Source organism: Felis catus, chromosome B2 (genome assembly GCF_018350175.1).
Source record: "Felis catus isolate Fca126 chromosome B2, F.catus_Fca126_mat1.0, whole genome shotgun sequence".
NCBI classification, from domain to species: domain Eukaryota; kingdom Metazoa; phylum Chordata; class Mammalia; order Carnivora; family Felidae; genus Felis; species Felis catus.
The window spans coordinates 71,722,764-71,849,589 of record NC_058372.1 but is presented as its reverse complement, the minus strand read 5'-3'; the positions used below and the strand labels follow the sequence as shown (position 1 = coordinate 71,849,589).

At 37.4% G+C, this 126,826-nt stretch overlaps 1 protein-coding gene, 2 long non-coding RNA genes and 1 pseudogene across 9 annotated transcripts; 1 reads left to right on the top strand and 3 right to left on the bottom strand.

The window, feature by feature from the left end:
- The first annotated feature begins 29,555 nt into the window (after window positions 1-29,555).
- LOC101080383 lies at window positions 29,556-30,429 on the top strand (annotated as a pseudogene).
- Window positions 30,430-61,083: 30,654 nt separating this feature from the next.
- TTK (TTK protein kinase) lies at window positions 61,084-101,444 on the bottom strand. Of its 7 annotated transcripts, none has more exons than XM_019830885.3 (23): window positions 101,309-101,438; window positions 100,325-100,513; window positions 99,962-100,102; window positions 96,369-96,591; window positions 95,919-96,025; window positions 93,340-93,483; window positions 91,841-91,955; window positions 91,607-91,679; window positions 91,421-91,512; window positions 89,620-89,710; window positions 88,520-88,640; window positions 84,027-84,175; window positions 79,771-79,907; window positions 78,071-78,194; window positions 75,184-75,276; window positions 70,781-70,938; window positions 70,260-70,411; window positions 68,678-68,802; window positions 67,250-67,330; window positions 63,592-63,768; window positions 63,163-63,247; window positions 62,701-62,798; window positions 61,084-61,501 (listed from the first exon to the last, which is right to left on the bottom strand). In XM_019830885.3, the coding sequence occupies exons 3-23, from the start codon at window positions 100,098-100,100 to the stop codon at window positions 61,415-61,417; spliced, it is 2,571 nt and encodes an 856-aa protein (XP_019686444.1). In that variant the 5' UTR covers window positions 100,101-100,102; window positions 100,325-100,513; window positions 101,309-101,438; the 3' UTR covers window positions 61,084-61,414. The 7 variants fall into 7 exon arrangements, with proteins under 7 accessions (XP_019686444.1, XP_019686445.1, XP_019686447.1 ...); XM_019830886.3 differs by lacking the exon at window positions 101,309-101,438 and adding an exon at window positions 101,237-101,257; XM_019830888.3 differs by lacking the exon at window positions 100,325-100,513 and having other exon boundaries at window positions 101,309-101,444.
- Window positions 101,445-107,369: 5,925 nt separating this feature from the next.
- On the bottom strand, window positions 107,370-113,987 carry LOC111560486. Its single transcript, XR_006597951.1, has 3 exons — window positions 113,556-113,987; window positions 111,453-111,582; window positions 107,370-108,051 (listed from the first exon to the last, which is right to left on the bottom strand). It is a non-coding gene; the product is annotated as an uncharacterized LOC111560486 (long non-coding RNA).
- Window positions 113,988-114,590: 603 nt separating this feature from the next.
- On the bottom strand, window positions 114,591-120,835 carry LOC111560487. Its single transcript, XR_006598663.1, has 4 exons — window positions 120,680-120,835; window positions 119,795-119,898; window positions 117,473-117,503; window positions 114,591-114,631 (listed from the first exon to the last, which is right to left on the bottom strand). It is a non-coding gene; the product is annotated as an uncharacterized LOC111560487 (long non-coding RNA).
- Window positions 120,836-126,826: the final 5,991 nt, after the last annotated feature.

Below are 126,826 nucleotides of genomic sequence, written 5' to 3'. Positions count from 1 at the left end.
TTGGCCTTGGTTATTAGTTTTGGGTTTCAGAAAACTGGGGGAATCACTACTCAAAGCTTCCGCTCTTTTTTCATATCTTCCTTGAATTCTTAATAAGCATGTATACATTTTTGCTGGTTTTGTTTTTCAGGATTTAGAGGATAGTTGGAGAGATAAACTTAGATTTCAGCCTATAAATCCACTTAGTAGGAATTCAGATGCATTTTTGCCCAGGTGCAGGGAAAATGGACCTGACCGGCTTACTCTAGCTTAAAAACTTGGAGAATTCGAATGGTTAATTTACATTTCTAATAATCAACTTGGCAAACTTTCTTTTTAAAAATCCATACGTTTAAAAGGACACCTTCCCTGCTCATGAATGTAAAAATCACAGTAGAATATGAGACAAAAGTGAAAGTGTTTCCATCAGATGAAGATGGGAGGGGGGAAGGACAAGCCCAAACAGAATTTGGAGAAGACTGGGAGAAAATGAAGAGGAAGAAAAAGGGGAAAAGAATGTTCCTCTTCCGTCATTCTTGGCCTCCCAAACTATGTTTGGTTTTACATGGGAGGCAAGAGAGCAAAGAGAAGAAATGGGGTGAGGAGAAAGGGCAGGAGATGAACCAACTGCCTGTTTTCTGATTGGAACTGAGAGACAGAAATTAAAAACTGCTAGAGGGAACCAGAATTATATCCATTATTCCTAACTCCTACACCAAGCTCAAAAATGCAACCTTCAGGGGATTTTTATTCTTGGGTTTTGTTACCATTTACTTCCGTTTGATGGTGTAGGTGCTGTATTGTTTTTCATTTTTATGTGTGTGATATTTTTTATTATTTTTTAACGGAGGAGGAGCAGAAAAAATTAAATTACATTGCCGTAGCTACATTTTCATTTAAAAAAGAAGACAACAAAGAGCAAAGGTAAAAATGAATCAAACTTTATTTTCTGTCTGCTAATAGTCTGGGGAGCTGGGGTACTGAGATGATTTCAGCCTGGGAGAAACAGAAAAATAATAAAAGGACTAGTGAGAATGTATTGAGACTTTGCTATGTGCCGGCCAAAGATGAGCTGCCATTGAGACAAATACATTCAATATATAATCTTGCCTGTAAGGATGTCCTAGTTGGTAGGGAAAGGGGACAAATTACATGACAACTACAATCTGATAGGGGGTCTAGAACAGTGTGAACAAAGTGAAACATTCAAAGAGCAATAACCTCTGTTTTTAGAAATCAAGAATGCTTCTAGAAGTAATGCTCAGCTTTTAGCTTAGCTAAAAGATGAGTAGAAATTACCAAACTAGGGAGGAAAAGGTATTCTAGACAAAGAAAAAAAAAAATGCAAAAACTAACAGGGCCAGAAGCAACAGAGTGGATTCAATAAAGAGAAAACAGTTTGGTAGCTGCTAGACTTGGGGTGTAAAGATTAACAGCAGTAGGAAAAATAAATTGGAGGGATATTTTCAAGGTCTTCATATGCTGGTCTAAGAAGGATGGACTTAACAACTACATATAGTCAGGAACAACAAAGAGAACACCCAAAAGATTTGTCCGCCAAGCAAAAAATAATTTTCTTAAATTTTATCTATCCCCACCACACCCTCTGCCTGGTAACCATGGAAATATCTTTGTTCCTATAGTGGGACCCACCCTGGCCAGGTTTCATTGATATTAAGTTGGAAAACTGTCATTTTCTGGGAATTTTGGAAGGTTATTTTGGAAAGACAAGGCATCTTTAAATACCACTAGGAGATGCAAAAATTTAAAGTTTTCAGAAATCTGGTGGACCAGAAAAGGGGAAAATATGACTCCATGTGAGTTCCCGACGCTTTTTGTTCCTGAGGCCTATGTACTTTCAGGTCCTGGGTTTCCATGAGACTATGAGCTGCCATGATACCCTTAAAATAGATTCTGCTCTATAATATTTACTTCTAATTATGTTTCTGGAACCTTAACTTCCCTGACCACCTACAGAACCCATGACTCCGGAGGGAACACAAGGAGAAGTTGCTCATCATTCTTCAGAATGACTCTTGGCTTATTCTTTGTCACTGAGCTTCACTACCTATACAGGTCTGTGCCTGTTTAAATTCAGCTTGCTTTTGGAAACCCTTCACGTGTAGCAACATAATATTTGTAGTATTATATCCTTATGTCCTGGGCCCTGTTCCCACTCAAACTTGACTAGAGGCATCAGGGACACAAGTAGCCAATGGCTCAAATCCTTGCATTAGAATTTTAAAGTAGATTGTAATGTTGATGGCAGAAACAATAATTTGAGAGAAGAGTTTGAGTTTTAAAGACTGGTTTCTGAGTGTTAAACTTAGAGAACCTGAATGACTTAGGGCACAAAATTCATGATCTAAACAAAATATTATAAAAAGCATGCTAATTTAAGAGCCAGTTTTTCCCACCTTCCATGGAGGCAGACCCATAGAACACAAAAGAACTGTAGGTGTATTTCTCTGTAGATAGACCTAGGAGTACCACAGACTCCCCACCAAACTCCCCACCATGGGATGGCATTTGGAACAGCAGAATGCTTTTCTTATATGGCCAAGAGCGATGCAGGTATGGCATCAAGGTCCAGAGAACTTAAGAAGGCCCAGCAGTCAGAATGACAAGGGATTTGTATCCAGAATATGCTTTTTAAAAATTCTTAAGCTTAATAATAAAAAGATAAGTTACCTAATTAAAAAATAAACAAATAACTCATCCATTGGTAGTGAGAATGCAAAATGGCACAGTCACTTTGGAAGACAGTTTGAAGGTTTCTTATGAAACTAAGCATACTGTAGCCATACAATCCAGCAATCATGCTTCTTGGTATTTACCCAAAGGAGATGAAAATGTATACCTATACAAAAAACTGCCCACAAGTATTTATTGCAGCTTTATTCATGATTGCCAAAATTTGAAAGCAACCAAGATCTCTGTCATTACATGGATAAACAATCGGGTTGGATAAATAAACCGTGGTATATCCAGACAATGTAATCGATTTGGCACTAAAAAGAAATGAGCTGTTGAGTCATGAAAAGACATAAAGGAACCTTAAATGCATAGTCCTAAGTGAAAGAAGCCAGTCACATAGTATACAATTCCATTTATATGAAATGTCCAGCATAGCCAAATCAGTGGAAACAGAAAGTAGATTAGTGGTTTCCAGGGGCTAGGGAAAGGGAGTAGGGTGAGGAGTGGTTGCTATTAGGTATGGAGTTTCTTTTTCAGGTAATGAAAATATTCTAAAATTATATAATGTGATGGTTGCACAACTTTGTGAATGTACTAAAAACCAGTGAAATGTACACTAAAATAGTGAATTTAGTAACAATTATGTCTCAGCAAAGCTATTGTTTCAAAATCAAGTTGTAGGAAAATAATGTTAGTTATATTTGTACAGCTAAGTAGCTTAGGAGATTCATTCCCCTGCAGCATGTATTTGACAACATGCATGTGAGTTCATAGACTGTTTGAAATTGGTTTCAATTCAGGGCTGGAAATACTTAGATGGAAGAGCTCTAGCATTTGCTTGCTTTGCTGATTACCATGTGGAATAATGCTGTCAGTATCATTCTGAAAAGAAAATTCAAAATATAGTCAAAGCCAATGTGTTTGTTTCCTAGGGCTGCTGTAACAAAGTACCACAAACTGGGTACAGAAAGTCATTGTCCCACAGTTCTGGAGCTAGAAGTACAAGATGAAGGGGTTGGCAGACTCATACTACCTCTGAAAGCTGTAGGGCAATCCTTCCTTGTCTCTTCCTAGCTTCTGGTGTTTTACCGACAGTCTCTGGTGTTCCTTGACTTGCATAACTCAATCTCGTCTTCGTCCGCACAAGATGTTCTCACTCACTGTTCTTCCTTTCTTGTCTCTGGTATCTTCACAGGGCCATCTTGTAAGGACACATCCAGTTCTATTGGATCATGAGCCCACCCTACTCCAGTATGATCTCATCTTAACTAATTATGTCTCCAACACCTCGATTTCCAAATAAGGTCGTGTTCTGAGGTAGTAGGTACTGGAGGTTAGGTTCAACATACCTTTTGGGGGATGGGTACAGTTCATCCATAACAGCCAGAGATTTTGTGATAGAAACGAAGCTGAATAGATGCTTTTGATGAACTTTCTGGAGATGCCTGCATTATTAAAGAGTTTTTGTACATTGTTTAATATATTTCTTCCAATACAGAATTCTGTGATTTGGAGTAGAGTTAAAGAAACTAGAGATATTTGGTCTACATAAGATGTTTTTTCTACATGAGACTTTTAAAGTGATATATTAATTCTCCTTAAATGTTTGGTGGCTCCCTTGTAGAAAAAGGACTAAATTTGTTGTTTGGTCCCAGAGAGAAGAACAAGAAACAGAAGAAATAAATTCCATCTCTGTATAAAGAACTTCTTGTTAAGTAGATTGTCTTTGGGTGTAATGAATTCTCTATCATTAGAGATAGGCAGGCACAGGCTGGATGAACACTATGGGAAGAGCCTCTTCAGAGGCCTTCTGCTTCATTTAGGTGTTGTTTTCGGTCTTTCTAATTTTAAGAATCTGATTCTACTATTCACCAGTGTGCATTGAAAGCCTTGCATGTGCCAGGTACTGTGTTTTAAGGAACATTATTTTAAGCCAACCAATGGATCTAAGCTTACTATACCATCCAGCATATGAATTATCCCTTTTTCTGCTCTTCTCAAGCATTGAACTATCTACCTGGATAGAAATCTTGTGAGTAGACACCAGAGAAAGGACATCTTTCAAAGTGATGTTATCTGGCATTTGTGCTTAGCCTGGTGGAAGGATTTAGATACAAATGATGACTCAGAAAACTCCTCCAAATATTGATATCTGCATGCATATGTAAGAGGCAGAGACATTTATCCATAAACAGAAATACGTGCCACGTTGATTTTTTAATGTCTATTCATTTTTTTGGGGGGGGGAGATAAAGGGCAAGCAGGGGAGGGGCGGAGAGGGAGACAGAGAATCCCAAACAGACTCCACCCTGTCAGTACAGAGCCCAATGCAGGGCTCAAACTCATGAACTGTGAGATCATGAGCTGAGCTGAAATCAAGAGTTGGACACTTAACCAACTGAACCACCCAGGCACCCCTTGATTTTTTTTAACTCCCCGCATAATTTTCATTGCCATAATTTGTATACCTGCCAGTATTGCCAGGTTTCTAAAAGCCTGCCTGCAGTTATGGCTTACATAATCATGAGTACTGGGACCAAAAGAAATTTTTGACACCCACACTTAACGTTGCCTCAATTTTTGTTGATGTAACTTTTACCCATTTATCTCTACTCCAGGCCTAATGAATAAGAATTTCTCAGTATGAGGTTCAGGTCATGATTTCGCAGTTCATGGGACGGAGCTCTCGGTTGGCCTCTGTGCTTGGGTTTCTTTCTCCCTGTCTCTCTGCCCCTCCCCCACTTGTGCGCGTGCACTCTCTCTCTCTCTCTCTAAATACATACATACATACATACTTTAAAAAATTATGTGTGGGGTGCCTGGGTGGCTCAGTCGGTTAAGCGTCCGACTTCAGCTCAGGTCACGATCTCGCGGTCCGTGAGTTCGAGCCCCGCGTCGGGCTCTGGGCTGATGGCTCAGAGCCTGGAGCCTGCTTCCAATTCTGTGTCTCCCTCTCTCTCTGACCCTCCCCCGTTCATGCTCTGTCTCTCTCTGTCTCAAAAATAAATAAACTTAAAAAAAATTTTTAAATAAATAAATAATGTGTTTGTTTTAATAGCACACGACTTCTAAGCACAAGCCAACTACTTTACATGGTGTTTAGCTACTCTAACCTATTCTAACTCTTCAGGGAGATTCTTAGTTATATACGTGGTGAAAGACCGTACATTTGTCCCCAACATGATGCATAACTGTGACCATAGGTTACTATCATAGATTTACATGATCTTCAACCATAATTTTTGCTAGTCACAATTTTTGCCTAAGACATATTAGATTTTGGGATATAAACACCCAGTAATGATGCAGCTCTCCTCTGTTGAGGCAATATGAAAATCTCTACATGCATATTTCAATCCTTTAAAACAACTTGATGAACAAGGTCTTACAATCCTCATCTTAAAGATGAGAAAACAGGCCCAGTGGGACTAATTGGCTAACCCCAGTTAAAACAGCATAAAGCATTCTAATCTCTGTTTTTCAGATTTCAAGACCTGTACCCTTATGTTGTGTTTCTCAAATGTATTTTGCAGAATAATCTCTGAGCAATTTGTTCACATTTCAGATTTCTGAACCCCACACTGAGAAATTCTTACTCATTAGGCCAGGGGTAGAGCATCTGCATTGTTAATAAGCTTTCCCTACCTGGTGTCTTTGATAAGGTTGGTCCACATATCGTATAGACAAACCCTATGAATCCCATACAGCCTTGCTATACACTATGTTCCCTGTCTAGAGAAGAACAGCCACCATCTTACCCCAGTTAGGGTTATTTAGTTACAAACTACTGGAATTACCTGTGGCTAATTTACGCAGAACTATAATTACTTTATAAGATATGGGATGGCTCACGAAAATTGAGGAAACAAACAGCTCAGAAAGAGCTGACACCAGTGCAGACCCAGAGATCCAGGTAACAGAAGGTAATTTAGAGACTTACAAAGATATTAAAACCTCTAGCTTGAATTGACTCACCTGCCTTTGATTCTGTTCAAGATTTAGTTCCTCAGGGAGAGCATCTGGTTAGCCCAGATTAGTTCATTGCTACCCCATGACTAAAGGAGAGAGGGTATTTTGTTGACCAATACTATATACAAAGTAAAAAAGATTACCCAAACATAACTCAAGGAGCTGCTACCAAGCAAATGGGGAATTGGTACTTAGAAGCCAAAAGAACACCTAATGACCATATAGTCATCCTGCCTGGGAAGTGCCTGTGTGGTCCCTCCAGTGAAGAAAATTTCACCAGAAAAGTCCTCCTTCTGGATTCCTCACTATGAAACATAGTTCATTACTGGAACTTTATCACTAAAAGAGTACTTTAAAATGCTTCTGAATTTCTGCAGAATAATTTTGGCTTCATAAATCTGAATCCCTGTACACGTTTTCCTAAAAAAGAAAGAGAGTAAAAGGGAAAGCAAGGGAAATTAAACACACAAAACTTAATCTACAGAATAGTTAGAACATAAGAACACACAGAAGTCTACAAAGTCCAAATTCATGTGTGAGTGAGAAATTTAAAAACTTGTCATTGGCTCACAGAGGTGGGAGAAGTTTAGGAAAAGCTTTGTTTAGAGCAAGAAAATAATGTGAATAATCTGGTATCCATTGAATAAATTAAATTCATACTTTAAAACATTCCAACAGAGAAAACTCCAGGCTCAAATGGCTTCACTGGGGAACTCAGTCAAACATTTAAGGAAGAAATATTACCAATTCCATTTAAAAAGTCCAAGATATAGAAGATAAGGTAACACTTTCCTACTCATTCTATGATGACAGCATTACCCTAATATTAAAATCAGAGAGGGGCGCCTGGGTGGCGCAGTCGGTTAAGCGTCCGACTTCAGCCAGGTCACGATCTCGCGGTCCGTGAGTTCGAGCCCTGCGTCAGGCTCTGGGCTGATGGCTCGGAGCCTGGAGCCTGTTTCCGATTCTGTGTCTCCTTCTCTCTCTGCCCCTCCCCCGTTCATGCTCTGTCTCTCTCTGTCCCAAATATAAATAAACGTTGAAAACAAAAATTAAAAAAAAAATCAGAGAAAGACACTATAAAGAAAGAAAACTAAAACCAAATATTCTTTGTGGACATAGACCCAAAAATCCTCAACAAAATCCTGTCAAGTATAATAAAGCAATATATACAAAAAGATAATACATCATGACCAAATGGAGTCAAACATGGCAATGCAAGTTTGGTTTAACATTTCAAAATCAATCAGTACAATTGACCACACCAAGAGACTAAAAAAAAAAAAAAAAAAAAAAAAAAAAAAAAAAAAAAAAAAAAGTGTTCGTTTCAATAGAAGCAGAAAAAGCATAGACAATAAAAAGGCTGGGATTGTCAAACTAGATAAAAAACAAAAACCCAGCTAAGTGCTGTCCATATAATGACACACTTTACATTCATACACATGAAAATAAAAGGAAAGAAAAGATATATCATGCAAACAACAACCACAAGAAAGGCAGAGCAGCTGTACTAATATCAGATAAAATAAATTTTAAAACAAAATTACTAAGGATAAATAGGGACACTTCATAATGATAAAAGCATCAATCCATCAGGAAGATAAAACAATTATAAACATATATGCAATATAAACACAGAACACCAAAACACACAAAGCAAAAGTTAATGTAAATGAAGGGGAGAAATAGACAATTCAACAATAACAACGACTTCATACTCTGCTTTCAGTAATGGAAAGAACAACTAGGCGGAAAATTAGAAAGGAAATAGATGACTGACTGAGCATGCAACTCTTAATCTTGGGGTTGTGAATTCAAATCCCATGTTGGGGGTAGAGATTACTTATAAAAAGAGAGAGAGAGAGAGAAAAGAACCAAATTACTAGAATCAGAAATGAAATAAAGGAAATGATGTCAAGTAGAAGGAATGCCAAGGATTTAAAAATGGTTAATAGTTGTATGAATATAAAAGTTACCTTTCTGGGGCACCTGGGTGGCTCAGTCAGTTAAGTGTCTGATTCTTGGTTTCAGCTCAGGTCACAGTTTTGTGGGTTCGAGCCCCACATCAAGCTCTGCACTGGCAGTGTGGAGCCTGCTTGCAGTTTTCTCTCTCTCTCTCTCTCTCTCTCTCTCTCTCTCTCTCTCTCTCCCCTCCCCCTCGTCCTCTTCCTCCTCCTCCTCCTCCCCAACTTGTGCTGTCTCTTTCTCTCTCAAAATAAAAATAAAACTTAAAAAATAGTTATCCTTTCCATTTCTTAACTCCATCAAAATGCAAATGTTGGTTTAAAGTAAAAAATTGTAACATTGTACTGTGAGGTTTATGATGTATTCAGGTATAAAATATGTGACAATAGCATAAAGAATGGAAGAATAAATGGAATTACACTGTTCAAATTTCTTACAGTGTGTATGAAATGATCTGATACTAAGTCTAAGTAGACACTGATACGTAAAGTCTTTAATCAATTTTGAGTTGATTTTTGTGTATGATGTAAAATAATGGTTCAGCTTCATTCTTTTGCATTTGGCTATCCAGTTTTCTCAATGTTATTTCTTAAACAGACTATCTCTTCCCTGGTGTATATTCATGGCTCCTTTGTTGTAAATTAATTGACCGTAAATGCATGGTCATTTTTGAAATCTCCGCTTTGTTACATTGATCTATGTATATGTTTTATGCCAATACCATACTGTTTTGATTAACATTAATATATAGAGTGAGTATTGCAATCCCTAGAGCAACCACTAAAAAAGCTTTCAAAGAAGTATAGCCAAGAAGTTAACAAAGGAATTAAAATGAAATATTTAGTTAACCCCAAAGCAAGAAAACCTACTAAAAGATTATTGATATGGTTGTCATATTGAAATCATCATTATCATCTTGTAAAAGAAAAATGACTACATAAATAGAGTACAGCACACTCTATAGACTATAGAATATATAGTATAGGATAAATTAATTATTATATACTACTAAGGCAGTGAAAGAAGAAATAGGTTTAAATACCAGTCCTTCTATCTCTGGCTGTATGGCCTTGGGTATATCAATCTCTCTGAGTCTCACAGGGAGAACATTAAAACTGACCTAGAGGGATGCCATGTTGATAAAATCACAGAACACATACAAGAGGCTGATACATAGCAGTCGTTCAATAAATATTTGTTGAATCAATTAGCTAATTAACATATAAAAAAGGTTTAATACAGGGCCTGGCCCACAAAAATATCCAATAAATATTAGCTATGATTATTTTCATTAACAACTCACAATTATGGGTTGTAGTAACTTGGTCAAGGCACCAGGTGGCATGAGATAATAAAAATTATTGCCACTTGATAATGCTTTTCAGAATACAATTGTATAATGATTTGCATATTACATATATTCATAAAAGGTTGAGATTCAAATTTGCTAAGTCAACATATAAATTTCAAAATGCCTGTATTAATTCATCTTCTAGTAGCAATTTCATGTCAGTATTTCAGTGTATCTGCCTTTGCTTCTGTCAGGTAATGATAGCTCAAGCCCCAAATATTACGTACATTTTATTTTATCCTCAACTCACCTAGGAGGTAGGTACTAACTCTAGTTTATAGATGAGAAAACTGAAGCTTAGGGAAAAAATGGGATTCAAACCAAGCCTTGACAGAAATGTCTTTAAAAATTAGGTTACATCAAGGGGCGCCCAGGTGGCTCAGTCAGTTAAGCAACCGACTTCAGCTCAGGTCATGATCTCACAATTTGTGAATTTGAGTCCCGCATAGGGCTCTGTGCCGGCAGCTCGGAGCCTGGGGCCTGCTTCGGATTCTGTGTCTCCCTCTCCTCCTCGTGCTCTGTCTCTCTCTCTCTCTCTCAAAAACAAATAAACGTTAAAAAAAATGTAAACAAATTGTTACATCGACTCTCATCGTCCTTAATTCCTCAAAAGAAGAATGAATAAAGACATAACTAAAGTAACTCTTTTCCAGGAAAATAAAAGAAGCAATCTCCATGTTTATTATGCTTTATAAGCTTGCATGTGGATGCACAACATTGAATTTAACATAGTATAAAGAATTTTTAAGTGAGAGCTTATTAATAATGCAAAATATTTATATAATATTCCTATCCAAGAGTGTTAAGTGTAAGTGCTTTACATGTATTTTCCCTGACCTTCATGGAAATTCTGTCAGTTAATGACAATTCTTATCATTCTCCAATGAATACACTCAGAGGCTCAGAGAGTTAATTCACTTCCATATGGATATACATCTACAACTGAGATACTTTGGATTCAAACCCAGGTAAGCTTGAACCCAATGCCTGACCTTTTCCCATGCTGTCCATGATGATTGTCAGGTGCAGTTCAAACTACCTACAGCAGAATGAAATTGGCAAAGATGCAGCCAGACAGATCAATGGACAGAAAGGTAAGTTTGGAAAAGTACCAAGTATATATGAGATGATATATGATACAGGTGTTATTTCATATGAGTGAGAAAAAAATGGGTTTTCCAACAAATAATATTTTCAGCAAATTAATTAAACAATATTTTGACATGAAAATTTAAACATGTCCTACCTCATGCCATATCAAAATATTATACATATATATACATATATATGTATATATATGTTATATATATATATATATATATAACATATATTTGTGTTTTCTGTATAGACTTCTATTTTCTAGATACATATTTACATAACACTTGGAAAGCATAAAGAAATTAGTGAGAGATTCAATTACAAACACATAAAACTTCCACAGGGGGTGGAAAAAAAATCTCTTAAATATACAGCCCTGGGCGTATATCCACCTCCCTGCTACGCATGCTGCTGGCTGTTTATAGTTGACTATTTTCCCATTACCATTGTATCCTTATCTAGAAAGAGAAAGATCTCTGAATTAATAGTATTCAACACTCTACTCAGCTGTAACTGTGACCTCAAGTATGCCAAACTTTTTACAACTCAGTTCTTTTTCTTATAAAAAGAAAGTGTTGACCCGGAAAATTTCCGAGGTCTTTTCCATCCCAAAGTTATGATTCCCTTTGTACAGCCTCTATTCTTTCTGTTGCAGCTTGAGGAGGGTAATAAATAACCACCCTTTCTTTTCCTGAGTTTAGAACCAACTAAAAAATAAAAACACACTAGAGACACAAATGGTGACCAGAAGAATAGCAATTTCATTGACAGTGCTGAGCCTGAAAATGTGGCTTGAAATCTATGGCCACATGAATATGCTAACACTCTCCCCTCCAACACAGAATTCTACTCACCCACCAGTTGCAAAGCTGAGCTTGACCACCACAGGCCCCCATCCCCCTACTGCATGGCAGAGAAGGAAAATAAGGGGAGAAAATGTGGGATTGAGCCACACAGCTTCATTTCCCCCTTGCAACCTCACTAGAGGTAGAAGTACGAATGTGGCTGACATCCTGGTCCATGAAGTCATAAAGGCATGGAGAAGTGTTCTCTGACTCCAATGGGAGGGCACTTCTCTCATTCAAGCTCCAATCATATCTCTCTCCATACCTCTTGAAAAACAGCCTAGTTCAGAGTCCTTTCGCCATCATTTAGAAAAAACTTATTAGCTAAATTGGTCTTCCCATCTGTGGCCTTCCTATCACCTTATCCATTCTGTACACCACTACCGGATTAATCTTCCAAAATCATCTCATAATCAAGAAATAGTTACACAAAATCTGAACTTGGAATGAGGAAACAGAAATTTGAACCCTAGTTCTTTTACTAATTACCTATATGGCCCTACACAAGTCACCATACTTTTCTACATTTAGGGAATCCTCATCCATGGCATGGCACAGTTAAACTGCCCCTACCTATTCCATAATATCAGTTCAAGTGTCAAAAACTTTCAGGAAATTTTTGGGCGCCTGGCTGGCTCAGTCAGAAGAGCATGAGACGCTTGATGTCAGGGTCCTGAGTTTGAGCCCCACACTGAGATTATGTAATAAATAAACGAGCAAACTTAAAAACAAACTTAAACTTACTTAAACAAACTTAAACTTAAAAAAAAAAAAAAACACCTTTCAGTAAGTTTGTCTACAGCATAAACCTATTAGCATAGTATATATGACTCTATATAATTGACTGATGGTTTCTAAACGTCATTCCCAGAACTTCCTACAGGGCCTGTCCTTTTTAGCAAAACAGATCTCTAAAACATTTAGTATTTTATTGGCAGGTACCCTCCTCCCACCACCATCCTTCCACTCCCAACACTGCTTCTCCAGAGGCTGTTCATTCTAGGAGATCCAGTAAAAACAATGTTCCTTTCCCAAGGCTTTTGGATCTTTGCTGCCAGAAGCGATCTCATATTCAGATCATGGGTTGTCATATATCCACCCATGTCAGAGAAATGTTATCGCTCACTAAATGGCCATGCCCTACTCCCACTCTCCTTGCAGCTAGGTAAAGCCCTGTAACTAGTTATAGACAATGCACTAATTTTTCAAAGGGATACTTTCTATTTCTGGGCCAAATGACCCCCCCCCCCAGTTTTCTCTTCCTCTGCTGTGGTAATCTGAAAACTAGGTGTCATATGTCCATTTCACAAGACCTTATGACACAACAGACATGGAGGATAAACTAAATGAAGCAAGTGAGACTTGTTACCCCAGCATAAATGAACCAGCCTGCCTACTACGACACCTGAAAGAAGGCCGAGGGCCACATGGCCAACTGCTGTTTCCTCAACTGTACACAAAGATAGCAATAGCACCATACTAGTGGAGGACCAGTATTTACTATAGCTATTTAGAATTATTAATTATAATAATATATAAGAATAATTATTTATATTAGTACCATAGTTTATTATTATATGTGATCATATATGTTATACTGTATTACTTATTATATTACTATTTATCATTCTATTGTTTATAACAAATATCAAGGTGTTTATTATATTTTTATATTGTTTATACTTAAGCAGCTTTTCAGTTAGGGCTTAAAAGATATAATTAAATTTGTGTTCTAAACAATATAACAGAGACCCAGATAGAAGGCTCCCACATTTTAGGGATTGCACACTTTCTGTTTGTTGGATTTCATGATATTTTTACCACTTCCTAAAAATATAAGTGACTTTAAAACAAGTGAAAAATAGGGGCACCTGGGTGGGTCAGTCGGTTAAGGCTTCTACTCTTGATTTCAGCTCAGGTCATGATCTCAGGGTCGTGAGATCGAACCTGGTGTCCGGGGTCTGCATTAAGCGTGGAGCCTGCTTAAGATTCTCTCTCTCCTGCTCCCTCTGCCCCTTCCTGCTTACTTGCACACATGCACGTTCTCTCTCTCTTTCTCTCTCAAAAAAATAAATAATAAAAAATAAATTGTTATTATGAAAAATTTGAAGACTATAGTCAAAAGTAAAGTTAATGGTCCAATGAACCCCATGACCCAGATTCAGCAATTATCAAGACTCAACTGCTTCACCTATTTTTGAAAATTTTTTAACATTTGTATTTTCATACATAATTACATTGCCATTATCACACCACAAAATATTCAGTTCCTCCACTGATTTTTAAGAGTTAAAATTAACAGAAAAAAATTAATTTTGCCGAGGAAATTATTTTGAAATGCAACACAGTACCTCCTTGCAAACCCTGGAGATGCCCTCAAATCCAACAAAGTGGAGGCTCCAGCTGTTCAGTATCCCCGACAGCTTCCAGGACTTGCAAGCGTCAGCATCAGGTGACAGGAGGCAGGAGGCAGTCAGCCAACCAGTTCTCCTGCAAACGAAAATGCCCACTCCCAGGATGAAAGGTTATCTCTGTCTCTTCTGCTTTCTCTTCCAAAGATACTCTCAGATGAGTGAGACTGGAATGGGAGAAGGTGTGACACATGTAAGAGACTCAAGGAAGCTAGACATTCCCCCCATCATAGAAGCATGGAGAAACCGGCATTGTTATGTTTGTTATAAAAGCAGGGGAGGGGGGAGTCTATTGCTATAAGTCTTGACTTGTGTGAAAAAGGGAATTAGAAAATAGTAGGGGATGCTTGAAAAGATTTCAGTCACCAGACTTCAGTCACAGACTGAAGCTGTGAAGATCAGGAACCTTGCGTGGTATGCATGACAGGGCTCTTGGCATATTACCTATAATCTTTGATTTAAAAAATGAAACAAAACAACAACAAAAATGAGCTAAATAGGAACAAGCTGTGACTTGAAAGCTGTGTAGCCCGGCTAAGTCATCCATCCCTAATGGTTGGTTTCCTCACCTTGGAAATGGGGATGCTGAAGCCTACCGCTCATTTGTGGCATGCAGTGAGGACTAGAAAAAATGTGCATAAACAGGACTCAGTAGAACTCATCCTCTACAAACAAGGTTGTAGTGGGTGGAATATGCTTCTAGAGATTCACTAGAGTTCCATCCCCCCTCCCCCCCCCCCTTTTGCTTGTGATCCCGTTTTGGAGTTAGTGTGACTTCTGCCCTCTTCTCTTTTTTTCTATCCCTGGTCATAAAATGTAAGGAGGTTAGAAACGAAGTCTCAGGTCGTTCATAAAGCACGATCGTGACAAGGGATCAAGTGACAGTGGGGCAGGAGCTCCATTTTCCCTCTGGAGAATGAGAGTTTCCTTGAGCTTAGTGCCTAAAGCAGGCTTCAGTATCATGCCGGAGACACAGCATGGGGAAATTTCAAGTACAAACTAAAAGTAAAAAGCTACATAAAGAAAAAAGAAAATTGCATATTACCCCACTTGTTTGTTTATACATACATTTACACACACACACACACACACACACACACACACACACACACACGTGTATATGTATGTATATATATATATATATATATACACACACACACTTAATTTTTAAATGTGTGAAGATTAGAATTGTTGAAGCTATTAGCTTATTATAGAAAAATCACTGAATTGCTCTGCTACCAGGAAAAATCTGTGATGGCTTAGCAAGGTTTGGGGTAGGAAAGAAAAGAAATCAGAATGAATCCCTTTTTGCCATCTGTAGGGAGAAGCTGGAAAGAAGCGAGACAATCAGGTATTGAGAGATCCACAGGGAATAGAGTGTACTCAAAGCTGAATGCCTTTCCCACTCCTGACTCCCCACACTACTCAATTCCCTGCAATAGCCACATGTGAGATGTGTACCTAACAGTGCCTCTTTGGGCCCTCCGAAGATGTCAGCTTACAATCTGGGGATTTCATTACAACAAAACCAAGCATGATGATAGAAATAATAAGAACAAATAATAATAGAGAATGTTTATTATGAGCCAGTCAAGTACTGTTTTGCCCACGAAAGGTCCTGACACACAGTATTTCCTGACAAGGGGGTGCAGTTGAGAGCTAAATTGGGTGTCAATGCTTTTTTCTCCTCTAAATTCAGAGAGGATGCCTCTTGCACTTTATTCCATCCAGGTAGAAGGTGCAATCAATTTTGGGTCCATAAGTTGAAACTTGTTCTATAATGTAATGGAATTTTCCTTGTTATTCAGGGAGCAATTCGTATTGGAGTAGCTTCTCTCATCATTTACAACCCAGGTACTCTCTCAGCACATCTTTAACCTGATCACGTGTGTAACAGTCAGCTTACAAAGGACACAATTTTGGGATTTTTTAGTTGTCTTATGGTATGTTTTAAACATTTTATTTCAGAAAAACGTCAGACTTACACAAAGTTGCAAACGTCATACAAAGAATTCCCATATAGCCTCCACTCAGATTCTTGAAATGCTAGCATCTTACATAACCACAGTCCAACCATCAAAAACAGAAAAATATTGATAAACTCTACTACCTAGTCTGCAGATCTCATACAATTTTGCTAAGTTTCCCACGATATCACTGTTCTTATCCAGGTTCTAATTCAAGAGACATATATTTAGTTCTCATGTTACATAATTAAACCAGATTCTATATCAGAGGTGAGGAAGCATATTCTGTAAAGGGACAAGTGATAAATATGTTATGCTCTGTGGGCCAGATGATATCTAGCAATACTGTTCAACTTGGCCGAAAGCAACCACAAACAGTACATAAACAAATGGGTGTGGCTATGTCCTGATACAATTTTATTTAGAAAAACAACCAGGTAGATTTAGCTGATGGGCTATAGTTTGTCCATTGTAGACCACTGGTTCTCAAAGTGTGGTCCTTAGACCACCAGCATGTGTATAACCCAGGAACTTATTAGATATGCAAATTTTCAGGCCCTATTCTGGACCTAGGAATCAGAAATTCTTAGGGGGAAGTATGGGAAACACCAATATGCATTTTAGCAAACCCTCCCAGATGTTTATGATGTATGCTAAAGTTCTAGAACACTGATCTAGATACTTGCTTAGTGTCTGTCTCTTAAGAATGTGATATATTTAGAGAACATAGGCCTATTGTTTTGTAGGATATCCCTCAGTTTGGCTTTGATTGATATTTGCTTATGATTAAATTCAGGATATGCATTTTTTGGCAAGAATGCCAGTGAAATGATGTTGTGTCCTCCTCATGGGGATTGTCACAAGGCACATGATATCAATTTATCTCTTTAAAGTTGAGGGTAACTTTGACTAAAGGGATGTCTGCCAGGTTTCTATACTATAATGTTACTATTTTTCTCTTCGTAACTAATAAATATCTTGTGGGAAGATACTTCAGGTCTATGTAAATACTTTCATGTGCTAATTTTAGCACCCATTTGATGATGCTTGCCTAAAACAATTATTCCTCTCCTTTTTGCCAAATATGACTTTTCTATTTTCATCATTCTTTCCACACTTATTACTTAGAATTCTCCTTTAATAAATAGCAGTTCCTTATCCTTCATGTAATTATTTATTCAATGTACTTATGTCAGCATGGACCCATGGATTTTGTTATACTCGCGTGTTATAATTCATTACTATCATCATTACTGTGTTTTTTCAATTGTCCCAGATTGAACCACTGAGAGCCCCTTGAAACTGGCTCTTTTGTCTTTTTTGACTTCTTCCCATCCTATTTTGAGGCTTGAGAATTTATATTCTGGTTACCTACTTTTCCACTTACCTAGTGACTGGATTTCAAAGAATATTGACCACTTTTAGCTGTGTATAAATAATAATAATAAGAAGAAAAATATATTCAAGGAAAAAAAAATCAACACAAGGTGAACTTAGCCATTTGAGTATGACTATAAAAGACTATCTTTGCAGTGCTTTAAATTCATGATTCACTTGTAACTGGATGCAAAGATTTACATTTGAGGTGGCCTCCTAAAGGTAAGCAGAGACCCAGGGACTTCCAAGAGTTTGTTATCACTGATAACAGAATTCAACAATTTCACCTCTATCTCCTTAAGCAACAAATTTCAAAACTCTATTATAGAATAGAATTTTCATACCCCATATTGGTTATGAATACAACGGACCTAGATTTTCCTATCTTAACGTCTTTGGAATTAAACAATGTGTATGTTCTCAAAAATAAGTGGCAGCATTATCCAGAGACACTGGTAAAACTTGGATTCAGAAAAGAGAAACTACATTTTGTCCATTTTTGTGATATCATCCGGACATTCCTGAGTTAAGAATTACCAGCCAAAATCTGCAGGTGGTATGTGTTTTGGGTCCACAATGATGCAAGACCCTGTCCCAGCTGCTTTTGATTGCTACAGGAATCTCAAACTGGCTCTGTCCAACACCTACCTCTGTTATGGTTTGTGACACAAGTTACAGGTCAGCAAGCATGAGTGACAAAATGAAGAACAGGTAGGAAGAACCATACAATCTAATCCTTTATCACCCAGACATTTGGAATTGTTGGTAATAACTGACTGGCTTAGTTGTGTATTTACTTACCATGTATTAATGAGCACAAACTGGGTTTAAGGCCCTGAGCTAGGTCCTAGTGGAATACCCCAAAAAGATCATTCCTAAGGATTAAATAAGTAATTTTATTTAAATAAATGTGATGAGACATTGGCCAACATGGCGGAGAAGTAGGAGGAATCCATACTTCCCGTGTCTCTCAAACAAAGAAGTGTAGAAGCCAAAGGACTTTGAACACCAGAGCCTGGGAGGCAAAGAGACTGAATCTACTAGGAAGAGAATGGGAAAGCTGGAAAAAAGATAGGTGGGTAATTGTGAACTGGGGGAGATGAAAAAAGGCCATGTGGGCACGGAGGGGAGGGACCCCCTTCTGCAGAGAGACAAAGGGAAGAGAAAGAGCAGCTAGGGAAGTGCAGGACCATAGCTGAACAGGAGAAAGACCTCAGACTGAGACTGAGAGGGATCCGATCTCTAACTGTGGGGCTTTCTTGGGACTGGAGCCAGCTCCCTGCTCGAGCACCTGGGGAGGAGGGAAACCAGGCCTGGGTGCAGTGGTAGGTCAGGGGCTCAGTCCGCAGCTGGAGAAAGTGGATCCCTCCCTGGAGGGCTGCGCGATAGTACAGAACCTACCTGCATCTGCCACCCCCGGACACAGTGGCTGGGCCGAGGGCACAGTCTGTAGGAGGAAAAGGCCACTGTTTCCCTGGAGTGCTGTGGGAAAAGACAAAGCCAGCCTGCGTCCACCACCCGCGGGGCTCGTGGAGGCGAGGCCGGAGGCTCAGTCTGCAGTAGGAGAAGACGGTCCTCCCTGAAGTGCTATGGCACAGACAAAGCCAGCTGGGACCACATATCGCCGCGCTGAGAGGCGCTTCTCCAGCGCCAGACCTCACGGAGCACGACTCTGAATCCTACCCAAGCACAGGGTCAGGGGATTTCGTGGAGCGAGAAGGACCGCCCCCTCTGCTCCCACAGCACAGTGAGGACGACTCAAACTGAGTCCACCAGTCTGCCTCTGTGGAGAAGAGACTCGGAGTCACCATTCCCCCCCCCCCCCCCAACCAAGGCAGGGCCTCAGGGATCACTCCCGGGGCACATAGTGGAAGTGGGTTCAGATTACACCAAACCACGCCCCTTTGCACTGGGTAACTGTGTATACACCCAAGCGGCACAGACCCTGCGGACAGCTACTGGAGAAAGTGATGCAGTATTGCCAGGATTAACCATAGGTCAATTCTGGATATATAGATATATTACCACCCCCGCCCCGCCCCCCTGTTTCTCCTCCTTATCTCTTCCCTCCCCTAGGCCGGTTACTCAGGTTATTGGTCTGTCTAAACAGGCATATTTAATATATTATCTTGATACATGTTCTATACCTCCTTCTTTACACTCCTTTCTCTTTCTCTGGAATAATCTAGCCATATAGATTCCCGGTCTGGGTAATTTTATCTTCCTTTCGTTTTCCCCGCCTCCTTCTTTATCTTACTTTAACTCTCTCTGGATTAAGCCTTTCAGTCTCTCCGCCTAGTCAATGTTTATTTTTTCTTCACCACCCCCCCCCCCAGCACCCCCGTTCCTGTCATTTCTCTCTTTGTATGTCCTCTTCCATCAGCACCGCCTCGCCCTCTTCTTTACTTGTCGTCAGCGTTTTTGGGTTTTTTGTTTTTAGTCTTTAGGTTTTTGTTTTTGTTTATTTGTTTGTTTGTGTTATTTGTTTGTGCGTTTGTATGTTTTTGTCTCCTGTTCATCTGTTTCCTTTACAGGGCTACTCCAAGTAACAAATCAAAGCACACCTGGGGGAGGGTCCAAAATATTACTACAAGTAGGGTAAGAAAATAACCAAACACAACAACAGAGGGCAAGTAACAATCTCCAAAAAAACACCTCCTGAAGGTCCAGGCCCTGGACAGTGTATGACACCCATTTAATATAGCAGTGCTCACAGGTGCAGAGCACACAACAAGCTTTTAAAACGCATAAGGGACAAAAAACTAGCCAAAATGATGAAACGGAAGAAACTTCCTCAAAAGAAATTCCAGGAAGTAGCGACAGCTAATGAATGAATCAAAACCAATTTAAGCAATATAACAGAACAAGAATTTAGAATAATAGTCATAAAATTAATCGCTTGGGCTTGAAAAAAAGCATAGAGGACAGCAGAGAATCCATTGCTACAGAGATCAAGGGACTGAGAAATAGTCACGAGGAGCTAAAAAATGCTATAAATGAGCTCCAAAATAAAATGGAGGTGGCCACAGTGCATATTGAAGAGGCAGAGGAGAGAATAGGTGAATTAGAAGATAAAATTATGGAAAAAGAGGAAACTGAGAAAAAAAGAGATAAAACAATCCAGGAGTACGAGGTGAGAATTAGAGAACTAAGTGATGCAATCAAAGAGAACGATATCTGTATCATAGGAATTCCAGATGAAGAAGAGAGAAGAGAAAGGGGCTGAAGGTGTACTTGAACAAATCATAGCTGAGAACTTCCCTGATCTGGGGAAGGAAAAAGGCAATGAAATCCAAGAGGCACAGAAAACTTCCTTCTGATGTAACTTGAATCGATCTTCAGCATGACATATCATAGTGAAACGGGCAAAATACAAGGATAAAGAGAGAATTCTGAAAGCAGCTAGGGATAAATGGGCCTTAACATACGAAGGTAGACACATAGGGTAGTGTAGTAGCAGACCTATCTACTGAAACTTGGCAGGCCAGAAAGGAATGGCAGGAAATCTTCAATGTGATGAACAGAAAAAAATATGCAGCCAAGAATCCTTTACCCAGCAAGTCTGTCATTCAGAATAGAAGGAAAGACAAAGGGTTTCCCAAACAAAAACTGAAGGAATTCATCACCACTAAACCAGCCCTACAAGAGATCCTAAGGGGGATTCTGTGAGTGAAATGTTTCAAGGACCACAAAGTACTAGAGACATCACTACAAACATGAAACCTACAGACATCACAATGACTCTAAACCCATATCTTTCTATAATAACACTGAATGTACATGGACTAAATGCTCCAACCAAAGGACATAGGGTATCAGAATGGATTAAAAAACAAGACCCATCTATTTGCTGTCTACAAGAGACTCATTTAGACCTGAGAACACCTTCAGATTGAAAGTGAGGGGATGGAGACCCATCTATCATGCTACTGGAAGTCAAAATAAAGCTGGAGTAGCCATACTTATATCAGACAAACTAGACTTTAAATTAAAGGCTGTAACAAGAGTTGAAAAAGGGCGTTATATAATAATTACAGGGTCTATCCATCAGGAAGAGCTAACAATTATAAATGTCTACACACTGAATTCGGAAGCCCCCAAATATATAAAACAACTAATCACAAACATAAGCAACCTTATTGATAAGAATGTGGGTAATTGCAGGAGACTTTAATACTCCACTTACAACAATGGATAGAACATCTAGACAGACAATAAATAAAGAAACAAGGGCCCTGAATGATATATTGGATCAGATGGACTTGACAGATATATTTAGAACTCTCTATCCCAAAGTGACAGAACATACTTTCTTCTGAAGTGCACATGAAACATTCTCCAAGATAGATCACATACTGGGTCACAAAATAGCCCTTAATAAGTATAAAAGAATTGAGATCATACCATGGACACTTTCAGACCACAATGCTATGAAACTTGAAATCAACCACAGGAAAAAGTCTGGAAAGCCTCCAAAAGCATGCAGGTTAAAGAACATCCTACTAAAGAATGAATGGGTCAACCAGACAATTAGAGAAGAAATTTAAAAATATATTGAAACAAAAATAAAAACTGAAAATACAACAATCCAAATGCTTTGGGATGTAGCAAAGGCAGTCCTGAGAGAAAAATACATTGCAATCCAGGCCTATCTCAAGAAACAAGAAAAATCCCAAGTACAAAACCTAACAGCACATCTAAAGGAAACAGAAGCAGAACAGCAAAGACACCCCAAACCCAGCAGAAGAAGAGAAATAATAAAGATCAGAGCAGAAATAAACAATATAGAATCTAAAAACACAGTAGAGGATATCAATGAAACTAAGAGTTGTTTTTTTTGAAAAAATAAACAAAATTGATAAACCTCTAGCCAGGCTTCTCAAAAAGAAAAGGGAGAGGACCCAAATAGATAAAATCATGAATGAAAATGGAATTATTACAACCAATCCCTCAGAAATACAAGCAATTTTCGGGGAATAATATGAAAAAGTATATGCCAACAAACTGGACAACCTGGAAGAAATGGACAAATTCCTAAGCATCCACACACTTCCAAAACTCAAAAAGAAATAGAAAATTTTAACAGACCCATAACCAGTGAAGAAATTGCATCAGTTATCAAAAATCTCCCAACAAATAAGAGTCCAGGAGCAGATGGCTTCCCTGGGGAATTCTACCAGACATTTAAAGCAGAGAAAATACCTATCCTTCTCAAGCTGTTCCAAAAAATAGAAAGGGAAGGAAAACTTCTAGACTCACTTTATGAAGCCAGCATTACTTTGAGTCCTAAACCAGACAGAGACCCAACAAAAAAAAGAGAACTACAGGCCAATATCCCTGATGAATATGGATGCAAAAATTCTCAACAAGATACTCGCAAATCGAATTCAACAGCATATAAAAAGAATTATTCATACATCACATTAATAAAAGAAAAAAGATAAGAACCATACAATCTTGTCAATCGATACAGAAAAAGCATTTGACACAGTCCAGCATTTTTTCTTAATAAAAACCCTCGAGAAAGTCGGGATAGAAGGAACATACTTAAATATCATAAAAGCCATTTATGAAAAGCCCACAGCTAACATCATCCTCAATGGGGAAAAACTGAGAGCTTTCCCCCTGAGATCAGGAACACGACAGGATGTCCACTCTCACAGCTGTTGTTTAACATGATGTTGGAAGTTCTAGCATCAGTAATCAGACAACAAAAGGAAATCAAAGGCATCAAAATTGGCAAACATGAAGTCAAGCTTTCACTTTTTGCAGATGACATGATACTATACATAGGAAACCCAACAGACTCCACCATAAGTCTGCTAGAACTGTTACATGAATTCAGCAATGTCTCAGGATACAAAATCAATGTACAGAAATCAGTTTCATTCTTATACACTAATAATGAAGCAACAGAAAGACGAAGAAACTGATCCCATTTACAACTGCACCAAGAATCATAAAATACCTAGGAATAAACCTAACCAAAGATGTAAAGATCTGTATGCTGAAAACTATAGAAAGCTTATGAAAGAAATTGAAGAAGATATAAAGAAATGGAAAAACATTCCATGCTCATGGATTGGAAGAATAAATATTGTTAAAATGTCAATACTACCCAAAGCTATCTACACATTCAATGCAATCCCAATCAAAATTGCACCAACATTCTTCTCGAAGCTAGAACAAGCAATCCTAAAATTTGTATGGAACCACAGTAATAGCCAAAGTAATATTGAAAAAGAAGCGGGAGGCATCACAATCCCAGACTTTAGCCTCTACTACAAAGCTGTCATCATCAAGGCAGCATGGTATTGGCACAAAAACAGACACATGGGCCAATGGAATAGAATAGAGACTCCAGAATTGGACCCACAAATGTATGGCCAACTAATCTTTGACAAAACAGGAAAGAATATCCGATGGAAAAAAGACAGTCTCTTTAACAAATGGTGCTGGGAGAACGGGACAACAACATGCAGAAGAATGAAACTAGACCACTTTGTTACACCATTCAGAAAAATAAACTCAAAATGGATGAAGGACCTGAATGTGAGACAGGAAACCATCAAGACCCTAGAGGAAAAAGCAGGAAAAAAAACCTCTGTGACCTCAGCTGCAGCAATTTCTTACTTGACACATCTCCAAAGGCAAGGGAATTAAAAGCAAAAATGAACTATTGGGACCTCATGAAGATAAAAATCTTCTGCACTGCAAAGGAAACAACAAGACTAAAAGGCAACCAATGGAATGGGAAAAGATATTTGCAAATGACATATCAGACAAAGGGCTAGTATCCAAAATCTATAAAGAACTCATCAAACTCCACACCCAAGAAACAAATAATCTAGTGAAGAAATGGGCATAAGACACGAATAGACACTTTTCTAAAGAAGACATCCAGATGGCCAACAGGCACAAGAAAAGATGCTCAACGTCCCTTCTCATCAGGGAAATACAAATCAAAACCACACTCAGATACCACCTGACGCCAGTCAGAGTGGCTAAAATGCACAACTTAGGAGTCTATAGATGCTGGAGAGGATGTGGAGAAATGGGAACACTCTTGCACTGTTGATGGGAATGCGAACTGGTGCAGCCGCTCTGGAAAACAGTGTGGAGGTTCCTCAAAAAAATTAAAAGTAGATCTACCCTATGACCCAGCAAAATCACTGCTAGGAATTTATCCAAGGGATACAGGGGTACTGATGCATAGGGGCACTTGTACCCCAATGTTTATAGCAGTACTTTCAACAATAGCCAAATTATGGAAAGAGCCTAAATGTCCATCAACTGATGAATGGATAAAGATGTGGGTTTTTTTATACAATAAATTTCATATTTAAAAAAAAGATGTGGTTTATATATACAATGTAATACTACTTGGCAATGAGAAAGAATGAAATCTGGTCATTTGTAGGAACGTGGATGGAACTGAAGAGTGTTATGCTAAGTGAAATAAGTCAGGCAGAGAAAGACAGATACCATATGTTTTCACTCATATGTGGATACTGAGAAACTCAACAGAAGACCAGGGGGGAGGAGAAGGGGGAAGAAAAAAAAGGTAACAGAGAGGCAAGGAGGCAAACCATAAGAGACTCTTAAATACTGAGAATAAACTGAGGGTTGATGGGGGGTGGGGGGGAGGGGAAAGTGGGTGATGGGCATTGAGGAGGGCACCTGTTGGGATGAGCACTGGGTGTTGTATGGAAACCAATTTCACAATAAATTATATATATTAAATAAATAAATAAATAAATAAATAAATAAATAAACAAACAAACAAACAAATGTGATGAAAAGGCTAAATAAATAATGGGTTACACAAACACACACGCACACGTACATACATGAATAAGAAATTGCTAAGGCAATTAAAAACTATTATCCATTGGACATTGCTTCTTTGGTAATTCAATGAATAACTAATTTCTTCAGAAACTTTTCAAGTAAAGTTCAAACTATTAAAGATAAAATTATATTTTAAAATCAATTACTGGGTCACCTAGTTGGCTCAGTCAAAGAGAATGTGAGTCTTGATCTCGAGGTTGTGAGTTTGAGCCCCATGTTGGTCATGGAGATTACATAATAGAGAGAGAGAGAGAGAGAGAGGGAGAGAGAGAGAGAGAGAGAGAGAGAGAGAGAGAGAGAGAGAGAGAAAATCAATTACTAATGACACACAGTATGATTCCATTTATATGAAGTTCTAGAATAGGCAAATTAATAATAATATAAAAACTCAGAACAAATATATTGGGAATGCAGTAGTGTCTGTTGCCATCCAGAAATTACCCCCAATTTAACAGATTAAAATAACAAACAATTATTATCAAATAGTTTCTGATATTTGGGAGTGCCATAGCCCAAAAGGTCTGGTTCAGAATCTCTCATGAGACTCAAATCGGGAGAATGGCCAGGACTGCAGTCATCTAATGGTTTGACCAGGGCTGGCGGATTCATTGCTAATATGGCTCGCTCAGATGGTTGTTGGCAAAGGTTTCAGGTCCCTACTGACTCGGGCCTCAGTAGGCCTCAGTTCCTTGCCACAGTGCCTTGAGTATCTTCACAGCATGACAGCTGACCTTTCCCAGAAAAAGTGATCCAAAAGAGAGCAAGATGAAATCTGAAATGTCTTTACAGATACACTGCATCATATCTATAACGTACTATGGGTTACCTTAGTCAATCTTATTCAGTGTGGGAGGAGACTATACAAGGGAATATGGTGATCTCTGTGGACCATCTTAGAGGCTGGCTACCATAAGGGGTAGGGGTTAACTGGGAGGAGACTTTCTGGTGAAATACAAATGTTCTATAGTATAACAAATACACAAGAGACATGTGTACATACCTTTGTTCAAACTGTATACCTAAGATGTGCACATTTCAATAAAGGTATATACATTTTATATAAAATGAAGTATAAATAATAATAATCAGGAAGGGGTGGAGAGTGGATGGAGGATATAATAGTGGTAAAATATTGATAACTTATGAAGATGGATGGATTGGTACAGGTGAATTAATTACACTAAAATACTATATAAAATTGCAGTTCTGAGGATTATTTAGAAAAAATCAGGGAACTAAAGAACTGTACATATATCATATTTATCCAAAGATGCATCAAAAAAGCTTTAACTTGATATTCATGGAAATGTTTTAAACTGAGTCACACACAACTCTGCCTTATTAAGTTGCATATATGAAAGTATATGTATATGTGTGTATGGAAGGAGGTTCTTACTGTCTCCAGGTTATCATTATGCCCGGTATCATTACTGTACTGTTCTGTAAGAAAAGCTTTTTTGGACTAAAGTCACCTGAGGGATAGTTTCGGTTGATTTACCTGATAGAATTTCAAGCCCTTTTCTTAGAAGTGACTCTGTAAATACTAAATAACACCCCAAATTTCCCAATGGTAGTTAACTCCTACAAAAGCATTGTACACAAATGTCCCAGATGACTTTGCTTTTTTGAAATCTGTCCTCTTTTTATTACATTGTTTTTGCCTTCTCTCTTCCTGTTAAGCTAACAAGCTTTCACAGATTCAGCCCTAGAGCATTTTCCACTTCGAACACTGATCCCACTCCACTGAGGACTAAAGAACCAGGCAGTAGTTCTACCTAGAGACGCCACAACTTAATGCTTAAGAGCAGAGCAGAGGCACCAGAGACAAATCACAATGCCACCACCAATGATATATTATTTCACTTGTCTATGTTTTTTTAACCTTTCTATGTCTCCTTTTCTTATGTGTGAAACGAGCTTAATCACAGTACAGCAGAGGACTATTGTCAGAATTAAATGAGCTAATACTTGTAAAATGTTCAGGACAATGCCAAAGCATCACAGATATATTGCATCCAAAATAAACTCTAAGGAATTCCTGCTTTGCTGCTTCAGGTAGTAAATAAAGGGTCATGTTCCATGAATACAAATTTACAGAAAGCACACACAAGTAGAATTTACCGTTTCAATCAAAAAAGCAACCAGGTTAACTTGATATATAGAGATATTATGTTGTATAATCATATATCCTTTTTTGCTTAAAACTATAAGCAACTCACATAAGCAGTTTGAATCAGAATCCTTAACATCCTTAACCTACTTTACAATTTTGCTCATCTAATTTCAGTTATTTTCTGATACCTCATGTGAATTATCATCTTCCTTACAAATACACATTTCAAGCACCAGAGAGCCCACCCCAATAGCTGGAATTCCCAGGCTTTTGACATTTTCCCTACCTCCTCTTAATTGAGACTCCCCTGGACCCACTTCCGCACTCCTGTCTGGTCTATCTCTTTGGTAGCAGTTATGAAATTGAATAGAGGAAACCTCATTTAAAATGGGGGAGTGAGGCTGGAAGGAGAAGTTCTCACTTCATACCATTCTCTTCAACTGCAGATCCCAATCCGAAGAGATGTATCTTGCATAAAGTGGGAAGAAACGTACTTTACCACTCCAGCAAGAGGAAGAATTTCTCCATGCCAGCAACTACCTCAGCCAATGAGAAAAGACCACAACTCAGTCAATGAGAAACTGTCACCACTCTGTACTCTTGTTTTCCTCCAGTAGACTTTTGTTCAAAGCAGCCCCCCCCCCCCAGGGTCCTCCTTTTCTCTGCAAAGCGACACTCCTTTCCTTTGATCTCCAGATTTGCCTGTGGTTTTACCATAGCTCACATGACCTGAATTGCGATTCCTCTGCTATTCCTGAATAAAGCCATTTGGCTGGTAAAATAACTGAATGTTCCAAGGTGGATATTCCTTGGTGTCAGATGAGTAGGATCCAGAGAAGAACCCCAGCAACTCCAAGGCTGGTGAGAAACAGGTGGTGGTACCCACTGAACCCAGTGAGCTCTCACTGCTTTTTGGTTGATGCTGGAGTTTGAGGTAAGTTTTCTCCTGGATTAAAGACCCACTCTCTATGTGTTTTGAGCTCTCCAGGTGTAATTTGGGATCTGCTTAAAAGCTTTATCTTTTCTGTTTTTGTGAAAGCTTTGTCTTTTCTGGTGAGTTCTTTTTTGTTTTGTTGAACCTTGGTTTTGAGTAATGAAATCCCAATCCTCTAAACTGTCTCAGGAGAGCCATTTTTCTGGGACTCTCACTTAGTTTTAAACCCTACGGCTTAAACCCTATGGCCCTCCTCATGAACATTTTTAATTACATGGGCCAATTTAGCTAAAGATAATTTAAACCACAATGGCTACTACAGGGAACTTTCAATCTCCCCAAACGTTTTTTTTTCAGAATTAAATTGCCATGGCTCTAAATGAAATGATAATAATAATAATAATAATAATAAGATGCCTACTTTAACTTGTAACCTGAGGCTTCCAGACATTTTCAGGATTCTAACACCTCTTTACAAAATACCATTTACAAATTAACCAAGGTGAACAATTAATGGAAGACAAAAACCTTCTGAGGCCTTTCTCCCTTCCTCCATGCTCTTTGTGTCAGGCACCCTCTTGCTCACCTCACCCTCCTTCTTTGTCTCCAGGTATGCAACAGACATTTTATGCCAGATGTCCTGACACCATCTCTCTTTTTTCCTCCTGCACTGGCTCCACATTCTTTATACCCTCTATTTCTTCATTCTAATCTTTTCATGGAACTTCCCTTTTTCTTCAGACCTCACCCATTTCTTCCCCTCCCCAACCTATTACAAACCTGCTCTTTTAGGGCTAGGAGCTGACTCTGTGGTGGGCACTGTCGTCTGGGAGCGTTGCAGAGACCTCCACCCAAGACGGCCCCCCCTCCCTGGGCCGCTCACCTCTTACCGTCGAGTCCCTTCGCCTCGTGAGCATGTCGGATTTGATATCATGGGGTGAGGTGAGAGCAGGCCCAGGGAGGGAGGTTACTGCAGAGGAGCCACAGTCACAGTCAAGATGGTAGAGGTACTGACAACTGACTCTCAGAAACTGTTACACCAGCTGAATGCTCTGTTGGAGCAGGAGTGGAGATGTCAGCCAAAGGTCTGTGGCTTGAGACTAATTGCATCTGCACAGGATAATGGCCTCAGAATGACTGCAAGGCTAAGGGACTTTGAAGTAAAAGATCTTCCTAGTCTAACTCAGTTCTTTGGCTTTGACACAGAGACACTTTCTCTAGCTGTGAATTTACTGGACAGATTCCTGTCCCAAACGAAGGTACAGACCTTGGGTGTGTTGGGCTGAGCTGCTTCTGTTGGGCTGTAAAACCAATAGAAGAGGAAAGGAATGTCCCATTGGCAACTGACTTGATCCGAATAAGCCAGCATAGGTTCACGGTTTCAGACTTGATGAGAATGGAAAAGATTGCATCGGAGAAGGTATGTTGGAAAGTCAAAGCTACTCTCGCCTTTCAATTTCTGCAACTCTACTATTCATTCACTCAAGAGAACTTGCCATTGAAAGAAGAATAGCCTTAATTTTGAAAGACTAGAAGCTCAACTTAAGGCATGCCACTGCAGGATCATATTTCTAAAGCCAAGCCTTCTGTGTTGGCATTGTCTATCATTGCACTGGTGATCCAAGCACACAAGTGTGTAGAGTTAACAGAAGGAATAGAATGTCTTTAGACACATTCCAAGATAAACGGCAGAGATTTGACCTTCTGGTAAGAGCTTGTATCCAAGTGTTTAACTGAAATTCATCAAACAAGTGTTCCAGACCAAATGTTCAGAAGTTGAAATGGATTGTTTCTGGATGCACTGCATGACAGTTGAAGCATAGTTACTACAGAATAACCCACCTTCCAACAATTCCCGAAATGGTCCCTTAATTGGATTGTTACAACAACAAAATACTCCTCTGAAGACTTTCTCCACAATCCTAAGCTATAGATTCCATAATACTATAATGGATTTAAGCTGTGAAGCCTCAAAACATCACGAAGAGATTAGCATTGATGTTCTCAGATTTGGGAAAACTACCTAATTAACATGGTGTAGTGGAATTATAATTAAATTTGAATTCATCTGTGAGGCATACAAGTCAAAGCTAAGAGTATAAATGTGAAATGTTAATAACAAGCCTGGGAAGGTAAACTGTGAATCTTCATTTCAAACTTTGATCCAACTTTCTAGATTGAGTCAGTATATTGTATTTAGATGGTATTAAAACTGGTAACCTAATTAAATTCTAAATTATGAGGTATACATTAAACCAACATTTCACAAATGCACTTCTAAGGCATAACAAGGGTTACTATTCTAGGCAGGGAAAATGGTTTCTTGGTACCTGTAGTGCAAATAATAGATAATCCAGAGATGTGGACTTTATTGCTACTTGGGAATTACATTTAAATTTGAGGGCATTTTATAAAAGCAAAACTACAGACCTAGTCATTTTGGCATATTAGGTTATCTTTAATATTTTTCTAAAAAACAGGTAATATTTGTATACGTGACAAAACTTATACAATATCCACTGTCTCCATCTAATCCCATCAAGAAAAACTCATTTTATTGTGAAATTCAACATAAATTAACTTTGGTCCAAAAACTTGACTTAACACTCCATAAGTTTTTACTAAGGGCTGTTTTTATAAAACTTGCTATTCTAGGGGCACTGAGTGGCTCAGTCAGTTAAGCATCCAACTTTGGCTCAGGTTTGTGAGCCCTGCATTGTGCCCTCTGCTGTCAATGCAGAGCCTGCTTTAGGTCCTCTGCTGCCTTCTCTCTCTTGGGGAGAGTGCCTCCCCCACTGGCACTCTCTCAAAAAAAAAAAAAAAAAAAAAAAACTGCTCCTTTAAAGGCAGACCCTCTGAGGAGCCAAATGCTAAACCCCGAGTTTCTGACAGTCCCTACCTAAAGCTGAACTACAAGTGACAAACACTTTCCCAAAGTGATTGAGGATCCTCAAAAATTTGCTGAGGAGTTTAACATAGTTACTGAGACTTATCAACCCAGTTTCTCACTTTTATATCAGGTCCACATGCTTTTCAGCAGAGCCAGGCATAACTCTGGATGAACACTGTCAATTGGGACAATCTTGGAAGGTCTCTAGAAGTCTGAGAACTACAAGGCATGACCATCTGCCTTGTTATATGATCAAGTTCATGCAACTTCTGCTAAGCAACCTCACCAGTCCATTGCTAGGGCTTTCCCCAAACCTACTGATTGGAATAAGATTCAGGCTTATGCCCAGAAGCCCGGTGAGCCCATGTATGATTATTATAGCCAGCTCCAAATTGTTGTTGTTGTTGTTTTACGTTTATTTATTTATTTTGAGAGAGAGTGCAGAAGGGGCAGGAAAGAGGGAGACAGAGAATCCCCAGCAGGCTCTGAACTGTCAGCACAGAGCCGAATGCAGGGCTCAAACTCACGAACTGTGAGATCATGACCCGAGCCAAAACCAAGAGTTGGATGCTTATCCTACTGAGCCACTAGGGTGCCCCTCCAAATTGTTTTTAAAGAAAAATCTGGTCTACCTTTAAATGTTGAATCCAGTTGGGGTCTTGTAACTCTATGTTCATCAATGGGCTGAACCCACTGGGATCTTTCTCTTCTAGTTAAAAGGACCAGGATGGAATGGGGAACTAGGTCCACTCCAAATTTAATTTGGCCAATCACCTTGCCAGCACCCTACATGATTCAACCAAAAGAAAGTCCACCAAAATTCTTACTATTCAACTCTGGCAAATGGAGGCCTCTCAACAAAACCAAAAATGTAAAGGTCTCTGCTATTATTGCAAAGAGCCAGGACATTGGAAAAAAGACTGTTACAAACTTAAGCCCTCCAGATGCCTTCCACCTTCTAGCCAGCCTTCCTAGTGTCCTCCTAATTCCAAATGATGGAGCTCCAAGGAAGTACAGGGTTTTTTTCTAATCCCTCCCTCTTAATTGACTAGGAGAAACAACTCTTCAGATTGAGGAGGAATCGCTCTCTGTTCTTTTTGACACTGGAACTACATTCTCCATGCTCAGGACCACTGCCATAAAGCAGCCCCTGCCTTTAAAATGATTCAAATAGTACTAAATGATTCAAATAGTGTGGGTCTGTAATAACCCTTCACAGGTTCCTGTCTCTGAACCCATTCCCTTTTGTCAAGGCCCTTCAAGAGATAACCACCTGTTTCTCCTTAGTCCCTCTACCCCTATTCATTTATTAGGCCAAGATTCTTAGAAAAATATCATGCTGGAATTTCTTTCTCCCAAAAGAAGGAAATAATGTTAGAATTTTATGGTAGTAATCAAAATAGCCAACCAGGTGAATTGAATCCCTCTTCGACATCTTTTATTTGCTTTATAGCTGAGTCTGAGGGCACTGATAAGCTGTCCCTACTGGATCAGCTACCACCCTCCTTCTGGACAAAATCTTCGACTAATATTGGCAGAATCCACGGTGCACCTTCCGTGAAGATTCAAATAGACCCCTGAAAACCTCTCCCCAGAATTAATCAATATCTATAAATAAAGAAGGCTTTTAAGGCATCAAGCTCATAATAGAAGATTACAATGCTCAGGGCCTCATTATCACCTGCATTGTTGCTTCTAACTTTATTTTACCTACGAGAAAACCAGTGGCCTTGGATGGAGTTTTGTTCAAGATCTGTGAGCAATAAATGGCATTGTTATCCCTTGGCACTCTGTTGTTCCTAACCTCTATACGCTACTGACATCCATTCCCACTGAGGCAAATCTTTCACTATAATTGATACATGTAGTGTATTTTTTAGTATTCTAGTTGATAAGGCTAGCCAGTATTTTTTTTTTTTTTGCTTTCACTTAGAAAGAGCCATAATAAACCTGAACACTAATGCCCCAGAGTTTTAATGAGAATCTTTCTTACTTTTCACAAACTTTAAAGACTGATTTGGATGACAAAGTTTTCTGCACGTTTTACTTTGTTACAATATGCAAATGACTTGCTTCTCTTTTCTTCTCAAACCTCTTCAGAGGAGACAGCATCCACCAGTTAAAACTTTCAGCCTTAAAGGGATATAAAGTCTCCAAAGCAATATTGCAGTTTTGCTCAGACTTGGCATTCAGGGCACCTGACCTTGGAACAGGGGCTACATTTAGACCCGGCGAGGCTTCCCGGTATCCTGAATTTCCCCAATGCAAAATTACGTGCCAATTATGAGGTTTTCTCTGACTAACTGGCTACTTTCAAAATTCAATTCCAAATTTCTCTCTTATGTCTCAATCTCTATATGCTTCACTGAAAAATGACAAACTTGATCTTCTTATTTGGAAAGATCGGGCTGACATAGCTTTTGGAACTTTAAAGAAAAGCTTGACAAAGCCCCTCGTGCTTGGACACTTGATCATCAACTCCCCTTTTTTCTCTTTGTATATGAGAAGGAAGGCAATGTCTTTGGAGTACTCATCCAAAAACATGGGGTCCATCATCAATTCATAGGATATTATAGCCAATGACTGGACTCTGTGGCACAAGGACCCCCTTTGCCTCAGAGCCATTCCTGCCAGTGACCTTTTGGAGAAGACCACTGAAGAAATAATCACAGGATCCCCTTTAACCATCCTGCGCCCCATGCAGAAGCCCCTCTGAATACTCACCCCCTCAGTATCTTTTGGCCGGCCATCTCACCTTCTATGAAATCCTTTTGCCAACTGCTCCTCACGTAACTCTTCCTCACTGTGATAACCTAAGCCCCGCTGTCCTTCTCCCCTCTTTAGCTGATAAAACCCCTCACCCCTGCTTGACGCCGACAAATCACCTTCTGATTCCCTGTGATAATTTACAGAAAACTCTAACCAATGCAGATTTTTCATGGTGTACTGATAGTCTTATTTAAAGGATGAAAATGGTGAATATCATACTGGGTATGCTATTGCAACAACTCCTTTTGAAGTTGTCAAGGTGGCAATTTTACCTTTGGCAGCTCTGGCCCAACAGGCTCAGTTGTATGCCCTTACTCAGGTTCGCACCTTAGCCAAGGGTGAAACTGCAAATATTTACACAGATAGGCGGTATGCCTTTGGGATAGCTCATGACTTTGAGACGTTATGGAAATAGCGAAGTTTCCTCTCCTCCATTGGGGATAAAATTAAAAATGGCTCCCATCTCCAAAATTTATCAGATGCCATACTTTTGCTCGCTGCTCTGGATATTATTATGAGTCCCGGGCTTTCCAGACTCGACCCCCAAAGGAAACTACCTTGCTGAGGTTTCAGCCAAAAATGTTTCTGTCAAGGACACCAATACCAACTCTCCATCATGGTCTAAAGGGATGTCCTCCTAAGTGATAATCTGGAAAAATTGGCCAGAGACACCCAACAATTGGCCCCAGAAAAGGAAAAAAAAAAAAAAAAAACCAATATTGGAAATCTAATAATTATTGGTTTGATAAAAAGAGATAACTCTGGCTTGGACCAAATAACAATCCAGCCCTACCAAAATTTCCCAAATTTCCACTACTTACCCCTCACTGTACAAGAATTAAGCCATTGGTCTACTGACAAAATGATAGCACTCATGAACAAATATTGGTAAGAAAATATTAATAAGGCTGCAAGAAATGCCTATCTAGCTTGTCCTGCCTGTCCTAAATACAGTCCTTGGAAACCTGCCCACACTGCCCTACAGGATTTTAAATTGACCAAGGGACCATGTGAGGTTTGATAAGCAGATTTCATACAGTTTGCCCCATCCCATGGATCTGAATATGTTTTAGTCATAGTGTGTATGTTTTCTCACTGGAATGAAGCTTTCCCTTGTATATAGACCACGGCTGCTTCTGTGGCAAAAAGTCTGTTAGAAAAGACTACTACTACCTGGGGAACCCCACTTGAGTTTCGCAGCCACTTGATGACCCACTTCACTAGTCAAGTACTTTAATAGATGTGTGCTGTTTGGCTGGTCCTACAACACTTTACTTACCAACTTCAACCCTCAGAGCTAGTAGAATGCACTAACAGCACCATTCAGACTCAATCAACAAAATTTGTAGAGACCCTTCAAATGCCTTAGCTAAAAGCATTGCCATTGGTCCTTCTAAATATGAGATCCATCCCCTTTGGAACTCATAGACTCTCACCTTTTCAGATAGTCACAGGGCACCCGATGCCCCTGGCCCTGCCTCTTTGGAGCCACAGCTGATAAAAGGAGATACACTCCAATACCGTAAAGACCTAATTGCCTTAGTTGAGAATAACCATGCTTTAGTAGAATAATGGTTTCACAGGACACTCCCACAAGACAAAGACCTTTAGCATCATACCTTGCCACCTAGGGATTTAGCCTATTGGAAAAGACACCTCCAAAAAGACTCTCTTCAACCTTGCTGGAAGGACCCCTACAGGTACTGTTAACCAACGCTGTGCTGTCAAACTTTAGGGAATAGACTCCTAGATTCGTGTGTCACATCTAAAGAAAACAGCAAACCCCAAATGGCCCTGCACACAAACTAGTGACCTAAAAGTAAATATTTCCAGTAACGAAACCAGATGGCATCTTATAAAGACAGCTTTCCCAAGATAACCAGACCAGTCTGTATACCTTTTTCTCATTGTTGCTTCCTACATTAATTTTTCTCTCTTTTTTGGAAAGACAATGATCTTACTGGTATTTCCCAATCTATTGCAAAAGGGAGAAACCTTTCTGACTGTTGGATCTGTCACCAGGAACTCCAATCTGTTCATGATATCTGAGATCCTTTAGTCTTACTGTAACCCATTTCTCTTGTAATCTATTCCGCATACTCAAATGGAATATGAATGGGACAAGTCCTCATTTAAGGTTTTTAGAAAAGACCCCTTAAGGATGGGATGATGCCTCACAGAATGTCATCCCAATTCCTCTGATCCCTGGCTTAAAAGGGCCAATTAGGAAATTCCAGCCAATGGATCTATCAATGACCAGACCTTAGTTGCAGTCATCTGTGCCCCACCTGGTATCTTTTTTGTTTGTGGTTAGCCTTTCCCAAGGGCATATGAATGTTTAGATAGCTGGTGAACTTACTGAGATGTTTAGCTGTCCCTGTCAACATCCATAATAAATCCGAAATCCCCCATTGATCTGCCCACTCATCCTCTAGAGCTACCTTAAACAGGAACTTCCAGGAAGTAGTATTCATGACTGCAGGTTTGCCTTCATAGGGAGAGCCTTTCTCCCTTCTGTTGGAGTGTCAATGAGTACATGATTGGGAACTTCTTCTGAAATACAAGAGCTGGCTGATTCCATAGCCAAAGCAGTAACAGCCCAACAATGATCACTTGAGGCATTGGTTAAAGTAGTTTTGGACAATCGCATAGCCCTTGATTATTTACTTGCTGAACAAAAAGGTATTTGTGCAATTGCAAACACGACCTGTTGCACATGGATAACTGCCTCTGGACAGGTAGAAATTCAATTACACAAGATCAGGGAATAAGGCCACCCATTACAACAAATTTCATCTAATGACCTCTAGTCTTTTGACCTATTTAGCCAGTTACCTTCAGGTTTGGGCTCCTGGTTTTGAAGACGGTCTAAATTGGATTTATCATTAGTTTTGATTCTGCTTTGCATAATTATTTTTAAGTTTTGTACCTGTCGCCTGTCAAACCTTTGTGAAAAAAGGCATACCCAATAGGGTGATGCTAGCTTAGTGCTTGGAGATGATCTCCAATGTTTATCAGCTTGATAAGACTTTAGAAAAGAAATGCCTGAGAGTTCTCTCTCTCCTAACCTTCCTTGCTACTCAAATGTGGCCTTAAGCAGTTTTCAACTGCTATGTACTTTCCCTCAAGGTACATGACAACCAGGAAAGGTCCTTTCTGGCACCAAGGGACAAAAACCACTAAATACAAAAAAAACTTGACTCTAGATGAGCGCTGCTTTCTTTAAAAGATCTTGACCAAAAGGGGGAAATCTCTCTTCAGGGTCGAAAACGTTTATCTTCTATTCTACCTCATCCTGAAAAATATCAGTTCTGAGACTAGGGAGGCAAAGAGGTAACTAAGGCATCCAGATAACTCTCGAAACAAGAAAAGCCCTTGATCACTTAAAAGACTCTGATTCTAGCTCTTCAAGAGTAAATCAACCTATGCCTGTTTAGCTTGGCTTTGTCGCTTAAAATTGCAGTGAGGAGAAATAAGAGTTATTGGTGTCTTTTGTTTTGGGGGTGTTTTGTTTTGTTTTGTTTTGTTTTTAGCACAGGAAAAGTTACACTTTTGCTCAAAGGCAGTCCTTTAAATTTCTCACTGATTCTGTCTCTTAAGGCTGAGGGCAGCCTATTTTGGCCTATAGTTGCAAGGCATAAAAGAGCGTCAAGGGCACAGAGAGAATGGAATGGGAATCTTGGGTGAAGAAATGGAAGCACGTGTACTGTCTGTTCTGAGCCTCTTCCTGCAAGAGTCCTCAAAATACCAAGTGCTGCTACCATGTGTTTCCAGGCAATGCACATGCCCGCCCTTGCAAAATGACCTCCCACAGCCACCCGAATTCCCTCAGATGTCTTTTCAGAATTGAGACTAAAGGGCTTAAAGTACCAAAACCTGGAAGAATTAACCTGCTCATATGAATGAGTTGTAAATGTAAATGATGGTCTCAGATCTTTGTTTGAATTGAGGGAGAGCTTCAAAAACTGTAAGAATAAAGACAACCATGTAAACTCTAAGAATAAGGGGAAAGGGAGGGTTTGACACGGAAGAATAGTAAACCCAAAGCAGAGGCTGCAGAGAGAGGAACGTTTCCAGGCATTTCACCCGGGCTTGGTTTACCTTTATCTGTGAGAAAGACCAAGCTATAGTACGAGGGACATTAACTAGCCAGGTTTGGTCAGGTCCAAGGCATTACCTAGGACTGAGAGGTTTCCCAAGATGTGACACTTCCACTGCTAAAACCAGAAAAGCCGCTGGCAAACAGGACTGTCACCTTAACTATACTTCATACCCAGGGGGCTCTAAGGAAGGTCACATTAGCCAGAAATCAGATTTCAGAGTAAAGGCCTCAGGGCACTTTCCATGATTTAAAGTTATGATTCCTGGGGTATTTAGTTTACTGGAGTTCCTGCCTTCCTTCCTCCGGCTCCTCACTGTGAGTGGATAGAAGGTACAGATCCATGAGCTTTATAAGTACAGTGGGCCTTTGAACAACTCGGGATTGAACTGAGCTGGTCCACTTACATGTGGATTTTTTGAATAAATACAGTGTAATACTGTACATGTATTTTCTCTTCCTTATGATTTTCTTAATAACATTTCCCTTTCTCTAGCTTACCTTATTGTAAGAATAATACATTATTATTATACAATATTGTATTATTGGAAGAATAACATTGACATGTATATGATACATGCTAATACGTTAACTGGCTGTTTATGTTGTTCATAAGGCGTCTGATCAGCAGTAGACTATTAGTAGTTAAGTTTTAGATAAGTCAAAAGTTATATGTGGATTTTTGACTGTGATCGCTGTTTCTCACACATAGCGTGGCACAACAGCAATTCAGAATGGCTGGACCCAAGCCATTGGTCAGCCCCAGCTTCTCTCTCAAGCAATGTAGTTGTGTGCAAGGATCTAGAGGGGAAAAATGTAGCCTGACCAAAGAAACATGATACACTCCCCTGCAGTTCAATTACAAGTACAGTATAAAGTGTTGTTTTCAGGATCTTGACCTTTAAATAATAATTGAAGTGACTTTATTTTTACTTTCAAATGTAGCTATTTTGGAGGGGTGGTTACTTTTATATTATAGATTCTTATTTAATTTTGGTCTTCTGTGTTCCTTATTCCCACAAATGGCACCCCACACTGCCCAAGCCGGAAGCCTACGATTGCCCTTTTCTTTTCCCCCCTTCCCCAACTAAAGTGACCATCTTATTTACTAATCCATCCTCTTCTCCCCACCCCTGATCAACTGGGTGTAAGCCCTCACTGTCACTCATAGCTTTTAGCAAAAACCTATTTGCCTATGTCCTCACTATTCCATTTTCCTCAAAGAATTAAAGAGACATTTTAAAGTACAAATGGAGATAGAAACATGTCTCCATCCTGCTTGAAAGGCTTTACTGATTCCCAGTTAGTGGCGGGAAAAGAACCAAGTCCTTAGCATTGTATACACAGTCCTTCCCATCTGGCCCTTACTCCTGGCTCCAGCCTCAGCTCCTGCTCTGCCCCTACCAGTCTCACAGGAATAGAAGCTTTATTTTTGCATCCCCAGCACTTATCCCACTCCCGGATTTGATAAATGTTTGCACAATAAGGGAAGGCTTGCATATATAATAAGAAGCGTGAATTTTAAAAAGATACTTTTTAGGGGCACCTGGGTGGCTCAGTCGGTTAAACATCCGACTTTGGCTCAGGTCATGATCTTGTGGTTCATGAGTTCGAGCCCCGCATAGGGTTCTATGCTGACAGCTTGGAGCCTGGAGCCTGCATCGGATTCTGTGTCTCCTTCTCTCTCTGCCCCTCCCCTGCTCGTGCTCTGTCTGTCTCTCTCTCTCTCTCAAAAATAAATAAACCTAAATAAATAAATAAATAAATAAATAAATAAATAAATAAACAAAGAAAAAATAAAAAGATACTTTGTAGCTCTGAATTTTCTATGAATGGTTCAAATTTATTTCAGATTGTCACATTGAAACTTCAAAGTTAGCTAAAGCTCAATTTCGACACTTAGAAAGTGGTCATAGAAAACATATTTTATATAGATGTACAGATATGTGTATATATGTGTGTATATTATGTATATATATATATATATATATATATATATATATACATATACATATATATATATACACATAGGCATATTTCATAGAAGATAAATATGTTTATCTCCTAAACATCTGTTTTAAGTTTTATCTGCTTCCTAAAAACATCATTTAGCACAATAAACATATTGATGTTTATAGCTTTTTGCCAGATAAAAAATGAGATGCTTTTTATTAAAGAGTGACAATTAAAAATTAGAAAAATTGAAAATGAAGAGTACTGAAGACCACCCCCCCCCCCAAAACAAAAAACAAACAAACAAAAAGGCTAGGCAAGGAGATACTGTGTTTGGAGGCCCAAGGAGTAAAGATCAGGCCAAAGGAAAGCATACCTGAACAAAGTATAGCTATGACCTGATAGAAGGTCTTGTTGACCTATGTATGTGGCAACTCATTAGACATCATTTCAACCAGGTGCACACATTATCAAAGCTAAACTGAGTCCCTCCTATGTGCCAAGCACTATGCTGGGTGACAGGAGGCCTAGATGACCATGAAATAGATATTAAGGAGTTCACAATCTAGCAGGACAAATAAGCCGTTGATAATTATAATATGGTGGCATATTCAAAATGCTGTGAAACACAAAGAAGGAGCTTGAGTGTTGGGACCAACAAGGAGGCCAAATCAAGGAAAGCTTTTTAAGGGAGGTAGCATGAACCGGCCTTTAAGGAAAAACGGTGAAGCGTTATCCATCAGAGGACCCAGTGTGAATACAGGCAAGAAGTTTGGGAGTTCATGGCATATTAGGTGCCAGATGAGAGGTGGGGTGGGGGTGGGGGCTGGTAATGAAGCTGGACAAGTAGGTGGAGGACAGATGATCCAGTGTGAAGGGCAATCTAAATAATTAATGGAGGACAGAAATCATAAAGCCAGTACCCTAATCTGATGCTCAGAAACCGGACCTCTCCCGAGTGGAGAGGCACTGGATGCCTGTTTTTTATCCATGAAGCAATAGGGAATACTTGGCAAGGGTCATTTTGATTCAGTTTCGAAATATAGAATCACACTTTTCATTCAGTGCTGCAGATGTAGTCTTCTTCCTAACCACAATTTTCAAAATGCTAGTCAAATCATGTATAATCCAAACACAGGGATTTTCTAAATGTGGCCAGCCTCACTAGAGCTACCTATTTGATCTTCTTTCCAGGAAAATGCGCTTTATTTGAGGATTGTGGGCTTCTTTCCCCCTTTTACATTTATGCATGTATTTATAATCCTACCACTTTCACAAGTGATTTGGTGTAGTCTGTGCTATTTGCTATAGAATAAAATAAGGATAAAATAGAAGTAGAAATAATTATGACCAGGAAAAATCGGGGGAAAAAAAGTTCAAGACCAAGGAAAAAAGAACACAAATGTACAGATGATAAGATCAGATATAATTCATCAGAGCTTCAAATCTAATGCTGAGCTTCCTGGAAATCAAAGCAAAAAGGGGTATCCACCAGTCAGCTATCTGTTTTCACCAGGAGAAAGAACATAGCATACCAGTTGATCAGGAGACACGGGCTTTAGAACAGGTCTTCTCTAATTTGTGTGACCTTAGGACAGTAACTGAGCCACTCTGTGCTTCAGAGTTCTCATCTGTGAAATGTATAATCATATTTCATGTGGTCTCATTCAGGAGGATCAACTGGAATTATAACACAGAAGTACTTTGAATAATTTAAAATGTCATACCAATGGATTATTATTTGTAACAGAATGCTGAAAAAATTGCCTTAGGAGTATTTGCTATGCATCTACAATGACGCAACTGCATGGCAACATCCCTGATGGCATGACAATCGTGTTGACATTCACATCAACTTGCAAATAAACACCAGCATCCCACAGGACTGTCATTTGTGTGGCTTTAGATAGTGCAATTCCTGGGACACATCAAGTCTGCCTCTTAATAGAAATAGCATCTCTGATTCTTATCAGCCCAGGCAAAAACATCTCTCTATCCTCCCACTATATATAATCATCTCCTTAGCTATTTATTTATATGTTTATTTGGAACCTCAAGAGAGCAGAGCACTGAGTTAATCCATACTAATCACATCACTGTCCCATTTATGGAACATCATCACTGCTAACACATGCAAAAATCTTCTATTGATTTTTATATCAATTTACTCATTTCCCCCTATATCCGCTACCATTGCCTTCCCTCATATGTGCACCCAATTTAATATTTGATGTACATCATTTTATTTGCATATCTCCTTATAAAATATGTATTTTTCTGCGTGTCTTTATTTTAATGAACTTCTGTTTCCTACTTTCTCAGCAATGTTTTTAAGATATATACATGGTGGCCCATGGACATCTAGTCTACTCTGGTGATAGCATTCCCCACATTAACCTCCCCATATCCCCCATAACAGATACCCAGATTACCTCTATTTCCTTGCTCATAAATGTGTTGTCATAACATTGTTGAATGTTTCTCTGGGAATGATTGTTTAGACTCAAAAGCTTAACAATTCTAATTGAAATTATTGAAGAACAACTTAAATGAGAAATATTTATTGTAATAAAATAGTTGAAATATGGTCTCTACCATCTAAGACAGGAAGAAGGGAGTAAAAGAAAATGAAATAAGGAATATAAGTGAGTTTAAAATGAAAAAAAATTACATTTTTAAAAAATGTTTATTTATTTATGACAGAGAGAGACAAAGAATGAGTGGAGGAGGGGCAGAGAAAGAGGGAAACAGAATCCAAAGTAGGTTCCAGGTTCTGAGCCATCAGCACAGAGCTGATGCAGGGCTCGAACTTCTGAACTGCAAGGTCATGACCTGAAGTTGGATGCTTAACCCACTGAGCCACCCAGGCATCCCCAAAGTTACTTCTTATAGAAGGAAAATAATAGAAGAATCATCAATATAGGTGTGTCTGTTGGAGAAGAAAATTGACAAGCCGTGACCACCGGTTGACCCAAGCGATTGGACCCAAGCAATTGGAGGGTCCTCACTCCTCCCCCGGTGCTTGAAATGTACACTCTCCCCACCATTCCCACAGTGGGAGCTGTTTGCAAGGACATAGCCTTGAGAGAGCAATGTGTTGTTGAGACCACCTAGGCGGTATATGTGACGAAAACCAGTTAAGGTCTCTCTACAAATTTTTTAAGATTTGGTGGATGGTTGAAGAGATCTACTCATCTTGTGGCTGCCTAAGACAAACCTCAGAGTAAGTTCCCTTCTTTAATAAACATGCTCACCTACAAATTTGGAGTGGTCTGCCTCTCTCCTCAGTCTCCTCTTCCCCCGTGTATACGAGTGTCAGTTTGCAAACCAACAGCCTGGAGAGTATGCGACAGGAAGAGTATGGGGAAAACTGGCTGAATTATAGGAATATCCATTTTCCTTTTGATATTTCTGGGGTATGTGTAGTGGGAAGTAAAGAAGATGAAAGACTGGCAAGATCCATGGTTGACTTCTGGAATTGATTTCTTAACTTAAATGAAAATACAGTTACATCATGTATGTTGCTCACCCACATCGCTGTATGTCATGCTCACTTATGCAACAGCAATAGTCTTTCCCTTTCCCTTGCAACTGGTTACATGAACTGCCAAGCCTCCTCTGCTTCTGCTCTGGGAATCCAAGATCTACTTGGGCCTTTTTTCCCTTTCCCACCCTACCAATGATTGGCCTCAGGACATGTTTATGTTATGACTTCTGAGTTCAAAAATATTCAGTCTCCTCATCCAGGGACACCTGCTCACTAAATGTACAAGCAAATATACAAGCCAGATCTAATTTTTTCTATTTCTCAATATTACAAATCCTTCTAAACCTGGATTGCAAAAGAGGACTGAATATCCCCTGAGCAAATTTCAATAATATCATGAGTTTGAGTAAGTCAAGAGTCCTGTGAGATGCTGGTGTTCAATTTAAGGTAAACTTAGTGGTGACCAAGGCATTCCACATTCTTATTTTCCTTGCTTCCACTCTTCTTCTCCCATTTATTGTGCTGTTTCAAATAATAAGGAGGAAATTAAGGCAGCAAAACCATTTATAGACAAGAAAAATAAGATTAATCGATTGCTGAGATTGTAACATCTATCCCAATATCAAAACTAGAATACAGATGATCCCATTTCCCCTTAGTCGTTGCTTTGGTTAATTGTTCACATTCCCAATTTTTATTTTGTGTCTCTGTGGTAAGTTAATGTAATTTTTTGTAATTTTTTCCGGGCAGGTATTCTCTTACCCAATTCCATTAGGCCTGGTCTTGAAAGTGTTTCACATTGACATCTCCCCCTTTGTTGCCTGATCCAAATCTCAGTGCAAACAAAAGGGATAAAGTGGGAAAATAGATGTATCTTAGTCATTAAAACCAATGTGCTGGGGCAAGAAGCTCATCTGTGTCATTAAAATGCACCAAAGAGCAGTAAAATTTGGGGTGAATCTTAGGACATTCCTAGACCTTTTCCTCATTAGTACAATGAGAATTTTAGTGAGATAAGTTCTAAATATCATCTCATTCTCCACTTCTCCCACTACTGATGGTCCTCTTTGGAGGAGTTTTCCTTTACAGCAATCACAAATAAATTATGGAAAAGCTGTGTATCTAGATACACATAGGTAAGTGTTGTACATGATATCATTGACTCTCCATTATGTCCTGGGCATTTCACATTCATTGTTTCATTTAACCTTCAAAATAGTGTTGCAAGGTATTAGTAATCACATTTTACATAAGAGAAAACAGAAATCTAGACAGACTAAGCAAGTTGCACGAGAACCCACAGTTAGGACGCGATGGAGCTTGGGGTCAAGTGGGTCAGCCCCCATCTCTACACTCTTTACATTAAAACATACTGTCAATCATGCAAATCAGGGCAAACCAATGTGCAGACTGTAAAGGCCAAAATTATTCTCATTCTATTCTAAATACGACCAAAGAAATGTTAAAGTGTTTGTGTTGTACTAGAAATTAAGTATTCCAAAAAGTAATCATAGGATCTTGAATTTGCAGGAAGAGATGGAAAGAGAGAGAGATGCCAAACTGAGTCAATAAAAGGAGTTCAGAGGAGAGGGCTTATTTTGGGCTGGGACTTTCTGGGCTACTTCACAGAGATAATAGAACTTAAAAGTTATGGGGCCCAGAGAAAATGTCTTTGTCTAATAAGCAGAACAAGGGCTTATATATTATTTGGGATGCTTCCAACTTCATAAAACAGATAATATACAACTCAGATTGGCTTAAATATTAAGGAAAATGTATCTCATATAGCAAGCACTCTCAAGGTCAGATGGCTTCTGGATTAACCTCATGCTCTAGAATATCACCAGGACCCATGATTTTTGCACCCTCATGGTTTGCCCTTTTACTCCTAGTTTTTCTATGGTTGCAAGAAAGCTACTGTAGTTCATGATATTAAATGCAGACATAACCATATCCAGAAGAAAAATACGTATTGCTTCTTCCCATGAACTTATTTATTTATGTATGTATGTATTTATTTTAAATGTTTATTTTTGAGAGACAGAGACAGAGTGTGAGCAGGGGAGGGGCAGAGAGAGAGAGGGAGACACAGAATCCAAAGCAGGCTCCAGGCTCCGGGCTGTCAGCACAGAGCCCAACGCAGGGCTCGAACTCATAGACCGGGAGATCATGACCTGAGCTGAAGTCAGACCCTTAACCAACTGAGCCACCCAGGCGCCCCTTCCCATGAATTTATTTTTAAGACCAAAGATATATTTCCTAGAGTCTCCTAGCAGATTTCCCTTCATGTTGCATTTGCCAGAAGATATATGCCCAGGCCTAAACCAATCACTGACAGATGAATGAGACCAAGCTGGGCTTAGGCCAATCAGGATTAACCCCTAGAACTGAGAACAGAGCCACTCTTCTCTGAGTCTCTTGGAGGAGGGTTGGGTACCCTTAGAGAATTAGAGTCCTGTCCCCAGCAAGAAGGGGGGAAGGTAACAAGTAGGTAATTAGTGCGGCTACCTAGCACACCAAGATAAGGAGGGAGCAGTGTCCTGGAAACATCATCATAGCAAGGGAAGGCGCTAATGGGGACAGGATTGGATCAATAGGTAAATAGACCAAAATGAGAATTTTCAGGGCTACAAAGATAAAAGAACTTATCTTTGGGCAAGCAGAAAGATGCTATATTATTTCCTTCACATGCCAGGAAAATAGGTTATTATCAAGGGATTTTAGCACAGTTTGTATTGTCTGGATGATTAACTCTTTTAATTTCTCTCTCTCTCTCTCTCTCTCTCTCTCTCTCTCTCTCTCTCTCTGTGTCTCTCTCCCTACCTCTACACCCAACATGGGGCTTGAACTCATGACCCCAATATCAAGAATTGCATGCTCTTCCAAATGAGTCAGCCAGGCGCCCTGTAACTCATTTTTTAATATTCCCCAAAATCATGTCTTTTTTTTCATTTTCAAAATTGTTTTAAATGTCTAATACATTGCCAGCAGTTTTCTTGTTCCTTTACTGTTGACTGTGTCTTTCATGCATAATTGGTTATTTTCTGACCATTGGATTCTGCAACGTAGGGATGAAATGACAGACTTGGAGATATAGGCCATCAGGTATAAACTCTAACACAGAAACAGACAAAAGGGAAAGTTTTCCAAGTTCAGTCTTGCCAAGAAGAAGAGATCTCTTGAGACTCAGCAAAATCTCAAGGCCAAGAAGTATAACAAGAAATACATTAATGACAGCTAATATTTATTGTTTATGTTGTACCGAGCACTGTACCAAACACTTTTCCACATATTAACTCATTCATTCCTCACAATGACCCCACAAAGTAGTACAAGGTCTTCATCTATAAAATGGGGATAATAACTAAGGCATGGAACAGTTAAATGACATTTCCATGATCACACGAGTAATAAGTAAATGGCAGGTCCAAGGTTCAGAATTGGGTAGTTACGCTCTCTTTCCATTACTGTCTCTTTGAGAAGGTACAAATCAGAATAAAGTTTTGCTACAAGTCAATGACAGAAACAACTCATTTATTAAGTACTTATTAAATGTCTGGCATTGTACTAAGCACTTTCAAGCATCTAACATTTACTCATCAGAGCAATCATGCAAAGTATTATTATTCCTATTTTGTAGGTAGAGAAACCAAGGCTTAGAAAGATTAAGCGATTATGTACAAAATTACATAGTGCATGACAGAGCCAGGATTCAAATTCAGATCTGAATAACTCCAAAGCCAATGCCCTTACTTATGCAAACAATGGAAATAAACTTTCAGATGAAGTGAATTACCATTCAAAGACCAAAAGAACACACAGGTGTTAAAAGTCAAATATATACCAGACACTGTCACAGGTGCTTTTTCATCATTATTTCACTTCATCTCTGTTACTAACATTTTGTTAGGATTAGGTCTCACTTCTGAAAACTTGAGATGACGTTAGGTATTAATTATTCTTGTCCAGACAAAGATTCATGAGATATAAACTCTTAAAAAATATAATTACCTTTTAAAAAGCTGTACAGATTTTAAAAAGAAAAAAAAAAAAAAAAAAGAGGCCTAGGATGGTTGAGACAGAAGACCTAAATTCCAGTTTCTGCTCTGAAAATAAACGGCAGTCCAGTTTGGGACAAGTTAGTTTTCTGGACTCAGTTTCTTCATGTACAAGGTGGCACAGGTTGGCCTGAATGATATCATTCTAAAAACAAGACTGTCCTCTTAGGGATTGCTGCAATGTATGATTCAAGGAGAGAGCAATTCACTGGCTCCTGGTGGCTCGTGAATATCAAAATCACTCAGCTCACAGCGTGAGACATAATAAAAGGGAGCTGCACTTTATCAACATCTCCCTTGATTCCTACTCACATGTCCGCTTCACTATTTGGATTCATACTCACCAACTAAAATGCGAGTGGCATGGCCCTTAAATCAGACTGTCCACTTGCACCGTTTCCCTGTCACTTCCCTTCCCAATCCCCCCACCCCGCTGCTATCTCCCGGTGTTTGACTCCCATTTGCCTTCCTTGACTGTTTCTCTTCAACCCCTTGTAAAGACTCAGGCACTCAGCAAGTACTTATCAAGTGTTCACAGGGTATATCTAACAAGGGCTCTTTTCTTCCTATTTCTTTTAATCAAAAAGTCACCTCCTTAAAAAAAAAATCAAAATTTGATGGGTACCTGGGCGGCTCAGTTGGTCAAGTGTCCAACTTCGGCTCAGGTCATGATCTTGTGGTTCATGAGTTCAAGCTCCAAGTCGAGCTCGCTGCTGTCAGCGCAGAGCCCATTTCATATTCTCTGCCCCTCTCTCTCTGCCCCTCCCCCACTTGCACTCGCTCAAAAATAAACATTTAAAAAATCAAAATTTGAGCATTTACTGTTGACAGCCATGTTTCCTAAGCATGCTTCATGATGGGAAACATGTGGGTACTTATTCAAACTATGGATCTTCAGGAATCTCCCCTGAAGAATCTAGTTCAGAAGGTCTATGGTGGGGCCTTAGAGAATCCATGTTTTTCACAAATATGCCAGGCGTTCTTATTATCAAGCCAGTTTTGGAAAGACTCCTGTGAAGTATAAGAAAAGAATCAGGCATTGTGAGTGTGACACTAAGAAGTTAACTATTATAAAACCTTAAGAAGCTTGTAATCTATTTGGGGAAACTAGATCCATATATGTAAAATAACGGTTGTCATTACAAGGTGGGATAAATAAATGCGTTAGACCATAAAAGTGCCTAAGACCAGAATAAGTTCAGGGGGAGAAGAGAGCTCTGGGCTGGGCCCAGAAGGAAGACTTGGGCTATGCTGCTGAAGACACAAGGACATGATTAAGTATGGAGAGCATGGAGGGAGGAGTGCATGGAATGGCAGAAATGTCAGCAAACATGGAGCAAAGGAAATACCTAAGAGAGGAGTTGCTAAATTTCAACTTAATCATGTAGGGGCTGGGGAACCATTCAAGATGTTTGAGCTAGGGGGCAACAGATAAAACAATGTTGCTAGCAGATGAGTCTGGCTATCACGTTTATCAGTGGCTCAGAGGTTCTCACCTAGAGGGCCCAGCCCCACCTCAAGTTTCCGATGGAGAAGCATGAGAATTTGCATTTCTAAAAAGTTTCCAAGCAATACAGATGCTGCTAGTCCAGGAACCACGCATTGAGAACCACTGTTGTACCAGTGATGGATTGGAGAGCACAATAAAGAGATGGGGATGCCTGAGTGCCAAGACAATAGTGGTGGTTTCAAAATAGGAACGAAAGGAAGGAATTATGAAAGAAACTGATGTGTGGTACGGATGGGTGTGGATAGGCAAAGCAGGAAGAAAGGGAGATAAAATTATTTAGAGTTCAAATCTGTGGACCAAAATAGCACAAAAAAGAAAAGAAGAATGTTGAATATAGAGCCATCTTGATTTTAGGAAAATGAAAAGTTCAGTCTGTCATAAGGAGCCGCTGCTTGACTTGAATCCTTCTTGTCCTGTTCCATGTGGCCCCTGATCGCAGACAATTAAGCAGCAAGGACTAGCCGGTGAGGACAAAAGGAATGCAGAGATTCACAAGAGTGCAAGAAAGTGCTCTGGGCGCTCACTGGATAGATTGGGTAATCAGTGAGTGACAATGTCTTCCAACCTGACCTGACCCAGTTAGCCATCAGTCCCTGGCTGAGCCCTGCAGCATTGTTTCAAATCAGTCATTTACTCCCACCCAAACCAGAAAATCCTGCTTGGGACCAGAACCACAACTGTTGTCACTGTCAATCCACTCCTACCTGCTGGCTGTGAACCTTGACTCACTAGGCCATAGCTCCCAAACTTCAGGGATGGGTGACATCTCAGTATCTCTTGTCTTTACCACAAGGGGGCCCTTTCCAGCCCTACAGAGAATTCTGGCTAGCCTCAGAGTATGGAGAAGCCTCCAGCCCAGGGTGGGGAGAATATCTGGTTATGACAGAGTCAGCCCTTGGGGAGTCCCCACCAGAAGGGGAACCAGGATCCCCTCAGAGACAGCAACAGAGTGGGGAGAGAGGACAGCACTCCCACATCCTGCCCTCACCAGCCTCCCAGATCCTGCAGGCACACTGGGGCACACTGCTTGCCCCTTGTGTTCTGTCAACACTTCTATGTGCTTGCTCTACCATAGTATCAATGAGAACTAGAAAGTCAATGCTAGGATATCTGGGCTACAGCCAAAAAAAAAAAAAAAAAAAAAAAATTCCTTTTCATATCATGGAAGAGGAGAAACACAGAAATAAGCACCTGGAGGGCAGGAACTTCAGTTTACTTCATTTACTTGAATACAGACATACTTCGTGTAGGGGCATGTAACATGTGATGCCTCTGTGGAAAGGTAAATCCCTAATTCTGTATGAAATCCTCCCTGTCAGTTAAGGTTATTTCTGGAAAAAATGGTCTGCATCTGTGAACATCCTTCATTCCTAAAATCCAAGTGTTGCAAAGTGAGTCACTTGGAATGGGTGGTGACCATGAAGGACATCTTATTTTGTCTACTACTCTAGGATTACATCAGTCCATTGTGCTTGCCAGGTTGCTGATACAGCCAATATTGGTTCTCTCTGTATTCAACCAATATTTATCAAGTGTCAGCTATGGAGCAGGCATTATATTAGGCTCTGAGAATATCGTAGTGAACAAAACTGATAAAAAAGCTTTACATCCTGGCAACCGGTATTATACTGAGGGTGGGGGAGGGAAAGAGGGATAAATAGTAAAATAAAAACAAAAATCTAAACCCGTTCTGGGGAATGTTAGAAGGACAAATACACAAAAAGGAATAAAGCAGCAAGGAAGGGGATTATGGAGTGGAAGGGGAAGGGGATAATGACTTTAAATATGCTATTTAAGGAAGGCTTCATTAGGCAAATGACACTTGAACAAACAGAGGAAGATGAGGGAAAAAGCCTAGTGGCTACCAAGGAGAAAGCATTCTAGAAGAGGGAACAGCAAGTCCAAGCGCCATAAGGTAGGAGTGTGTCTACCACACTCAAGATACGCCTGCATACAGCAGGAGCCCTATCCTTCACAGACATGGGCATTTACTCTGAATTAGATGGGAGTCAGTTGGAAGGTACTAAAGAGAGAGCAAAGTGCCTGACTCATATTGGAACAAATCACTCTGGCTGTCCTATAAAGAGCAGAACATGTAGGGACAAGAGTGAAAGCAGAGCGAACAGTTAGAAAGTTATTGTAATGACCCAAGGTGACGAAGGTGCTGGTGGGGAGGAATGTTTGAATTCTAGATATATATTGAAAATGGAATCAACAGAATTTTCTGGTGAAATAGCCTTTGTCTCCGCCCTGAAATATAATTAAACCTACTCACAAAGATAATAGGTTGGCCACCACACATCAGGGACAGCTTAAATGTGAACCCAAATTTCAATTGCCAAATCTAATATCAAATTGCTGATAAAAAAAAGTTTCCATGATGGTATCACAATCTTTATTTATCTATGGGTTGATGTTATTAGTTATGTTTTAGGACAAATATTAACTTCCATTCCCATCAGTTCTGAATTATTTTACACAAAACAAAAAATAGAGAAATATCCTTGTACATTCACATCATAGGATATTACACAGGAATTAAAAATTATATTTATGAAGGGTTTAAATGACTTAGGAAAATGCTTGAGAAAGGTAGGTGGAAAAATAAAGAGTATAAAGTTATAAATATATTATCTCGGTGCAAATATGCCAGCTGTTAATAGTAATTAACTGAGGATGATGGGACTGGGAGTTATTTATGCTTCTATTATACTTTTCAAGTAGATTAAGATGAGACTATTATTTTCCTTTGATAGTAACATTAAAAAAAAACCACTATTGAATATTTCACGAGCAACAGTCTCTACCTATAGTTGCTTTACATGTACCCAACAAGACAAGATAGAGGCAATGTACCAGGTTTATTTAGGCTGATCAGAGTGCCACCAAAGGGAAGAGAGGCAGCATGCGCGAGTCCCCACACATATGCAACCCCAGTGTTCCCAACTCTTCTCCAAAGGTGTCTTTTCACACCACCCCATGCTTCACCACCAAACTTCTATTAAAATTTCCTCCCTCTAGTCCATAGTTGCTCCATGACTAATTATCATTTTCTTCATCTGCATATGCTTAAAAAAATTTTTTTTTGGTAATGTTCATTTATTTTTGAGAGAGAGACAGAGACAGAGTGTGAGCGGGGGAGGGGCAGAGAGAGAAGGAGACACAGAATCTGAAACAGGCTCCAGGATCTAAGCTGTCAGCACAGAGCCCGACACAGGGCTCGAACCCACAAACTGTGAGATCATGACCTGCGAAGTTGGACGCTCAACCAACTGACCCACCCAGGCGCCCCTGCATATGCTTTTTATTTTCAAAGAGGATTATAATATCCTTAAACTAAGTGGCGACTTTGGAACAGAGTTTCCACTGGATCCTCTGTTCCACTTGATAGAAAGCCAACTATGTTCCTGCCTCTTGTAGTAGCAAGAATGTAAACCATTCACAATCACCTCCTCATTTCACCTATGACTACAGGGGCTGGCTGACCTTGTTATCTCAAATTGGCTAATTTAGTGTTTTTCTAATAACATAGTACACAAATTACTCCCATATATACACCCATACGACTCTACATTGTAACATAATAAACATTATTATTACTTTTACTAAACAACTAGTCAATATGATTACTAATACATTTCTCTTTTCAAAACAATACACTTTCTTTCTGGACAAGTAGAGCAGAGAGGAAGAAAGGAAGAAAATAAAGAGGAAGGGCAAAGAACCATAGAAAGCATCCCAAACTTGTTTGCAATACTTTGGGAAAGTAGCATCAATTAAAAATCCTCCAAAATGCCATGACAAGAAAAAGCAGAATATTTTTATTCTCTCTGTGTCACTCAATACCTAGTAGTCCTAGGAGGCCCTGAATACAGGGAAAGAATCCCTGACTGAAGCAAAGTAAGAAAGAGTATTGCCGTATCTTCTTATAAATTTTAGTGCTGTTCATCATGTATTTTTTAGCCCTCTTTCTGGACGCATGATCATTACATTAAACCATGCAACTTCTTTAGCCAATGAATTGTGAAAAGGATGGGCACAGAGCCCAATGCAGGCCTCGAACTCATGAATTGTGAGATCATGTCCTGAGCTGAAACCAAGAGTCAGACGCTTAAATGACTGAGCCACCCAGGTGCCTCTTAGAGTGGTAATTTTAAGAAGCAATAATCTATCATGCTTTCCCTTTCTGTCTGCCACAGCAAACAACAGTGGGGCATCAGATAGCCTGGGTCCAAGAGTGAGGGCAATGCAGAGCAACATCCTACTCCTCCCTCTCCCACAGACATTAGTGAGAAATAAAATTTCATTGTTTAAAGCCATGGACATCTTTCAGGGTTACTTGTTACCATGGCAAAACCTAACCTACCCTGATTGATACTGATACTCGTTTAATAGCAAATGCTGGTGTGAAAATTAAAAGGAAATCTCATTTAGAATGGAGTCAGGAGGTTGGGCAGTGGGAGCTCTTATGTCCTAACACTGTTGTTAATTACAAATCCAACAGAAGAGATGGACCTAGCATATGGATACTACTTAGCTATCTCAGTAAGAAGAAAAGCTTTCCTCCGTCTCCTGGCAACAGCTCAGCCAATGAAAAGCCACTATACTTTAAACTGCCACTTTACTCCAATAGAGTTTTTGTTTATATCAGCCTTCCAAACATCCCCTTCCTCTACAAAAGTGCTCCTCTGTCTTGTTCTGTGGACTTGCCTATGATTCTGCTGTAGCTTGCTTGTTCCAGATTGCAATTCTCTGCTATTCCCAAATAAAACCATCTTTTGCTGGTAAAGTAACTGTCAGCTTTATTTTTTAAGATTAACACTGGCTTCCTCTGGAATTTCCAACAATTGAGATCAAGCAAATCGGAGATCATAAAGGCTAACAAATTCACAAGAAGGTAAGTGTAAAGAGTAAACATTGCAAGCTTCAGACTGCTGTCCTTAAAAAGGTCTGCTTGGAAGGTTGCCTTTGGCCAGAATCTTGGAACTCAGATTTGAGGAGTGTTCCCACCATTGCCTAAATAATGAGTAGGCTCCCAGTGCCTGATTTGTGAGGTACAAACAATGTGGTGTATGCTAAATACCTCCTTTCCTTCTGGGAGCTAAAATTTCAGCACATGCTAGGCAGTACATGACCAGTCCCCCAAGACACTTAGAGTGACAAGTCTGTAATAAGCTTCTGTCATAGACAACATTTAGTAGGTATTGTCACAACTTACCGCTGGGCAATTAAGTGCATCCTATATGAGTCACTGGGAAAGGGCACTTGGAAACCTGTGGCTTGTTTCCTGCAGACTTTGCTTCATGCACCTTCACACCTTCACACCTTTTCCCTTTGCTGATTTTGCTTTATATCCATCCACTAGTATTAAATCATGGCCATGAATGTGACCAAATCCTGTGAGTTCTAGCAAATCATCAAACTTTGGGGGTGATCTTAGAGTCTTCCAACACAGTTAGAAACCAATGACAGAATTAGACAACAAAAGAGATTTTAATTCAAAAACTTCAAGTACTAGAATTGCAGATAAGGCAAATAAAATTGTTCCATGTAAAATGACTAAAGAAATAAATGGTAAGAATCACACATTTGAGGAGGAAGCAAATAACCATCAAGGAAGAACAAGCAGATTTGAAAAATAACCAAAGGAAATATCTAAAAATGAAAAAGTTTAAAGAGATAATGGCTGAGAATTTTTCAGAATTAAGAAGACATACGATTCCACAGACTTGGGAAGCATAATATATACCAAACAAGATTAAAAACAAAACAAAATCAATAACTGGCCATATTTTAGTGAAACAGATCACAGAGCTTTAGATATTAAAAGTAGCCAGAGGCAAAAGGAAAATCACTTATATAGAAATAGATGGATATTAGAAATAATAATCAGATGGACAGACTGAAAAAAACAATCTTCATGAAAACAAGGCTGAATTAAAACATTTTCAAGCGAGCAAAAAGATAATCTTATTATCAATGGATTATTGCTAAAGCAATTTTCCAAAAGCATACTTCAAAAAAAGAGGAGATCCTCTCAAAAGCATAATTTGAGGTACAAGGAATGTATAAAATAGCAAATGTTTCTGTGAATCTAAGTAAGTATTTCTGTATAAAATCCTAATAGTAGTCTTGGGGTTATAATAGGATAAAACTAAAATATACCACGATTGTCACAGAAGTTGTGCTAATGTGGTTAAAATACATTACAATCTTTCTTGTTTGGTTGAGAAGGCTGAGATACTTAAGTCTTTGTTAAATTACATAACGGTAACATTTAAGACTAATCACTAAAAACAAACCAAAAAAACCAAGACTCTAAACCTTCCAAGCCATCAGAGGGAAAATTATAGAATAGAACAACAAACACAAAACTAAAAAGGAGGGGGAGGGAGGAACAAGAATAAAGGAGGGGCGCCTGGGTGGCTCAGTCGGTTAAGCATCCAACTTCATCTCAGGTCAGGATGTCACAGTGGATTCGAGACCCACATCGGGCTCTGTGCTGACAGCTTGCTCAGAGTGTGGAGCCTACTTCGGATTCTGTGTCTCCTTCTCTCTCTGCCCCTCCCCCACTCATGCACTGTCTCACTCTCTCAAAAATAAATAAATGTAAACAAAAAAATAAAAAAAAAAATAAAGGAAGGACACAAGTGGATCAGATAGAAATGCAAACGTATTATAGTAGAAACATATTTACTATAATCATAACAAATATTAATAGATTAAATTTGTCAGGCAAAAGAGACAAATTATCAATGACTGGATATAAAGTAAAATTCAGTATGTTATTTACAAAGGATATTCCTAAAAGGCCATAGAAAAACTGAGTTAAAATTACACACACACACACACACACACACACACACACACACACACAATCAGGGAACTATTAACCAAGAGAAACCTGAAAAGGCCACATTTAGAAGAATAAATACATATTTAGAAATTGAGGAGATTCCTATGAAATGGTAAACATCATACTTAACCAGGAAGATAAAAAAACTAATTATGCATGCACCTAGCGAAATAGCCTCAAAATATATAAGGCAAAAATGAACATAACTTAGCAACTAAAAGTGGTATTTTAAACATATTTATATATTGTCATCCTGACTGGATAGCTTGTCCCTTATCTAAGGTTTTATTGTTTCAGAAAACATGCGATACATTGTAATTTTTCCATTTAACATAATAGAAAATAGGCTCCTGGTTAGGAGATATTTTTACACAGACATCTGGTTTTTCAAAAACAGATTAAATAGGAGACACCAACATACTGTTCAAGAATAATTTTTAAAGAGCAAAAGATAGGTAATTTAGATCAAGCCTCCTAAGGACAAACTTTAAAAAATTGGGAAAAAAATAATCATAAAAAAAGTTAACATTTAGTGGTAGGGAGCCTCAAAGATGACCCATGATGATTTCTGCCTTCTGGTAGTCATACTTTCAAGAGTAATTTAAAAAGTATTTTGAATAAATGAAAATACAACATATCTAAATTTGTGGGATGCAGCAAAAGCAGTGCACAGAGAAAAATCTATAATATTGAATGCGTATGTTAGAAAAGAAGAAGGTTCTACAATCAGTGATCCAAGTTTCTACTTTAGGAAACTAAAAAAAGAAAAACTAAATCCAAAGTAAGAAGAAGAAAAGAAATAATAAGTAGAGCAGAAATAGATGAAATTGAAAACAGGAAATCAATAGAGAAAAATCAATGAAACCAAAAGCTGATTCTTTAAAAGATCAATAAAATCAACAAGCTTCTAGTCCGACAAAGCATAAAACAGAGAGGACACAAATATCAGAATTTAATATCAGAAATAATAATACTAATATCAGAAAAAGAAAGGACTTAACTACAGATTCTGTGGACATTAAAAGGATACTAAAGGAATAGCATGAACAACTCTATGCTCACAAATTTGATAAACTAGATGAAATGGACCAATTTCTTGGAAAACACAATTTGCCAAAACTCACACAAGAAATAAACAATCTGAATAGGTTTGTACCTATAAAGAAATTGAATCAATAATTCATGACCTTCCAGATGGGATCCCAGGACCAGAGGGGTTCACTGGTGAATTCTACCAATTATTTAAGAAAGAATTTTGTACAAGCTCTTTCAGAACACAGAAGCATAGGGAATACTTCCTAACTCATGCTATAGGGCTAGCATTACCTTTATACCAAAACCAAAGACAGGGGTGCCTAAATGGCTCAGTCGGTTGAGCATCAGACTCTTGATTTCAGTTCTGGTCATGATCTCATGGTTGTGGGATCGAGCCCTGATGGACTCTGTGCTGGGCATGGAGCCTACTTGGGATTCTCTCTCCCTCTCCCTCTGCCCCTCCCCTGCTCATGCATGGTCTCTCTCTCAAAAAAAAAAAAAAAAAAAAAAAAAAAATTACAGGAAACCTATAGATCAATATCTCTCATGAATATAGATGCAAAAATCCTCAATAAAATATTAGCAAATGTATAAAAAGAATTATACACCACAACTCAAGAGGATTTATCCCAAGTATGCAAGGCTGGTCCAACATTCAAAAATCAATTAATGTAATCAATCACATCAACAGACTACAAAAGAAAATTCACATGATCATTATTAACAGATGCAAAAAAGCAATCTACAAAGTCTAACATCAATTCACGATTAAAAAAAACAACAACTAAGAATAAAGGGGAACTTCCTCAACTTAATAAAGAATATCTATAAAAAAAACCATACAGCTAACTAACATCATAGTTAATGTTGAGAAACTTGAAGCTTTCCCACTAAGATCAGAAACAAGGCAAGGAAGTCCCTTCACCACTCCTTTCAATAGCATATTGGAAGTGCTAGCTAATGCAAGACAAGAAGGGAGCCTGGTTAGCTCAGTTAGATGAAGAGCATGTGACTCTTGATCTCGGGGTTGTGAGCTGCAGCTCCATACTGGGTATAGAAATTACTTTAAAAACCAAACCAAACCAAACCAAACCAAACCAAACCAAAACAAAACAAAACAAAAAGAAGAAACAAAGGTATGCATATTGGGAGGGAATAAATAAACAGTCTTGTTTGCAGATGATATGATCATCTATGTAGAAGACCCAAAAGAACCAAAAACTCCTGGAACTAATAAACAATTATAGAAAGGTTGCAGGATACAAGGTTAATATACAAAAGTCCATCATTGTCCTATATAATAGCAATAGACAAGTGGAATTTGAAATTAAAAAAACACAATACCATTTACATTAGCACTCTCAAAAATTAAATAATTGGGAATAAATCTCATAATATATATATGAGGTCTATATGAAAAAAACTACAAAACTCTGATGAAAAAAATCAAGGAAGAATAAATGGAGAAATATTCCAGTCATGGATAGGAAGACTCAATATTGTCAAAATGTCAGTTCTTCCCAACTTGATCTACTAACTGAATGTAATCCCAATCAAAATCCCAGCAAGTTTTCTTATGGTTATTGACAAACCAATTCTAAGGTTTATATGGAAAGGAAAAAATACCAATAGTCAACACAATATTGAAGAAGACAAAGTTGGAGAATTGATACTATCCAACTTTAAGACCTACTATAAAGTGACAGCAATCAAGACAGCATGGTATTGGTGAGGGGATAAACGAATTTTGTTAATTCTTCACAAAAATTAACTCAAAGTGGATCACAAATCTAAATGTAATGTAAACCGCAAAACGGTAAAACTCTAGAAGATAACACAGGAAGAAACAGATGACCTTGGGTGTGGTGATGACTTTTCAGCACGATCCATTTAAGAAATAATTGACAAGCTGGAGAACATTAAGATTAAAAACTTCTGCTTTGTGAGAGACAATATCAAGAAAATGAGAAGACAACTGAATGAGAAAAAAATATTTGCAAAGGTATCTGATAAAGGACTGCTATCCAAAATACACAAAGAATTCTTAAAACTTAACCTTAAGAAAACAAACCACCCAATCTAAAAAATAAACCAAAGACATTTAACCAAAGATGGTATCAGTTGGCAAGTAAGCATATTAAAAGACGCTCCACATCATGTGTCAGCCGGAAAATACAAAATAAAAAAACAATGAGATACCACTATTGGAATGGCCAAAATCTGGAATCCTGACAACACCAAATGCTGGCGAGGTCGTGGGGCAACAGGAACCCTCATTCACTGCTGGAAGGAATGCAAAATGGTACAGACACTTTGGAAGACAGTTTGGCAGTTTCCTACCAAACTAAACATACTCTTTACATACAATCCTTCAAACATGCTCCTTGGTATTTATACAAAAGAGTTGAAAACTTACGTCCACACAAAAACCTGCACACAGATTATAGCAGCTTTATTCGTAATTGTCAAAATTTGGAAGCAATCAAGATGACCTTCAGTAGTTGGATGGATGAACTGCAGTACATACACATAGTGGAATATCATTAGGCACTGAAAAGACCTGGAGGAACCTTTTTTTTGTTTGTTTGTTTATTTTTGAGAGAGAGACTGAGCGCAAGCAGGGAAGGGGCAGAGAAAGAGGGAGACACAGAATCCAAAGTGGGCTCCAGGCTCCGAGCTGTCTGCACAGAGCTAATGCGGGGCTCAAACTCACGAACTGTTCGATCATGACCTGAGCCAAAGTCGGACGCCCAACCGACTGAGACACCCAGGTGCCCCTGGAGGAACCTTTTCTAAGTGAAAGAAATTAATGTGAAAAGGTTACCAACTGTACAACTCCCAACTACATGGTGTTCTGGAAAAGGCAAAACTATCGACACAATAAAATCAGTGGTTGCCAAGGGATTATGGGGTAGGGGTGGGATGAATAGGAGGAGCACAGAGAATTTTTAGGGCCATGAAAATTCTCTGTATTCTCATTATACATTTGTCCAAATGCACAGAACGTACACCAGCAAGAATGAACTGTAATGTAAGCTACGGACTTCAGACAACTATTATGGTGTACCAATGTAGGTTCATTAAATTTAAGAAATGTACCAATCTGGTGAGGGATGTTGATAATAGGGGAGATGGTGCATGTGTGAAGGCAAAGGCTATATGGGAAATCTCTGCACCTTCCCCTCAATTTTTCTGTGAACCTAAAACTGATCTAAAAAAGATCAAAATAAGTCTATTGAGGGGAACCTGGGTGGCTCAGTTCATTGAATGTCCAACTCTTGGTTTCAGCCCAGGTCATGATCTCACAGTTTGTGAGATCGAGCCCGAGTCAGGCTCTGCACTGACAGAGTCAGGCTCTGCACTGAGCCTGCTTGGGATTCTCTCCCTCTCTTTTTCTCTCTGCCCCTCCCCTGCTCACACTCTCTCTCAAAACAAACTTAAAAAAAAAAAAAAAGTCTAACGAAATCTAAAAAAAGAAAAGATAAGATGGAGGGAGAATGTATTAGATTTAGTCCCAAAGATTCTAAGACTACATTGGTAATTACCAATTACCAAGCAAGTCATACACTGAGGGCACGCCCTATACAACTTACACCACAGAAGCCAGCATGATACTCTAAACACCAAAAACAATCGGTATTATGAAGAATCAAACGGAGAATTAAAAGAACCAGTGCAGCTCTAAAACTCTGGACTGTATCAGTGCCATAAAGCAATCAGGAAATCTATTTTAGAATTCAAACCCTTTGGAATTTTCTTCTTGAAGACTCTTGTGTCTTCCCTTAACTCAATTTTTTTAAAGTGTTTTGTTGCCACACCAGCAGTGCATTAGCTTAAAGAAAGTAACCATACATTTTTTTACATTTTAGTGTCATTTTATGCTACAAAGCTTTATTTACATAGTTCTTCAGAATATATTTCAGTTGTCCATCCACTATTCTAAGTGTGATATGATATCAAATAGAGTAGATTTGCAGGAAAGCATAAAAGAGAGAGAACAATTCTACAACTTAATATATATAGTATCATTAGTGGTTATTATTTTTACAGTTTTCTTTTGAGAATAATCCACTGAATTTTTCTGCCATTGACATTTCAGGATTAAGTTGTCCTTAAGAGCAGTTTCCACAGAGAATCAAGAGTATAACAGTCCAATATATTTTTACAGTTGATATTTGACAGTTTGTGAGTAGGTGCAAATCATTTTTTCTCCCATTTTTTTTCAAAAGTCTTGGATGATGAAGAGGAATCATGACCTTCACCACTACTATATCGGTCATATAAAGTCTGAAATTAAAAACACACACCTGTTTTGTAACTTTTTAAATTCAATGGATTATCAGATTAATAAAGATAACTAAACATATTCTGACATGAAATTAATTTCTCTCTTGTTCTTATAACTACAAAATTATTTTATAAACTATTGAAGATAATTAAGAATTGTAAACACCTAGCTTGGCCTAAAAATCTATCATAAGATACAGCTCAATATTTCTGTAAAAGAAATGTACCATAGCTACTAATAAGCATACATATGCACCTTCAAGCCCTTTTTAGTCTCCCGTATTTTTTTTTAAATAAAGCTAGTCTTAGATAAATTGCTACACTTTAAAATACCCTCATCAGGAAATAGACTATCAGATGATATTTCAACTAATAAACAGATGACATTAAAAAAAATAATACAAATTATTATATAAATAGGCATAATCAGCTATATTAAAATCTACATATTTCTTAAAGGATTCAAGACTAAACCAACAACTAATTTATGAAGATGACAGACATCTCTGTCTTGGAGAACACATAACCTTAGTGATAAAGGAAACTAATTCATCTCTATTTATAAAAGGCTCTAAATAATACACTGGTAGAAATTTAAAACATGAAGATGTTATTACTGAAATAAATAATTAGTAACTGCTTGGTTAACTAAACCAGTGGGCAATAAACATACATAGGGTTCTAGAAATGACAAGGTGTTTGATGGCAATGAGATCCAAAAAATGGTGGCATAGACATAAACCAACACTGGGAGGCTGAAAGGTTTGAGGCATTCACTTTGCGAAGTGGTCTGACTGCTGTACATAGCTGTAAGTCATTACATGTAACAAATACTGAGACTTCTCCAAGATGGTTTAAGAAAAAAATGGCTAGAAGAAATGAATTCAAAAGCTGTGTTAAGAATATTGTTGATTCAAAAGACAGGTTGCTTTTTAAATTTATCCAGTTGAGACCTGACTGCAATCTTAGGTATGCACCTTGTATGACAATTCACTTTCAATTGTGCTATCTGTACAATAAGAATGTAAATCAAGTAAGTCTATTTTGTCAAAAAGCACAAGTATCTAAATGTTGAAATATATTTCATAGTTGTCTTATGATTGGACCAAGTTTTCTTTGGAGTACCTGTTTAAGCATCTAATTCACTAAACTATACAAAACAATTAAAAGTAATGTAGATAGAGAACAGACATTCTTACTTTAGCAGCTTTCAAAATGGAGTTAGGAGAATTCAGACCAACGAGTTGGCCCAGAACATATTTCATTTCTTCAGTGGTGCCCTTAGCCATCTGATTACCTGTAATAAAAATATAATCAATAACCTACTGGTACCATTAAAAAAATATAAAATACACAAATACATTCTGTTTAACAGCACAATGGCTGGCTTTATGTAATTTATCATTGATCAAAGCTACTTACCAAGGATAAGTGAAAATGAGTGCAAGTAAAAAAAAAAGGCGATTTCATTTATTTTAGTATTTTAGAATAAAAGAAACTTCCTTAAGGAAGGAGGAAATCTGGAAGTAGCCCATTCAAATTCTGGTTGTGTTATAGCTAAAGTCTGTTTATATTAGTAATTAGCATAATTACTTAGTATAATTAGTGTAATTACTTAGTAATGAATTAGTAATCTAATAAACTGATTTTCAAAGAAATACCTGGATGAGTTTGAATTTGAACATACGGATGCACCAGAAGCTCAGGAATGGATATCCTCTGTTTAGGGTCCCTTATTAAACAACACTATAAAAATAAGGATTAATTTTTTTAAAAATCAAGTTTTCTTATGTAATATTGATATAAAGTGTTTTTCAAGATTGCACCATACTACAGAAGTTGCTTTCTAGATAGCCCACTCAGAAATGACAAGATTCCATAAGTCATTCTTGCAAAATTCCCAAGTATTCATAAGCTTTTTAAAAATACCTTCAAAATAAACTTAACATGACTTAAAAAGCTAAGCCATTCAATAATTCCCTCCAATAGACTAGTTATATCTACCTATGCCAGATTTCAATGATTTCTTCTAAGCAAACAATTTAAGTATATGAAATCATTCTTCTATATCCATATACTATTAATGTTACCTTTAACACATCTTGAAGATCTTTCTCTGGGATATCAGGAAATTCGATTTCATGATTAGGGTCAATTATGGCATGTAATTTAGAAATCTGATTAATTATATGTTGAAATGGTGTCTTCCCATAAGTCATATAGTACAAAATGCATCCTAAGGACCAAACGTCACTTTTGGGACTTATCTAATTCAGAAAAAAAAAAAAAAAAAAAAAAAATTATTTTAACATAAAATTAATTGTAAGAGTATTTTATATACACACATGTAAACATATATTCCCTGCCATTTAAAATCATAACTAAACCTCAAGGAATGTGCAAGTACTAGATTAAGGTTACATAAAACAAACATCTTTCTCTAGTTTTTGCTATATTTGGTTATTTTTTTTTTAATTTTTTTTTTCAACGTTTATTTATTTTTGGGACAGAGAGAGACAGAGCATGAACGGGGGAGGGGCAGAGAGAGAGGGAGACACAGAATTGGAAGCAGGCTCCAGGCTCCGAGCCATCAGCCCAGAGCCCCACGCGGGGCTCGAACTCACGGACCGCGAGATCGTGACCTGGCTGAAGTCAGACGCTTAACCGACTGCGCCACCCAGGCGCCCCTATATTTGGTTATTTTACCAAGAAATGAGCTTTAAGTCTCTCAACAAACTTGTAATTAAAATATTTCAACCAAAACATATATTACGTTCTTGTCAGCTTGCAAGAATATAAACTAAAAAACATTAACTGCAAATTTTAAATTTATTTTTCTCCAAAATTATTTTATTATAATAAATTTGTATATAACATTAATAATATGTAAATATGCATAGATTTCAAAAATGTTAAGTTGAACTATCCTAAACCCAAGAATGCAAATTATAGAGCCAGGCTGGGCTGCATTTGAATCCTGGCCTTATCATTAGCTAATTCTATGTATCTCCATTTCCTCACCCCTAAAACAGAAATAATAAAAGTACATTGTCATGGGCATTAAATGATGTAACCATGAGATATGGGTAAGCATAAAGAATAATTTCCGGTTATAGTAAGTTCTCAAAAATATTACTTATAACATGTTCTTTGTATTAAACAATCTCATTAGAAACAATGCAGTTTTATAACATAATTACCATTTTGACTTTAAGAGAGAGAAAGAAAAAAAGAAAGCAGAATAGCAGTGTTGACATTAGGAAAGGAGAACAAGAACATAACAAAATACTTTTAACAGAAGAAAGAAAGGCATTTTATAATGATTAGAGGTACAACCAACCAAGAAGATGGTCATGAACTTCTTTGCACTGAAACTACGTTGAATAGAACTATATTGAGTAAAAACTACAATAAATTCTTTTGGTTGGAAGGGTAGAGAGATTTTAGCACACCTTTCAGAAAACGGCAGATAAAACAGACCCCATTGCCGAACACAAAGAAAACTAAAAATTAATGAAAATACTCCTCTTCCTCCAACTTAACCATCTGGAAATTAAATCCGTTTCTACATAAATCATGGATTAAAAAAGGATTTCAGATTCTAGAAAAATAGCAGTGGCTGTGGCAGCATAGTTTTTCTTATTTATTTTTTTAATTAAAGTATAGTTGACACAATGTTACATTAGTTTCAGGTGTGCAACATAGTGACTTGACAATTCAATACACTATGCTATGCTCACCACAAGTATAGCTACTATCTGTCACTACACAACACTATTACAATACCATTGACTAGATTCCCTATGCTGTACCTTCCATCCCATGACTTACTCATTCCAGAGCTGGAGGCCTGTACCTCCCACTCCTCTTTTGGAGATCTATTTTGCCAGATCTCTTACCCACCTCCCTCCCCTCTGGCAACCATCAGTTTGTTCTCTGTATTTAGGAGTCTGTTTCTGCTTTTTATTTGTTTTGCATTTTAGATTGCAGCACAGTTTTTCAGTCTGTCCAAATCCCCAGATAAGACAGACAGAGAAGCCTGTAGCAAAACCATAGACATATGGAGAAGATTTACAACAAAACAAAGTGAAAAGCCATACCCCAAACCCCCAGAATACGAAGAGACACAAACTACCAACAGCCACAAGTCGTGTATAGTAGAGGCATTTGAAACAGAAAGTAGAGGGAAATAGTGAATGTGCCCAATAGAATTCAGAATAGAAACTCCAAATAGCCAAGAGATGTTCATTGGAAAGTAATTTGCAAACAGAGCTAGACTGGGAAGGGTTTGAGCTTTTCACAAGCAGGGATTATCTTACATGGTGGGATAAAAAATTTGTCTTCTGTTCAGAATCATTAAGGCCACTGTTTAGCAGGTGATTACATCGAATGGAGATTTACCCATAATATTAAAGCACTGAGTTGAAAACTGAAAAAATCTGAACTCTACAAGCAATTCAAAATAAATCTTATTTCAAAGTATTTTAAAACTGCAACTGAAAACTTTAGAATTAATGAAAATTAATACTACAAAAAAGTGGAAGTAGAAGTTAAAGTAAAACTCAGTAAAATTCAGTTTTAATGTTTTCATTAAGAAAGAATACAAAAATTAAATTGGCAATTATCTAAATCCAGAAACTAGAAAAAAAAGAAACCTAAAGGAAATACAATTAATAAAGATAAAAGCAGAAATTAGAGAGCAAATGAAAATAGAATTAATAAATGAAGACTTGGTTCTTTAAAATTAACAAAACCTTGGAAAGTCTAACCAAGAAAAAGAAAAAAGACAACAAATCTAAGTATTAAAAGAAAAGGGAAAGCTAAACAAATAATAAAAAGAATTTTATAAGAGACTATTTGACATAATGTTATGTCAGTTATTTGAGAAGAAATTTAGAAGCCACAATTTTCTAAGAAGGAAAATATAATTAGTAAATAAGCACATATTTATCAAGCAATTATTTAGGGCTAGACAATGTATTAAGTGATTTATATTCTTTATCATTTAATCCTCACCTTTAAAACAGGTACTGTTTATAAGCTGAATTTATAGATGAAGAAACCAGGCAAGTTAATTCATAAAGATGGTTGTTAACAAAGAGGCAGGTCTATTACTTGAATGCAGGTCCCTGGACAACAATGTAATGCTTGCGTGCACTGGTTACACTGCTATAGAGCAACGAAGGATTAGCTCGGGAGCCAGAGGCATCCAGGCAAGCAAAATGAGCCCAAGAAGAGACACCAATGAGGCTAACACAAAGTTCACTGAGGTGGTAAAATAAGGCAAGTGGGAAAGTAGCTGTGACAGGCTGGGAAAAAACTGCCTATTAGAATTGTACTTGGAAATGTAGAATTCACAAATGAATAAATGGTAAGAGATAAAATGTAAGAACCAAAGAGGAAACAAAAGACTTCAAAGATCATTTTAATGTGCTTAACTCTGAGCTAATTTAGTCTTAATTTCTACCTTTCATTTTGAAACTGAAAAAAAATACCCTGGGTACGTTTTTTGTTAGAGCACATTGTTGAGACATCCCGTATTAAAAGCACAATATTAAAAGAACAGTCTCAAATCAATAACTGTAAAACTGAATCCCATGACCATTTGCCAAAGAAAGCAAGGTCTCTAAAATGGCCTAAAAAGTTTTAGAACTTAAGCAACTTTCAGTTATCTGTTAGGTTTAATCAGAGAATAGTCCATTCCCTTCTGATGCCAGATAAATGGGATCTAAATAACCTTCATAATACCTTTGACTTGGATTTCCCATTCTCTCTTGAGGAAGACATATCTTTGATTGCTTCTGGTGGCATATAATTAACTGTACCAACCTGTATGCCAAAGCACAGAAAACACTAATCAATGAAAATATTTTATTCTGCTTTAGATTTTTTAAAACACAAATGTCAGATTCTTAGAAACTTGAATAATTACATATTTCAGTAATATATTTTTAAAAATCAAGTAACTGACAATGCTTTTAGGACATAAGTTTCTTCACAACTCCAGAAAAATAAATTGGGTCCATAATCAGAAAAGTTATTCCTTTCAGAGTGCTAAGCTTTTTCTATGATTATGATGGGCAACTACCATAAAACTGGAGAGGCTAAAATTATATTAATGGCCATAAACTTGAGGAATTGATATCACTCATTTCTCTGTGCTGGAACAGGCCTAGAATGCTTTAAAAAAAAAAAAAAAATCAACCAACCAACCAATCAAAAATCTAGCTACGTCTCCAAGTATTCCCTGGGCCCATGTCCAGAGTGAGATGGGGCAGGAATCTAAATCATGCAAGAGTTTTCACAGTCAGATTATGCCAACCTTAAAAGGCATTTATTTTAGTCTAAAATAAGTGGTTCTGTTTTCAAGCACTGAATACCTGTACTTTAGGGCCTTGCCATAGAGGGAATCTTCAAGTTGATTTACCATTACATGTTCAGCCATATTTTTGATACAAAGAGAAGTTATTATCAAATAGAATTGTTTCAAAGGCATGCTGTTCATCTATTCCTCCTAAAAATAGTCTAGTTTTACTTCTAGGATTATGGCACATCCACACCAAAAATCTGCATACATAGAACACATCATCTTGACTTCAAGCAGGGTTATTTTTAGTTATTCTTTGGTGTTATCACCTCAGTTTTTATGGAGACAAATTTATTAAGTTTGTAACTGCATATCCTATTAGAAAAAGGCAGTAGAGTACAATATTATGGTTGTTTCCAATATGAAGGCCCACTTAAGAATTTTTTTTCAAATGCAAGTGATAGGAAAAGCTTTACTTCTCCAGAAGAATGAAATAATCTTACCTCATGGACAATAAAAAAAACATGTAACTGCAATTCCCTCTTTGGTTGCTACCAGGAATCTCTGAGACAAAGTTTCAGGTGAACTCAAGATCATGACAAAGGTGATTTCCAAGACAGGCATTATGCTTCTCTACCTCAGCTATAGGAAAATCATTTAAAAGTGCCAGATTTATTTCTACCTGATCTTGACTCTCTAAAGTGTATTAAATATGGTTTTTATTCTTATAGTATCTATTCTTAATACAAAGGTTTCAAATCCTTTGAAGAATGAGGTAGGAAAAATAAAATCCCCATTAGCAAAATACTTTACAGGTGAAATGGAACTGAACCGTAGTGGGTAGTAACCAACCATTCATTAAGTCTTACCTGAGAGTCTTTAACAATACTTGTTGTATCTGGTTGCATTTGATTTGCAATCCCAAAATCAATTAGTTTTAGCATTCCATCAACTATCAGAAAGTTAGCAGGTTTCAGATCACTGTGAACGATGCCTTCAAAATAAAAATCCATTGTAATATCAGACAATGTAAAACATTCTAAGTATAAAAGAAATTTCACAATGGGCTACCTAGGTGGCTCAGTCAGTTGAGTGTCCGACTTCTGCTCATGTCATGATCTCACAGCTCGTGAGTTAGAGCCCTGCATCGGGCTCTGTACTGACAGCTCAGAGCCTGGAGCCTGCTTTGGATTCTGTGTCTCCTCTCTCTGCCCCTCCCCCGCTCACTCTGTCTCTCTCTCTCTCTCTCTCTCTCTCTCTCTCAAAAATCAATAAATGTTAAAAAAAAAAAAAAAAGAAATTTCACAATCTACTGGCCTAGTTGATTCCTTTGGTCAAAGTAAATGCTCATGTATAATATTTTTTTAATGTTTATTTATCTTGAGAGCGAGAAGAGAGCATGTGAGTTGGGAAGGGGCAGATAGAGAATCCCAAGCAGGCTCCATACTGTCAGCTCAGAGCCCGACGCAAGGCTCATCTCAACCAACTGTGAGATCATGACCTGAGACGAAACCAAGAGTCAAACACTTAACCAACTGAGCCACTCAGGAGCCCCTCATTTTTAATATTTTCTAAAAAGATATAGTACCGGCAATGTACCAAGCACTATTCTAAGTTTGCTGCTTATCTTGAATCATTTAATCCTCACACCAGAACTGGGGTAATTACTATACTAATATTATCCTTTTAAGTGAAAAAACTAAGGCACAGAGATTAAGTAATTTGCTCAAGGTCATAAAACCTAAGTGACAGGGACGCGACTTGACCCAGGCACTCTGGCTTCAGAGTTTATGATCTTCACCACCCACTAGATAACATCATAAATTATATTGTCAGATGGAAGACCCTAATGCTCCTGACACCTCTATCCCTACAGCCCTGATCTTAATCACTGAATTATCTTTTAACTTATAGGGAGACATGAGGAGAAAAATTACAATTAATCTAGGTTAGCAGTTATTTTTTAAAAAGGATAAGGTAAAGGCAGAGAAGCCCTAAAAAGAACCAAGTCCAACTAACAAAAAAAACAACCTAGGGCTAACAATTGAAAAAGAATAAAACCAACTCCCACACAAGGGACACAATACAAAACGACTATCATAATGAGCACAATAAACATCTCAGATCTTTGGGATGCCTGAACCCCTAAATCTCAGATCTGCTATAACTGAACTATTTGGAGACACAGGATAATGGACTATGTTAATACTAATAAAGATATGGGTATATTTTGCACTATGGATTCATTATGGCTGTGGGGACTTGAGTTCATGCACTATATCCTTTGGTTAACGGTGTTTTAAAGAAATGTTTTTTGTGCCTTCATCTTTAAATGAGCGTCCAAATATTTAGTTTATCTAGTCTAGAGGTGCCAATAATAAATACCTAAAAATCGTAAGATGACACTATTAATGATTATTGTAACTCAGCATATAATGAGTTTTAAAATACCATGTTGATGAATTGTGTAAACTGCCTCCAACATATTTTTCCAGTAACTTTTACGTTCCCATGGATTGATGGATTTTTTCTTTTTGAGCCAACTATTAAGATCTATATTTCCACATTCCATTACCATGTAAATGTACTGGTCCGTGATTTCACTGCCATTAAAAACAAAAACAACAACAAAAAAATACATGGTTAGCTTACACTATTAAGACTAAGTATTTATCTTCTTTATCTGTAGAATTATAGCAAAAATAGTGTTCTTTTTTTTTTTTTTAATTTTTTTTTTAACGTTTATTTATTTTTGAGACAGAGAGAGACAGAGCATGAACAGGGGAGGGGCAGAGAGAGAGGGAGACAAAGAATCTGAAACAGGCTCCAGGCTCTGAGCTGTCAGCACAGAGCCCGACGCGGGGCTCGAACTCAGGGACCGCGAGATCGTGACCTGAGCCAAAGTCGGACGCTTAACCGACCGAGCCACCCAGGCGCCCCTGTTCTTTTTATATTAAAAAAAAAATCCTTACTAATCATAAAGTCGGATGATCTTATCACTGTGTTGTTGTAGTTTATTCAAATAAGCAATTTCATTCCGATAACTATCGATTGTTTGATTATCTGCTTCTTCTAGGTTCACATACTTTATAGCATGTATCTGTTTCTTTTCATTCAATACCTGGAATACCTATATAGAACAAAAGAAAAAGTTTAGAATGCACTACTTTTACACTATCACAATATCTCTAAATTTATTAGAATTTTAGGTTGAGAAATACCGATATGAATAATTAAACGTGTCTGGGCTTATTTTGAGTATTGAAGGGAAAAAAAATATGTTTGGAGAGTTAACAGACCATTCTCAACTACCTATGACAATGGGCATTCAATAACACAAAGGCATAAACATAAAAAGTTTTTATAACAACATATAAGAAAGATTATTTAAATTTCATATCTATTCATAACACTGTTGGGTTGCCCTGACCAAAAAAATAACCTAAAGCAAAAGACATTCAAAAATGTTAACAGGGGTGCCTGGGTGGCTTAATTGGTTGAGTGTCTGACTCTTGGTTTTGGCTCAGGTCGTGATCCCAAAGTCACAGGATGGAGCTCAGCAGGGAATGTGAAGCCTGCTTAAGATTTTCTCTCTCCCACCACTGCTGCCCCCTTCTCTGTTTGCACTCATGCACATGCTCTCTCTTTCATAAATAAATGAATTAAATAAATAAATAAATAATTCAATAAAATGTTAAGAACTACTAAGGGCTTTCATAAAGAGTCAATTCATTTCACAGATGGTGTTTTTTCCACTGTGACTGGAATTGGCATCTCATTCATGTGGTATTTTAAAATATGTAATAATTGTAAGCTATTTGTATATTCAGTTGTGAAAAGTAGATTAGATCAAAGTTTATGAATTTTTCTTTAAGTAGGCTTCACACCCAGCTCAGAGCACAATGTGGGGTTTGAACTCACATCCTGAGATCAAAACCTGAGCTCAGATCAAGAATCTGTAGCTTAACTGACTGAGCCACCCAGGCGCCCCAGATTAGGTCCCATTTTCAAAATCAAGTTGACAAGAACAAGATGTTCCTATAAGCCCACTGTCAGGTATGGGTCAAACAGCTCTGGCTATAATGACAGTCAACTTCTAAGCAATAGGGCAGATAATAAATACATTTTGAAAAGTAGAAAATACTGTTAATGTGTCCAACTTTCAGAAAACATGCAAGAGGCATGAGGCTTCTAAAATGCAAGTATACAAATACAAATGCCATTATAAGCAAGAAAAATTACATTCATTCATCCCTTTTGACACAATGAAGTAAAATATCATTTATTTAAAAACCATTTAACCTTGACCAGGTCGGGGCAAGGATGAGAAGAGAACGAATGTGTATATGAGATTCATGCATTTACAACTGTACTAATAAGGATAGTCTATCAAGCAGTCAGGTGTAGTTACTTTAAAATTTTAAATATAAAACTAACAAAGTATTACTGGTTTTATTTGCACACACAGCAAATTAGACAAAGAGGGGCATTAAAACAGTGATAGGGCAAGAGACCGCAGAAAAGAGCAAAGGATGATAAAAGGAATTTTAAAACAGTGTAAAGCCACTTTGTATATGGTAAACAGCCTTCTAAACCTCAGAGAATTGAGAGTACCTACCACTCTAGTAGAATTAAAATGTTGTTAGTAGTTCCTACCACACAGGGTTGGAAGGATGACCAAGATGGATGTGTCTGGAATGTAGCAAAGTTAGCTACCATCATTAAGGACAATTAGGACAGAATGAAGTGGACATTTTAAAACCTATTAAAGTTGTCGGGTATATCAGAAAAAGAGATTTGCAAGATATTAAAACTATATAATAAGATCTCAAAGTTTTGAAGGAAATAAAAACTTTTCAATCAACTTTTTGCACGTATGTGCTTTTACTCCCCTACTGCCCCTCTTCTGGCAAAATTCTTGCAATAACTGATGATTAGATAGCCTCTACTTCCATCTCATAGAGATAGTATCAGAGTTATAATTTTCAGTTCCATGGGAAGTTGGTGAAAGAACTAGACAGGCTAGTATCATGACTATTCCTATTAGCCTCCATGACCTTCCTAAATGTTCTTAATACTGTATAAGTTGGCCACTGCCTAAACTCTAAAATACAGCATAAATGGTTAGTTTCACAAAGCATGTTACCCTCTTTCCCTGAGGTACATTGATTTTTGTCAACTCCACCATAATAATTAAATTAAAAAATGATAATATAATCACACTAAAAAAGATATGGGCCAGTCGTGTCTTTATCATCTGACCCTTCACTTAAGCTAACATCTTCCATTATGCTCCAAGGAAAAAATGTTTAAAACACCGTCAAGATTATTTTACATTCTCTGAAAACATGCCACTAAATAAGTATCTCACCTGGACACTATTCAACTATAGCTAAAGTAATAAAGGTTAACAAAAGAATTTCTATTAAAGCAACTAAATCAGATAATTCAAATATATTGATAAAAATCAATTGTCCCTTTATTCCCATGCCTGAAACCTGAGACAAGGGAAAGAAGAAAATGTATACAAAAAAGCAATGAACATTATTGAACTGCTACTCATAGTAATGTACACACCTTTTTATAATAAGTTAACAAGACCATCTTAAACAAATCTAGCTATTGTTAGTTGGCTTAGAAAATACAGTAAAACTTAAACCCAACAGGCTGTGCTTCATACATCATCCTTAACAACTTATAACAGCAAAACAGTTGAGGAGGGACATTCATTCAACAAATAACTTCACTCTGTCATGTTCTAGGTAGTATTCTAGATAACAGAGCAAACACTGTTGAGCAAATCAGACAAACATCCCTATCTTGATGCAACTATATTCAAGTTCAGGAAGACACAAACAACAAACCAAATAAGTAAATTACAAAGCACAGAGGATGGGCTACAGAGAAAAATAAAGAAGGAAATGGAGCTCACCAGTGACTGGAAGGTTAAGAGTTGTGGTACTAAAGAGTATGGCCAAGGAAGGCCTGATTGAGAAGATATTTGAGCAAAGACATGAGGAGATCTAGAGGAAAACGGACTCTTACGTTAAAATACACCACGAAAGCAAGGATTAAATCAATGAAACTAGGGATACGGCTATTATAATAATCCAGGTGAAAAGATGGCAGTTGTTTTGAACAAAATGACAGTAGTGGAGGTGGTGAGAAATAGGCAAATGTTAGATATGCTCTGAGGTAGAACCAACAAGATTTACCAACTAACTGGGTGTATGTGTGAGAGAAAGTGAGGTCAATTATGATTTCAGAGTTTTTGGCCTAGTTAGTGGAAGAATGAAGTTGCCATTTACTGAACTGGGAAAGACTATGGAGCCAGAGTTATGTTTGGGACATATTAAGTTTTAAATATCTAGTAGACACCCAAGGAGAGAGAGTGAGCAATGAGACTGGATATACAAGTCTGGAATTCAAGTGGAAGGTCTAAGCTAGAAAGATGTTTAAGAACTGTCAGCATATACATGGTATCTAAAACCATGAGTCTGGACAACACCAAAGGAGTGAAGTGAGTTTAGAAAGAGAAGAAAAGAGGTCAAGGACTAAACCCTGGGGCATTGCACCATTAGGATGGGGGACAAGAACACTTAAAAGGAATGGCCAATTGGAGAAGGGGAAAACTGAGGGAGGCCAAGTGGGAATAAAAAAAAAGTTCCAATAAGAAAAAAACAATCAACTCTCCCAAATGCTAAGTAACCCAAATTAAAGCAAAGAATTAGATTTAATAAAAACATTGAGATCACTGGTGATCTTGACAGCAATTGTTTTGCTAAGTGATAAAGGTAAAAATCTGACTGAAGTGGATTTAAGAGAACCGAATGAAAAGAACTAAAGATGGTAAGTTTAGACAGATCTTTTGAGATGCCTTCCACCCAGAAAAGCAGAACCATGTAAATTTAGAGCTCAAATACATTTAGAAAATGATCTAGTCTAATTCCAGAAACTCTCATTACTAAACTGTTTTTGAAATGAAAAACTCAAAAAACTCAAAATATTAATCATATATCTTGCTGAATCATCCTAAAATATTATTTACAACATGCCCTACCTGATGTTTAGAAAGATTCTTTTATGATAATACATAGCTTCATTTGCCACCCCAAATCCATGTTAATGTCATTTAGAGAAGAAATCTAGAGGCATAGGACATCAGAGGGAAGAACAGAGAATCAGAATTAGGAGATAGGTCTAAAGAGATATGTCATTTGTTGGAAAGAAGGAATGGGAGCAGGGGATAAGGATATTTTTGGCTCAAAAGCAATATGGGCCCCTAGATGTTAAGAAAAAAGAACCCCAAAGGGTAAAAAGACAAAGAAAGGAAAGCTGAAAATATTTTTCTTTCTTAAATATTTAAGATACTTACCTTACTTGAGCCTCCACTTCCTATCTGCTTCAATATGGAATAAATTCTTCCTTTAACTGAAATGCATTCATTTGTTGAAGAGGATGCTGAAATCTAAATAATTAAAATATATAAAGATTCAAAGGTGCAAAGAATATGCCTGAGAAACTAGCTTGTATTTAGTACAGTGAAATGCTTCCAATTTTTAAATTATCTTAAGTTTCAAGTAATTAGATATTAGTCACAATATTTTAAAGAGGAAGTTTACATATTTTAGTCAAATTAATAAACTTATTAATATATAGATAGACTTCCAAGGTCTCCCTCTAACTTGCCTTTACTTAATTTAAAAAAAAATTTTTAAATTTAAGTATAGTTGACATACAATGTTCACCTTTACTTCTTAACATAAATAAATAGAAGATTCAGGGAGAAAACACTTAATGCCAATACACAAACTCACAACCTATTACTTTTCACCTTATTCTTTTTTCTTATATATGCCTCTTCACTTACATACATGCATAAATAATTATATCTAAATTCTTTTTCCTCATTTAGCACTACATTATAAGGGAAGCAGTATGCTAGCTCCAGAGTCAATCAGACAAATGCAAATTTCAGCAATGCCCCCTTTCTGCTGAATGATGTTCAACAAGTTAGTTAATTTGAACTTCAGCATCTACCTTGGCAAACTTGTAGCTGATGTACTATTGCAACAGACCCCATTTCCCTTCCCTTATGCCAGAGCCCTCAGAGGATCTATAAATGCTTTGCACAGATGGGAGTGCAGTGAGAGGACCCATTCCAAGCTGACAAGAAAGCTGGAGACACAAAGCGCATCTGATTAGCTGATTTACTAAATTGAAACGGGTCTGTCTGAATAAACCTCAATTTAACCAAGTCCTGCTTTAAATCCCAAATGGTAGAACTCTCTCATGTAATCTCTTTCTTTACCTTTTAACCTCAGGGGTTAAAAAACACTATTGAGTCATGAAATATGTTTTCTGTAAGAAAGTATTAGGCTTTGAAATATGTACCTGTTATTTTTCATTCAGTTATAATTTCAGAAAGGCTTTTCACTACCTACTCCCACCCCTCTTCCTTTTGGAGCATCTTCTCGCACTTAAACTGAAAACTTCTGAGAGGGAAGAAAGCAGTTCAATGTTTTTGCCCCCTAACTGCTGACAGTTGTTAGAGTAAGTAATTCTGACTTATTTCTGACTCAATACTAATGTGAAGTTCAGTTTCCTACATAGGACATTCCACATCCCCCTTAGCCCATCCTCCTCACTGTGGCCAGAGTAATTTATTTCAAAATGCAAATAAGATCAGTTCACTTTCCTGCTCCAACCTGTTACACAGCTTCTTATCCCTCTTGGGGTAAAGTTCAAAGGGCCCAGAGGAACCCTAAGGATCACCTCGTCCCTCTTGGACTCTTTTTAGTTTCCTCCTGACACTGGCCTTTTCTAGAAGGCTCCTGGCCCATTCATGTGGTCATGACTTGACTTCTAGATATCAACTCAAACAGGGTCTGACATGAGGAAGAGTTCAACAAATGTTCTGAATCAATGTATGGACAAACCTGATCATCTTTTTCTCCTTAGTAATTTATTATTCTGCTTCAATCTTCAAAATACTATTTCTCTTTCCATAGGATAATCTATTGTCAGCTTTTTTTGTTCTTTATTAATTGCAAAATATACATAACAAAAATTTGCATTTTACTCTACACCCATTAAACAGTAACTCCTCATTCCTCCCTCCCTCTAGACACTGGTGACCATTATTCCACTTTTTGTTAGCTAATTTTTTTTTTAATCTCTCAATATGTAACAGCTAATTACCTGTTTGTGTGTGTGTGTGTGTGTGTGTGTGTGTGTGTGTGTGTGTTTTGCTGTTTTATTTAAATAACAATTGCTGCTATCTTTTCTTTACTAAGTAGCAGGCTCTGCTGTACAAGTTCCATATATGTTAACTAATTTAATCTTCACAATTATCCTCTATGGTAGGTATCTTTATTATCCCCACCTTATAGATGATGAAATGGCCACAGAAAATTTAAGTAACTTACAAAAGGTCACACAGTTGGTAAGTAGTGAGGCCAAGATTCATGGCCAGAAAGCCTCTCTTCAAAGTTCATGCTTTCCACCAGTATTTAGTGGCCACTCAGATAGTTATTAGAAACTAATTTTAATAGTATTGATATCAGGAGTATTTTTTCTCCAGATGACAATACAATTGCCTCACCAGCAAAAATTTTCCTATTTTTATAATTACTTTATATTTTAGTAGCATCTTATATTGCTATTCTGATATTCTTGAAAACTTAACTGCATATTAATCAGCCAGTGAAATGAGGCTGCACAGTTAATAGTAGGCTTAAGTAGTGAAACAGAATAAAAAGTTACCTAAATTACAAGACAAATTTTGCCTAGCTATTCAAACTGGATCTTTTGGCCTAGGTCATAAAAAAGCTTCATTAGCTTCTTCAATAACTAACCTCTCAAAGTCACAAGGCACAGGGGCGCCTGGGTGGCGCAGTCGGTTGGGCATCCGACTTCAGCCAGGTCACGATCTCGCGGTCCGTGAGTTCGAGCCCCGCGTCAGGCCCTGGGCTGATGGCTCGGAGCCTGGAGCCTGTTTCCGATTCTGTGTCTCCCTCTCTCTCTGCCCCTCCCCCGTTCATGCTCTGTCTCTCTCTGTCCCAAAAATAAATAAAAGTTGAAAAAAAAAAAAATTAAAAAAGAAAAAAGTCACAAGGCACCCTTAATAGGTTTTCCCTATTAAGAGTTTTGCCTAAGAATGGACAAGTTCTTAAGGCCTTTCCTAACAACTAGATGCTATGAAGATAAAATCTTTGGATCATACCTTAAACATATACCATCATAAATAAAATTTATCAAACCTGTAAAGTTTGAAGTGGAGTAACAGGTATTTGCTGCTGCTGCTGGAAACAGGCGAGTTGGCTATAAGGTGTTGACAATTGACAAGCAGGTGGAAAGTCATTCTTTACAACTGGAGTTCTAAAACTAGGAAAGAAATGGTTTTAATTTAAAACATGAAAAATGTAGAAACAAGATTCTGACTCAGTGTTTGTGTGATTTTAAAAGATGCATATAAACTTAAATGTATTACATCAAACAGAATCCACATCAGTTTTCATAATATAGCTAAGTTATTTATTCTAGATATACTATCAACAGAAATTTCATTTTGAGGAAATTCCTTCTGAAAGTAATTTTTTGTCCCTAGACAAGAAATCCTTACTAGTAAAATTAATAAGATGGCATTTAAAAGTGAAGGTTGGGTTATTTTAGAAGAATTTAGCCAATGCAAAGGTCAGCCTATGGCATACGAGTGCTTTTTAACAATAGTGCTCTACAACAGCATGCTAGAAATATCAGAAAGCCAATTACATTACAGGAGTTTGGACTTTTGAGATTAAACCTGTTGAGTTCATATTTGTGTTTTGCTTATCTTATTCACTATCACATCCTCAACACCTAGAAGAGTGGTTGGCACAAAGGAGTTCAAATACTTGTTGACAATATATAACCTAACTTCACAAAAAATAACTATATCACTATTCTAGTTATCAACTTTCTTTAAAATATTCCACATATGGGGTGTCTAGGTGGCACAATAGGTCAAGCATCCAATTCTCGGCTTCAGCTCAGGTCATGATCTCGCAGTTCATGAGTTCAAGCCCCACATCAGGCTCTGTAGAGAGCTGCTTGGGATTCCCTCTCTCTCCTTTTCTCTGTTCCTCCCCTGCTCTCTCTCTCTCTCTCTCTCTCAAAATAAATAAATAAACTTAAAAAAAAATTAAAATATTCCACATATAATAAAATGAAGTAATATATAGCAAAACTATATTAAATTGGTAAGAGCCCAGGTTATAAAACTTCTAAGGCCAGTTCTAATTAAAATCAAAGATTACATTATGAAAATTAAAAACAAAAGGCATCATGGATTTAAGTTATCCTCTAAGACATTAAAAATATAGCTACTAGTTGGATGATATGATGTGCCACATTCCTTTATTTTCTTTCTTTGAAATGTCATTAATTTGCTTTTGCAATATCCCTGTGTTTCCTATCAATCAGCAATGACCATCCAATTTCTTTACTCATCCCTCATTCCCATACACTCAAGTCTTTTACCTTTGAACACTCCCAGAACTATGTGACCTATACAACCAACTTCTTTCAGAAACTATCACATTCCAATTAAAAACCCTCCTTTGCTATAAAATGTAGCTACCCTTTATCATGTATAAGAATGCTAACCTTTAAAATACCTCTCTCAGTTACACAAAGATATCCATGTAGCAATGTGTAATTACCAAGAAGTTTTACATATTTAGAGTATTTATAGATTGTAGGTACAAATTACAATAGGACAGAGACTTTCAAAACAATCCTTAAAAATGTATTGTAGCCACCTTCCCCTCCCCTTTTACAGGTGAAATAACTGATGCTCAGAAAAATAATATAAATTTGGAAACTCTTTAAAGTAACAGAGCAGGATTCAACTTCAGATCTATTTAACCCCGAAGCCCATGTTATTTCCACTGTGCCAAACTAAAATGCCAAAAGTAATTACCAGCTCATGTAATCATCCAAGGCACTGCTACTGGGTGTCTTACAAACAGATTTTGGGTCAATCCATTTAGGTGCTGATATTGGTGGTGACTGCTTTGAAACTGAAAAGGCAGGTTGCTCAAAAGTGGTCTGTTTCTGCTAAAAAAAATAAATAAATAAATCACGATTTACAGTTTTTAGACACCTGTTCAATAGCTTTATAAACATTTTAATTTCTAAAAGAAAAAATAATGTAATACACAAACATGCTAAAATAAGTAAACATATGTATTCCAGACTTCCAATAACTTTTTAGTATAGCTTTCACTCTAAGTTCTGAAGCCTATTATATTTTCTTCAAAAGGATTACAAGGAGAGGGAAGACTCATGGTATTAACAAAACAGGATCTAATATCCTCTGCCATCAGGACTACTATAACCATTACTGAACTTCTATAATCTAAATAAGTACTCTGTACTTCTGAAAACTTAGCTTCCTTTAATCAATAAAACCACAGTATATGGGATATAGGAATGGGTAGCTAAAGTGCAATTAAGGAAATGGTCAGAAGGGAGGAAGAAATTATTAATCAGAAGTAGGTGGAAGTTATCCAGAGCCTAATATCCTCAAGGAATGATGGGGAGTCACTAGGATGTCCAGAGATGATAGCAATAGCAAGGAACAGGATGGTATATCCAAAAAACAGGAGCCTCAAAAGGTCAGGGCTCTGTAAGAGAAGAAATGATCTGGATATAGCTACAGGGAGTTTTTAGCTATAAGGTAAGTGAGATGTGAAGTAAAAACAATCTCTACTTGAGAGGGCTGCTGGAGAAGCAGTGACTTCAGGAAACCACCTAATTCCTTTTTCTTCTTTTCATAAGTACGCTATCCAGTGGATTTTAGTATGTTCACAAGAGTACACAATCAGCACTATTTAATTACAGAACCTTTTCATCATCCTAAGAAAGTCCATATCCATTAGTGGTCACCCTCCGTTCTCCACTCTTCCCAGTCTCTGGCAGCCGCTAATCTACTTTCTGCCTGTATATGGATTTGCCTATTCTGGACATTTCTTATAAATGGGATCACATAATATGTGGCCTTTTGTGATAGATTTCTTTCACTTAGCATGTCTTTAAAGTTCATCCATGTTGTAGCATTTGTTAGTACTTCATTACCTTTCATTGTTGAATAATAAAATGAAATAATGAAATTAGAGTACCACATTTTGTTTATTCACTCACCAGCTGTTGGATATTTGGGATTATTTCCGCTTTTGGCAATTATGAATAATGCTGCTATGAACATGCAAGTACAAGTTTTTGTGTGGATATAGATTTTCAGTTTTCTTGAGTATATACTTATAAGTAGAATTGCTAGATCATATGATAACTCTATATTTAGCCTTCTGAGAAACTGCCATACCATTTTCCAAGTAACTACACCATTTTATATCCTTACCAGTAGTACATGAGGGTTCCAATTTATCCACTTCATCACCAACATTTGTTATTGTCTCTTTTAAATTATAGCCATCTTAGTGGGTATGCAGTGGTATCTCATTGTGGTTTTGATTTGCATTTCCCTAATGACAAATAAATGGTTTTGAGTCCTCTCACCCTGCTATTGACTTTCAAGTTTCAAAAAGAAAAAAGATGCTGTTTCATATGATCCATGATTTAACCTATCAGGATTCTTCCCATCTAGTATTTATTATTTACTTCATTACTTAGATCTTTAATTAAATAAGATAAAGTCTCTTCAATAAATGGTGTTGGGAAAACTGGACAGCAACAAGCAAAAGAATGAAACTGGACCACTTTCTTGCACTATATACAAAAATTAAATCAAAATGGTTAAAGACTTGAATGTAAGACCCTACACCCTAAAAGTTCTAGAAGAAAACACAGGCAGTAGGCTCCCTGACAGGAGTCTTAGCAAGGATTTTTTTGGATGTGATACCAAAAGCAAAGGCAACAAGGCAACAAAAGCAAAACAAGTAAGTGGGGCTATAATTGAACTTAAAGAGCTTCTGCACAGCAAAGGAAATCATTAACAGAATGAAAAGGCAAACTACTGAATGGGAGAAAATATATGCAAATCATGTATCTGATAAGGGGTTAATATCCAAGATATATAATGAACCCCTACAATTCAACAGCAAAAAAGCAAACAATCCAATTAAAAATTGGGCAGAATATGTAAATATGTCTAAACATATAGACATATTTTTCCAAAGATATATAGATAGCCGACAGATAGAGAAAAAGACATTCAACATCACTAATCATCAGGGAAATACAAATCAAAACCACATTGAGATACCACCTCATACCTGTTAGAATTTTGTCAAAAAGACAAAAACTAACAGTGTTGGCAAGGATGTGGAGAAAAGAGAATTCTTGTGCAATATTGGTAGGAATGTAAATCAGTGCAGCCACTATAGAAGACAGTAGGAAGGTTCCTCAAAAAATTAAAAATAGAACTATCATATGATCCAACAGTTCCACTTCTGGGTATTTATCCAAAGAAAATGAAAATACTAACTCAAAAAGATACAATCTTATGTTCACTGCAGCATTATTTACTATCGTCATGACATGGAAACAACCTAAGTGTCCACTGATGGATGAACGGATAAAGAAAATATGGTGTGTGTATATATACATAGTATACAGTGGAGTATTAGCCATAAAAGAGAATGAAATCTTGCCATTTTTGACAAGGATGGACGCTGATGGCATTAAGTGAAATAAGCCAGATATAGACAAATACTGCATAATATCACTTACATATGAATTAAAACAAACAAACAAACAAACAAACAAACAAACAAAAAAACGACTTCATAGATTCAGAGGACAAATTAATGGTTGACAGCGGTGGGGATGGGTGGTGGACGAAACAGGTGAAAGGGATCAAAAGATACAAAGATAGGGTACCAGGGTGGCTCAGTCTGTTAAGCATCTGACTTTGGCTCAGGTCATGATCTGGTGGTCCATGAGTTTGAGCCCCATGGCAGGCTCTGTGCTGACAGCTCAGAGCCTGGAGCCTGCTTCAGATTCTGTGTGCCTCTCTATCTCTCTCTCTAATATAAATAAACATTAAATAAAGACATACAAAGGTATTTCCAGTTACAAAATAAGTTATGAGGATGCATGTGTAGCATGGTGGCTATATTTATTAATACTATATGCATATTTGAAAATTGCTAAGAGAGTAAATCTTATAAGTTTCACCATAAGAAAAAAAATTGTGTAGCTGTATGGGTACAGATGTTAAATGAACTTATTATGGTGATCACTTCATAATTCAAATATTGAGTTAGATTGTACACCTGAAACTGATGTTATATGTCAATTACACCTCAATAAAACACAAAAATACTTATTTTTCATAAAACATCTATATTCACATGTGATGATTTATTATTGTTATTTTTAGTAAGTTAATAAATATTTTTAAAATGTCTGTTTTACTTTCTAATACAGTAAATACAGATAAATATAACTTACATAAACAAAGCTCTTTCGTGGTCTTGATAATGAAGAGTGTAAAGAGGATCCCAACACAAAAACATGTGAGAACCCACTGAGTTAGAATATAACTGAAAGTAGTGAGGGCAGTATAGCCATGGACTATATACAGTATGACTCTCTAGTAGCCTACCAGATCATTCCTTCTGAAATGACCTTTGACCATTGGGAATGATCATTCAACCTGTTATAAATTCACATACAGTGTCTAGTCTATATTTTTCTATTTTATCCATGGGATAATAGGAAATTATCAAATCTTTTGGTACAGCATTGCACTGGTTCAGGGGTCAGCATATTGTATTCTGTAAAGGGCAAGGTAGTAAACATATGGGGCTTTTTAAGGCAGAGTCTCTGTTGCAACTACTCAATTCTGCTGTTACAGTTCAAAAGCAGCCCTAGACAGTAATAAATGGGGATGGTTATCTTCCAGTAAAACATACTTTACAGACAGGCTGAGAACTAGATTTGACCGATAGGCTGTAGTTTGCTGACCCCTGCACCAGTCTACCAGAAATCCAAAAGCACCACTGAAAATAAAAAAAGACTTCAGCTTGACATATACTTTTACTGAATCTGTCACTAGTAGTGATCATTGTTTTGTGAATAATAAGAAACATCCTCTAAGTAAACTATTCCACTAAAAATGGTACATAAGGATTTAATAAAAGAAAAAAATTTAACATGACCATCACATCACAAATAATGGCAATGTTACACTTTAGAGGAAAAGAAAGTTACCTCTGTATCAACTTTTTGGGCTGTGTCTGGAATCTGCCACTGATTTGAAGATACAGCAGGATTCTGGTTTATACATTCTGACTTTCTCTTAGACTGCCATTGTTTCTGGTTACTCTCTGGAACCTTTGGTTCTTGATGTTCCTTAATTTCTGAAATTGCATTTGTTGTTGTTATCAACAAAAGGAAAGAATATTTGATAATAAAATTAAATCTGAAATACGAAACATGTTACAAACTATATTAGTACAAAGAGAGAAGGGGTGCTTTGGTTGCTCAGTTGGTTAGGTGACCGACTTAGGCTCAGGTCACGATCTAGCAGTTTGTGAGTTCGAGCCTCACATCAGGCTTTGTGCTGACAGCTCAGAGCCTGGAGCCTGCTTCAGATACTGTGTCTCCTCCTCTCTCAACATTTATTTATTTTTGGGACAGAGAGAGACAGAACATGAACGGGGGAGGGGCAGAGAGAGAGGGAGACACAGAATGGGAAACAGGCTCCAGGCTCTGAGCCATCAGCCCAGAGCCCGACGCGGGGCTCGAACTCACGGACCACGAGATCGTGACCTGGCTGAAGTCGGACGCCCAACCGACTGCGCCACCCAGGCGCCCCTCTCCTCCTCTCTCTACCCCTCCCCTGCTCACGCTTTGTGTCTGTCTCTCAATAATAAACGTTAAAAAAAAAAAAATTAGGAAAAAAACAAAAACAAAGAGAGAAACTAAAAACATTAAGCCAGCTGCTGACAATTGGCTTTTAATAAGTCATTTTACTAAGGTATAACACAGTCATGTTCCTAAGTTGCTACCTAGAGCTTTATCAGAGACCATTCTGAATTTAAATACTTCTGGGTCTTCACCAGAAAATACCAAATAAATAAATAAAAATTCAAAAACACATATATATCATAAGGTCTTATTAATAAAGAGAAGCTAATTTACCACTTTACATAGACCTCTAGTATTTTAATTTTTTGTTAATGTTTATTCATTTTTGAGAGACAGAGACAGAGCATGAGCAGAGGAGGGGCTGAGAGACAGGGAGACACAGAATCTGAAGCAGGTTCCAGGCTCTGAGCTGTCAGCACAGAGCCCGACGTGGGGTTCAAACTCACGGACCGCAAGATCACAACCTGAGCCAAAGTCAGATGCTTAACCGATTGAGCCATCAAGGTATCCATAGAGCTTTAGTTTTTTAACAAAAATTTTACATTAAACTAGCCTGTAATTTAGTTTCTTAATGGTCTCCCAACAAAAAAGTCTCAACACTATAGTTACTATCCTATGAATATCAATATTCACTATCACCATAGTGCAAAAATTCTAAACAAGTATGTACAACGGATAGATAAAAGGGATAATGAATTATGACTAAGTTATGTTTATTCTTAAATGTGAAGTTTGCTTAACATGTGAAAATCAATTTAATTTGCCATAATAACAGGACTAAGAAGAAAAATACATGATCAACTCAATAAATGCAGAAAAAGCATTTGACAAGATTCAACAGTCACAAAAAATATCTAATGACAATCTAGGTATAAAGCAAAATTCACTGTTTTGGTATTTGATTAAGAGTAGATAAAAAATCTACATCAATTATTTCATACAAAGGTAAAATATGGAAAGCTTCCCTCTAAAATAAGTAATAAGATTGCCCACCTATCATCTCTTCTATTCATTATGATGTTACATGCAATACAAAGAAAAAAATGAAGGTTAAAAGGATAAGGAAAAAATGTTAAATCGTTTTCTTTCTATGAAAGAATTCATAGAAAAATGTTAGAATTATTCCGTGAATTTAGTAACTCACTGACTATATCTAAGATCAATAGCTAAAACCAGTTGTATTTTTATATACCAGCAACAAGGTAGAAGATGAAAAAATAGTTTAAAAATATTCCATTCACCATCACAGCATTGAAAATGCCAGGTATCTAGCAAGAACTCTAGCAAAAGAGAAGAAAAACCTCTAACAGAAAATAGTTCTCGATAACATCTTAAATACTACTTAAATGAATGAAGGGATATATGCCAGATTAGTGGATTAGAAAACCTATCTGCTAAATGCCAACCTGTCCCATTAGGATCTCAATAAAAAAATCCCATTTTAAAAAAAGAATCTGGTAGATTCTAATATTTATATGGAAACCCAAAAGGCCCAATAGCTGATACAGCCTTTAAGATGAATGAAGTTGGAAGATTTTCAATTGATTGCAGTAAATAAGATAGTATTGGCACAAAGATCTATGGAACAGAGAAGAATCCAAAACCAGATATCACAGGATATCTAATTTATAATTCACTAAGGGAGGGGCGCCTGGGTGGCTCAGTCAGTTAAGCATCAGACTCTTTTGGATCAGGTTATGCTCTCATGGTTCATGAGTTTTGAGTCCTAGGTCAGGCTCTGTGCTGATAACCTGGAGCCTGCTCAGGATTCTGTCTCCATCTCTCTCTGCCCCTCCCCTGCTCACTCTCTGTCTCTCTCTCAAAAATAAATAAATAAACATTATAATTCACTGACGGGAAAAAAGGGCCTTTTCAATAAATGATGCTGGACCGACTGGATATCCACATGAGGGAAAAAAACAACAGAATCTTATACACAAATATTAAATTCAGTTAGAATGTAAGTCCATATGTGAAAGGCAAAATGATAAATCATCTAAAATATGCAGAAATATCATTACAATCTTGGAGCAGGCATAGATTTGTTAAAAGACATAGGAAATACCACAAAGGAAAAGACTAATAAATTAAAATGCATAATAATTAAGAATTTCTTTTCCTAAAAAGTCTTCAGTACATAATGGAGAAATTACTTGTAACACACATATCCAACAAAGGATATGTATCTAGATGATATAAATATCTCCTAGAAATCAATGAGAAAAAGAAAGAAAACCCAATAGAAAAATTGGCAAGAGTTTCAAACAAGTACTTCACAAGAGAATATCCAAATGGCCAATAAACATAAAAAAAGATGTTCAACATCATAAGCCATCAGAGAAGCGCAAATTAAAACCACAGTAAGATATCACTTAGCAGCATCCAAATGTCTAAAATTAAAAACCAACAATAAAACAATTGGGACTAATATGGAGCAAGAGCAACATCCCTGCTGGTCAAATGGACCACCATTCTAGAAAACTGGCACTATTTGCCAAAGTTGAACATACATTCTGTGACCCTACAACCCCACTCTTTGGATACACTCAAAAGAAACGCGTATGAATGGAATGATATTTCAACAGACTGTACTCTCATGATTTGGGTGATTTTGTAATTGGCAGTTTTACCATATAATAAAGTATTACTGGCACTGTATAGGTACTCAACAAGTATTTACTGAAAAACATTAAATTAGGTATAAGATTAGTATTATTAACAAGCGTATTTGGTAAAGATGATTTTTCAGTAATACCAGTTTATGATAGATGCCATGAAAATATCCTTCAAATACTAGGAAAAGGAATCTATTCCAAATCAAAATAATGGCAAATAGACCATTCTAGGGTGAATAACAGTCTCAGTTTGCTGGGAACTGACAGTCATTCTGCTATATATAGAACTTTTCAGGGCTAACACCAGGGAAGTTCCAGTCTGGAAACCAAAGAGTCTCAACAAGCCTAGTATGTCCCAGTTTTCCTCTTCAGTCCAATTAAAGAAAAACATTAGTCAATCTGGTAAACTTTGTTTGGACAAGGATCATCCAATTCATGATCTTGTTCAAAAATCTCTAATGGTACTCTGATATCTACAAAAAAAAAATGTAAGCGTGGAGTTCAGTTTACCTAGTTTTACCTTCTACTTCTGCATGACCTGTTATAGTTTTCTGCATAGACTATCTTTTGTTCCTAAAATATTTTATTCTTTTGTTTTCATTATTTCCTCCATTTGAAATACTCTATCACTGCCATTTCTTCCTATTTAAACCCAAATAGTTCTTCACCTTTCTTCTCCATAAAACATGTTCTTACCCTAAACCAAATAGTTCCTCACATTTCTCCTTCTTCTGAATTCTCACAGCATTTTATTTATGTGCTTCTCAATATACCCTCTAAAATTCTACACAGCATTATATTTATCAGTCTGTCTCCCACACTGGATGGCAATCTCCTTGGGACTGTTTGATTCATTTATATCCCCTTAGAACATATCATACTACTCATATAGTAGAAAATCAAATGTCCGATAAAAAAGAGAATTATCATAAAGATACAGCTTGTGTTTTTTTCCAGAAAAGTATTTGTCAAGCCAACTGAAAAACCTAACTCAGCCCCAATGTACTTTCCCTCCACTCTTGCTTTTACACAGCTTTTAGCCAAATAAACTTCCACTGCTACAAAATTCAACATTTTTCATAGACTCTATATAATTCAATTGACATACAAGATAAAGGGACATATAGTCTTACATTGTAATTTGTAGATGGCTGGTCAACTTTCACAAGCACCAGAGTGCTATTCTTAATTAATAAAAGCCTATTTTGTCTCTCTTACCTTCCAATTTTGATACAAGACTTGATTCAGTTTTATTCTTCAAGGTTACTGAATCTGTAATAAGTTCAGAACTCTTCTCATCCGACATCAGAGGTTCCTTGGAATGGATATTTTGAATAGACTACATGAAAAGAATAAGACATAAAAATAATAAAGTCTCATAAACAGTAATAGTACTAATTTGTCTTAGTGTTCAATAGACTAAAGTCTCATCTATGTGAAAAGATTGCTAAGAAAATTATCTACTATAATCAGATATAGACTCACAAACTGAGGAAAGATTAACTTCTTGAATTATTGACTAGGACAGTGGAACTGGCCATAACCATAAATTTGGCCAATGTGCTTTCAATGGACATAATCAACTCATAAAATATAATCACTTAAAAAGAGAGGTTGAAAATTTGAATATAACATAAGACATGCCTCATTATTTTGTGACTATGATGGTATTTTATCCCCAAAATAACATTAGTGAAAATTAAGATTTGCATAAGTCTAAAACAGTAGTTATTCTAAAATCCAAAAAGTAAACTTTTTAAACAACTATGCACTATTCTCTAAGGTAGCTATGATCAGTTAAAATAATAAGCATAGACCATGAAAAAGATGAATTACAAAAAATATAAACTTGAAAAGACCCACATTGTGAGGCCAGGGGTTGAACTCAAGTACAATAAGAACAGTATGAGACTAAAACTGTTTCCAGTCTTTGCATGTACAAAGACACATCACAATTTACTCTCATTGCTATATAAGATGTCCTGTCAGAACATATGATTAAACACACCAACCAAGAAACAGAATTTGGGGGGAATGACTCCCCTAGCTATTCCCAAACCCAACTAATCTGTTTAAATATAAGCATGAGAAGATTTATGTCAAAGTTATCCCAGGAGATCATTGATCATTTCTCTACATGAAATGTACATGTTTGTCAACTTTGGAGGAACAGTTTAGGACTTCTGTACCACTTCCCACTAGTGGTCCTGTATCTCTTGGGGCTTCAGGAACACTGTTGGACCCCTTCCCCGGGAAAAACTCCATGGATCCTAGATCAGGAAACCTTGCTCCATATAAAGATTTAAAAATTAAAATACCTTTAAATTTCTCAATTCACTGGAATCATTTCCACTTGATTTAGATCCAGGTACAATCATATCTTGGCGTTCTGATCCAGAGGTCTGTCTGCTACCCACAAACCAAAATAGTTTTAATGCTTAATTTGAAATTAATCTTTTTAATGTGCTATTTTTTCCATTTTAAAATTGACTTCTTAACAATATATACACTTTTTAATTGGAAAGATCTCTTGAAAAATTATTTTTAAAAATAACATGATTGTAGTACAAATGTAATGAAGTTAGGTGCTGGGCAATGACAAAAAGGACAGATAAGTGGTAGGTGATTGTGTACTTCATAACGTAATAAGTAACAATTGGGGCTAAGTAGGAATGTAGTAAAGAAGGGGACAGCAGTATGTAGGTGAAACCACACTTCGAAATGCAAGCAGCTTAAGGAAAAGGACTAGAGTATAAACCTTTCCATAGGCCTCCACAGTGTCAACCATACAGTGTATCATGGCAAGCACCAAGAAAATGGCTGGTTTTGATTTATTTTTATTTTTTTATAATGGGAGAAAGTCTCCTTTTATTATTCAGAGAGGTATTTAAAATGGAGACAAGAAAAAAGTCATCTCATAAGATTCTGGACAACCAAAATACACTTAGTATCTATCTTTAGTCAAGTGCTAAGTGTAACAGAATTTTAATTAAAGATGTCAACTAAAAACAATCAGGGGCGCCTGGGTGGCTTAGTCAGTTAAGCATCCAATGACTCTTGATTTCAGCTCAGGTCATGATCTCACAGCTCGTGGTTTTGAGCCCTGCATTGAGCTCTGTGCTGACAGCATGAGCCAGCTTGGGATTTTCTGTCTCCCTCTCTCTCTGCCCCTCACCCTCTCCTGCTTGTGCACACACGTGTGCTCGCTCTCTTGCTCAAAAATGAATAAACAAACATTTTATAAACAAATAAATAAATAAATAATAAAAACAACCTGTTGTATTTCTGAAGTTTATTTGCAAAATGATTCTCTGGAATCCAAGGGGCTTTTTCTAATAGAAATAAGGTTATCAAGAATGGTTAGAGTTAAGAACAGACCAGAACAATTCCCTTAGCTAAGTTGGAAAACTAGATTCCCACTTCTTTTAAGGGGATAAATATCCAGGTTGAAGAAAGGAGAACACATTGGACGTGATGAACAATATTTCATCTCTACCTGCTCTGCCCCACCTCTTGATGCCCTGGGCTCTGTAGCAAATGAGTGAATTAATCATCTTTCCCACTGACAGCTATTCTTTTCCTTGAACTTGTTAGCAAAGAAATTGTTCCTAGACCTCCTTCCACCCCTGCTATGAAGACTTTCACAAACATAAGAAACGGATTCTTACCAGAGAAACTACCCATAAGCGAGAAATGCCCAGATACTAGGAGTTTTTACCTCAAAGATGTCTGCATTTATCTTTTAAGCTTAATGTTGATTTAATATTTTTTCCTCCATGTTCCATAATTTGTTAACCATTCTTTTTTTTTTTTTTTTTTTTAAGATTTTTACCTTTAAGTAATCTCTACACCTCACATGGGGCTCAAACTCACAACCCCTACCTAGATCAAGAGTCACATGTTCCACCAACAGAGCTAGCCAGGTGCCCCCATTTAATTTTTAATGAGTGAAAAGCAAAATAAAGTCACATTCCCCACTCATTCCTTTGTCCCTAACCTTTAATACTAAGTAAAAATACTTAATCATAATTACTATTATGCAATAAAAAACTTTGTGACCATTCTGTCATCAATCTTTAAGTATTGAAAACAAATTAAAAAATTAAAATTCAAACATACCTTTTTGTAAAACTTGGTACAACTGAATCATCTGTCTTCCCATAATCCGGGCTACTTAGAAGGTTAACTGGGACTCTTCCAAAAGGGCATGACTAGAAATGTTTTGAAAGATTAAGTAACCAACTAGGAAATAAGTATAGACCTCACCACTATCACTTTAATCAAGGTACATTAGAAATAACTTACCCGTTTAGCTTTCTTTGTTTGTTTCAAGGGATTTCGATGACCTATTTCTGCATCTTGAGGGGGCAAGTTTTCTCTATACAGGAAGAAAATAACCCAATTTTTAAAAGAATAATATTAACATAGGAATTGCCATTAACTGCTAATGTTATTACTCTAACACTAAAATACAGATGTAGATGTATAAATAACATAAATGTATGATGAAAATTTAAAAAACAGATTCAGTTTCATTACCCATACAAAAACTTGGCTTTAGTAGTCTGTCCTCTGGAATCACAACTGATGTTCCTATTCTGTAAATGTCCAAGTGAATTGGGGAATGATTCTTGAGCAGTTAATATTGTAGATGCTATAAAAAAATTTAAATTGTAATTAAATTTATCAAGATATAAGAAATACACAAAAAGTAACCTCACAAATATGAATACTTAAAAAAGATAATTCAGGGGTACCTCGGTGGCTCAGTCAGTTAAGAGTCTGACTTCAGCTCAGGTCACAATCTCGTGGTTCATGATTTCAAGCCCCACATCAAGCTCTATGCTGATAGCTCAGAGCCTGGAGCCTGCTTTGGATTCTGGGATTCTGTGTCCCCCTCTCTCCGTGCCCCTCCCCCATTATACTTTCTCTCTCTCAAAAAAAAAAAAAAATAATAATAATAATAATTCATAGTAAACATTTGTCCCCAAATAAGATATGCAGACATGAAGATGTTGTGAAGATAATTCTCTAAGTATACATGTAACAGTTTCAAAATTACATAATTGTTTCCCCAGAATAAAGGTATATTCCTTATTTCTAAAAAGTCATTCTCGGGGCGTCTGGGTGGCGCAGTCGGTTAACCGTCCGACTTCAGCCAGGTCACGATCTCCCGGTCCGTGAGTTCGAGCCCCGCGTCGGGCTCTGGGCTGATGGCTCAGAGCCTGGAGCCTGTTTCCGATTCTGTGTCTCCCTCTCTCTCTGCCCCTCCCCCGTTCATGCTCTGTCTCTCTCTGTCCCAAAAATAAATAAACGAAAAAAAAAAATTAAAAAAATAAATAAATAAATAAAATAAAAAGTCATTCTCTTATGGATAAAGAAATTGTGGTTTATATACACAATGCAGTACTACATGGCATGAGAAAGAACGAAATATGGCCCTTTGTAGCAACGTGGATAGAACTGGAGAGTGTGATGCTAAGTGAAATAAGCCATACAGAGAAAGACAGATACCATATGTTTTCACTCTTATGTGGATCCTGAGAAACTTAACAGAAACCCATGGGGGAGGGGAAGGAAAAAAAAAAAAAAAAAGAGGTTAGAGTGGGAGAGAGCCAAAGCATAAGAGACTCTTAAAAACTGGGAACAAACTGAGGGTTGATGGGGGGTGGGAGGGAGGGGAGAATGGGTGATGGGTATTGAGGAGGGCACCTTTTGGGATGAGCACTGGGTGTTGTATGGAAACCAATTTGACAATAAATTTCATATAAAAAAAAGTCATTCTCTTGCTTAGACTGAATTTTTTAATTTACTAATGAGTTTGATTAGCAAAAAAAAAAAAAAAAAAAAAAAATTCCAACAGGGTTAATAAAGATTTTGGTACTTCTAAAAGCCCTACACCTCCTTTACATCTGAAATTTAATCTGAGATTTTGATCATTCTACACAGATGGTATTTTTCTTTAAAATGTTATCCTGAACTCTTTCTTGCCGGACAATCTACCACAGAAAAGTAGTAGCACACAGTAATACCCTTACCTGATAAACTCTTCTTTTCCTCCTCTGAAAGCAGCTGCTTTTTTTGAAGGTTTAAATTCCGAATGGCAATTTCTAGCATTTCCAGTGGTACTGCTCCACATTCTACAGCTTTATGAAGAAGTTGTTTACTTTTTTTGAAATTACCTAACAAAGTAAAAAAATTTTGTCATTTAAACGCAACAATCTTCATTCCCCAGATACTTATTCATCAGGACCTAGGGAAAAAATTTAAAAGGCTTAGGTAAAGATATTTATTCCAAGATTCACATACCTTATTTCATAAGCAAATAAAAGCAATTTCTCTCTTCTTTCTCTCTTCTTGTCAAATAGCTTACTTATATAATAAGTAGTAAACATAATTATGCATTCATTTTAGCAACACTGCCCATTTTCAGAAAAGAAATATAACAAAGCAATATAAAGTGGGGGGCAGCAAAAACTAAATAAAACAGAAACTTAGGGGATGTAGTAAAAGGAAAACTAAGCTCTAGATGTTACTACAGTCCCAAGAGCATCAATCTGTTACAATGCAGTATAATAATCATTCATAACAACATTTAGTTATTAAGGATGACATATTTTGCTAAAGGGAATCCTCCATCAAAAGATTCATATTTTAAAAAATAGTAATAGGGACGCCTCGGTGGCTCAGTCGGTTGAGCGTCCGACTTCAGCTCAGGTCATAATCTCGCAGTTTGTGGGTTCGAGCCCCATGACGGGCTTTGTGCTGACAGCTCAGAGCCTGGAGCCTGCTTCAGATTGTGTCTCCCTCTCTCTCTGTCCACCCCCCCCCCCACACACACTATCTCTCTCTCCTTCAAAAATAAACAAACATTAAAATCAATCAATAAATCAATCAATAAATCAATCAATAAAAAAAAGACTAGTGTTTAGCTATCAGACTTAGCTATACCGCCCTCAAATGTAAAATAACTGACACCACCATAATTATTTTTCTGACTACAGATAAACCACCAAATTTTCTTTCAATTGCCAACTTACTCAATATATTTTGTCTAGAATTTGATTTAAAATGTCAAATGTGTACATCATGTATCAATGGAATGTGTTATCAGCATTTCTGGGAACAACTCAGCTATGCTACACACTTGGGCACTTAGGATTTAAAAATGATTAGGAAATCTCTATCTTCTGACAGTTTACAAATTTTAAGAATTTAAACATATCTGATAGTGGCTAAGTATACGTTTATTCAGAGTAGTGGTATTTCACAATTTAAGCATTTTAGGGCAGCAAAAGAAGGTAGGCTTAGATAAAAACTAGTAATTAGGGAGCTTAATAAAGTAACAGACCCCTTTGAGAGTCTGATAAAAAAAATACCAAATGTCCTCTAACCATACACACCAAACTGCACATAGAATTTCAGAGATGTGCATACTTCCTAAAAATCCATTCATAATCTTGTCCAAAATAACTGCAATTTTGACCTTGAGTGATAAAATTTATTTTTTTACAGATAACAAAATTTGAGGTTTTCAATATTTGTGTGTTCTAAAGATACAAAACTTGTAGTTGCTACTGATAGGCCACAATACTTCAACAAATGCTTTAAGTAGAATGACGAAAAGAGAGAGGGTACTAAAGGCCTTGCCAAACTTCCTCGAACAAGCAAGGAGGAATCAATGTTCCTAGGCAGAAAAGGAATGGTTTTTTTAAAAGTCACCTGACAGTGCACAGGATAGATTAGAGGTGATTCAGATAACTAGGACTCAGAAATCATGTAAACACGTAAAAGTTAACGGTTCTCAAACCATTTCCTGAGCTGTTACAGTGCTCTTCTCTAACCTCAATCCTGGGAAATACATGCCAGTGACTGAGCCCTGCTTTGGGCTCCGTGATGGAAACTCTGGCTGAACCAAACCACTAGCGATAATGTGTGCATCACAGGTAACAAATGGGATTAGGGTTGGAGCAGAAACAAGACAGAGGGAAACAGTACCATGTGGCCAGAGGGCAGACTGAAACCCTCATGGATCCAAAAGCCCCAGAAAATTAGAAAAAGAAAAGACTAAGGAATGGGCAGGCTAAAAATGTGAGGAAGACATTGCCATAGTTCTATCCAAAAACTCAAGACTATGAAGAATCAAAAGAACAAGAAATAAAAGCTTCCACAGCAGTTTCCTTTTTTTTTTTTTAATTAAAAAGAAGAACTACCAATTAATGCTACAATTTTATTTTGGTGTATATATTTTAGTACTATGAAACCATAGTATAAGGAAAGCTTATCTAAGCACTAACTTAAGTATCTTATATGCTTCTCTCGCACAAATACTCAATGAAAAAGCCACTTTCCTTTAGACACTTCCTGAATCTAATTAATGGCACAAACACAATGTTCACTTACATCTCTGGATTATCTGTTACAAGTAGAAAAGCTAGTATAACAAACATTCTCTACATTTACACTTTGGTGGCATTCTTCCCCCATACTCTCACCTGATCAATTTTCATGCCTTTAGCCTCAAATTTTTACTTCATATGTATGATTTAATATTAGAATGTGAGTTACAGCGCGAAGTTAACATTTTTCAAATTTGGACTTGACATTTTCAAATTACCTTGTGATAATTCAAATTGTGCAAAAGATATATGCACAAAAGCAAATTTCTTGCAGTTTGCTCTGGCCATCTGAAAGTAGTCCCGTGCATCATCTGGCTCTTGAATACTGTAAAAAAGATTTCAGAGTCAAATTTTAGAAAAAAGGGCACAGCTACCTAAGTTTGATAACTCCTTATTCAATTTTCCAAAGGACATGGGATTCTGGTTTTTTTCTGTGTAAAATTAAATACTAAGTTAATTTTTAACATCTTTCTAGGCAGAGTCCAGAATACATAACTGTTGTGGAAATATATACATAGTAAACAGAGTTTACAATATTCATTTGTTAATTATAAACAGAAGGATTTGGTTAAAAAATAATTTTCTTACAATTAATACTAACATGTCTTTTATAATGTAGTTGTGTACTATGTAATGTAGTTAAACATAATTCAAAAGTGAATACTTACGCTTTTAATTCAGCAAATCTCACTTGAATTTGAGCAAAACTCTCGTTTTGGCCATATTTATCTGGAGGAAGTGCTTCAATTGCTTGACTGTAACGACCAATTAATTTATTTAAAAGAGCATCATTCAGAGGGACACTGTTTTTCTCTAGTTTGAGCAACAAATTCAACCAGTCCTCCGGGTTGTTTGCCATCATCATAATTTGGTTGACAGTTCCCGAGTTATCTGAATTAGAGGAAGAAAATATGCCACAAGAAATGCCAAATTGCACTTTTTCTTCAAATTAAAGTTAGTAATTTATATTCTTAATATAAATATACATAAACTCCTTAAATTATTTTAAAAACCTTAACAATTCATATAAATGTAAGCAACATATTTCCTGCATATATGTCTTCGTAAGAGTTTATTTTACTCCAAAAGTTACATATTCTGAAGGAAAGAAAAACTTTGGAAATAAGCTAGCTTTTCATAGCTTTTAAAAAACCATATGTAAGGGCACCTGGGTGGCTCAGTCAGTTAAGCGTCTGTTGATTTCAGCTCAGGTCATGATCTCACAGGTTTGTGAGACAGAGCCCTCATCATAGAGCAGGGCGTGCTTGGAATTCTCTCTCCCTCTCTCTCTACCCTTCCCCAACCTGCATGTGTTCTCTCTCTCTCAAAATAATAAACATTAAAAAAAAAAAAACAAACCCTATGTAGTCTAAAAAATTTTATCTTGTAGCAGCATAATTCTATTTCATCCCCCTAACTACCCAAAGAAAACCTAAACCTCCCCCACTATCACCTATAACAACTTTGTCAGAAAATTCATCAATGACTTATTAAAAATTTTTAAACGTATCACCTTATTCCTCCTAACATAATCTTTACAACCTCATCCATCCAACATTATCTCCATAGACTTCAAACTTACCTTTAATCCAATTAAACAAAATCAGTTTATAAAAGATAAGTAACTGGTATGGTTATTTTCTTCTCCCTCCAAGTTACCCATATTTCTCCATAAAGATTGTAATTTATTTTCTTACTTTCTTTACTGTCAATTGTTTTAAAAAGACAAATTGAATTAATGTCAGTCTCCTGTTCAGGATATTTTAGTCATTACTGAATATTATTAAACACAGATTTCCCAGAGAAACTATCATTCTTTCTGTAAGTTTTGGTTACCTTCAATAAGAGCCAAATCTATGCTTTTATAAACAAAATTACAGTTTCTGTTTTACTAAAACATAACTTTAACTCTGCTTTTTTATTTTAAATTTATTCTGGACTGGGGAACCTGGGTGGCTCAGTCAGTTAAGCGTCCAACTTCGGCTTAGGTCATGATCTCATACTTTGTGAGTTTGAGCCCTGCATCACACTCTGTGCTGACAGCTCAGAGCTTGGAGCCTGCTTCAGATTCTTTGTCTCCCTCTCTCTCTCCGCCCCTGCCATGCTCGCTCTCTCTCTCTCTCAAAAATAAACATTAAAAAAAATTTTTTTTTAATTTACTTTAGACTGATATTAATTTCACTTTCCATTTTTTACTTCCCTTCCATTGTTGTCCTAGCAAATTAGTCTACAAGATGTCTAAAAACCACTGTGTTTGTAAATGTATTCCCCATGCCTCTGAGTACCATTCTCCTTCTATTCAGAACTTAAATTGTATCTTTATATTGTTAGTGTTCACTTGATGACAAACATATTTTACAATGCAGTGTAGTGGATGCATACTCTTCCCATCTATAAATCATGGTTTTAAGCATCTTTGATACTTATGATACTGTCTTATGTCCCAGTTACCCATATATGTTAAGTATTTACAAGTTTGGAGATCACCTGGGTGGCTCAGTCCGTTGCGCATCCAACTCTTGATCTCGGCTCAGGTCATAATCTGTTTGTGGGATCGAGCTCCGAGTTGGGCTCTGCACTGACAGCATGGAGCCTGTCTGGGATTCTAATTCTCCCTCTCACCTTGCTCTTTCCCAGCTCACACGCACGCACACTCTTTCTCAAGATAAATGAACTTTAAAAAAAAAAAGTCTTGGAGCCCCTGACTCGGTGGCTCAGTTAGTTAAGCCACCAACTGTTGATTTCAGCTCAGGTCATGATCTCACAGTTCATGAGATCAAGCCCCATGTTGGGTTCTGTGCTGACAGTGTTAAATAAACTTAAAAAAAAAAAAGTATTTACATGTTTGAGTGAGCTAAGGATATTTAAAAAAAAAATTTTTTTTCATGTTTATTTATTTTTGAGAGAGAGAGCACAAGCTGGGGAGAGGCAGACAGAGGAGGGAGACACAGAATCCAAAGCAGGCTCCAGGCTCTGAGCTGTCAGCACAGAGCCCAACGTGGGGCTCAAAGTCACAATCCGCAAGATCATGACCTGAGCTGAAGTCTGATGCTTAACTGACTGAGGCACCCAGGCGCCCCATGACCGAAGGATTTTAAATAAAGACTCATCTTGGTGTTCAAGCTTTGTTAACATTATTTAAATACATTTAATAAAGTATGGTGATACTCTCCTAAGATTTTGTTTACCACCAAAACAATCAGTTTCTAGGTTGTTTCAAGTGAATATGATCTGCCATCTTGACTAGACTTCAGGTTCTTCCATTTATTTTCAATCCTTCACTCATTTAATGGTCAGTATACATATAACAAACTTATCCAAAAGTCACTTTTCAAACAACCTCAACAGTGTGAAATATAGAAAGAGTTAGGCTTGTAAGCTAACTTTTCATAAAGCTAGGGTATTAAACTTTGGGCACATTCTACTCATTAATCATCCAATAAATATTTAAGTACATATTGCATGTCAGACAGCATTCCAAGCTCTATAGATATTAACAAAACAGATAAAAATCATGCCCTCATGGAGCTCACATTCTAGTGGAAGAGACAGACAATAAACAAATTCATGAGTAAATTAGATACAAGATGATTAGTGCTATGGAGAAATACAATACAGAGAAGGAAGAGAGGTGTCACGTGCCCACACCAGCAGGTTGCTATTTTAAATAGGTGGGTGAGGAAAGGCATCAATGAGAGGACCTTTGAACAGACCTGGAAAAGGAAAAGGTAGACAGTTATCTGGGGAGTGGCGTTTAAGGCAGAGAGCAAGAACAAAGGCATTGGGGTAGGAGCTGGTCTAGTATATAGTAGAGACAGCAAGGAAGCCATTGTGGCTGGAACAGAGTGAACAAGGAAGAAAAGGAGAAAAGGGGTAGTAATAGGAAGATTCTCCCCTATCAAAAATTGAGTGTTTGACTTTAACTTTATACATAATTTCATTGCAATTGGTGAGATCTTCTCAGTTTACAGAAAAAAAGGAACGGAAAAAAATGGCATATCTACTGCTGGCATGTATATCAGCAGAAATAACGGCTGACAATAATGGAAGAGTTAAGAGCACACTGTAATAAATTATATTAAGTTTCCATTTTTAAGAAAGCAGAAAATTGTGGGAACGTTTCCAAACAGCAGGGTTAAATTATAAAGTGTCTGTAGTCTAACTGGTAAAGAACAATTACTGAGGAAATTACAATTGTAAATACACAAGGTTAACACTTCATTCCTTTACATTAGAGGGCACTCAAAGAAAAGGAACTCACCTGTAGTATCGGCAGAGACTTTATTCAAGCTTAGCTCATCAGTAAGGTCTTCATTTTTAAATTTATTTTTAATATCCCTCACTTTGTTCATTATAGAATCAATTGTCAATTCTCTGCCACTTAAATCCTCGGCCTCCATTTCTAAGGCATAAAAAAAGTAAACTAGTCATATCATTCCTTTTCACTAGCATTAAAGAAAAAAAAGATGTCTCAACTAGCCTTTTTTTTACCCAGAAGACTATAGCATTAGTTATACGAACACATCTAAACAGATTAATTAGAGTATTTGTGAAGCTATGTGGATAAAAACAACAGCACATCCTTGTAATTTGTCCAGCAAGGTTTCCAATAGGCCACATATACCTTTTCTTCCCAAAAGAACTTCAACGAAGTCATTGCACAACACAGACGTTGCTACCCCTCCTTGCTTTCAAACTTTCCATTTTTCTTCCACAATTTCCTTTCACTCTTTTTCCAGAATTATTTTCTCTGGGCCATCTGCAAATTCACTTATTATTATGTTTTTAATGTGAGGGAATGCTTGCTTGGATTCTGGTAATGACATATAGACATATTTTTGGTAATGAAAATAACCATTCTTTTATTCACTCTCTGTATGCCAGTAAACCTGCACACTGAAAGTGCTTCCAAAGCAGAACATGTACAACATCATAACCCTTTACTGATAAATGGGATATCAGCAGGCTTGTTCTTATGCATGTCTGGCATAATTATGCTTTGCTATCTCAATCGTTCTAAAACCAAGAATCTACTGTATTCTTACACTACTGAGCACTTGCTCAACTGCATGGTGGTGATGGTGCAAAGTGTCTGCAGTCGTTCTTCCTATCAATCTCAGGTTTGTGATTCTCAAGGTTAATACCTAGTAACCCAGGGTAACTGATATCAATGCCGCTCCTGACCTCGAGTTTGACAATGAAAAGGGGTGATAAAGTAGACAGCTAGATACCACTATTTGAAGTCAGGTTCGAAAGGTAACTGTCAGAAAGGGGCCGCCATCTCCTCGCTCTCTTCTAAAAAACCAGACGAGAGGGCGTGCCTTTTGGGAGAGGATTTCCTGTCCCCCAAACTCTCCCCAGGTGCCACACCCGATGCACACACCCACCTCCGGCTTCCAGGGTCAACAAAACCTCCCTCACCACCCACTGGATTGGCGGAAGCAGCGAGACCTCCCCTCCCCCTCCAGTTCGTTTAGCCGCGCCCCACGTCTCCTACCAGGCTCTGAGTCCTCCCTGCCTCGCCCTCACCACTCACCGACCCTCGCGGCTAAACAGCCTACACACGGGCCGCTGCCGTTCCTCGGTGTGCCCCCAAGGAAGAACTCACCGCCAGAAAGCGGAGAAGGGAAGAAAAGATGGAACCCAAATCCCTCTCCGCAAACACGTTTGAATTTCCCCGCCGCTATCTTCGCGTCTGCTTATTGCTCAGTTCTCGTCACGTGAAAACGTCTTCTCTGATTGGCTCGCGTGCGTAGGCAATGCCCCGCCCCCAGTGATCCGAGGAGTGTGTCTTGGGAGTGTCTCACACTCTAACCCTGGGCGGGGCGCCTGCGGTAGCGAGGTGCTCAATTTCCATGCACGTTCGGGAGGTGTTTTTGAACTGGCTTTCTTGCACTTCCCTGTTTAACCAGGCCAAATTTTTGCCGGGGAGCGAACCACCTCTGGGCGGAGCTACCTGATGAGAGGAAAATAGCGACGGGGACGTTGCTTGGGATCTAAAAGATGCCCTGTGAATCGGTCCATTCCGCCCCTTTCCGCCCCTTTCCGCCGCACTGCCATGCGATTGTGTCCTTCACGCGCCTCACTGCCCGGCTTAGGGAGAAGATGGCAAGAAAGGGTCGTTCGGAGAGCTACTTTCAGCCCTGCGGCCAGCTCGAGAATCTCAGTGCTTATTGTCCTTGAGCTTCAACTAAACGCTTTCCACTATCCTAAAATAAGTAACTCCGCCCTTCCTCTTTAAGCCGAGGCCTTCCTCTTTGTCAGAATTCCGCACAGAATTCACCAGCTGACGGGATTGCTGCGTCTGAATTTGCCCGATCAGCCCCTTGCCTCCGAATTTGTCCCATTTAAGAGTTCAGGTGCTTTCAGGGAAAGGGCACCTCCCTAGTAATCTACCCGTGCTAGGCCTCTGTGCTGAAGTGGGGTTGTGATCCAAGATAACACTTTTCTCTGCCAATGGGAGAGGTGTCTTTGTTGTACCAGCATTAGGACATATGCTGTATGGTCGAACAGGCTGGTTGATTTTGTGTGTGTGTAGAAACTAACTACAGCTGTCACGTAACTCCAAAGCTGTCCTTAGAATCCTCACATTCGCGGGTCTGCTAACCACTTAGCCAGCAAGAAAGCCTTTCCTTGTTTAATGCATCTTTCCATATCTACTGGCTGTGTGATTTTACTTCAGCTGAGCAAAATCATCTGTTGTAGCATGGTTGGCTAATCGTTACCTTTGCATCATTGCAAGGAATTTTTTAATTGCAAGGAATTGATTATTCCACCAATTCTTGTTGATCTCTTAGGGCCTGATTTCAAAACTTGCATTTTCCTAAAAATACAGCTGCTGAATAACCTTACCCTAATACTTCTTTCTGTACACTTATTCCTTTCGTGATCTCTAGTCTTAATTTTTAAATATCAGCTATATGCTAAATGTATATGTCCAGCTGAACTGTGTTCCCTGAACTCCAGACTCCTATATTCATTGCTACTTAACATCTCCACTTAAATGTCTCACAGCCACCTAAGACTCAAAATTGCAAAACTGAGCCCCCGGTCTTCTCCTTTACTCCCCAAACCTGCTGCTTACAAAATCTCTGTAAAGGACAATCTCATTGTCCTAATTTTTAGGCCAAAATCATTGGCGTCATCCATGACCCCATATCCAATCTAAGAGCATATTGTGTTAGGTCCAACAAAGTACTCCTGGAATCCTACCACTTCTCCCCACCTTTACTGCTACCACCCTAGTCCATCACTCACCTGGATTTGTGCAATATCTTCCTGGCTGATCTCCTTGCTTCTGCCTTTGCCTCACTTCAATTTATTTTCCAGCACAGCAAAATATTCTTAAATTACATCATATCACTCCTTTGTTCAAAACCCTTCAGAGCTCTCTGTCTCACTCAGAATAAAAGCCAAAGATCCTTACAGTGGTCTAGAGCTGCACTATTCAATATGGTAGCTGTTAGCTACATATATATGGCTATTGAACACTTGAAATGTGGCTAGTGCAGCTGAGGAACTGAATTTTTTAATTAATGAAACTAATTAATTTAAGTTTAAAAACTGATATTCAGTGCAATTATTAGAAGGCTTTTAAGTATGTTTAGAACCTGAGTATGTGAATCTACTTGTTCACCTGTAAATCTTGTGAGATCTAAATGCAGATTAAGTACTTTCAATGAAAGTGCTTATATGTCGTAAGTGTAAATACACACTGGGTTCTGAAGACTTATTATGAAAAAATAATGTAAAACGTATTGTGGATAATGTAAAAAATATTGATCACTGTCTGAAGTGATATTTTTGATATATTGTATTAAATAAAATATATTATGAAAATTAGTATCCCTTGTAACAGACTAGAGGAGATTGACATGACAACTAAATGCAATATGGTAGCATGGATTGGATCCTGGAACAGAAAGTGGACATTAATGGACAAACTGATGAAATCCAAATAATAACTGTGATTTAGTTAATAGTAATGTATCTGTGTTGGTGTCTTAATTTCAAGAAATATACCACGGTAATATAAAATATTAACAATAGGGAAATTGAGTGAAACCTATACACCAACTTTCTGGATTACACGTGCAACCTTTGTAAACCAAAATTTTTTCCAAAATAAAAAATTTATTGAAATTTAATTTCACCTGCTTCTTTTTAAATATGGCTAATGGAAAATTGACAATTACATATGTGGTTTACACTGTATTTCCATCAGTGGTCTAAAAAAATCCTATAGGGGCGCCTGGGTGGCGCAGTCGGTTGGGCGTCCGACTTCAGCCAGGTCACGATCTCGCGGTCCGTGAGTTTGAGCCCCGCGTCGGGCTCTGGGCTGATGGCTTGGAGCCTGGAGCCTGTTTCCGATTCTGTGTCTCCTTCTCTCTCTGCCCCTCCCCTGTTCATGCTCTGTCTCTCTCTGTCCCAAAATAAATAAAAACGTTGAAAAAAATTTAAAAAATAAATAAATAAAAAATAAAAAATAAAAAAATCCTATAGTTTTATTTATCTGACCCACTTATTTAGCTTATTTTTCTGACTCTCCACGCCTTACCCACTAGAATGTAAACTCCATAAGTGCAGGAATTTTTGTCTACTTTGTTCATTACAGTATCCTTAGTGCTTATAATGGTATCTGGTACATTGTAGACACTCAATAAATGCTAGCTAAATAATAACACAACCATTGGAGTGTCTCAGATTCCTATTTCTCCTACTATACTTGTAGACTTCTTGGGGACAGGAAAGTAACCATGTAAACTTCCTGTAAGTGCTTGAAGAACCTTTGTACTGTGTTCTACACAATTCTCAGCAACTATTCATTTACAGATTATCATAACAAGCTATTGAGAAATAAAAGTGGGTACCATTCTTGGCTAAATATTTTACTGATTGTTTTCATGGGAGGCATGTAACAATGTACCATTTGGGGATGAATAATTCCACTGCAGTATTTATACATTTACGAATGAGGGTGTCTGTGGCTCTCCTACCTTACCCAGATTCAATGTTTCTGACTCACGTATCCAAATAAATTTTGATCCTTAACTGTTGTTCATCCATTGGAATCACAGACCAGTGAGGAGCCACTTCCAAAGATGAGTGAAGAAATGAGGTTTTTCCAGTCAAGATAACATACCACAATCACTAGTTTGTCTGAAAACCAACTTCATCTGACAGTGAATAAAGTTGTTTATTTTCAGAGTCAAGCCTTCCACAAAACAATACAATTCACCGAGAGGCTATGACTTTAAGACGCAAAGCTTCAGTTTTTAGTTGGTTGTTTTTTTTTTTTTTTTTTTTGACACAAATAAAAGTTTGGACCACGTAACTTTGCCATTATCATCATGTCACTTTTCTGCTAATCTAATGATTTTCTGTTAGCACAGTTCCTTTTATTTCCTTTTATTTGTTGTTTTAATGTTTATTGTTTACATTAGAGAGAGAGAGAGCACACGCGCATGAGTGGGAGAGGGGCAGAGAGAGAAGGAGACAGACTCAGAAGCAGGCTCCAGGCCCATGCTGTTAGCGTAGAGCCTGGCGACTTTTTTTTCTTTCAGTTATTGAAGTCATTGTTACATGAGTTCACTAAGTCCCAAACTTTGGTTCCAGAAACCGTTTCCCATAGTTGGATTTACTTTGTCCATGTGCAGAAGCTAAATTTCTAATCAATTGTAAGTTTTTACAGAACGTGGTCGGTTATGAACTGCTTTACAGTGATTTATTCTGGGATAAAAACTCATTAGTATACCTGATTTGGGTGCATATAGGAATGGTGTGAAGCTATAAGGACGGTGAGAACCTGTACAAATAACAGCAGGAAAGCTACATATCACAGAATGGACCAACCCTTTTCCAAAAGAAAAAGAAAAAAAAGGGGGGGGGGGCAAGGGCAGCCAACAAACTGCTTCATGGTTATGAAGAAAAATGGCAATGACAGTTTAGATAATGTTCTAACAGGGAAAACAGCAGTCACAGTTTAGGATCACTGCTTGAATATCAGGTACTATTTAGTTATCCAGGCAACAGGTCATGTTAACAAATCACAGAAGAAAAATAAGATTCCTATTTTTCTTTTTTCTCCATCATGGATAATAGTGTTCAAACTGACACCTTAAAAACAAATATGGTCGGAACTCTTATCAGGTGAAGCTACATAAGAAAGGCATTTAGGGGTGCCTAGGTGGCTCAGTCGGTTAAGCATCAGGCTTCAGCTCAGGTCATTCTCCCATGCTTCGTGGATTTGAGCCCCGTGTCAGGCTCTGTGCTGACAGCTCAGAGCCTGGAGCCTGCTTCGGATTCTGTGTCTCCCTCTCTCTCTGCCCCTCCCCCACTTGTGCTCTGTCTCTCTCTTTCTCTCAAAAATGAATAAATGTAAAAAAAAAAAAATTTTTAAAGAAAGGCATTTTAATGTCATCAAAATTTTCTGACAATCATGTTTTAAAAATTTTAGCCATATGTTTTCAATCTCTGCTATATAGAAGGAACTTCACATAGCTGAGTAATATACTGGTGATTATCAGCAGAATATTGAAAAAAAATTTGCATTATACTCCCAAAAATATTTTTGGCAGTTTCTGAAATGTCATGATAAACAAGACCAAGGATAGGAAATGAGAAATGGACAAATGGCTCTTTTTTAGAAAAGGTAAAATTTGGAAGCTATAGGTCTACTTAATCTTGTGGATTTTTAGCTCAATTCTGGAATAAATTATATAATTGTTTAGAAGTAGAGATCTGCAGATACCAACATGAATACATTAAGAAAAAAGTCATAGAGCATAAACTAAACTCTCATTGTGATAGTTTCTAAATTTAGGGAACGCAGTAAATATAGAATACCTTAACTTTTGCGAAGAAAGTGATAAAGACTCATTGTTTTTGTGGGTAGGAGATGGGTATGTAAGTTCCGTGCTTACATATATGAGATGATTCTGCAACTCATATATGGACCATTATTGTCAAAGAATACTGCCTAATGGTTTGAGGAGAATTTCAGGTTGATCCCTAGTGGAAGGCCTCAGAAATCTATCCTGGTCTTAATCTAAACTACATATTTTATCTGTGTGACAAGCATATAGAAATAATGATTATTAATTTTTCACATACTAATTAAAACAAAAAACCCACAAAATGTTAGAAGAGAATTAAAAGGGACTAAATTAACAATACAAAATTTATAGGGATAAATGTAAAAACACACATTTATATTTATAAAAATAAAATTCTGAAATACAAAGTTGAGTCCAGCCAAGATGGAGAAACACTGTCCAGATTTATTCTCTGGAAACAACAAAAACTGCATAAAGTAAATGATAAGCACTTTCAAGCATTAGACACCAGACGGCACCAGACAAGGATCCATGAAGGCAAGGAAACAAACAAATGAGTCCTGACATTGTCTGTACATTAGTGTCTGGAGAGAGTTTCCAAGATGCAGTATAAGAAGGGGAAAGCCACGTATTCCCTGGCATTCTCCATAAGTTAAAGAAATGGAGTTTGGGGCAGGGGGGCCTGGGTGTCTCAGTCGGTTAAGTGTCCATCTTCAGCTCAGGTCATGATCTCACCGTTCATGAGTTCAAGCCCTGTGTGGGGCTCTGTGCCGACAGCTCAGAGCCTGGAGCCTGCTTCAGATTCTGTATCTCCCTCTCTCTCTGCCCCTCCCCAGCTCGCATTCTGCCTCTGTCTCTCTGTCTCTGTCTCTCTCTCTCTCAAAAATAAAATAAAAACATTAAAAAAATTAAATGAGGAGATGGAGTTTGGGATGGCCAAGGCAGCTAATGTTCACAGGGCAGAGGAGAGAAGGACAGAAAGAGAATTCTGGAAATCTACAGAGAGGCCTCTTGAGGCTCTGGCTCAATACCAATGAGTACATGTGTCTTATTTTCCTCCAAGGCCAGCGGAAAATAATAGCTGAAAATATCAGTGAGAATCTCTAGAGCCTATAAAAAGCAAGGGATAGTTCATGCGCACAGAGCATCAGGCAAAGGACATATATTGCCTTAGTACTGGAACAAAACTAGCCCTATACTAAAGACTGCACTGCTCCAGCTTAACAAGTCTTAAGAGCTAGCCTTAAAAGGATCCTATTGTTTCCACATGATTTAACTGCATCCCCAAAGCTTGAGAATATGTATAGAAATTCACAATGTCTTGTATCTAATTAAAAACATTCCCAGTTATTCAAAGAATCAGGAAAATGAGTGGATTAAACAACAAAAATTTGTTTCCCCACAGTTCTGGAGGCTAGAAGTCCAAGATCAAGGCTCTAACAGTGTTGGTTTCCAGGAAGGTCTCCTTTGTCAGCTTGCAGATGGCCACCTTCTCAATATGTCCTCAAATGGTCTCCTTTGGGATACAGATTGAGAAAGAGAGAGAGAGAGGCAAGTCTCGTCTTATAAGAACATATCACATTGGGGGTGTCCTAATGTGATGACCATATACATTTTTTATTTTAACGTATGAATTTTAGGGGGAAACAAACATTCAGTCCATATATAATATATACACATTAGCATATATAGTGACTAATATAGTTACAACTATATATAAAACCATATGTATATATATGTATATATATATATAATTGTGCAACCATACATTTATATATATGCAAATACATGTGCGCACACACACACACAGATTCCTTTAATGGTGGGTGAATGGATGAAAGCAAAATAAACATCAATGAGTAATTCCATCAGGAAGTCCCAAATATTTTGAAAATGGAGTGGTGTTTCATATTTTAGCCTATTGGTGACTCCCTCTTTTCTACTAGCTAATTCAGCCTACTGTTCCTTTGAAAAATCCACGTTCCTCCACTATTTCTGACAGTCCCTTGGGTTTTGCACATGTGTTCATATATAAGAACAGGCAGCTACCATGTAGTATTTGAATTGTCTTCCTTTGGCTGCTTCAATCACTCTTCCCAAGGTCCTATCAGGTCTGCAGGACATCTCTGACATTACTATTATTAAGACTATTAAATCTCAAGTTTTATGTGTATGTTGCCAAATTTCTCAACACAAGGCTGTTGTAACGTGACAGGTAGGCCTAAAAAAGTTTGACCTCCATGAACCTCCTGGAAGAGGTAGTTGCTAGATAGTTAATTTTGCTATGGAACTCCTCCAGCAGGGAGGAAGAAACCAAAGCCACTCTGGTGTCTCAGGGAGTGTCCAATCTTATGTCACACAGAGTAAGCTGGAGTTCAGATATTTGAGTCAATGCAGAGACAGCACACATTAGTGTGAAGAGTGAGCTTGGTGGCAAGTCACTGAACAGTGCCAGCTTACATTTTCTCAGGACCAGCTCTTAAGAATTTAAGTTTCTTGAGAATTGAGGGAGAGTACTGTGAGAAGATGGAAATGAAAAATCTCAGCACTTGTTACCGTAATTGCTAAAATCATGATTGTCCCCTGCTTATAACGTTCATAGCCTTCCTAGTAACTAAAGCAAGGAGTTGTGCTCCTGAGCAAAGTCAAAGGCCCTGAATTATTTGGCCCTTCCTAATTCTCCAAAATCATCTCATCATAATTTCTCCTCTCGCTAAGCTCCAGCTCACCTCAGTTCCTTGAACAAACACTTTCTTCTCGCCCCAGGGCCCTGCCTTTTATTGTTGCTTTTGCCTGGAACACTCATCTGTAGATCGTCAGTGGTGGACTCTTTTCCATCTTTTAGGTCCCTGTTCAAATGTTATTTCTGCAGTGAGGCCTTTCAGTTGTTTGTCATCATATCACTATGCTTATTCCTTTCCCTGTACTTCACCCTATCTGCAGTTACTTGTCTTGCATTAATGTTCGTGTTTATAATTTATTACCCTTGTGTTTATTATCTACTCCTACCAAGTTAGCATTTTGAAACGAAAATCCTTCCTTGCTTACTTGTTCGTTATTATGTCAAAAACATTGAATGATATCTAGCATATTGTAGGTAGTTCAAAAAGATTGTTATGAATGAACACATGAATCTGTGTTGCTCACTAGGCTACAAGGTCTGTAAGGACTGGATTAAAATATGTTTTGCACATGGTGTACTATATCCCCCTATGCAAAAGATATACTTAATAATATGTGCTGAATAAAAAGGAAAGAAAAATACTAAGTCAAGGGGAACCCTTAAAAACCTAACAGCCTATGCCATTTTGACAAGATCATAGTTAAACGTAGCAGCACCTTCGGTCTGTGGTTACTGTGAGCCACTATCTAGCTCCGAAGGGATCTCGCCAGCCTACAGGTGCATATAGCATCACTTGAAGACTACTCAGATCTCAGATATGATTACCCCTAGTTGCATAATGCTGGTTCTCAACCCCTAAGATGTTCCCTTTAGCATTTATCAGAGTCATAAGTGATGTCTTACTTGTGATCAGAAACAAATCTAGCCTTACTAGATACCACCTTTCTCCTCCAACGGCCACCACTTCTTTTCCAGATCCTGTTCCTCCAAGCATCTCCTTCTTCAGCAAACCCTGTTGCTACTCCACTGAGCACAAAGGATGTTACAACATGCTGCAGTTCCTAAAAGTTCGCAGAACTAAAATTTGGTGACCTGTGGCAAATTGGGGTTGTCTGTCTCCAACTTGTAACGTTCAGTCTGAGGGGTCAAAAACAATGCAGTACATATGTGTGTACACCTTCATGTTTTATGAAGTGTTCAGGAAATGTTCTTTCAGTTTTTCCTTACAGTCCTCATTTGGCCTAGGACCCAGACATGAATGTATGGGACTGGGCTGAGAACAGATGTGACATTCACAAATCTATAATCAAAATCTCTAACTCTGTTGACTCAGGGTTTGATGCTGGGGAGTTCATTAGGTCTCCCTCCTTCCAACCTTAGGATGAATTCTTTTCCAGGTAACTATAGCCCCCTTTTAATTGGACTTCTGTCAGAGATCTCATAATTTACCCCAAATGCCGAGTAGCCCAAGCAGGAGACAAAACTCAAGATTTTTCCATAGGCTTTTCAGGCCCTGGGAAAGTAGGCTGCTCACAAATTTCCCAGACATGCTCAAACAGGTATAAGCCTATGGGAGCTGCACCCCAGATTTGCTATCCTGATGCACAAGAAGATCTTTAAATGAACTCAGCAGTGACAAGCTTTCATATCACATAAAGCCACCCACACTCTTGGTAAGAAAGCAGCCAGCAGCAACAGAGGCCACAGGCCGCAGCAAGAGCAATTTAAAGGCCACCAAAGGGAACACAAAGGCCAATCACACCAAAGGATATTCTATCAAGGGCAGGAAGGAATTTGGGCTTTCAACAATTTTGCTGAGATTCTTCCATGATACTCCTCAGATTGGAAACACAGGTTACTTGTTAATATATAAGTATATTGACTGGAAGGATATACACAGCATTAAAACAGTTGCTTTATTTGCATGATGGAATTGTGGTGCTTTTTCAAAATAAAGTTTGGTTTTATATTTTGTTACTGTGTTTCCACAATTAAAGGGCCAAAGAATAAGTGAAGATTACTGTCATATATCTGTAAGCCTAGTTACTCTAAGATCATCCACACAACAACTTCTTGTTCAAACCAGGAATTAATAATTAATTCTCTCTAATCCCTTGTTCAGTTCGTGAATGTGTATGCTAAAAGCCATAACATAGGAATTGCAGAATCGTAGTTCACAAATCCAAAAGTGCAAGAACTATCATATTTGTTTATAATCTATAAATCACTTGAAATCCAACTCCATGTCCTATTCTTACAGGCTGGTGGGAAATTCAGCAACAATTGGGCTGTACCTGTGTCGTCTCATGTATGACCAAGATTCTGGGAGGCTCCAGTCATCATCAATCATTTGCTCATAGTGATTACTGGAGAAGTGCTGGGACATTTTCAGGGAATCTGCTGCTTTGGTCCACATTCACGGCCCTGGAATCATGAGCAAGGCTTAAATGATCTGTGCTGAAGATACAGCATTCTGTGTATCCCCAGAGAGACACCAGGTCCTCTAGAAATCTTGCTACCTCTTGCCTCTGAGGCAAGAAAATACTAAGGGACTGGTCACCTATTTGGAATAAATAATTCCACAAAAGTCATCAACATGAATTACTACAGAACATTTATAACAACTAAAACACATATAATTAACTACGTAACACAGAGCTGTGACAATCAACATTATAAGCAGTATTCTGAAATTCTAAAATAACTTATTTTAAATTATTATATCAGGCACAGAGTGGTTAAAGTCTTTTCTTATCTATCTATCCATCTATCTACCCATCCTATTTAAAATTATCTTCTAATTGAATTGCCTGGGAGGAGCCTGAATTAACTTATTACCTGAATACATAAAGTGACCAAGAGCTTTCCTCATTTAATAAAAGAATTTAATACGTTATTTTATTCTAATATTTGGGTGCCTGAAGTTTTCGTACATAATTAAATGCTATTATCTATTAGTGATAGGAGTAATGCCTTAATATTTTCATAACATTCTCTTTTATTTCAAATCTTAAGAAAGGATTTCATGGACTCTGAGCACACAGAATCAGTGAGGCATTTATCTGGGGCGAGGAAAAAGTCACCCACCCATAGCTTCTTGCACAACCATGTGTACGCAGGGTCTGATTAGAGTGCCACTTTGCACCATGGACACCCGGGATAGTGACAGCAGTACCTGTCAGAGGCTCACTCCCTGATTTATCTGATAGGGCAAGATTGCACAGGGAGTGTCCAACAGCCCAACTAGTCCTGTCAGAGTGGAACCCACAGATGGTTCAAGGGTGAAGAAGAGAGCCACAAGAGTCCCTTTCTGTAAAAACACTCAAGATGAGAAAATTAGGAGACACCTTCCCCATCAACTGTAGATGAGTGCAGGAAGGAGAGACAGAAGAAAAGCAGACATTGGTAAATGGTAATTTTTTTTTTGACAACATAAGTATCTTATAGGAAATAAGTCATCTGATTTTTTTAAATGAAATAAGAGGGAAAGAGAAATAGGAATTCAAGGGGGAAATATAGCACTCTTAGCAAAATTGATGAAGTTAAAAAAAATAAGTTTCTTTGGAATAATACTTTAATAAAGTTTGGATATTTAATAATTGGTGATTTAGGGGCACCTGGGTGGCTTAGTTGGTTAAGTGTTCGACTTCGGGTCAGGTCATGATCTCATGGCTTGTGGGTTTGAGCCTGCGTCAGGCTGTGTGCTGACAGCTCAGAGCCTGGAGCCTGCTTCGGATTCTGTGTTTCCCTCACTCTCTGTCCCTCCCCCGCTCACGCTCTGCCTCTCCCTGTCTCTCAAAAATGAATAAACGTTAAAAAAAATAATTGGTGATTTAGAGTTCTGAATTGTAGTCATTTGGGAAAATATATATCCTACAATATAATCACATGAAATAAACTCATATCAATATGTAATGATAATAGCTATTATAGAAATCAGTCCCAATTCCTGAAGGAAATATCAAGAGTGAAACAAAAAAATGATGTTTTCTGTTTGTAAATAACTTTACAGTTTTCAAAGTGTCTCATTTTGATCCTCATATCAGTTTACGAAAGAGGCATAACATATTTTTCATCATTTTTCAGGTAGGAGACTGAAGATTAGATCAGTTTAGTGACTTACCCTCAGTTATATGACTGGAAAATAGCAAAAGTAGGACTAGGACTCTGGATTTCCGCTTCCAAGTCCATTTTTACTCCTGCCGTAATGACCACTCATAATTCTACAGTTTTTGTTACTGAAAATAGTTACTAATTTTCAAAGTTGAGTAAAGCTTGTTCAGGGATAGATATAATTCATAGTTCTATTCGTATTGGATTGATGCATTTTGTGGTTGTCCCTTCTCATGTATTATTAAAATAATATGTGAATCAACTTAATAAACAACACCACTCACAATTTTCCTTTGTGTTCTCCAAGAACCTTACTCTTCAATCATAGCTTGGTTGGCAGACGGCTGAGTGTTCCATTTGAAGAACATCCCTTCCTCCTACTCCACCCTTTGACCCAGTTTCTACCAAAGTTGGCACCACGGCCATGATATTGCATATATTTCAGAAATACTGAATTGGCTTTAAACCTGTCTCAGCAATTGCCAACCAGGCTATTTAACTTAGTCTGGAAAAAGGCAAAAGCAGGAAGACACATATGCAAAGACATCGTTAGGTTTATTCTCTTCCCCACCAATTTCTTAGATTCACCCCTTTCATCTAGGCCCAGGCGTAAATGTGCAGATGAGTTAGGCTGGACACCCTATTTGGGTCACAAAGACCTTGAGAAGGCCAAACGAATGTTCTCAGCTCTAAAGCTTCCCTGGAAACCATGGAAGCTTCACATGATGTGGTTCCATGGAGAATATCGTGCTTACTTAGAAATTCTTGGTTACCCTGGGATGATCAGAAAAGGTCCACCCCTAACATTTGCAAGCTCCACAGCAAGAGTACAAATAGAGGTCCACATGACCATATATCTAAATACTTAAATGTTATATATAGGTCAGGCTAACAAGTTATAAGATGAAATATGTTCTCTCCTCCTACTGAAACAGCAGTACACTCATAATAACAAAAATAAAATACATGTTTAAAGCTATGGCTGGTGTTACTGACAGTTGGCAAAACATAAAAGACATTTGAGTTTAATTATTACACTACCTTTTAGGGATTTTTTTTGTTGATGGGTCATAGATGTTTATATTAATAATAACATAAAGCTATATAATTTATAAATCATTTATAAGTTGACTCATTCCATACATTTATTTTTCTTACTTTCATTAGAAAAAGGTAACTCACGGGGCGCCTGGGTGGCACAGTCGGTTAAGCGTCCGACTTCAGCCAGGTCACGATCTCGCGGTTCGTGAGTTCGAGCCCCGCGTCGGGCTCTGGGCTGATGGCTCAGAGCCTGGAGCCTGTTTCCGATTCTGTGTCTCCCTCTCTCTTTGCCCCTCCCCTGTTCATGCTCTGTGTCTCTCTGTCCCAAAAATAAATAAACGTTGAAAAAAAAAATTAAAAAAAAAAAAAAAAGAAAAAGGTAACTCACTATGTTACTCTAATTAAGATTTTTACATTATTTGTGTTCTATTGACAGTAAAGAGCGAAAAGATTAAAAATTAGTTGCAACTATATTGAGTACAAAATTTGAATATATTTTCAGCAAAATTAAAATAAATATAAAAATTATGATTATGTTACATATATTTTCCTAAAAAGTCATCTTTTTCCAAAATATTCAAATTATATATATTAAAATTAAGTCAAAATACAAATTATGATCAATGAATATGAAAAATTTTAATCAAATTTATTAAATTAAGTTGATTGTTTAAATCATCTTTAAACATTAATTAAATGTTATTAAACATTTTTATAAAAATAAAACTATCCATTCATGGACCTTGAGGGCTTTATGCTAAATTAAATAGGTCAGACAGAGGAAAACAAATACTGTATTATCTCACTTATATGTGAAATGTTGAAACAAAACAGAAACCCTAAACACCAAACTCATAGATACAGAGAACAGACTGATGGTTGCAGGAGGTAGGGGAAGAGGGGTGGAAAAATTAGGTAAATGTGATCAAAAGGTATAAACTTCTAGTTAAAAAATAAGTTCTGGGCATGCAATTGTACAGTATAGTGACTACAGTTAATAACACTATATTGAATATTTAAAAGTTGCTAAGAGAGTAGATTTTAAAAGTTCTCTTCATAAAAAAAAATGTGTAAGTATGTATGATGACAATTGTTAACCCTGAAAGTAATATGTTATATTTCAGTTATATCTCAATTAAAACAAAAACAAAGCTATTTACGATACTAGCATTGCATATCCATTTAATTGTTAATAATCAGTATCACATTTTATAAATATTATGTCTAGATTAGCACCATCCAATAGAAATATTGTGCAAGCTATGTGCATAACTTCTACTTTTTTGCATTAAAAAATTTAGAATTAACAAGTAAATATTTAAAGTAATTAAAATTAATTTTAATAATATATATTATTTAATTGAACATTAAAATATTATTCCAACATGTAATCAATATAATAACAATTAATGAAGCTTTTTATATTCTTTTTTTCACATTGAATGTTCAAAATTCAATGTCTATGTTACACTTACAGCACTTCTCTGTTGGAGTAACTACATTTCAGGTGCCCCAACAACCTCATGTGGTTAAGGCTACCATATTGGACAGCCATGTGTGCTGTTACAAATACCATATTAATTGGTGAGGGTCTTCTGACCCATACATTGAAACACAAAGAGAAGCAAGCAAATGGATGTTCCACACTACTGGGAATGATGTTAAGAGAAAGAACTTGACTAGTTAATTAGTCTTTCTCTAATCTAAGCACTTCTACCACTAACAGTCCTCTGAAGCATTGTCCGTTTCTGCTGTTGGCCATGGCACAACCCACGACCTCTCATGGGTGCAGGTGCCTTTCGTTTCCAAGGTCCTAGAATAAGAGGTTTGGGGAAGCATTTCCTCGGGGTTTGAATGGAGTGAGAAACAAGAGTGGATGTTTAGGGTTACAAATAACACTGTGCAAAGCCAAGCACTAGAGGAGTAACAGAGATAGAATGTGTTTATTAATAACTGTATTTCTTGGTGTGTTTTGTGAAAATTGGGGTTCAGGAGAGGGGCTGCTCTTGCTCTGGTATGAGGGGGGTATTGGATCAGGGTAGCCCTAGAGCTAGCCGGGCTTCCTGGGGCTACAGCAGAATAGGAAGGGACAGAGACAGGCCAGGCCTCGCAGGACTATGCTAGACAGGGACTGTGAATCCAGGATCACACCAGTTTCTCAGTGTTGAGTTATTGAAGTCTTCAGCATAAAGATATTCACTGGTATATATTTTCCCCTTTGTTGGGCTTTTTGAAGCATTGGTTCCAATATCAAGGTTAAATTTGGAAAAAAAGAAAGAAAGAAAAGCAAGGAATGAAAGAAGGAGATACCTTCTGACAGATACATAACAAATAATGACTGATCCAACCTCCCTCACCACCCTCCCATCTCTCAAACACACAGATATAGCCCTTATCATATAACACAAACGTGAAATTCCAGGGCAAGAAGTATTGCATTGCATTGTTTTTATGCTTTTATTTTAAAAGTATATATGATAAAATATATGAGAGGACACAGAATCTCCCAGAAATACTTGCTGCCAATATATTTTGCTAAAACTGACTCCCAAGAGTTTCATCTGCATTTCATATTATAACTTTTCAGCTTCCCTGAAAGCCTTGTGAAGAGGAGCCTGCTTGCCCCTTTAGAGACATGGTACCACGTAGTGTTGCATACATGATAGCCTTTGCAGTGCCTCACCTCAGAAGATACATGCCATCACTTTGTCCCTTATTGGTCATATTACCTTGACTATGTCATTAAGATACTATCTGCCAATTATCCATTGTAAAACTTCCTTCTCCCCTTTGTAATTAATGTGAGCTGTGTTAAGTGATGTTTCAGGTTATATGACTATCCTGCATCTATTGATAGTTCTAGCCAGAATCAACTATTATTACAGCTGCTGAAAAATCGTGGCTTTTCTACTCTTATTATTCCTTCTATATTTACTGGTGAGCATTTGTGTCAAAAGATACAAAAATGTCCCTCATTTATGTTCATTTTATGGAAGTTGTAGGAATTTTACTATGCTACCTCTGATGTAAGCTCCTTCCACTCATATCTTATCATTATTATAGTAATTTAATTAAAAGACTATGGAATAAGAAGTGCTATTTTGGGAATACCCAAACGGTAAGGATGGTGGTATTAGCTTCTTCTTTTCTTATTACTCACCAGCAGTGTTACAGGATACATGCCCTTCTTGCTGCATAATATCAAAGAGAACAGATGCTGTAAATTCATATTCAGGCAGGACATAGAAAGGATCATTCAGAATGTGTACATGACAAGAAATCATTGCTCGGTTCTAGATGTTCTGCTGTCACAGCGTTTTGGTTTTTTGCCTTCCTCTTCTTTTTGACTTTGTTTATATTCAGCTTTACTCTTTTGCCCCACATTTCTACTCAGAAGAAATGTCTGCTCATTTACATTTGTAATGCTACAAAACTTTGAATAAAATGCTTAAGTATCAATTATAGTGAATAGAGATTTTTATAAATATTCATCACACTCTATAATCTACTATTTCCTAGTGAGCAAATTAGTAAAGCTCAGTGCATTGTAAATAACAATCTTCACGGTACTTTGGTTTTATTTATTTTTGCCAAATGATTATTAGGAGAATGGAGACTGGCACTGGTAATTAGAGAAAGAGATAGGATGCCCAGTGTGCACATGTGTAGGTGCCTGACTGTTATTCCCACCCCTATCCTCAATCCTGCCAAGTTACAAGACTGAAAGAGATTATGATACACTGCTTTAGTCTATATTTTCTTTTTAAAAAGTGTTTAATTATTTATTTTGAGAGGGGAGGGGCAGAGAGAAGGAGAGAAAGAATCCCAAGCAGGTTCTGTGCTGTCAGCGTGAAGCCCAGTGGGGGGTGGGGGGGGGAGCTCAGTCTCACAAACCATGAGATCATGACCTGAGCCATAATTAAGAGTTGGATATTTAACCAGCTGAGCCACCCAGCATTCATAATCTATATTTTCTAGGTAAGTCTATTATAACTACTTGTCCATCCACCCATCCATTCATCCATCCATCCATCCATCCATCCATCCATCCACCCAACATTTGCCATCTATATTGAATATCTAGTCACTATCAGGCACTGTTCATAGCATCACATATATAAGGATGAATAGGACATAGTCCCTACTCTTAAATAACTCCTATTACTATATAGGAATCAATCTACCTCTAAGGCCTTCTTTCTTTTCTGTCCAGTAATTTCCTCGCAAATGTGAATACCTGCTGTGTTTCTCTCCTCCATGCTGATGTAGATAAAGTCTACTTTTGAGGACTGTTATCCACATCGGCTTCATCTAGGAAGCTAAAAATCACTGCACAACACCTCTAGAGTTGCCCTTTTAAGACAACTTGTTAGGAAAACTGTATATTTCTCTCACCTCCTATGAATTACTGAAAAGAAAACATGATAGAGAAAGAAGGGATGGAAGTATTTGTCATGAAGGGACAGAAAAAATCCTAAAGAAAACTTAAGTTCTCCTTTCCCAATATATCCCTCAATAACTCTATGAGAGAGAAGAGAATATCTAATAAAATACTAGAGAATATAATTCATGCTATTCTTTTTAAGAACAATAAAAATAATTACAAATTCCAAGTTATCTAGGGTGTGGGGTGCCTGGGTGGCTTAGTTGGTTAAGTAACTGACTCTTGATTTTGGCTCAGGTCATGATCTCATGGTTTGTGAGACTGAACCTCACATTGGGCTCTACATTGAAAGCACGTAGCCTGCTTGGGATTCTCTCTTCCCTTCTTTTTCTGCCTCTCTCTCTCTCTCTCTCTCTCTCAAAATAAATAAATAAAACTTAAAAAAATAAAGGTATGGGGGGAGGTTTTTTCATTATTCTTTTTAATTTTTTTAATGTTTATTTATTTTTGAGAGAGAGAAAGAGACAAAGTGCAAGCAGGGGAAGTGCACAGAGAGGGAGACACAGAATCTGAAGCAGGCTCCAAGCTCTGAGCTGTGAGCACAGAGAGCCTGACGCGGGGCTCGAACCCATGAACAGTGAGATCATAACCTGAGCCAAAGTCGGATACTTAACTGACTGAGCCATCCAGGTGCCCTGGGGGGAGGTTTTTTCAACATGAGAAAATATAATAGAATACCTAGAGGGCTATACTTTTTCCACATGGAAAGAGATAGTTATCAGTGCTTATTTCCTTTTTATGCAAAGTAAATTTTTAGAATATTATTTATGGTTACTCAATTCAACTACTAATGAAGAGATATATCTCAATATCTTTTTAAAAATCTTTTCAATTTTCCATGAAGAACTTATTCTCTTTTAAGTACATTTATTAGTAACAATTTCAGTAGTAAAATGCTATGCTTTAAATATACTTTCATATTCATTATCTCATTTCACCCATATAACAATTTCATGAAGTAGATAGAGAATGAATTATCTTCATTTATCAGATACGGAGAACCATAAAGTAACTAGTGACTTGTTCATGCCCACACACCTTAGAGCCAGAGATAAAAATAGACGTAAGCTCTCCATGATTCCTGGTCCAGGATGCTTTCCATTATAACAATTATCTTCCTAGTTGCTCTTAATGTCTATGATCTGTTGCAGACAAAACGCCAAAGGAAAATTCTTTCAGTAAAATAAGGAACATACTAGTTAGGATCTAATAAAATGTGTTTAAAAATGTGTTGCTTTCCTTCAGTCGTATCCTTATTTACCCTAGATCAGAAAAGGATGAATGCATACTACCAGAAATTTACCAAGAGACTAATTATTTCATAGTTTTGTTAATTTTGTGGCCAACACTAATTCATGTGTCAAACTTTACTTGGAAACCTTCTGTATCATTCTAGACCAAAATCTTACTAGTAATATAAGAAATGTTGCTGAATCTTTGCCAATTATAATTTGGGAGTTTGCTGATGAGTTAAGTTAGACCATATTACTTACAGATTTGATTTAGTTTATTGGTTTAATGATCTTCTCAGTAGAACATGAAAGCATAATATTTCTTTCACTTTCCACTTTGACTTTATAACTAGGGAGAATTTTATGATCACTAAGGTCCTATTCACGTCCAAACCCATGCAATTTAATTCTATATATGTCTTGGCCAGGACAACACTTTCCAATTTACAGAGAAAGTTTTCTCCAAAGAATGCCCATTGGTTCCCGATATGATACTGACAGATATCATCTATTTTAAAGAAAAAGTACAAGTTATAGAAGGCATCAATATGATGGGGAAATCACTTTTGATTTCTCAAAAAAAAATGATGGAGTAGTGACTGACATACAGAGCAGTGACTCAATGAATGTTTGCCGAATGAACACAAGAACTGGTTAACATTTATGCATGACCTATATCTTGGCTATTTACCTTTTCTAGAGAGGCACTGGCATTCCCAGTCTAAGTTAGGAGATCCTCTTGTTTCCATTGCATTCCATCATACTCTGGCCTTAAATTTGTCATCAAGGCTGTTGAGGTTAATACCATTGTTACTACTATATTTACTGGGTGCCAGAAGCAGAGGCAGTAGATTATTAGCTCATTTACTTATCTCTCTATTACACTGTTAGTTCTTTAAGGCTTGTGCCTGGGTCAGAGTCAAAACAGCAGCAACCAATATTTATTGAGTTCTCATGCTACTTGTATAGGCTGACCTCATTTAAGTTTCAGAGCATGCTTATGCTGTAGGTACTACTGTAAAATCTACTTTACCATAAGATAACACAGTAGCTATTTCTTTAAGATATATTCCTAAAACTGAAATTACTGCAAAGGCTGTAACTATTTTTCCATGTTTTAATTATTTACTTAAAAAAATTTTAATGTTTATTTTTGAGAGAGAAAGTGAGAGAGAGAGAGACAGAGCGCAAGTGGAGGAGGGACAGAGAGAGAGAGACACACACAGAATCTGCAGCAGGCTCCAGGCTCTGAGCTGTCAGCACAGAGCTCGTCGCAGGGCTTGAACCCACAAACTGCCAAATCATGACCTGAGCTGAAGTCAGACACTTACCTGATTGAGCCACCCAGGCGTCCCCCATATTTTAATTATTTATAATTTTAAAAAATCTTTATTTTTTAGAACAGTTTAGATTTAAATAAAAAATGAAAGTAGAGTCCCATATACCCTACACCCAGTTTCCCTTATTATTAACATCTTACATTAATATGATACCTTTGTCTCAATTATTGAACTAATGCTGAGATAGTACTTTACTCAGATTTCTTTTTTCTATTTAAAAAATTTTTTTAAACATTTATTTATTATTGAGAGACAGACCATGAGCAGGGGAGGGGCAGAGAGAGAGGGAGACACAGAATCTGAAGCAGGCTCCAGCCTCCGAGCTTGTCAGCACAGAGCCTGATGCAGGGCTCAAACTCACAAACCAAGAGATCATGACCTGAGCCCAAGTCGGACGCTTAACAGACTGAGCCACCCAGGCGCCCCACTACTTTACTGAGATTTCTTTAGTTTTTACCTAATGTGCTTTTTCTGTTCCAGGATCCCATCCAGAATAATGCATTATTTTTAGTTTTCATGCCTTCTTAGGCTCCTCTTGGCTATGACAGTTTTTAAAACTTTCTTTGCTTTTGATGACCTTGGCAGTTTTAAAGAGTACTAGTTAGATATTTTACATAATGGCCCTCAATTGGAATTTATTTGATGTTTTCCACATGATTCTACTTGGGTTATGAGTTTGGGCTAGAAAGACCATTTTCATTACATAGGGTAAAGCGCCACTTTCATTACATCAGAGCAAGGTATATACTATCAACATTTCTTATCATTGTTGATGTTGACCCTGATCACCTGGCTGAGGGAGTGTTTGTCAGATTTATCCATTGTAAAATTTCCCTTTTTCTTCCCTTTCCATATTGTGCTCTTTGGAAATAAGTCACTATGTGTATCCCTTACTCAAGGAATTATTTGGAATTCGTCTACAAGAGATATTTCTCTCTTCTTCCCCATTTATCCAGTCATTTGTTTATATCAGTATGTACTCATAAATATTTATTTTAAACACTACTTTATCTATTTTTTTGCTCAAAATGTTTCAACTTTGGGCATTGGGCGCTCTTCCAGTTGTCTCCTGTGTCCTTTTGCCGTACCCACACCAATTTCCTCTTTGAACACATCTTTAATTTCTAGTACTAAAAGATGTTCTGAGATCCTCTTATGCATTTCCTGCCCCAGTCTTAGAATCAGTCATTTTTCCAAGGATCCCTGATTACTTTGATTGGAGAATAGTATTAGAAACCAAAATCTGGGTAATAAGTGTGCTTGTTGCTAGTAATGTATCAATACTTCTAAACCCTCTCAGTTGACAAAGCAAAAATATAGACATGCATATATTAACTTGCGTATATACACATATTGATAAATACATCTATGTTTAACCATTTTCATCTATATTAAGCTAAACATGAGTTTACACTGGTGTCTCAAACTCTAATCTATTACCACATGGATCATTCTAGCCTCCTCCAGCTTACCTATAAACTTCCACTCCAACAGTGTGAAACCTAGCTCACATCATTTGCCATGTGTTTACTTAATTGTTTAATCCTACTATACGCATACAGCAATATCAGAATTGTTGACTTGTACTCCTGTGGGAAACTACTTTACCAACTAGAGTACATTGCCTATGTGCAGTTCCATTTGCCTTTAGTCTTACAGATGCTACTCATTTCCAAATTTATTTACATCAGTAAATTTTACTCTGACCCCATTCTGTGAGGTCATAGCATACATTTTATAAAACAATTATATTCTTTTGTCACAGTCTGTATTCCATCTTGGGATTCCCCAACCTCTAAATGATTAAAAAAATTTTTTTATATGTTAAGACTCACACTTTGCTGAGTGAGTTCTATGGATTGTGAGACACACATAGTGTTACTTATCTACCATTACACTACCATATAAAATAGTTTCGTTGCCCTATGAAATGTCCTGTACTACACAGGTTCAACCTCCTCCTATCTCCCTGGGTCCCTGGGAACCACAGGTCTTTTTACTGTCTCTATAGTTTTGCCTTTTCAGAAATTTCAAACAATTGGAATCATATAGTATATAGCCTTTTGACTAGTTTCTTTCAATGAGCAACATTCATTTAGGTTTCAACCATGTCTCTCATGGCTTAATAGCCTATTTCTTTTTGTTGCTGAATAATATTTCACTGTATGAATGTACCACAATTTGTGTATCCATTCATCTATTAAAGAGCAGCTTGAGGGGTGCCTGGGTGGCTCAGTCAGTTAAATGTCTGACTGTTGATTTTGGCTGAGTCATGATCCCAGAGTCATGGGATTAAGCCCCACTTCAGGCTCTGCACTGAGTGTGGAACCTGCTTGGGATTCTCTCTCTGTCTCTGTATCTCTCTCACTCTGCCCTTTCCCCCACTAGTGCTCTCTCTCTCTCAAATAAAAAAAAAAATAATAATAAAGAACAGCCTGGTTGCTTTCAGTTTTTAGTGATTATGAATAAAGCTACTATATACATCAATTGCAACTTTTTATAAGTTTTTTAAAAACTGTTTATTTATTTAGAGAGAGAGAGAGAGAAAGAGAGGGAGGGGGAGGGGCAGAGAGAAAGGGGGACAGAGAATCTGGTGCAGAACCTGATTTGGGGCTCAAACTCATGAATTGTGAGATCATGACCTGAGCTGAAGTTGGGCACTTAACCGACTGAGCCATGCAGGCATCCCAATGTGAAACATTTTGTTGGACATAAGTTTTCAAATTGTTTGGGCAAATACCCAGGAGCACAATTTGTGGATTATATGATAAGACTATGTCTAGAAACTGCTAAACTGTGTTCCAAAATGGGTGTACCAGTTTTTTTTTCCTTTTGCATTCTTATCAGTGAATGAAAACGCCTATTGCTCTGTAACTTTACCAGCAAATGGATTTGTCAGGCTCTTTTGGAATTTAGCCATTCTAATAGGCATGTAGTATATCATTGTTGTATTTATTTTTTATTTATTTATTATTTTTAAATGCTTATTTATTTTTTAGAGGAAGAACGCCTGAGAACAGGTAGGGCGGAGAGAGAGAGAGAGAGAGAGAGAGAGAGAGAGAGAGAGAATCCAAAGCAGGCTCCGTGCTGACAGCAGAGAGCCTGATGTGGGGCTCCAACTCACAAGTTGTGAAATCATGCCCTGAGCTGAAGTCGGATGCTAAAACAACTGAGCCACCCAGGTGCCCCATCATTGTTGTTTTAATTTACAGTTCTCTAATGGAAAATGACATTGAGCATCTCATGTGTTTATTTGCCGTCTGTATATTTTCTTTGGTGAGTTGTCCAGATCTCTTGCTCATTTTTAAATTGAGTTATATGTCTTATTACTGTTGAGTTGTAAGAATAGCCTGTATATTTTATTTTTTTCAATGTTTATTTATTTTTGAGAGAGAGACAGAGCACAAGTGAGGGAGGAGCTGAGAGAGAGGGAGCCAAAGCCAGGGTCCAGGCTCTGAGCTGTCCGTACAGAGCCCAAAACGGGGCTCGAACTCTTGAATCCTGAGATCATGACCTGAGCCGAAGTCGGATGCTCAACCAACTGAGCCACCCAGGTGACCCAAGAATACTCTGTATATTTTCAATACAAAGCTTTGTCAGATAAGTGTTCTGCAAATATTTTCTCCAAGTCTGTGGTTTGTTTCTTCATTCTCTAAACAATTTTTCACATAGCAGAAGTTTTTATTTTAATGACATCAATTTTTCTCTTTCACAGATTCTGTTTTTGTGTTGTATCTAAAAAACTAATCACCAAAAGTCACCTAGATTATACTATCTTTTCACCTAGAAGTTTTATTATTTTACATTTACATTTAGGTCTATGATCCAATTTGAGTTCATTTTGATGAAAGATAGATGGTCTCTGTCTAGTTTTTATTGTTGTTATTGTTTTGTTTTGCATATGGATGTACAATTTTTCTAGTACCATTTGTTGAAAATCTATCCTTTTTTCATTCAATTGGCTTTGTTCCTTTGTCAAAGATCAGTTGACTATATACGTGTGAATCTATTTCTGGGCTTTATATTTCTTCCATTGTTCTATGAGTTCGTTCTTTCAATACCACACCATCTTGATTACTGTAGCTTGATAGGAAGCCTTGAAAGCAGTATAAGTTCTCCAATTGTGTTCTCCAGTATTGTGTTTGCTATTCTTTTGCATTCCATAAAAACTTTAGAATCAGTTTGTTGTTAACAGTTACCAAAGAGTTTGCTGGGATTTTGATTGGTACTGCATTGAATATCTAGATCAGATTGGGAAGCACTGACATCTTAACAACATTTAGTCTTCCAGTCAGTGAACATGGAATATCATTTCTCTCCCTTTAGTTGTATATTTTAAAATTTATTTCATGAGGGTTTTGTAGTTTCCATACACAGATCTCGTATATAGATCATATACCTGAGTTAGATTTATACCTAAATATTTAATTTTCCTAGATACCATTGTAAGTGATACTATTTTTAGATTTCAAATTCCAATTGTTCATTACTGGTAAAGCAACCGACTTTTGTATATTATTCTTGTATGCTATGAACTTCCTCTATTCACTTAGTAGTTCCAAAAGTTTTTTGTTGTGGTCTATTCTTTGGGGTTTTCCATATAGTCAGTGTTATATCCTGTTTTCCAATCTGTATGCACTTACTTCCTTTTATTTTCTTATCGCACTAGCTAGGACTTACCGTACAATATTGAATAGGAGTAGTGAGAAGGGATATCCCCATCTTGTTCATTATTTTAAAAAGAAAGTGTCCAATTTTTCATTTTTAAATATGATATTAGCTATAGGTTGTAAAGATTCTTTATCAAGTTGAGGAAATCCCTCATATTTCTTGTTTAGTGAGAGTTTTTAATGTGAATAGATGTTGGATTTTGTCAAATGCCTTTTATGTATTAGTCAATAAGATCAATAAGAATTTCTCCTGTAGCTTGTTGATATGGTGGATTACATTGATTTTTGAACATTGAACCAGCCTTGCCTAGCTAGAATAAGTCCACTTTAGAATAAGTCTAATTATTTTTATACACTGTTGGATTTAATTTGGTAATATTTTCTTGAGGATTTTTACATCTATGTTGATGAGAGATTTTGATCTGTAGTTTTCCTTTATCATAATGTCTTGATCTGTTTTTGGTATTGGGATAATGGTGGCCTCATAGAATGAGTTAGAAAGTGTTCCCTCTGGTTCTATTTTCTGGAAGAAATTGTAAAGAATTGTTCTTTACAAATACAATTTTTACAAGAAATTGTAAAGAATCATTTTCTCCTTAAATGTTTGTTAGAATTTACTAGTGAAACCATCTGGGACTGGGGTTATGAGTTACTAATTACAATTTTATAATAGATATAGTTCCATTTACATTTTCTGTTTCTCCTTGTATGAATTCTGGTGGATTTTTGAATTTATTTATTTTTATTTCTTATTTTACAGGGATGGGGGTGGGAGACAGAGGGAGAGAGAGAGAGAATCTTATGCAGGGCTCAATCCTATGACCCTGG

Bases quoted from the DNA above. Each gene is read 5' to 3' on its own strand.
- TTK (XM_019830888.3), bottom strand. From the start codon at position 100,100: ATGGAGGCCGAGGATTTAAGTGGCAGAGAATTGACAATTGATTCTATA. The intron at 88,641-89,619 runs GTATTTTAATTT...CTTTTCATGTAG, and splicing joins GTGAATTGAGAAATTTAAAG to TCTATTCAAAATATCCATTC. The intron at 78,195-79,770 runs GTAATTACTTTT...TTTCTTTCCTAG, and splicing joins TTGGATGATTACATGAGCTG to TTTTAGAACTCCAGTTGTAA.